The sequence below is a fragment of the Anas platyrhynchos genome, chromosome 2 (assembly GCF_047663525.1).
Source record: "Anas platyrhynchos isolate ZD024472 breed Pekin duck chromosome 2, IASCAAS_PekinDuck_T2T, whole genome shotgun sequence".
Classification (NCBI taxonomy): Eukaryota; Metazoa; Chordata; class Aves; order Anseriformes; family Anatidae; genus Anas; species Anas platyrhynchos.
In genome coordinates, this window is record NC_092588.1 from 3670077 (window position 1) to 3795221 (window position 125145).

Here is a 125145-nt window from a genome sequence, read left to right on the forward strand (position 1 = left end):
CTTTGCAATTCCTTACTCAATTAGTGGAAGAGGCAAAACAGGTGACAAGACTTGGGGCAAGACAGATGACAAGACTTCATTTTTCTTCTGGAAAAGGAGACTTTATGATGATCTGCAACCTCTTGCCCTGCCAGAAGTTTTATGCTGGAGGACATTTCTTAATCATATAAAGCTCTAAATACTAGTTTGAATCTGAAAGTCCACAGAGTTTGAACTGGAAATGAGATGTTTATTTTAACAGAGAACAATTAAATATTAGAGCTTATCATGACGGGATGAAGAAAAGTTTTCCATTGCTTGAGCCCCATAATCAAAGTTGGATATCCTTCCAAAAAGAGTGGCTATTAAGCAGCAACCTAAATGAGATTATAAAACCATGTGGAGTCTCTTCCTAAGACGTCTCCCTCCAGACCCTGAGCCTTTGTATCTGCTTGTTCATTCACTAAGGATAACGTTCAAAACCCTAATCTATGGCACCCAGTATAAGCTTTACAAATAAGCAAAGGTCTTGAAAAGCTTTTGCTCAGGAAAAAAAAAATCATTACATGGTATCAGTGCCTCAACCAATGCCTTTTAACAATCTGTTGACAGGCAGGTGTGTTCTTATTGTATGGAGAAAAGTAAAAAGAGTTTGACATGGCAATGTACAGCCCTTGTACTCTGGGCCACGGCAATGACCTGGAACATTGGAAAAGCCCTTGATCTCTCTTGTTTTCTTCCCTGGGATTTTGGCACTAATATATTAAATTGGGTAGATGTTGGGAAATATTTTGAATCTGGAAGGACCCAAAGCTGGAAATAAATGAACTTGCAGGGTCCTTCCAACTTGGACCATTCTATGATTCTAGGATTCTTGATTCCATGAATACTCTTACCCCATTTTTGCACCCATAATGAAACCTCAGTGTTTCTTCTCCAAAGGAGAGTGGAAACTTGGCTTTTTGGTTGCCACATTGCCCATCTATTGGTACAGGAATGGAGGACTCCAGAGGCTTCTAGATACTGACCAGGAGCTGTCTATCTGGAATGTCATTCAAGTAGAGTAAGCTCCTGAACAGTTTGCTGAATGAAAAATAATAATAGTAATAATAAAATAAAATATAAACACCCTTCCGCAAGATGTTGCAAATCAGATAGATCAGCAATTCCAGTAACAGGTATATATTCATTTGAGGCATGTCTACCTGGCTACTCAGTTTAGTACCTGTGTGGTTTTGTAGTTGATTTTATGCTTTATCAGCAGCAAAAATTGTCTTTTGATAGAGAAAGAACAAGGAGAAAGTTACTTCTGACTGCATGAAAAACGCAGCCTTTAGTTAACGCAGTTAAAATTTACAGATGGTGTTTTGAAGGAGTATCTTGGAATAGGGCCTATCTTTCCTCTGCACAACAAAGACCCATTACAGCCTATGAGCAGCGTAGGAGCAACACTTAATAAATGTGTTAATTAAACAATTTTCTTTAGGAAGATATTGCAGAGAATGGTTCCCATACAATTCTCCCAGACAACAGTTTCTGGGATATTAGGAATCAGAGGAAGCTGTCATTGGGTTAAAAGAATCAAAGGTGCACAGACATATACAGCTCCTGCAAACCACTGCCTAGATTTACCCTTCCTATTTCAAAACACTGCTCTAAAATACCTCTCTGGGGCAGATTCATTTGATGGGGACAGATTTATGGTAACACTTTCCCCCAGAACATACCCATTTCATTCCAAAGTAGCTCCAGTTCTGAGCAGTAATAAAAACGAAATTATATTTATTAAATCCCTTGATCCCACCTTTAAGGACTGCCAGTAACAGCATTTTCATAAAAGGAAATGTCTCTCTTAGCTCCAAATCTTTCCATTTCTGCTGGAAATTAAAGTGGGGAATAATTTCTTAAGAAAAGATTTCTGCCAATGACTGACATTCATGTTAGGCATGGTTAATATTTAATAAAATGTTGAACACACCATGCTATATATCAAGCACTTCAGACACCAAATACTAGATGAGTATCGTATGAGCAACATTTCAATTTACTGAATGTTCCTTCCTATTGCTCCAGAGACTGTGAACTTTCAAATGGCTTCATGTTTTGAGAGGATTTTTAGAAGAATTCCTACCAGAGGAGAGGTTATGATGGAGGAGATAAAAACCTTCTTGGAAGCAGGAGGGGTTTAGATATCAGTCCCACACAGCACAAACCCTGCCCACAGGCTTCACAGTACATCTTGGCCATTTGTCCACAGCCTTGGAAGGACTCGAGAACATCTGTACAGACCAAGATTAGATTTCCTGGTGTCCTACTCCAGGGTAAGGTGAGCACGGGGCAGCTGAAGAGGAGTATAAGGACAAGTCGTAGAGAAAATGGTTCTTATCCAGGATTTCCTCCCATCATCTGTTTTGTTGACTATAGTGATTTTAGTAATTTCCTTACTTGAAGATAAGGCTCAAGTCACTGTTGATGTGCCCCATATTTAATAACAGAAAGCCCAGGAAAGTCACATGCTTGCTGGATGAGTGCCTCAATCACGTCAATGCTAGAAGGAACAGTGGGTATCAGTGGAAGGACAAGGCACAGGAAAGGTGTTTTTCTCCTAAGTTTTCTCTGCTCTGTGCAGAGGTCACCAGTCCCTCATTTCATCAGCTCAATGACAACTAGATCTGCTTTAGGAATAGCCAGAAAATGAGCCCAATAAGCCCACAAATCACTGGTTTCTTGCCCAAGCAACCTGACATCATTGTGGACTCTCATCTTTTGCAAGTTAGAGCAGGACTCTCAGCGACCACCCCACTGCAGCTCCTCTTCTTGTTGAGGGAGGACTGTGAGATAATATTATCACAGTGACATGTTCACCACCCAACTAAGCAGCTTCCCATAGCAGAACATGATGCTAATTATAAGGTCCTAGCAGAATGTCTGGCCCTTTTGGACCCATTAGCATCCCACTTTCCCACAGAAAAAGTCTGATGAGACCATCAGACAGTGCTTTCTGCTCTTTCCTGGTCCCACAAATTCTTCTTTTATATTCTCATCATCATCTTTAAAGCCCTTAGAAAAATGGATTGGACTTTCTCAGCAAGCTCATTTTTCTACTGCAGAGCTGCAACAGCTGTAGTTAACAGAGATGTAAGGGCTGAAACTTTGCCAGGGTGATGGATGATTATTGACTGTAGAATTCCCTGAAAGTAGTTGTATGATGCAATTCATGTCCAGCAATGGCAGTACATTTACCATCAGTGATGGAAAGAGACTTACACTTCAAATTTATCCTGGAATAAAACGCTGTTGTCAAGGTTAAATTAATTCAGGATATCAAAATAAAGCAAAGGAATGGAAGCAGAACGTGAACAAGTCCTTCATCCTCTGCGTGTTGCCACAACACTGTGATGATGAACAAAAAGGTTATTAATGACAGATATAGAAGCAGAAAACCTGTCTATGCTTCTTAAATTTTTCTCTATCTTTAAAAGAAATCATTCACTAAAATACAATCACCTCCAAATAAAAAGAAGTGTTAGCTTTTTGGAAGCGTATATGAGAATATGAATATACAGACCTGAAGACAAGAAAGGAAGGACACTATCCAACTGTGGGATTTTTTTTGTTTATTTACTTGCTTGTTTGTTTTTAGACAGAGTCTTACTGGACTTTGACCAGAAAATATTGTTGACATGCCAACATTAACAAAAAGACTTCAAAATATCTTTCAGGGCTCTTCCAAAATAAAGTCTGACCTGTTAGGCAATGCATGTGCATGCACACAGGGGTATTGATTTAGTTGTGACTCCAGGAGAAGAGTGCTTCAGGGTCTGAAAGGTCCAAGTTTCTGTGGGTTTACTGAGGAAAAAAAAAAAAAAAAAAAAAAAAAAAAAAAACAAACAAACAAACAAAAAAAAAAACAAACAAACAAAAAAAAAACCACCCTTAGATCATTTACCTCTGAAGATGAACAACCTTGTATGCACTGTACACACGGGAATATCAGGAATATTATTGTATTATTATGGTCCTAACCCTTTTACTGTTTGTATAAGCAAGAAAAAGTGAAATAATAAAGCTTTCCGAAATTTAACAGTATTAGATGAAACCTTCATTTTAACATTTTCCCTCTTTTTATTTACCCACTTCAAGCTTCAGGTATAAAGAGCCTCTGCTTTAAAATAATTGGGGACTTTTTTATGGAAAGATGACAGAATCACAGGGTTGTTGAGGAGGCAGGGACCTCTGGAGATTGCCTGCTCTTGATCAAAGCAAGGTCGGCTAAAGATGGTTGCTCAGCTGAGTATTGAATATCTCCAAAGATGAAGACTCCAAAGCCTCCCTAGACAACCTGTTACAGTGTTTGATCACCATCACAATTAAAGTAAAATAAAAAAAAAAAATAGAAATTAAAAATTAAAATAAAAAGCAGCCTTTTTCTTATGTTTAAATGAAATGTATTATATTTCAGTTTGTACCCATCGCCTCTTGTTGATTCTTTGAGCACCAATGACAAAAGTTGGCTCCATCTTCTTTACATACACCCCCAATCCCATCCTGTCCCAGACAGACAGTTACAATACGATCCCCCTGAGCCTTCTCTTCTCCATGCTGAACAGTCCCAGCAGTCTCATCCTCTCCTTGTACGTCAGAAACTCCCTTCCCTTATTCTTCTTTGTGGCTCTTTGCCTGACTCACTCCTCTGTGATCACGATTAGATAACTGTGAGTTGCAGCTGCTGGGTCCTGATCCCACCTGCTTGAAGACAAGCCTTAGAGCCACTCAGGAAGAAAGAGAGGATAGAAAAGGAACAGAATGCAGCTCCAGCCTTTATGTCTTTCTCCCCTGCAGCTTCACTGTTGGGAAACTGCAAGCACGACACGTTTTTTCAAGATACTACGAAAGTACACGGCATGCCAGAAAAGGGAAGGGACCTTAGATGGGCAGCCCAGCTTGTAGAGGTGTAGTCAGTTTGGGAAAAATGAGACCGAAGAAGTAAGGCAGCACTTTGCAGAGCAACTTGAGGTAAAGACGGGCATAGCCGACAGGGCTCAGTAGAGGACCAGATGTTGAAATCTCTGATGAAGTACTGCTGGTGGTCAATATGACAGTAAGATAAATTACAAAGTGTGTCAAATAGCAGGGCTTACGCATTAAGGACTTCCTCCATGAGTAAGGGCAGCAGACAGGAGCTTGCTACTGCGTAATAGCTTTACAGCATAAAAGCTTGTTTCCCTGGGATGTCTGCTTTTGTTACAAAACCAGACATGCTTTTACCTTTTGACCTGGCTGTCTTTCCTTCAGCACTGAGAAAAAACAGTCTCCAGTCAATAAAGATCTGGCATCTCTTCTGGAAAGCATGGAGATAAATTAGTAGACAAGTGAGGTGGAAGCGTATGCTATTGAAATATATGCCCCGTCTCCTAGACTGTCAGATTAAATGCTTTCATAGCAATCAGTTGGCTGAATGTTTCCCTTTTTTCACCCTTTTTTTTTTAATAAATATCCATATTTCCTCCAGACTGCCAGATTATCTTCAGGTAGGTGCACATCATTGGGCTAAATGTTTTTTTCTCGTTAGCAGCTCAACACTCAGACTGATGTCTGGGGTCCATGCCAAGTTTCCTTCTCTTCTAGTTGAGAAAAAAAGTCTGTCGTTTAGATGTGGAGGATTCATTTTTCTTTTTGGCATCTCTATGGCTCTTTTCTTTTTTTTTTGCCCACAAACTTAACATTTCCAAAAGAATTTGAAATAGTCTGACGTAGTATATGGAATAAGGTAGGTAGGGTGTAATGTCTGTTGCTTTGACTCTGAGCTGAATTCATGGTTCCAGGGGGGTACTTGACCAACATCTATTCCTGTGAAAAAGTCCTGGTTTGGGTGACTGCAGTTGCTGTGGTTTCGGAAAAAGCTCTGTGTTTGATTTATCTGAAAATAGGCAATGTGAAGAAACTTGATTCTCCAGGCATCAGTGCCTGGGTCTTAACAGCAAGATGAGTTTTGTTACTTTTCTCTGAATGATAACTTTAAAGTTAATACTTCAGAAAAATACTTGAAGAAATCTATATCTTTATGTATATCTGTTCCTTCTTAAAGACAAGTTAAAAGAAAGTTAGAGGATGTCACTGGCCAGTGCACTGATTTTCATATACCATCTAGACACTCATACAGCCATCATCTGGCCTTTACTAATCACAAATAATTTTGAAGAGGCAACCTGATCAAAAAGCATTCTGCATCATTCCCATGGACTTAATTAACAGACAGGGCTAAGATACCCTGAGATCATTCACACCTGTTATTCAGCTCAATGAAAACATCAAGTAGCATAACAATATTTGTCTTCTTTTGGATCCCTGGTTCAAAATGATAGCTAAATGCATCAAAACACAATGTGAGGGTTCGAGATATCCCTTACTGCAATTACACGTGGCAGCCACACTAATTAGTCATCTCAGCATAGATGTTGGAGAGGTGAGATTATAAATTTAAGCTGCCTGGGTCACAACTGTAACAAAGCCAGAAGACAAAAAGACTTGTGGGAAAGAGATAATATTTTAACTACCTCTATTTTGGAAAAGTTCATCAATTGTGAAATGCCATAGGAGTTAAGAAAACATTTTATCTACTAAAACTGATTGAGTGCTGTTTCTCTGTAGAGAGGAAATTCTTGCCTGTTGCTATTTTTTGTTTCTTCAGAAAAATTTTGTCTCTAGAGACTATACCAGAATTCAAGCCCTCATGAACCATTGCTAGTAGCCATAAGCTTAAATATTTTTTTCTTTTTTTTTTTTGTTGTTGTTTTTAAGGAATAAACTTGCTATTTTGACCCAGTTAGTTAAATTAACTTTGCTTTCTGCACTGATCCCCCAAGCCCAGCAGAAAGCAAAATATCAACACTCATTTGCTGAAGAAAAAAACATCAGAACTGAAAATTGGATTTTGCTATGATTTTTTTTTCTCTTTCTCTTTTTAGCAAGAGAATTTCTTGCTTTTGCAAAAACAAAAGGAAGCCAATTCATTTACCTACTCCCTGCTTTTGGGCTGCTTTGCAGAACCATCAGTTTATAAATGCTTCAGGAATGTTTTGCCTTCGTCATGGGTCTGGGATGAACAACCCAACCTGCCATAGCTTGATTCCTCTTTGTGTAAGCATCCATCACCTCTTGACAACTCTAAAGCTTAGAGTTTTTTTTAATTATGGTTTTGGAAGATGGGAACAATGGGGTTGCATTATCTGGGCACAGACCAAAAACATGTTTTTTGAGAGCTTGTAATCAAAGGAAAGAGGATTGATGAGGTTTGTGGCAGCTTTGTCCTCCTCTGCCTCCCAAGCCCTTGCTTTCCTCCTCTACCTCCTTTCCTTGACCACAGACAAGGGTTTGTGTCCCTACTGCCCTGTGACATTGCCACAGCTCTGCTGCCTCTTTTGCTATAGAAAAAAAGGGTATTGACTACCATGGCAGTTCCCCAGAATAGATCCCAATCTCTCACTGCTTGGTGGGGCAGCAGGTCCAGTTCCCCAGAGCCTTTCACCACAAATCTCCAACCCACTGAACGATGCTCTTCTTGCTCTTCTTTCCCCACAGGAGAAGCAGCTCAGCTCTAGCCCTGTAGTTCTGCTAAGAAGAATTGAGTCACTTTCGATCCAGGAAGACCACAGAAATGACTCTAAGACACCGTCAAAATTAATAAATATGTCCATCTCTCAGAAGACTAGAGGGGATGTAATTATCGTTTCTGATTTAAAAAATAAATAAATAAATGTTCCAAATATGAATGTAAAACATAATCCTAAGTAACTGATGTTTTTCCAAGACATATATCCACCTCTCTCATCCTCTCAAGCAGAGGAAAAGCCAAAGAGAGAAATTTTTGCACAGCTCTAAACTCAATGAGTTTCTCCTGCTCTCCATCCCTAAACATTTAATCTATCTAATGGCTTTTTGGAGGACCCATGGACACAAATCTTGCTCCAGAGAGTCACCATGTAAATTCAGCCTGTTGGTGGAGCTGGATCACTGCATGAGTTGAACAATTGGGAATGTGACAGTGGGTTTGGAGTGGGTTTTCTGGGTGGATGAGTATTTTTTGTGTATTTTGCAACAAAGATTCACACAGAATCACAGAATCACAGAATCACAGAATCTCTAGGTTGGAAGAGACCTCAAGATCATCGAGTCCAACCTCTAACCTAACACTAACAGTACCCACTAAACCATATCCCTAAGTTCTACATCTAAACGTCTTTTGAAGACTTCCAGGGATGGTGACTCCACCACCTCCCTGGGCAGCCCGTTCCAGTGCCTAACAACCCTTTCAGTAAAGAAATTCTTCCTAACATCTAACCTAAAACTCCCCTGGCGTAACTTTAGCCCATTCCCCCTCGTCCTGTCACCAGGCACATGGGAGAACAGGCCAACCCCCACCTCTCTACAGCCTCCTTTAATGTACTTATACAGAGCAATAAGGTCACCCCTGAGCCTCCTCTTCTCTAGGCTGAACAAGCCCAGCTCCTTCAGCCGCTCCTCATAGGACTTGCTCTCCAGGCCCCTCACCAGCTTCGTCGCCCTTCTTTGGACCCGCTCAAGCACCTCGATGTCCTTCTTGTAGCGAGGGGCCCAAAACTGAACACAGTACTCGAGGTGCGGCCTCACCAGAGCCGAGTACAGGGGGACGATCACCTCCCTAGCCCTGCTGGTCACAGTGTTTCTGATACAAGCCAGGATGCCGTTGGCCTTCTTGGCCACCTGAGCACACTGCTGGCTCATATTCAGCCGACTGTCCACCATCACTCCCAGGTCCTTCTCTGCCTGGCAGCTCTCCAACCACTCATCTCCCAGCCTGTAGCTCTGCTTGGGGTTATTGCGCCCCAGGTGCAGGACCCGGCACTTGGCCTTCTTGAACTTCATGCAGTTGACCTCAGCCCATCGGTGCAGCCTATCCAGATCCTCCTGCAGAGCCTTCCTACCCTCGAGCAGATTGACACACGCACCTAGCTTGGTGTCATCTGCAAACACAAACACACAAAGATTCTGCCGATGTCCCAGGCTTGTCCTGCAATAACTTAGTTGATGGGACTAATCCTCAAAAGAAATTTCAAACAGTTTACATAGTTTGGGGCTCATATTGGCTATGCTTTTTGTCTAAGGGTGGAAAAAAAAAAAAAAAGGAAAAAAAAAAAGGAAGAAGACACTGAACACTAGCTATTCTTTGTTAGCTGTATTATCATTTTCTGTTTTGCTATTTCATAAAAGTAAGAAGAGGCATTGACTTATTTGATTCCATTCTGGAGATATACAAATATCCCAAGGGAATTGCACCCCAGAAAGCTCCTCCTGAGACAACCAACCCATCTGCAAGTTCTTGTGAACATGTCCCAGTGAACAGCTCGTTTTCTAGCTGCTTGTGGTAATAAGGTTTAATGGGGAGGGGAGAGGGGGGGTTAACATTATCCTAAAGTAACGGTCTTGTAATGCTTTATAAAACACCAAGTTTTCACCAGATAGCTAATCACCTTGGCCTAGAAGACCCTAAAGTGCATCGTCTCTTTCAGCCAATTTTATTCATAATCACACCTAATCTAAATTTTTTTCCCTTCTACATATTGGAAGTAATAAAATTTCCCCTTGCCCTCCCTTAGTTCATCTTTTTGGTCTAGATAAGGGTTACTTTACAAAACTCCCTGTGCCTGTGTATTTACGTAGAGCTTAGCATAATGAGCCACTAATCTTGTTTGAGGCCTCCAAGCAGTATAGAAATATAGATTGTTATTAATAATGATAGCACTTATGTATTACTGTTGCTGAAATGGCAGCCCTTCCCATCCTTGCAAATGTTGCAGAAGAGTGTGTTAGCTGAATATCAAACGCGTATGTCAGAAAAACAATGTTAACCACCCCAACTATTCCCAGCTATTCAGGATGAATTCTGGTCCTGCAGATTCCTACATTTAAAAATTAATAAATACATAAATAAAATGTTGGAAACTTCAGACCAGGCTTGCGGGCGATTGAGATGATGTGAGTCAAACAAGAAACAGCTCCACCAAGCCTGATAAATCAGAGAGTACTGCTGTTGTTTCATTGTCTTCGTTGCTAAGTGAGGGTAAGTCTGGTCATGAAGATCCTTGATCCCAGGAGCTGGGAATGCTGCCATGGCTCTGTTCCCAAACTTGTCCAACTCTGTTGGTCACAAGGATGCCACTTTTCAGGTGTGCCACCTTTAGACTGAGTTGGGAATAGTTGTCTCACGACAATTTTCCACCACTAAATGACATTTTGTTCAAATAGAGATGCTATGCTTAAACATGTTAAATTTCAGTGAAACTTCAGGTAGCAAAACTGAAGAAATAGAAGTGGTTTTGATTTTCTCATTTCCCTTTGATGCTGGAAAGTTTTGTTTCAGTAAAATAGAGGGGATCTGTTTTGACGTTCTTACCCTTTTATTTCACCTTAATTTTATACCATGATCCTTTAAATCCTGTATTTATATATTTGCCTACTACAGTAATAGTTCCTCAGACCATCTGAAAATTTGAAAGAAAATATAATTCACATTATCTGTGAATAATATTGATTAATTCACTTCAAAATGTTCGTACAACCATTTGTGTTTTATATGTGTGTTTGTTTTTATTTTCATTTCACATAATTTTCTTCTTGCCTCAGAAGCAATGTTCAGAATAGTATTTTTTCACACAGAAGGAAAAATTTACTTACCCTCAGAACTAACATGCTACACTAACAGTGTAACATCACTAATCGCTGCAGTGGGAAGAGGACTTGTGTTGAAGATTTGCCTTCAACAGCTGATTCCTGAAAGTCAGGAGAAGCAGCCCAAGCTTCCACCTGGATGTCTAACAACTGACATACAAAGCCTAAAGCCAGGGCTGTGTATAACCCTGTGTCCCATGCTATATCCCCTGCAAATTAAGCCCTGGGAATGCCTGCCTTCATTTCTACCCCTCTCTCAATGCAACAAAACTCAGCAATGCTATTTCAGGATGCTCTGGTATACATCTCGATCTTTCTTGTGCTTTCACATTTATAACCATTTCTCTCCACTTAACTCTTAATAGCCTTCATATACCTTGTACATGAAAGCTCTGCAGTTTTAATCAGGAGTAGCTGTCTCTGGCCATTCTCCTGCCAAATAAAACACCAGCACCATAATGATGCCGTGGCATAGCTTCAGCTTTAATGCTCTGGCAAGTTTTTTATTACTCCGGATTTTGACTAACATATTCTTATTTCTAGATGCTTTCCTTGTTCTCACTTTTATTTCCACCTCTGTGCTGCTGTTATCTATTATTACCAGGTTGCCACAGTAACTGCATTCCTCAACACTCCTTATTTGCTCCATCCCAATTGTTATAAGGGCTCTGTTTGTTCCCACTGTTGCCAAGATCTCTGTCTATTTTGTCAAAACTTTCAGCCTTATCTTTCCCCCTTTATCAGTGGTTTGTAAGCTTTTGGCTACATGTCACGGAGCAAGAAAAAGGTACCTCTTTATCTAAGGCCCATTATTCACATCTCTAATTGGCAATATTGTTATTTTTCTGAGGCAGCTGCTCTCAGGCATCAGTGTCTGCAGGGCATTGAGGTTTCTCCATCTCTGAAAACCCCTCAAGGAGGACAGAGACTCCCTCTTCAGCCTGCTGTAAATCATCTCTTTGCCTGGAACTGCTCAGAGCTTGATTTTTAGCAAACTGCCCACCCCAGCAGCTTTGGCCAGGCTGCAGGAACATCCCCATGCGCAGCACTGGACAGCTGCTGAATCCACTCCATGCCAGTGGACCCCTTCTGAAACTGCTAAACACACTCCTGCAAGCTCTGTAAGGGGATCTCCTTCCTCTCTCTCTCTCTCTCTATGTTTTGCTGCCCTCTCCTGCTCAGGAAGAAAACCTCTCAAACCTTTTAAATCACAGAAAGCCCTTCTACAGAGAGACACCCCCCCCCCCCCCAGAAATGATAGTTTCCCTCATGCATATGACAAGTCTTGTCAGAGCAGAGCCTCCCTGATGGGAACAAAGGGGCAGAGGCATCCACTGGGTACAAGGGATCAGTGGAGACCATGGTTATCACTTCCCAAATACCTGCTTTGGGGGAAATATATATATATATATATATATATATATATATATATATATATATAGAAAAACTTGGAAGAATGGTTCTGCAAAAGCCATAATGAAACTCTCCTACAGCTTCACTGCAGTGAAGGTGTTTCCCTCCCTTTTTTTCCCATGCTTTCCCTGAGTTTTCCAGAACTGAGGGTGCAGCAGTGGGGAGGATGGGGACAACGCTGGCACTGCAGCCACCAGTGCCAAGCACCTTGCCACCTATGTACCTTTCTCAGGTTTATCACCTATCCAAGTGGGTTTCAGTCTTCATTTCAGATGTAGCTAGAGGGATTTCATGGTGCTTTCACTGGAGTGTTGATGAACAGCTTTGCTGTGCTACAGACCAGAAACTTCTTCTGGGGTGATAAAAAAAAAAAAAAAAAAAAAAAAAAAAAAAAAAAAAAAAAAACAGAACCAAAGGCACAGGTTGCTAAAATTCCTCCAAACCATCAGAAATGGAGCAATTTCCTCCCATTAAAAACCATCATAGGAAAAAGAAGACGGTGGCTGATTTTATTCAATTTGTTCACTTTGGCCTTGAAAGGAAGGGAAACAGCTTCCTTTAACTTCCTCCTCGCAGTCGGTCACTGGGACGTCTCATGGCAATGCAGGCACCTGACTCATCTCATCCTCCCCTTGGAAGCCCTTGGCTGACACTGCTGTTGTAAAAGTTACTGACCCCAGGGCTTGTTTTAGACACCAAACTGTTTTCCCCACCTGAAGATAGACTGGCAAAAAATTATACATGACTCAAAAAATACAATTAGAAAAAGAGAATTTGCTGTCCTGCATGGAATATGCTTCCACATACACGGAAAGCATTGGCTGAAAGCTCTGTCTGAAGCACAAGTAGAGGAATACATCCAAGAGAGATAGTGGACAGGTTATCCACATAGTCAGGGGCATGCTGGAGCAGGCTATAATACCCTGGAAAGGATGTTATAGACCCTGCCAGGAAAAGCCTGACTTCACTGCGTATCCAAATTATTCCAAACCTTTCCCAAGAATGCAGTCCCTTACAATGTTGTCAATATCTGGAGTTTCTAGTGCTAAGTATCTCCCTGGAACAAACATGTAAGCTGGCATCAGACCACAGACAGAAAATATGTAAGTGGCTGGGAAAACTACTGACAGTTTTGTTTTAAATTCAGATGCTAACATTTACACTGAACTGTTGAGCAACAGGAGAATGGAATCAACTGAGCCTGTAAAAGCAAAATAGGCTACATTATTAGACAGCACTCTTAAAGCAAGTTTTGATGTTCACTTAATTATATCCCTTTGGTTGAGTCAGGAAAACAGAACCATGCCTTATTAATAAGATTTCACATTCTTATGAAGGTCTGCGATTGGGTTGAGTAGATGGTCTTAATGGAATCTGTCAAACAACAGGATAATCCTAATTTAAATGAAAAAGCTATCTCTCCCAAAGGTGCCTTTTTTTTTTTTTTTTTTGATAAATGTCTCTTTCATTAAGGCACAAGCCTCGCAAGGCATTGAGTCATGTGTTCAGAATATAATGACTTTCATGATTAACACAGAGTTAACATAGAAAGGTGTAAGGTACTTAAGAAAAATCTTTTTATTCCTGAGAAGAAAAAGAAGGCTGTGATGGCAGTATTAATACTTACTGTTGGCTGTGCAGCAGCTACCTCTACCCTCAGGATAAATTATTGCTTAAACTCTACTGCCCTTTAGTAAGGTGGGGGTCCAGGGAACTTAGGACAACAGATCATTTAGAGTTGCCTAAAAATGTAACTCTATTGGAAGAAAAATCCTTGATAAGCTTATCAAAATCATTACCAGAATGAGTAATTTCTACCAACACAGTGAGAACTCAAGAATAATATCCATCAAATCAGTGAAAGCAGAAAGGTGTATTTGTCAAAACAGTATTACCAGCAAGGAGGCATATTACAGCAAAAGTGCAGAAAACTGCACTTTCTCCTCTCAGAAAAGACATAATTTGGCAAAGAACTTCAGCATGTGCCTAAACTATAACATATATTATTCGTGATGGAAACAAAACAGTAGGGTTATTACTCCCCAGAATGGTGTGACTTAATTTCCCCCATCTGACAATTAACAGAGCATGGAAAAAAAATATTACCTTAGAAATCCAAATATAAATATACGCTGGGAAGTGGTAATACAAGTCTGATGTACAAGCCTGTTGGCTGTGATGTCCAAACCCCACAAAGCTTGTACAACTACAGCCATTACAGATTCACCTGCAATCGAGCATGCTACAGATCTGCGAATATACCAGTGTGCCTCAGGCATTTTGAAAACCCATTCTACATGAGAAACAAGAAAATCCAGGCTTCTGTTATTTATGATTTAAAGCGGAGTCTCTAGAGTTTTGTCAGTGCTGAGAAATGCTCGTGCTTCGAGGCATGTGGTAACCTCTGACTAATAGAGTTCAGGAGGAATTCTTCCTCGCTGGCAGATCGTCCCTTGGTGGTAGGACTACCTGTAGCATCTCAAGGCATGTGTGCTTAGTGACTGTCAAAAATAATTAGCTGATCCTGGCTGGTAATCCCTCTATCCTTGGCCATGAGGGACATCTCCATGAGGATCTCAAAGGATATTGGTGATGGAACATTAGGTCATGGTAGGATCCCTGGGTTGGCCCTTGGGATCCTACCATAGCTTGAGGGTCTTGAGGGTCTCTGTGCAATTAATGTTGGTTTTGGGTTAAACTTGAAAGGTCACAAGCAATGTAGCTGTACACTGAGGATTGCAACTTGAATAGTGGTGAGGGCACAATAGCAGAAACAATAATAAAGCTGTGCTTTCAGCTAAAAGTAGAGAAGCGAATAAAAACGTAATTCTACACAATTTGATTGCTCTTCATCCTTTCAAGTCAGCCTGGAACAGCCCTATGAATGTCAAGAGTGTTACACAGAGACCTTTGGACACAGGTCTCATTGGATATTCTCTACCTTCATATATCTCAGCTTCCCAGTCACCTCCACAGTCCTAGTTCCTGATGCATAAACATCAACTTGCTCGCAGGATATTTGGCAATAAAACAGCAAGTTCCCTGTACAGAGTAGTGGGCATAACTAATGAAGGAAAAGGAGAAAGCAAGGAAAGGATGGCTGCAAATGCTTAAGAAAACACAGGAGAGAGAATGATGAAATCCCCAGATTTGGAAAGTCCTGTACTTCAAATATATTACTCCCACTCAACAGAGTACCGCTGTAGAGCACCATTCCCAGCTGCAGCCCCTCTCCATGCGCTGCTGTCCCATCTCACCTGCACCAAGGATGGACCAACACAGCAAAGCTGAACTCTGCAGGGCCAAAATTTCTCCTGGGCTGATTACTATGCTATGCTCAGTCTGCCCTGGTAGAGCTGCGTGAAGCTTTGACAGAGGAAATCTGGGCCCAGTCCTCGAGAGTTCATGAACCTTTCAGAAAAACTGGCTCCTGTTCCAAAAAGTCCTGGGCTGACGTCCAAGAAAAACTCCGTCTCCGAGAACACCCTGCCTTGCCATAGCTCTTCTGCATCCATCCATGCCAGGGAACCCAGGATGCTCTTTTCGTCTTTAATTGCACACACACAAGTGGCAAGGGAGCTGGCTACTTGGAAAACAAAAGCAGAGAGGCCAGGTGTATGCTAAAACTGGCTAGAGGGAGCCTCTCTCCCCTTTGTTAGCTGATACAAGTGGGTAATAATTCGTGCTAAGTTGCAGATGTATTCCCACAGAATTTTAACACTGTACCCACACCTGGTCTTGCACTGAATGCTGAGGAAGAGGGAAGGAGGTGTTGTCATGCTTTTCCTCCCATTCTGCCAGCAGAACAGTTGGCTTCTCACATTTGTTAACCTACTCTGGGAAAGTGACTTTGAAACACATGGTCAGGACCCAGGGAGCCGCAAATAGAAAAAGGGATTTGCTGGTGTGTGCCCTTGCAGACAATAGCTGTTTGCAGGCATTGTTAGATCGGGCACGGGCAACCTGCAGCTCCCAGGCATCATCTGCTGCCCACATAGTCCAGAAATGGCTGTTATGTTATGTCCCTGATCCTGCAGCAGTGCCAACCACCAGGATTTCAGAGGAAGAGGAAGATAAGGATAAAAGACGAACAAAACCAACAGGAGGCAGCTGGGACCTGTCGAGTACCCCAGAGAATGCACCCCTGATGTCACTCTGTGCCATGTCCTGTCCATGGACTTCTTCTGGAGCTGCTCCAGCTCTCTAGACATACAAAATACCTACATTTTTCAACCCAGAGCCATATGGAGTGCCTGGTAGGCTGCTAGGAGGAGCAGGAAGATTTGTACCCTTGAATGATGGAGGGCACCTATGGGATGGAGTCTTCTTCCAGCTGGGACTCTTAGGAAAAGGTGGGATGTACTCAGGGGATGTAGACACCCATCATATAATAGCAAAGGCCAGAGTGCTCTGCACTGTGATTTGAACTTTTTTCAACCAGAGAGCCAAGGGTTTACAAAGAACTGGCAGATCAGAGAGGTATCTGTATGGATTTTTTCAGGTATAGTCAGAGAGGGTTAGACAGGGCTAGGCAAGCATGCTGGTCTCATTTGCACGGCATTCCTGGCTATTGTATGTTCAGTGAGCAGGAAACTCTGCCCTGATATATGTAACAAGTGGGTAGGACTTAGCCCAACATCACTACATAACCTATACCACTGACACTGATTTTCCTTTCATTCAAGAAGAAACAGGGGAAATCTCTGTGTCCCTTCCAGCTCCAGGAATTTCCATTTGTCCATGCAGAGAAGCACTTTGCAAATTGTCAAGGAAACAAAACTCCTTCTGAGGATTTAACACGCAATGCCAGCCCTCTGAGGAGCAAGTTCAGGTCTTTGTGCCACTGCTCATTTCCTCTACAGCTCCGAGGAATTTGCTTCATCTCTCCACGTCCTTCAGATCTGCCTCTGTAACACGAGGTTAACGCTGCTGACCCAGCAAGAAGAAAGGTCTTCGATTATCTCTGACATCACACAGAAAGATCCAAGGGAGAGTTTAACGAGAGGAGGGGATTATTTTCAGCTCTGCTTCTTAATTGCATAGGCTTGTATTTGCAAGTAATTGGGGGAAAAACACTCAAGTGTCTGTGAGTGGGGAGAGAGAGGAGAATTCCTCCAATTTACATCTCATTGTTGCTAACTGAGATAAATGTGCTTTTCTCTTTTGTATCAAATTGCTGTGAATGGTGGCCAAACTGCCACCCCAGTCTGTCCTGGGTATGGATAGATGGTGTAGCTGCTTAGCACTGGCAGGACAAATGATTAATGAGGCCTTCCTTAATGGTGATGCCTTTTGAGCTACAGTTATCACCTAATGCTTTAAACTAATGGGTAGCTAAAGCCTGGAAGTGTCACCGATTTGTTTTATGACAAAAGCTTTCTCACTCCAGCCTCCCACACAGTTCCATTTGCGAGCTCCAGTTCTGCTGCAGATTTACCCAGTAATGGAACTGGGAGATGTTTAAAGCCTTTTTACAGCCCTGATATTAAGGTCCAGAGGAGTTTATATAAAGTGCAAGATGCAGAGCAGGTCTGACCATGGACCTGATGTTGGCAAGCCTACTCTGGAGGTAGTCAGACTGCAGGTGGCCCAGTTTTAGAGCAGTCCCATCATGGTTACAGAAAGCCACGCTCAGATACCTTCTCATGAAGCACAGACAAAGCATGGTCCATCTGTTCATGCTGCACGAACAGGCTCTTGGACTTCTCATGATCTTCCACCCTCATCAGACCGTTTGTATCTCGGCCTTCTCATAAGCAATGGAAACTGTGGTTGAGGTCAGGCCCACAACCATGCTGAGCTGGCTGTGTGAGCAGAGACTTGATGTGAGCAGACCCCAAACCCATCTGCTTTTGGATCAGGTTGGAATTAAATATTAATTATAATGGTAATAATTTAAAAAGAGAGCCTTCCCAGTCATCTGACATCTCAACTCTCAGGTTTAGGTAGTTATTGGACCTAACTGTGTGCTAGTGTCCGAGCTACCTTTATGGTACACCATGGGCAGCAAGCAATTGCTTTTATGGAGGTCTTTAGTACCATTTTAGACACCCTACACAATCCTACTTGGCCATAATTATGGCTTCAGATGGGCACAGCTCTCCTGTATGGCCTCTGCTCTGTCTACCAGCCCCATGCCAATTTTTAGGGTGCCAGGGCTGTGACAAATGGCAGTAGGAGCCTATGACAACCACATACTACTGGGGGTGAATAGTGCCAGCTTCATCCAGAGGGTGAGGTACCCTGAAGCAGAAACCTTTGAGTTACAGATCCAGGAAACAGCAGGTTACTCAGAAGACTATTTCTGCCTGCCCCACAGAGATTTCTGGATGCTGTTGGGGATTTCAAATGGCTCTGGGGATTTGTGTTTGGCAAATGAATCCTTTGTGCTGTCACCAGCACTATCAAAAAATTAAGAGAAAAGAATCCCAAAAAGCAATCATATCCAATGTCAACGTGAGCGACCTCGTGAAGTATAATGCAGTGGGTAAACAAATCCATCCTTTTGGGTCAGTTATTGTTTCTTTTCTCTGAGCAAAACTCCTACCTGACATTTTAAGCTGGCAAGTCCGCCTTAAATAATAGCACCTCGCTTAACTCATTTTACATTTATATTGCCTCTCAGACGCGTTTGCTGCATGGGATGTTAACTGCACTCCTTGCCAATAAGCCATCCAGAGAAGCAGAACAACATTAATGATCAGAAAAAACAAAAGCAAGTCAATAATAACCTCAGTGGTAATTTCATGATGAGAAATTTACTCGCGCCCTTATTTGTGCCTGGGAGCTCTCATTGTTCTTATTAGGAATCCTCAGGCATGAAAAGTGGATGTGATTTCTAATTTAAATAGAATTTGTATCACCCTCTAAAAATGAATCTTTCTGAAATGATTAAGCAGGGTTCCAACCCTGCATTTTGAAGAGGGCTGCATGTTCTTAATGAAGTTGCGGGTGCATAATTGAATGATGGAAACAAGCACCACTGCCCTCCACAGGAGAGAAGTGGGACCTTTAACTACACCTCCTATATCTGCATGATAATGTGGAGTGGTTGGAGGATCTGTGCTTCTGGAAGAAAAGTAGAATGATGTGGTATCTCTCCTATTCACCAGATAATCAATAAGGTACCAATAGCCCGTTCAAAGGAACCCCCCACACTTAGATATGGCACGAGACATGAATTAGCTTGATAAGAGTAAAGCAAAAAGCATAATTTATTTGGAGATAGACTTGAACCAGTACAGTTACAGGAAGCTATGGTGTCAGATTGAGTTATGGTTTAGCTGAATAAAAAAACTTCCTTATCAGTAGAAATATCTCAGATAGCTTCTGTCCCTTCTCCTCCCCAAGCGGAGGTGGCACCTCCATCGATCAACTAAAGATGGATTCTCCACTATCTACAGAATTGTCTAAAACAGTTTGAGTGCCAACATTTCTAAAGTGACTTCTACACATCCTAGCCCCTTTCCGATGTTGAGAATGACGTAGCTGTGATATGAACTCTTCTAAAGCCACTTCAATTTAGCCTTGCCCAGCCTTGCCCACCTCCTCCTCATGGGCATTTCCATCCCGTTTCCTATCATCAGACCTGCACGTGCCTGGCCTCAGGCTCCTTGTCTCTACTACAGCTACCTGAAAACACATTTGTATAACTCCTGAATGTTGTAAGACCTATTAAAAATAATTTCCTTCTACATTTATAATTATCTTCTCACTGTGACAATAGCACCACACAGAACCCATCAGGAGCACAGCGATTAAACCCTGTCACACTCCACACCTGAGGCACAATGGCTGGGGACTCTTGCTATGGTGGTTGTTTTATTAATGGTCCTTCAAGTATAAAACAGTGGTGCAGAACTGCTGCTCATGCTCGTTTCTGCATATCAAGCACTCTGGGGCAGCTCTGTGATTTTTCTGCCAGAAGAGGTGTCTTTAGCATGAAGGCAGAGCAGCTTTCTCCCAGACTGGCTGTATTTCCACCTCCTGCCTCCAGCTCCATCCATTCCTTTAGTTTCAAGAAGGGGCCAAGGGCCTATTTTTGGTATTTTTGATTTTTTTTTTCCAAAATAACTGTTTGCTTCCACAGTGAAGGACAAAGACACAGGGATTGGGGACAACTCTATAACCAAGGAGTTGTGGGCTGAAAAGCACCAGCTCTGCAATGGATTTTGAGTTCAGAAATACCTCCCACAACCAAATAAATCCATAGGTGTGTGAGGAATTAAGCAGGGCTAAGAAGAGGTCTTAACCACTGTATACTGCAATCTCATGTACAGTTTTATGTCATATAAGCTGAAAAAAATAAAAACATTAATTAGACATCTCACTGTTCAAGAACTATGAAAAGGGATTCTAATGAAGGTTTTGAGGAACAGATCACAAAGAGGATGGGGCTGAGCTGATTCTTGTAGAGAAAAACATGGATATTAATGAGTTATATATCTCTCATATATAACATGGAAGAAAGAAATGGCAAAAAACTGGTATGTGAGTTGATTGCACATCTCCACATACCATTTTTTCCTGCACCCTTACCTCTAAAACTGTGGAAAAATTATTACCTGAAGTACCAGCATGTCTTCACTGACAAATTAAAGCAAAGCCTTTACTCCGTTTTCACCAGCAGCAAATAAATAAATAATTAAAAGCTTAAAACTGTACTCCTCTGATCCTTTGGCAGTACTGAGGACTCTGAACTGGCAGAAAAAAAATGCAGAGCAATATAGAGATGGATATCCATGGTGGCATCCCAGGACCCAGGGATGCAGAAAGGCAAGCTGGTATCCAGCACACAGCTGAAATAATCATTCCCAATTCCTTTGTTTCACAAAACAGCTCGGGATGCTGAGTGTGGCCTCATAATACAGCAGGGGAGAAGTCAGACTATAAAAATGATGTTCCTCTTCTATCTCAGAAAGTAAGAGCAGGTGTTTTGCACACTCAGCATCAAATGGCCATTGGTGACCCAAACACGAGGTCTTTCCAGTGCCACCTGGGTGTTATGTTGGAGGTTAAGGTGACCTTGAAGGAGTACGGGCTTATGGGCATGAAAAAACAAAACAAAATAAATAATAAAAATAAATAAATCTTGAAATCAAAAGACCTCATTCTGTTGAATTCTCCATACCAGGACAAGACAGTTCCTGGAGGCATGAAGCTTTGCTGCTGTGCTCAAATGTGAATTAACCCCTTCCTCTGGAAATCATGTTGTCATACAACATAGGCAAAATGAACAATTCCATCGCTGAGGTCATGTCAAAATCCACTTTAATAACAGCAAAATATGGTCAGAACAGGATCAGTATCTCCATCACACAGAGGGAAATTGAGGCAAGGAAAGAAACTGTTGAGAGCTCAGACAGAGCAGGAGGTAGAGCTGTAGGAGTTCAGAGCCAGCAGTTTGTCTAAGTGCCTGTGCAGCCTTTGGGGCCCAGAAGTGAATGGTGTATGTGAAATTTCCAAGCAAGAAGAACAAAAGCAGTTATGGCCTCATCCAAAACGTCTCAGAAGAGGCACAGAGCCCAGAGATCTGAATTTTCAAATTTGCAAAAAGCACTGCTTCAGCAAATTTAAATCCACTCCTCTTCCCTCCCACCTCTGATCCCCACCTCCCCTAGCTAATGATTTACTAGGACCCTATAAAGTCAAGCGAAAATGCTGCGTTTAAGCAGATTACCATGGGCCAGTGCCAGGGCTGTGGAGGTCACCTCTGAGGATTGCTCTTTTACAGATGACAATTTGTTGCTTCGGTGGTGGAACACTTTTGCCAGCATGCACTTTTGGCCATGAGCAAAGTGCTATTTAAATTCCACCTGCCACAAGACACGCTATAGGACTCCTGATATCCAGAGAGCTGTAGGCTCAAACTGGGATGTGAGGAGAAGCAGAAGTTGAGGACCAGAAACACTTCTGTCTGACCACATTCAGGGTGGTCTGATACTAAAGCCTTCCTCCCCATATCTCCAAGTCATCCTCTTTGTGCTGGGGGTCACACAAGTCACAGCCACAGACTCCATTATAGGAAACCCAGCGTGTCTTGCAGGGTAAACTTGTGATTAAATACACAAATTGACCATTGAGTTATTCCTGAACAGTAGCTGGGAAGAAGCAGCAAAGCCTCCAGGAGCAGGTCAGTGGATGCTTGTTGGATAGGCTCTTCCAGTTGGAGCATCTTAGCTTCGATTCCTGCATGGACATCAAACCCTGATTTCCTTGAGGCTATTATGGCCCCATGCCACATTAAGAAAGTATTTTTTTCCCCAGATTTGGGCTTGCTGGAGGAAGCTTTCTCCTGCTGCAGTTGCATGGTTGCTCGTTGTCCATGGCCACCAGGACTTGTCCATGAAGAAAAACTCCAATTCTCCTGCCCATCCCTTCAGGTTTCCTCTCTCCCCACTCAATGCTGGAGAGCCACAGCCACGGGATCTGCCACATTGTGCATCAATCAACCACAAAAAAGTCACTACGCAGGAGAGGAAGGGGAGACAGGGACACACCTCTGGTGTTCTTTCCTAAATACCTTTCCCTGGCCAGCGTGTCGGTTTGGGCATTATTTCCAGCACCCTCATCTCCATCACTGCTGGGAAATGCCTTATTTTGTTTGCTGTCATTTTAACCCCTTGCAGAACTTTTTGAAGGAGCAGCCTCTCTGCTAAGCCTGAGCACCATGTACCAGGGTCTCCCCTCTTACTCCTTACCCCTTCCCAGATGTGGCTGGACTGGACACATGACAGCACAAGGTCTCTGGGCAGTGCCATCCTGCATAAATTTGGTCCTCCCCTGCCCTTTTATAGCACAACTGTGCTTAATTTTCTTGCATACCATCATGCAGCTTCAGCCCCTCCAAAGGTAGCTTTATTATTCTGCATTTTTATATATTTTTTATTGGATCACAGATCTACTACTGGAGGTAAATCTGTATTAAAGACAGTTTATGTTTTCATTTAAAGGTTTAGCTGGTAAATAAAGTTAATTTGGCTAGTTAAAGGAAGAAAGGGAGAATATGCTCCTTTTTACTGTGCAACAAACTGGGGGTAGCGAGCTAATAAAGCACAAAATTAATTATCACAGTGGAAAGAGATGTCTCTTCTCAGCTTCCCACCTTTATCTCAGAGAAGGACAGGAGTCCGTATTGCTGGGCATCCAGAATCTACCCAGGGATGGTAGATGTCTGCACACATCTCCTCCCATGCCTCTCCTCTTGTACGCGTCCAAAGAGTTTGGCAACCACAGAGCACCCCCAGCAAGCATCCCTTTAGCTGCTCATTGAACCCAATGTGCAAGCATTGTGCCTTTCTCCATCCCATAAACACTCCAAACCATAACCAACTCCACACTTTAACAAGGCGAAGAAACCTGTGGCTTTGGGGCTAGAAGCAAAACTCTCTGGTTTAGAAAACAGGCTTTAGAAAATGAGTGGTAGCACGAAACAACACACCAGGCACCCATTTACACATGCAGCCCAGAGGTATCCATCAAAGGATGCACGCTAAGAACAGGTCACCCCGTTTTCAGTGGGGTAAGTGATGGTAAAACCCCTCAATCCACAGGTCTTGCTGCAGGAGCAGGGAGCCCACGAGGTAAATCCCAGGCACCTCATGGGCAAAGCTCCAGCTCCTTGAGTCCAGCCACAAGCAGTAGCGAGTACAAGGGCGGGCAGACCCGAGATGAAGTTTCACACGACCTTCCTCCCTGAACCAAATCTGCTGACGTCCGCCCTGCCTCGCAGCTGGGCACGAAGCCAGGGCTCGCTTGTGAAAGTTTGTCCCCGTTCCAAGCTGGAACCGCTGTATCCCCGAACCTGCTCTGCTGCTGATCTTGCTCCTCCTGCAGCCAGGCAAGGATAACCCCGGGCTGTGGTTCAGCTCCACGTAAACACAGCCTGGGTCTGCACAGCTCTCCAGCAACAAGCTGAAATCACTCCCTGCTGCACCTCCAAAATACAGAGGCAAAAAGCAGTTTGTAGACTCACTCCAGAAATAAGACTGGAAATTAAGCACTGGAATTCACAGTTGGTAGCCAAAGCCCTGACTTGCTACCCTATGTCCACCACCACTTCAGTATCTCAATCCTTCAATCTCCTTTGCAAGTGCAGAAAGGAGCAGATCTCAGCTGCATAGGTTATGAGAGAGACTGAAGAAATGAGTTGATGACTTTCCCTTTCCCTTTCCCTTTCCCTTTCCCTTTCCCTTTCCCTTTCCCTTTCCCTTTCCCTTTCCCTTTCCCTTTCCCTTTCCCTTTCCCTTTCCCTTTCCCTTTCCCTTTCCCTTTCCCTTCCCCTTCCCCTTCCCCTTTCCCTTTCCCTTCCCCTTCCCCTTCCCCTTCCCCTTCCCCTTCCCCTTCCCCTTCCCCTTCCCCTTCCCCTTCCCCTTCCCCTTCCCCTTTCCCTCCCCCTTCCCCTTCCCCTTTCCCTTCCCCTTTCCCTTCCCCTTCCCCTTTCCTTTACCTTTACCCTTACCTTTACTTGCTAGGGTCACCTTCCGTCTGAAATAACTAAGGAAATTATTCCTTTCAGAGGTATCCTTATCAATAACAAGATGCCTGGATTTCTATATCAAGGGCCTGGCTCTTATTTCTCAGAGTTAATAAAAAAAATGCCCCAGGGAATTCTGATCTACTTTCAGCTTCTGTTGAGAAACCTATTGATAAAATTAATAAATAGTGGAGGAAGAATTGGATAGAGTAAGGATTATCTCTAAACCCAAATAGGTATGACAAATAAATAAAAGCAATAAAGGCCATTCCACCTAAACAGACATACAGACAGGCTGCTTTTGCAGTAAGAAAAACAGTTATTTCAGGTTTTATTCTTCAAAAAGATGAACAAAGAAGAGCTCAAATCCATAAACTATCAAGTCATCTTGATTAAGTTATCTATAAACATGAAGCAGACAAAATGGGAATGCAATTAGGACAGTGAAGGAAGAATAAAAAAAAAAAAAAAAAAAAAAAAAAGGCACTGAATTGCAGAATAGCTTCACAAAACATTTCAAATAACAATTTAGCTTCTCTCCAGTTAGAGGCTGGAAGGAAATGAGCTTGAAGAAACCTGATAAGCAGATAACTGAGTTATCACAATTCGTTCCTCCCTCCAACACAGCTCCATTAATGGGATCTTTGAGTGCTGGAGAGGGTTGCAGAACTGGCTATAATCCCTCAGATAACAATTCAAATCCTCCTCGATGCAAAGTTTAATCCCAGATCTGGTCAAGAAAGGAGCTGGTGTATCTACCAAGCTGTGTTGTGCCAACCAACCTCTACCAAACCTGGTGGCCACCAGTTGGCACATGGTCAAAACCTGGCCTCCTTTGGTCCTTCCCAAGGGTAGATTCAGATGTTCAAAGTCATCTTCTGATCTAAAAGCACGATCTTTTTGCTGGAATTCATCTTGGAAATGGTTTGTCTTGTGAAGAGAGGCTCAGCTGGGGTATGAGATAAACTCTGTATGAAAGCATTTCCAAGGCTTTAGACAAAAATTCAGATTTAGTTGCAAACATTTAGGGGTGCTCAGATTTAGCATTTTCTGTTCACAAACTCCTGAACGAGTGCAGTTTCTGGTGGGCACCTTCAGCAGCAGATCATGCTAGAGCCAGCACCAGTCTCATTATAGAGCTAAGAAAAGCAGTAAATGGCAAGAAGCCCAAATCACCCAGAAAGAGGGTGCTCTTCTCCTCCTTTATGGAAATGTGAAGAGCTTTTGTGAGATTAACACAGTTTCTAGGGGAGATTTCCTAGGGGAGATTTTCTAGGGGAGAAATGCAGTTTCTTGGAGGTAAAGAGCATCACGGTGCAGAAGGCGGCCCAACAGAATTCCGGTGCATGCCCTCAAATGGTTAAAGTTCTTGCAGATGTAGTTGTCCACATAAATAATGACATTATTTATGGATACTTATAACCGTTATTCACCATAAAATAAATAAAGAAATAAATGACAGCAATGATTGAGGCAGAAAAGTAATATTTTCCCCATGTCCCACCTGGAGTTTAGCCCTGGGAGAAGGAAGGTGGTGGTGGTGGCTGATGGCTCAGGTCACAGCTGCTTCCCAGGCAAGCCCTGGCAAAAATAATCCCAAATCCAGCTGGAAACTCTACAGGGAAGGAAAAGGAGCAAAGGAGATGGGATGTTTTCAATACAGGGGAAGAACCATCTCTTGAGAAGCCAGAGATGTGTCTGCTTTCCATGGGGAGAGCTCTGCATCTTCACAGCCTTCCCCTGGGGTCTGATCCATGCTAACGGGGCTCTCCCAACACCCCACGGGGTCAAATCTTCAAAGATTCGGGATTTAGATCACAATCTGGGAATGCACCACAGAGGCCTTCAAATCTGAGGGATTTTTCAGAGCACACTGGAAGGAGATGGGTCACTTGGAAAGAAAAGTAAACAGTTGGCTCCCTGCTTGGCCTTGATTTTCCTGGTGGAGGCAGATGTTTGATTGAAGGGTTTGGGCTGAAAGCTATGCACCAGAGATACGGAGATCACAGCAAGGAGAGAGGCACATTTTCAGATATATCTGTGCTGAATCCTAAGCATATTTGCCTGAGGGGGGGTGTCACATGTATAATAATTTCAGCAAAATGCCGTAGCCTGCTAATTATATGACAAACTTATACAAAACAAACTTATAATAGAAAACCTGTTACTTTTTTTTTTTTTTTTGAAATAAGGCATACTCTTATTTAAGTGTTTTATAAGCAAACCAAGGTCAGTGGAAATTTTGCAGCTGATCATATGAACCCTCGGCTTCAGATAGTTTATTAAGGCTCAGCAATGTCCTATTTATCAGCCTACAGCTGAAGAAATGAAGAAATGAACTGATAGAAAGTAGTACCCACGCTGTACATCGCAGCAAGCTGTGCTGACGGCTCCCACCGGGGTGGCTGGCACTCAGAGGCACTTGCAGCCAATTCCAGACACTGAAAAATCCTGAGTCAGCCCTTAAAACTCAAATGCCTGGCTTCAAAACCCGCAAGAGACTTTGACATTTATGAATAATAATAACAACAGCAGCAGCAGCAACAACCTTGGCATCCTTCGGCTGTATTTCCAGCTTGTGTTTCCCAGCCAGCATTCACTTTTTGATCATGAAACCTGAGAATATCATATGTTAGAGGGTCCCAGGAGCTAGATATATCAGGGAAAACCTCAAATATTGCAAAACTAACAATAAAGTTACATGACTTGACACCAGCGTTGTGCCTGGCATCTTTATGAAGCAGGCTTATATATATTCCGTTCACCTACCTAGACAAACCTACCGAATATCTGTCCTCTCCAGCAACTAAGGGATTTCACAAGACAGTAAAACTCCAGTGAAAAATAAAATAAAATTAAATTAAATTTAAAAATAAATAGATAAAAAAGAATTAGTGTAATAAATGACTGGCTTGGAAAAAAAAAATATAATAATCATGCCATGTAAAATACTGGAGCTGCTTAAACACCATCAGGGAGGAGTTGAGAAGTTTCCTAACTAATTTCTGCACACAAAGGGATTTTAGCCCTCCTTTCTTTTTGGGCATGCATTTTGACATCTTAAGTTTTCTGCTTTTCTCAATTTTTTCAGTTTTGCCCTGAAAAGGCGGAATGAGAGAGAGAGAGCAGGAAGAAGCAGAAACAGGAAAGCCAAAAATATCCTTGATTTTCGTTCTCCAAAAATGGCCAGTTTGGAGGTAAAAAAAAAAAAAAAATGTTTTGCTTGGTGGGTTAAGGCAAATGCCCCTTTTTGAAAAAATAAATAAATAAAAATAAAATGCTGTTTCCTATCCAAACAAGCCTTCTGGCATTAGGAAATATGTGTTTTGATGCACTTAGGGCAAACAGAGTAGCAGGGGGCATGTTCAGGATTGCAGCCACAGTGCTGGCCTCTTTCCCCATCTCCGTGCCTTCCTCACGTCTCCTGCCTCAGTTTCCCTCCTTGTAAAACATGCTAAAAATAACCTCTCTCCTCCCAGAGGAAGCTCTGAGGAATAATTAACTAATGTTTGCAGAGTGTCATCAAGCGCTAATTGCTATCATTAGGCGGAAGAGGAACAGTTGGGGTTTGCTTTGGTCCTAATGGCTTGTGTTTTCCTGGGTTCGGTAAGCCACTGATGGGGCTGTAAGTGGCTCCCCAAGGCTCTGAAACAGTTTCTGCAAATATAAACAGCAGCAAATTAATTTGGCACTCCGGGAAAGCAGAGGGTCCAGCCCCCACACAGCATGACACGTTAGGGATGAGCCAAATACTCTATTATTCTCGTTATTTTGGGTTGATAAAAGGCCAAGGCTGAGCTGTCTGTCTCCATCCTTTGATTTGTCTGACCTTTTCCTTCAAATCTACCCTGCTAGATCACCCCAGTAGCAGCAGGGCCATGTGGAGCAGTGCCCCTGGAGCAGGCTCATCCCTCCCTTTCCTGGAGGATGTGCCAGAGACGGGCAGAGACAGCATCCCCCAAGACCCTGACACCCCCAGAGCCTGCAGACCTAAAGGCTTTCTTCACGTTGGAAAGAGAAATAGCCCCAGTCAGGTTAAGTGTATACTGGGAACTCACAGCTCTCATTTAATTGCTTTCTCCTAATAGACAAGTGGGGAGAAAAAGTCTTGCTGATTAGCTTCTATTTGTGAGGACCTAACGAAGCAGGGAGATGGGAATAGTCCTAAACATGGACCTCTCCCAAAGTGGTAGTGGAGGAGTCCTCCTTCCCAGCTCCTTCTTCTTTTGCAAGTTTTTTTTAAGAACTCCCATATGTATATGTGCATAGACACACACACATTCTCAGAAAGCAAAGCAAAATGTCAAATATTAGTATTTGAAAAGTGGGTCTGGTCTTGCCAAGCAAAATGTATTCAGTCCTGATTTTTCCCTTTCAGTGCTTTAAAAACGGTTTATTTCAAAATGCAAACTGACCGAACGTCTTAAGTGCAAAGTCTTTTATAGAGCCAAAACCTAAAATTTTTAAGCAAAACTTTGTAAGTCCCTTCCTATCCCCCCCAAAATGTTCTGGAGATGGGCGAGCCATTCAAACCCACTCTCCCTAAGAAACAAGCTTCCCCTGATGTAGAAACAATTTCCGTGTTTTCTGCCAGTGAAAAATTAGCATTGAGGGATTAGCGTTGATGAAAAATTAGCTAATTGCAGTTTTGGGGCTCAGGGTTTGTGAGACGGGGACATGGGGCAGGTGTGGAGGAAAGGGCAGCTTGATCCTCACTGCAGGTGTCCACCAAGGGTGGGAGAGGGTCTCCCCTTGCAATTTGTCCCCTGGGAGGGGAATTTGGGGCCGATCCCAGCAGGATGGCAGCGGCGCAGAGCAGCCTGGTGTCTCGACTCCACGGTGCGAAGCTGGACGTGAAATGTTGTGCATATTCTCCTTTCCCCTGGAAAAAAAGTGCCCTTTCAGAGCCAGATGGGCCCGATCCTTCCTCTCACACCACAGCCCCTGCAATTAGTAGGATTAAGCTTGGAACAAGCAGCCTGTGTTACCCCAATATGACATTAGATGTCACCCATGCACTGCATTTACTGCCTGTCCTCTTTCCCTGGTCCCCACGTTGGAAAGTCATGGAAAAACCCTTTCCCTCCCCAAAATCTGAGGTCTGACCTTTGTGTGATTCAGGTTGGGGTGTCCCTCGGGAGGTCTCATGGTCCAGGCACCTGGAGATGGTCGCGACAGCAGACGTGCTGATGGCCCAGGATCTGACACCTCGAGGGGGAAGAGGGGATGGGAGAAGGGTATCTTACTGCCTCAGGCCATGGCCCTAAACCTTGGGGTGCAGCAGGATGTACGCGGCTATAACCCAGTAGAAATGGGATTTCGGCTCACAAGACGGTCAACAGCCCAGATATTTACCTCTCCATGAAGTCTGTGTGCTGGCACTGCTCATGTCTGGCCCCCTTTGATGGGGACTGAAGGGTTTGGAGACAGGACCCCGCTGGGAGGCACCCCAAATTCAGCAAGAAGAGCAAGAAATTGTATGGGTATCAGCTGTGCCAGGGACAGGATCACAGCCAGTGAGGACATGAGGCTCACCCCCATGTTGTAAGGCAAGTGGGGTGCTCTCCAAAACCAGGACGGAGCCAGCTGAAACCCCCCCGGTGCTGTTTGGGTGCTGTCCCAACCCTACACTGGGTGGATTGGGACATCTTCCAGCATCATCTGGGGATGGTGGGAGGAATTCTGGCATCCTCCAGCCCTGCAGAGGACCGAGGGAGGCCGACCTCATGGAAATCCCCTTCCATGTTCCCGGCAGCGGTGTTTCCTCTCTTGCAAGGGCTTGTGGTGGTGGCAGGCGAGGGGGAGGCACTTTAGGGAGCGTGTTTACAGAGCTCCTGCCAAACCACAGGAAGTCCCAGCTCCTGGGGATGAAGAGCAGGAGGAGGAGGAGGAAGAGGAAGAGGCCAAGGCTCTGTCAGCTCCTCTCCACCGCCACCAGCAAACGAAAGCCAGAGCACTGCGCTGCTGCTTTGCAGAGCCATGTGAGAGGCAGGAGGGGCTGAATCCTTTTCTCCTCACTGTTTTATCTCAGAGTAGCTCGGAGGGTGAAGGCTGCCAGCAAAAGGAGAGAAAAGCACCTGGGAAATTCATTGTTCTTCCACCCACATCTGCTATTTGAGCACGGCCAGGGTAGCTTTGCTCAGAAACCGGAGCGCTGGCAGCTGAGGGCAGACCCTTGTAAATTAAACAAAACATCTCACAGCAAAGAAAACTGGTATTTATTTGTCTTAAAATCAGCCTGAACTGATTTGGATATGCCATTTATGTGTTGCGTTCCTGTTTACTCACCTGTGGGTTGTTGCCTGATGTGGTTCTGGTTCTCCCAGTGTTTGAAGGGCTGGCAGCAGAGCAGACCGAGCACCTGAGGGATCTGCTGCCACAGCCACCACTCCCAGCCCCGAGATGCCTCTTGCCCATTGAGGCTTCCAAGGTCTTGGGCAGAGGGCTTGAAGATGCTCCTGCTTGATCAGAGGGCACTGGACACCCTAATCAACGTATTTGGGACTGGCAAAGAGCTCTTGGGGCCAGGCACCGTGGGACCTCCTGCTGGCAGCTCTGGGTGGCTTTGGTTGCATCCTTGGTGAAGACCATGGCCTTGGCTGTATCCTTGGTGAAGACCATGGCCTTGGTTGCATCCTTGGTGAAGACCATGGCCTTGGTTGCATCCTTGGTGAAGACCATGGCCTTGGCTGTATCCTTGATGAAGACCACGGCCTTGGTTGCATCCTTGGTGAAGACCATGGCCTTGGTTGCACCCCTGAAGACCACGAAAACCATGCCCTCATCATATCTAAAAGGAAGCATGGCTCAACATTCACTGGAGGAGCACTCCCTGTCCTCACCATTTGACTTGCTGAGCGAGGACAGATACTCCACACCCTGATTTATCTGTTCACATCTGCAGGGGCACAGACAGGCAGAAAAACAACCCACCTCCTGAAATATTACCTCATGCTGCTCGAGCCATTAGGAACTGCAAATTAATCTGTAACAGACTGGATTTAAGAGCGAAAGAAAAATATAACTTCATTTGCTGGACATGCTATTTCAGAATGAATAATACCGCTCGGTTTTAATACCCATTAAACAGCCAGGCTCAATAAAAAGAAAAGAGCAAAGTTCCCAAGAGATTTCAGCTGACAATGAATATCATACTGAATATAGGCAGGAATAAGAGTTATACTGGCATCGTTGCTGCGCTGTAGTCTATATAATTAGTACTTCTCCGCACTCCTTTTTGGCAACAGCTTTATCAAATCCCAAATGTCCACAGTGAGTTAAGACTTGCTGGAGCACCTTGCAGTCAAAAACTTTGCTCAGGCTCTCACATCCTGCAGCGTTCGTAATCATTAATTATCTGTATGTGATGCTGGTTCCCAGAAGAATGGCCTCTCCTATTAACTGAGCCGTATTTAATCTCAGGAGAATTCAGGATGTATTTGTAAGAGAAATTCAGCAAGCTGTGCCAACATTTCTTTTTCTATTACGGTGAATTTTTACATCACGAAGCCCTCTGTGATAACCCAGGGGGGCTGGGCTTCTCCTCCTTAAGCTAAAAACCCCAGTTCTTCAAACCTTTCCTCCTACATTAGATTTCCCAAGACTTTCTATCATTCTTTTCCCGACTTAGAGCATGGTGACAGAAATGCACTGCCCCACTTCCAAGCACGTAACTTTGACTTTCAGGCTGGGCTATGTGCTTGTTTACACCTCTCAGCATGCTCTCTGCTCCCTCTAGAAGAGGGTGGATTTCCTGACTCACATTCGCCTGGTAACCCATTGCCCAAACCGGTTGTTCCCCATTCTGTATTTGTGCAGCAGCTGCTGCCTTATTCCACCCCGTGTCTCTCCTGACTGAAGCTCACTCTACTCTTTTTAGGCTTTTCCTCCCCTGAGCTAAAGCCACCCTACATCTCAACTTCATCCTCCAGTGCCATTACCAGTCTTCTTCATATCCACCAAAATAAGGCTCCTCTCTAAGCTCATCCACCCTGCAGAGCCACAATCACCTTCCCCTTCCCCTCTTGGAGGCCACATTAATAAGCATCCAAGCCATACATTTCAGATGGTTTAGGAGAAAATCAGGGATGAAAGCCCTGCTGGATCTAAGGCACGTGGCATCTGCTGCTTCTCTTCTTTCCAGAAGGAGTCTCACAAGGAGAATTTGATGGAAATCAAAGTTTCTTCTTGACCAGACCCATCTCTTTGGTACCTATAATTTATTTGTAAAGAGGTCATTTGATGGCCTGTCCCAATTTCTTGCTTCTTCTTTGTAGAGCTGTATGTTTCCTACTGTATTTCCCCTGCTGGCTCTGTGAAGCTCATTTTACTGTGCTTGTACACCTCGTATTAATGGCACTGTGCCTCACCATCCCTGATCCTCAGCATGAAACCTCCCCGTTACTAGGAAAAAACCTGCCCAAAACCCTGTTCAACTCTATGCTAAATATTAGCACTGAGAGTGTTGGGGTCTTGTTCCTAACTCCAGCCCATCAGACCCTAAGAAAACCCTTAACTTTAAGCACACAACACATCACCAGCTTCACCACTGGCTCACGTAGCTTTGGCTCCAACCCATAACATTGTCGGGTCTCAATGTCTTCATCCGCAGGTTCAAAAATAGCCAGTGATGCTTATCTAGCGATGCAGGGAAATGGAACAGAGAATTCATTTCACACCTGTACAATGGATTTACATTCGATGAAGGTTTTCCAGGTCCCAAAGGGAAAGCACGTGAGCCAAATCCTGCTCTCAGGCTCCGGAGTCTTGGTCAGACCACAGTGGCTGGGCAGAATTGGGACTCTCAGCTGTGATGGGTCATGATAGCAGCCAGCTATCCTTTTACCCTTCCACCTCCCGCAGATGCTCTTGGAAGCACCCTTCCCCAACAATTAAAAAAAATAAAGGAAAATAAGGGACAAGGCTAAGTGGGTGCCTATGGACACTGTCTACTCTCCCAAGACCACCCAGGTCCAGCTTGGAGGTGTGATGCAGAAGAAGCACTTATGGAGGTTAAGGAAATTTGGGTGAGGATTACCAGAAGTTCCCTATCGACCCTCCAGAGATTTCCACTGGTACTTGCAATGTCAGCCCCCAGGGAGGGAAAAAGCAGTGGGAATAGGTTACAGGGCTTTATCCACGCTGGGAATGACTCATGTCCTTCTTGCTGGAGAACCAGGAACCTGGGATTTCTTCTGTGCTTCCACGCCAAGCTCATACCCCTGTCCTCCTGGGAGGGAAACTGTTCCCACAAAGGCTGGGCAGAGGTGCAGGGGACGTATGAGTGCGGTGGAGGAGCTGCAGGTGCCACTGTCCCCCCATCTGCAGGGTGCATCAGCTGCCTGGTACCTGGTGGTGTGCCAGAGACTTGGGGCCTTTGGGGGATTTCAAACACACTCAGCTGAAGCACTGATGCTTAAAAGCTGGCTCCCTAGGGTCGCTATACACCAAAAAAAAAAAAAGAGGCAGAGCATCACTCCTGGAGCTTCTCTAAGGATCTGTAAGATAGCAAGCACGAACCCTGTCTCCTTGGGTGTTTTTTTTTTTTCTTTTTTTCTCTTCCTTTGTGGCAAGTTATTCTCAGTCACGACAGGGAGGAATCAGAGCTTGCATTCCACCCACCCTTCAGCCGAGACCTGCTTCAGGCTGCTCAGCTCTTCTGAAGGGAGACAAAATCCATCCCAAAGCCCTCGGTGCCAGAAGATGGAAGGCTTCCAATGCAAACGACGGGACAAATAAGCCGGCCAGCACCAGCCCTCTGTCATTCAGCCTCCTCTCTGAACCGAAAAGCAAAGCAACTCCCAGAGGTCTCTCCCACTCCGGGCATGGCTTTGCAATTATAAATTATCCCAAGATTATCTCTGGCCCCAGAGCTGCCGTATTCACCTCCCCTGTGCTTGCTGGGAGATTAATTGCTGCTGCATCGGCTGCGCTGCGGAACAAAAGCTGGGGATGCAGCAAGCTCCTAATTACTGGCATCGCTCGGCGGCAGCAAGGGCTGATAAATGTAAAAGTAAATAGGTGAGGAAACGCTTTTCGTTTTAACATGGTCTGTGGTTAACAGGCACAGCCCGCTGCTGGGAAGGACACCGGGATGAATGGGACCGGCCACTCGTTAGGGTTGTGTTAGGTGGGGGAGCGATGCCCAGAGTGGATCCCTCGTGGCATCAGCAGGCAGCAGCCAGGTACTGGGGGGTGTTTCTTGCTTCTACCACATCCTAGCGTGATTTTTGGTGATGCCTGGCTGCAGCATCCATCCTAACCCCTGATACCTCCCTCTCCCGTGCAGTCTGGTGGCCTCATCTGCATCGCAGAGCTGATGGGGCAACTGCAACTGATGGGGCATCACCGTGTCAGGAGAGGCTACAGTGGTGCCCAAATTTGACCTCCTTTCCCTGGTGGATCTCATGCCTCGTGTGAGGAAATGTGGATCCATTTGAGGATACTGGTGCTACTGGTGCCCATTCTGAGCTTGCTTTCCCACTCAAAATCCCTAGTTATCTCCTGAATACCCCACCTGAGCATGAAGTGCCCAAAAGGAGCTCCATCTCCCTTGGCCATCAACAGGAAAACCTCTGGTCTGCAGAAGCCACCCTCATCATCTTCATCCACGGTGGGAACAAGCAGCAAACCCACTGCTCCTCTCCGTCTCCAGGCTGGAGCAGAGAAAAGTAAAGCTCCACGGGGCTGCTGGAAGTTTCTAGACCCCGGTATCGCTGTCACTCTGGTGCTGTGGGATTTCCATGCTCCTGGAAGCACGGCAAGAGCTCAGGGCTCAGAGGAGACACCAGGAGAGCACCACGGCCCCGAGCGGGAGCGGGCTGGCAATCCACGAGGCTTTCTCATGGGATTTCCTCTCTCCCTCCTGGTTCGGTTTGAGCTGGAAACACCATGAGAATGACTTTCCTCCTCGCATTTCAGCAGTTTTGCTTCCGGGCCTGGGCTAAACAAGGAAGTGCAGAGGCGTGGGAACCGAGGGGAGACGCAAACACACGAGAGCGTGGTCTGAACCCATCCAGCCCTCCCCGTGCGCCTCTCTGCCTGACCCGCCGGGGCAATCCTCCTGCCAGATTAATTCCTCCACCCCAGCCTGACGCCTTCAGGTGGAGGTGGTTTTCTCAGCTGTCCCTGAAGGCCAAATCCTGCTGGCTCTCAGACACCAAAGCAGCTCCAGCAATAGCCACGTGGATTGCAGCGGTGCGGGACGAGGACATTTGGAGCAGGATTTTGATGCCCAAAGCCTGTGGACTCCAGAGCACTTGGACATGGGGACCAGACCTCCAGAGAACCTCAATCCTTTTGTTGTCTGCCATGAGATGGAGTAAAAAGGCTTGGCTTCTCAATGCTTTTGGTGTCTCAGCACCCCAAGAGCAGGGAGTATTTCAGGTGACTGAAGTGAAACCACAAAACAGTTCAGGCGAGGCTGACCCTAACCTCCAGAACCAAAATCCCTTCCCTGATGCTAACCAAACAAGGTGTGCCCATAGCAGGCACGTCATGTAGGGATGAATAATGCTCCTCTCACCCCTCGTGTATGTCAGAATAAAGTTCAGCCATCACCACGGGCTAAGGCACCACACAAGGGAGGCTTAGACCAAGCACGCAATACCTCGAAGCTACGAGGAATGAGGAAATGGAAAGGACTTGTTCCCACCCCAACCGACTCGAGGCACTGCTCCTTTCCCATAAGCCTCCACCAGATTGGCAGGAAAATCTCTTTAGGATTATGGGGATCTGTTCAGGAGCTCAGAGGTTAATTGGAGCAACACCCTCGGGTGCTTACACGCAGAAAGGAGGGGAGAGCTTCTGCCAGTAAGGTCATGGAGCTACTGAGCACATCCCTCTGGAGCATTCGGCATTATTTAATTATTGCTGTACGAATAGCTAATGTGATTTAAAGTATTCAAGGTCTCTCAGGCTTTGCAAGAGAAACAAGTCTCTTTTTTTTTTTAAGGACCTCTCCCAGGGGATGGGTGTAGCAGCGTTTTAGCCCAGCAAGCCCTGTCGCAGCACTGAGCACTCAAAGCCAGATGACTTTAGGGTTTCTGGGCATGATCTGGCCCAGACAGTGGGCAAAGCAGCTCGGGTGCATCTCAGGTGCTTAATGTTGGCATTAAGAGTGCCAGTACCAGCCAGGACAGGGCTTAGCGACCTGAGAGGTCACCTCCAATCCCACCTGAAATTCTGTGCACTGCTCAGCACCAAGGGGTCCCCGTCCTCCCAGAGGCCGCTTGCTGAGTGCATTACACCTGAATTTGAGCAGTGAATTCTGAGCAGGCAGGGTTAGTTCTGGTCTCACAGCTCTCTTCTCATCCTTGATGATGCTACCTAGCACTGCCATCACCCAGCCAGGCTCTGCTGCCCTCTCCTCTACAGCAAGCACCGTCGTGTGCCCGCTCTGCACACTGGTCTTAGCTGCACGTACATCCCCAGGGGCATGTGCATGGTTTCTCCATGTCCTCAGCTCAGAAGAAGCACAGCCCTGGCCAACAGCCCTCTTTCCCTGCCTGCTAAAAGAAACAAGGAAGGTAGAGACATGGCCACGAGCCGGCCTGTGACTCTGCTCCCTGCTGGCTCCCTCCCATCTGCCCTGCCCAAGGCGCTTTTCCCCGTCACGGTCTGGCACATCTATTTCAGCTCTCAAATTCAGACAACTGTCACATATCACGGGGAACAAGAAACAGATTCCCACTGGTGAAGGAGGGTCCTAGGGAAGCATGGCGTCAATGATGTGCCCTTGAGGTTCAGAGGAGGAGGACCCGACTGCTTATTAGTCCCATTTCCCAGCTGGAAATTTCTAGGGATAACCTAGCCAGAGAATTCTAGGGAAAGCTTTCAAAAAAACTTCTAGTAATGCACTGGGAGAAGAAACTCCCCAGCGTTAATGCTGCTCGTTGCACAATAAACCACGTGAACCACTGGACATGGATCCAAAGCATCAGGAAAAATGCAGGAGCGTCTCTACATCCTTCTAAAAAAATCATCTATCTTTCAATGACTGGGAATAGAATAGAAATAGAAATAGAAATAGAAATAGAAATAGAAATAGAAATAGAAATAGAAATAGAAATAGAATAGAATAGAATAGAATAGAATAGAATAGAATAGAATAGAATAGAATAGAATAGAATAGAATAGAATAGAATAGAATAGAATAGAATAGAATAGACCCTTTTCTGGGATAGATTACACAATCTCTCCAAGTCTACCTTTCAGCCCCGTTTCCCCTGATTCTAGGATTTCCTCATTACCTTGTGCTAGATGATTTCTGTCTTTGAAAGGACTCAAATTCACAGATTCATCCTTACTCCATTCCCCTCCTTGCTCCTCTCACAAGGCCTCTTCTCCAGCTTCCCCGGTCAGCGTGAGCTCCCAAGCATCACATCATGACCTCTCAGAATCACAGGGCTGAGCTATTTTGCCCCTTAGCACTTCCATTCATTCAAAGATGCTTTGTCTCAGAGGACAGGAAGGACAGCAAGTTGGAAGCACGAGGTAAGGCCACAATTGCTCCTCCAGAAGTCAAGCACATGCTCGGTGGCCAGCTAGATAATACCTCGCACAGTCCGGCCACAGAGAGCTAGGAAATGAGTCAATAGCACCGTGCTGCACCTTCACACTGGCAGGAAAAAGAGTCAGGGATGAAGGCGAGTCATGAAATCAGAGCAGCATTACTCAGCATGGTCAGCTTGTCACGGCATCGTGTGATCGACCACTTGAGTCACAGGAGAGGAATTCATCTCTGTTAAGTTTATGCACCTAAAGCGCAGTCTTTTATGCCTGGCCACACGACTTCGGTTTCTTTTATAGCCTGTGATTCATCTGACCTCTCTCGGATACTGCTGAGGATTGAATCACGCTCTGGTTCTTCCTATTCCTCTGCATCAGAAATAAAGGGAGCCGACGGTGACTAGTTCATCTCAAGTCAGACATCTCACTTTTAGGTGCCAAACGAAGAGCAAAGGAATCCCACTCTGGGTATTGTCATTTCTCCTTAATTGAAGGGCTTAAAGCTTTCAAAGCAGGAGGACAATGACAGTTGAATTTGTGGTTGGGCTTTTCATGCCAACATTCAGAGACCGTTCCTCCCCTGCCAGCTTGCTCAGCTTAATTCATGGGAATGTCTAGAAACGGGAACCCCTGGAGCCCAACAAAAAGGAGCCCAGCTCTGGCATTTGTGTGAGCAACCCGTCCTTTATTATTTGAGAAATGCCAGCATTGTGCAGCAGCTATAGGCACCAGGGAGCCTACAGAGGCTTCTTTGTCACAAAGACCCACGTGCAAAGCTCCACGTGGAAGGTGCTCTGCTGTTTCTGCAGTATTTCAGGTGTAAAGGCACAATGCACTGCTGGTTTTGGGGGTGTTTGAGGAGTTTATAATATATAAGGAATCTGCCCTAAAATGTCATTTGGGATGGGAGGAATTGGAGAGCCAGGAAAGACAGGGTAATGCTGGTTAATTAAAAGATGTATCACGAGTGTGGTGCAAATCCTCCTGTGCTGCAGAGAGGACAGGAGCTTGGTGGCAGCTGGAGTGATGGGGAGAGCCACGGGAGTGCGTTTTTCCCCCCAAAAGGACCCAAATCCCCTTAGAGAATCCTACAGCACCACAAGCCACGTGGATGGAGGTGAATTATTCCTCAGCCCCTGGAAATTGGATCCCTGGGGAGATGAGGTTTCCCTCTCCGTTAGGAGATAGATCATAGAGGACTAGAAACAAGGATCTCATCATTTCAGCTTCCCACCCCCAGAAGTGTTGCTTGTACAGGAATTTGAGGCACAGCAGAGTGAGGAGGGAAGGAAAAGGCTTGGGCTGTGCCCATGGGCTGCACTCAGACCCCAGGGGGCTGCAGCAGGGCCAGGAGGAGAGCACTGGGGAAGGAAGTCTTACGGCAAGGTCGGACAGCAGCTGTCTCCAGGAATGAATCCAGGAGCAGCATCCTCCTGGGATGGGCCAGGAGGATCTTGCATTGACTGCCTGCCCTTCCTGAGTTCGGGAGGAAATTAATCTCCCACCGTGGGCTTCGGTTTATTTTTACATTGCGAGTTAGCCCAAAGGGAAAAAAAAATCATTAAAAAAAAATAAAAATCTATTCCCTAAAAGGAATAGCAAATTTCACAGCGAACTAAGGAGATTAGTCAAATCCCTGTGACCGTCAGCAGTTTCACTTAGGTCAAAGCCTGGCATAACTCAATCTCTGTGAGCATGGAGAGGAGCAGCTCGGACTGCCTGGCTCTGCAGGCGGAGCAGCCTCTCTGAAAGGGTCCTTCTGCAATATCTGGAGGGAAATGTCCCTTCTGCAGCCCCAAAGAGGAGAGGCAAGCAGTCAGGCTGGCCCAGAGCTCAGACAGTGAAAGGGAGCGTTATCTCTTGCAGATACCACAGGGAGACCTTCCAAGCTGGGAAGCAGGAGGGGAACCGATTTCCCAGGCTAGGAGACATCAAAGACTGTGTGAAACCTTCCGAAAATGCTCACCCTGAATTTCTCATGCCTGGGTGGGCACATGGGATGACTCTCCATAGGGTCAGGGGAATGGAGACAGCGGGAGCTGTCGGGTTCTGATTCGCCTCTTGCTCTGGGGGAGAAAAAGGAGAGAATTTGGTTCCAAAGCTAAAAATAAAGACACCACCCGCAGGTTTGGTTTTGCACAAAAAAATTGGCCTGAGTGAGGTAACCTAGGGCCCTTTCTGGATGAAATCATTCCCATCCCCTGGCCAACATGCCTGTGCTGATGGGCTCAAAGAGCCATCAGCCTTCTAGGCTGTGCATCCAGCTTCATCTCGGGGACCAGCGGGAGCTGTCACGCCACCACCACACCGCACACAGCGAGCGGAGAGGTGTTGGAGAAGGAAACCGACCCTTTTTTTGGGATTGCTCCAGGGAGAAATGGGGCTTTCAGCTCCTACTCCAGGGATTTTAAATATATGTAACCCTCTTGGTGCGACAGTCTCCCTCCCGGTTATATGAGTAGAGATGGTATTGTTTTAAACTGTGTCCTGAAGCCAAATAAGATGGGAAAGCCCATGGTGTCTGCAAAGAGGCTGGAGGCTCTTTGCAATTGTTTCCCTTTCCCTGATAAAGCTGCTGGTGTGGTTTTTTGAAGAAAGTAGAATTTTTTTCGCAATTCTGAGTTCGCCTCACAGGGCAGCTCGTTCTCTCTTTGTGGCTTCTCTGCCATTTGAACCCTTTCAGTTGTACCAGCCCTGAGGTTTTCAAAGTCATGAGTCAGGCACTGGGAAATCCTTACACTGATTTAGAAACTACAAGATTCAAAACAAAACAGCCAAAGACAAACCAAATGCGAGGACTTTCGAGTTGCTTCTGGTCTTCGAGCCTTTAGTGTTGAGAGTGGAAGGGTCCCATCACAGTGCTGCTGGGCACCATCACACCTGCTTTTCCATCCGCTGTTTCTTTTCTCGTGCTATGAGCTCTCCAGGGCAGAAAGCATCTTCCTGTCCCGTGAACAGGCAGAATTTAGCACAAGGCAGTCTTCAAGCAGGAAGCAGCCTCCTGGGCAACAGGGGAATGAATGAAAATCATTACAGTCAGCTGCTTCACCTATGAAATACTCATCTGAGGGGAAAGCAAGACAGCAGACAGGATAAGGGAAGGCAGCCAGCACCCTTGGCCACCACAGCTGCCAGCATTTTCAGCTTTTGTATCAGCTCCTGACCCGGTGAGAGCTTTGCTGCAGGAAAAAAAATAATACATAAAGAAAAAAGAAAAAAAAAAAAAAAAGAGCAATAAAGATCATTCTAGTGCTGCCTGTGTCAAACCACAGTCTGCATACAGAAAAAGACATTCGGGTGCTGGTTTTAGTAGCAGACACTGTGGGAGCCCCTGAAAGCCCTCTCTGCCCAGGTTCCCAGTTTGATTAGTGCTGTTGGAGCAAGCAGGGCTCCCAGAATTTATATCTCTGAGGCATGGCACAAAAGGAAAAAACGTGGCCCTCACCTCCGCAGGTGGAAAAAGCAGATCCAGAAGGATGGGGTGACCGCATGGCTCTGACCTCCATTTCTGCTGCAGATGGTCTCTTCCACCACCAAATGTCCCTGATCCTACGATTAAAGCTTATTTTGACCTTTCTTTAAGGTCTGGGAGCTTGGAGGAATGAGTGAGGAAGCCCGCATGCTCTTGCCTGCTGCAACAACCTGACCTTGGAGGCAGAAATGCAAAAGTGAAAATGCAAGAAAGAAAAGCAAAACCTTCAAAATCTTTGATCCGCACGCAGAAGTGGGATCAAAATCGCAGTACTTGGCAGATCTACCTGTGTCGAGGCTGAATTTGGATCTGGACCTGTGGGAATAATAATAATAAAAAGGGAACATCCTCTGCTATTTCCATAACATGGAGCTGACCAAAATCATGAGTTGGGCTTTGCCCCCAGGGAGTCCAGGCTGGGCAGAGGTAAGGGCCCTTTGCTCCTGATGATCTCACCAGTCTGACATTTCTCCTCATGCATTTCCCCATCCTCCAGCCCCCCCCCCCCCCAAAAAAAAAAAACTAACTGGAAGCACACCTTTCAGAGTAACATTTTCCAGACTGCTTTGCAAAAGGTGAAGCTGGATGCGATTTTTCAGCAGGGCTTTGGCAGAAGCTCGCTGCTCTTACCTGGCCCCTCGGCGTCTGCACCCCGATAGATTCCTCCAGCACATCTCCAGCTCCTCTCGGCTTCGCCTTTTTGTGGTGTTTGTTTCTTTGCCCTTTTTAAATAAACCATTGGCAGTTACTATGGTAACACGCCTCATTCCCTCTCCCTCCTCCCTAAAAGTCTATTTCTATTTAACAGGCTTTTAAAAAGGCTCTATTTATACTTTCTTTTGTTATCCTGCCCCTGCTCCCTTGCAGCCAGCCAAGGGCAGACACGGAGAAGTGCAGGCACTAGCCTCTGTTACTAATAATGGCCATCCATAAACACGAGAGCGAGCCGTGGGGATCAAAGCTGTGACCTTCATCGGGAGATGCTCCGCTCCTTAGGCGAACAAAAAGGAAATCTGAGGCACGACACACGGCGTGCTCGGGCGGAAAGCGATGCTAGCAGGGGCCATCGCCACCTTCCACCCTCCAGCATCACACCGAGAGGCTGCAAGTCCTCCTAAAAAGGCCAGCAGGCGAAAAGCAGCCTTGTTGTCACTGCAGGCAGCTCCCACCTTTCCTCCTTTCTCACCTTCAGACATTTGTCTGCTCTGCTGGTAATTGGATAAAGGGAAAAAGAAGAGCTGTGCTGCTTTTTTTTTGCTTCCCAGGAGGCAAAAAGAAAGGCTCTCTCCTTATGCTTTTTCATTTTAACTCTCAGGGCTGCTAGCAAGCGTCAAGGTTTACTTCCTTAAGGCTCCTTATATCATTTAAACGTGCAGGTTGCAATTTCTCTTAACCCTTCACGGAAGCTGTAGGTGCCCGAAATTTTTACCACGGCAGCTTTTCTCCTATTGTCTTTCAGGCCTTTCTGCTAATAGAAAACAATGGGTGTGGAACAGTCCAAGTCCCATTTGGTTCCTTTCTCCATTGAGAGGTTTCACTTGCACGGTCAGGCCGGTGCCAGAAACCACACGTTTTTTGGTCATCTTTAGGGTGTTCCAGGAAACATATTGTTGACAGAGCTCGATTTTTCAGTAGGAAAAGCGAGCAGAAGAAAGACTTCCCAGCCCTCCCCTTCTTCCCTCCACGTAAAGACAGCTTTCGGGGCTTCTTTGCTGCCAAAGCGTGACCCCAAATATCACAAAACCATTTTCCTTCTCACTCCCCAGCCTGGCCAGCACAAGAAACTGTGACGTTCCTCCAGAAAGGGTTAAGATATCTAAAACTTCAGCCTCAATAAGCAGCCAGCAAAAGTGTCCTGTCCCCAGGGTAGGCTCAGTGTATGAGAATTTGCTCAGATCATGTAATGTTTGTAACTTGATTTCCTGCCGGAAAGCTTCAGTGGGTGGAGTTTCTGCTGAACCAGACAGAACTAGAATTATTTCCTTCTCCGGATTGCCTGTGCATGTCCAGTCAAGCTCAACTGAATTAATAGCAACCAGCTCGTTTCCCCCACACCCCCTTTCCCATTCACCTCTGGCAGCGGAGGCACGGGAAGTATGCGATAATCCTGTTGCCAGGCCGAGTGCCTGAGGAGGTGGGATGGTCCCACAACCTTCTTCAGGCCCAGCCTTATTTTTTTTTTTTTTTAAATATTCTGGAGAAAGGATGTCCTAATGACCAGCCTGCTGCCCTACTGATTTCCTACACGGCCTTGGGAAAGCCCCTTAACCTCTGCCTGCCCCCACTTTCTGTGAAATGGAAAGGAAACTTGTGGGAGGCCTGGTGTCCCTGCTGCCACTGCCGGTATCAAAGCAAGGCCCGCCAGGAGCAAAAGCAGAAACTTCTCCAGTTTAAGCTTAAAAACCAGTCACTCTTTTTTTTTTTTTTTTTTTCCTTTTTCCTGGAACAGTGCAGACCTGTGGTGGATTGCCACGGAGGCACTTCTGCAAGGGAAAAACAGCTCCCACACTCGCAACTGCAAACTGATTCATCCCTCCCCTGCCTCCGCCACCCCAAGCACCACGAGTTTCCTTTACATCCCTCACCGAGCACAGCCAAACCCCCTCAGGAAGGCCAGATCCTGCTCCAGGTGCTCAGTTTTTGTACCAAAATTCCAGATTTCACCTAATCTATTGCCAAAGAGGTCTGAGCTGAACCACAGCAAGGTACTTTCATCTAGACTAAGAGCATCCATAACGGGGTGAACATGTGCCTAGCCTTGTAAGATCCTACAGATCTTGTAGGAGAAGGAATTAGAGCCCAGGCCACGAATACAGCTCTGCTGGCTTTGAATGGTGCCAGATCAAGTTATTTGGGGTTCATCTGGTAATCCAGACCCTTCACCATCGATGTTAAGACAAAGGTGAGCCAGCTCCCTTCCCTTGGTCAACTTCCAGAAGTGTCTTTAGAAAATCCTCCCCATTCACCCCAACAAAAAAAAAAAATAATAATAATGAGGCACTGTTATTATTATTTTTATTTTTTTTTCTCACGGGATCAAGGAGGAAGCTCCTCCGAGGCACAGAGACATTTCTGAGCTCCATCTTTTTCTCTTTCTTCCAGTCACCGTCTCGGCACCAGCCACAGAGCTCGTCTCTGCCGGATGCCCGGGGCACACCCTCTCCCCTCCACACCGATAGTATCATGCCCTTAGGATGTGTCTGCACTCCCAGGTAGAGCTGGTTACGCAGAATAGTCCTTTCCTTAGGGCTGGCTAAGTCTGGATGTCTGGGTGTGAGACAGAAAGTAGGCCCTGCTGCTTATCGCACACGGAAAATTATGCAACTATGTCCTTTAATGAGGAGAACGAAGGCTCTGAATGCGTCCCTGAGGTTGGCTGCAGGTAATTTCTGGCAGCGAGCAGGGCTCTTGCAGCACGTACCAAGGTTTCCAAGTGCCAGATGAAGTAGGGTATGGATGGAGCAACCAGCTGCCCCCCACCAACCTCCTTAAATCAAAGGGCCACTACACCACCTGCAATAAAAAAGGAACAAAGCTTGAGGACCACAGCACGTAGCATCACCAGGACAGCCACTAACTCATAAAAGTCAAATGGTTTTCTGTTACTGCTACTCAGCGATGATCCCTATGCGGCCTCCCCCATCTCTCGTCCATGCAAATACAGCCTCATAGGGTCTGGGCCCAGCTCTTTCTGGTCTTTGTCAGCTATTAATACTCGGGGAAGCCGTGAAGTATGCAAGCAAGGTTTTGATGAGTGTGGGAACAAGAAAGGCGATACCACGTTTGAGTGAACTTCAGTTTCGCTCCCGTGCTGAATGCAACTCAATTAGTCAGTGCCTTCAAGTGAAGCCCAAGTGTTGGCCCAGCTATTAAGAGACTCTTCAGGAAGAGGTAAATGCTCTATTTTCAGCCTCTCCTGGAGGAAAAGCTAACTTAATTAAAAAAATAATAATGTGAATCAGAACTTTTGCTTTTTTTTTTTTCCCTAAACTTTCTCAGTTCTCCCAGAAAGAAGTATTTACTAGTCACTGCCCAGCAGCTTCCAGGAGCTCTGCAAGCTGGAAAAAGCCAGGCTGCAGGTGAACGTGACGTCTGTCAGGAATGCTAACCAGAAACCTCATCCAGCTGTCGAAATCCCAGAGGAACACGATGTGGTAACTGCTCCACCAAAGGAGCTGAAAACTACCTGCTCTACTCGGTGGAGGACTCATTCAGTTTAAATAATTAGTGGATGGGAAGAAGGAGTATCTGTGTTGAAACAATAACACCGACATACCAGGAATCCATGTTTCACTTCCTACCCCGGTGGAGTGGTTCCTCCTTTAGCCTTCCCAAACAGGAATTATGATTTTTCTGCTCCTTTCCTCCAGCAGCCACGAGAAATATTCTCTGCAGGTAGCAAAAAGGAGAGTAATTTTTTCCATCAGTTCGGTGTTACAGCGTCCTGGCTCAAAGAAAGCTGCATTTGGCTGAAATGGAAGTGACAGAAGGGGTAGGAAAGGACCATGGAAAAAAAATAAAAGAATATTACAGAAACTCAGACAAAGCAGGTGTATAGCTGCTGGCCCCTGGGATTAGTACCCACACAGAGGTTACAATCCTTCCACCTCGCTTTTCAGTGCCTTACCCTGAAAACCATGCTCAAGGATGCTACCACGCACAGGATATTGTCGATATTTGTGCTGCAAATCCATTCAAACTCAGGAAATTACAGCTAACATGAAGCCTATGTGATCCTCTTAAGGCAGTGACCTGATTGTGGAAACATTTCTCTCTGCCTGTTTTTTTCTAAAATATTATTGAGAACAAGGCAGGGTTTGGCTGAAGATGGACTCAGGCTCGCCAGGAGACCTGAAGGTGTTCCTCCGATCAATTTTTTGTATTCACACACAGTAAAGGATACAGAAAAACAAATACATTCCCACAGAGCCTAAAGCAGTTCCCCATCACACCTGGGAAACCCCAGGGAAGGAACAAGGGTTGTGCTGCTTCAGCCAGAAAGGATTTCACCAAAAACACCCAACCAAGTAAAGCAGCTGCAAAGTTGCTTTTCTTTTTGCTGTTTTTTGGGACGGTTGGGGTGTTTTTTTTTTTGTGGTTTTGTTCTTTTTTTTCTTCAGTTTTCAGTTCTTTGCTTTGAAAGAAAGCATTTGCAAGTGGGTTTCTCAGTCAGTCCTACATCAGCAGCCCCAGCAGCCTCTGGAGCTTTTGCTAAGCTCTGCCAGAATGATTTTAGCACCCCAAAAAGACATGCTCTAAGTATTTCATTTAAAAAAATGACGTGAATAGCAGATCATTTTCTTGCTTAGAAAGCACAGAGGGGAATCAAAGAGCAAAACCTAAATGTTGGCAGCAAAGGAAGTCACGGTTTTGTTTCTGTTTTCTGCAGGGCTCCACTGCAAGGTGTGAGTTTGCTGCTGTCTCATCGAGGTTAGGCTGATGCTGTAGATGCTTTTCCTCTCCCTGTAGAGGAAAAAGCAGGATTTTGGCATGCCGGTGGATGGCCCTTTTATCCAGCTGCCTGTTTTATTGCTTACGAGGACTGAACATCTCTAACATCCTCTGAAATTCACCAATAGAGTGATAGATTTAGCAAAAGCTCAATTTTCTCTACTTATCCAGATACAAAGACTCATTACATTAAGATTGGTAAAACTGACTTTTCTTTACTAATTCTCTGAGTGTGTGTTGTTTTAATAAATTCGGAATCCTTTTTTTCATCTCTTTTTTTTTTTTTCATATGGAAGCACTGAGCATCAAACATCTGCAGGTTTTGGGGGAGGAGGAGGAGTGGAGGCTGTGGCCTCCTGTCCCTTTGAACACGGTGGGTTCTCAGAAGTGCCAAGCCTTGTAAGATGGTTCTGGATGCAGATTTAGTGCCTTTGAGGGACTTTTTTCCCCTTGGGGAAAACACAGCCTTGAATTGGAAGCATATTGGAGGCTCTCCCAATATCCACCTCCAGCTCCTATTTGTGCACGATGCCTTTTGAACCCCCAAAAAGCCACACAACACCACTCCTTCAACGCTTGTGACGCCCTCAGCGTCTCCACAATGAGCCTTGCTGGGAGGAGCCCGCGAGAAATCATAAATAAATGGGTAAAAAAGATAAAAAAGGGGGAAAAAGGGGGAAAAAGGGGGAAAGGGGGGGGAAAAAAGGGCAAAAAGAGGCCAGCAGCCCTCCCTCCCTCACTGCCTCCCTCCCTCCCTCTCCTCAGCTGGCCCCGCCCACCCCCTCATAACCCCGCCCACCCCTTGACCACGCCCCTCCCTCTAAGCCACGCCCCCTCCCTCCTCGCCCCTTCCCATCCCCGTTGGCTCCCCGCCGCCGGCGCCACGTGACGAGGGAGGGGCGTGGCCCGAGCCGCGGGGCGGGGGGCGTGGCCAAGCGGGAGGGGGCGTGGCCAAAGCGGCGGCGGCGGCGCGCGCGCGGGACGGGAGCGGAGCGGCGGCGGCGGCGGCCTCGGGACCGGCAGCGGCACCGGGAGCGGGTCCGGGACCGGCGGGGGCCGCATGTGCGGGAGGGGGGCGGCGAGGACGGCTTGGGGCCGAGCCGGGAGGAGCTGCCGGAACCGCCGGAACCGGCGAGCAGGTCGGTAACGGGAGAACCGAGCGGCGGGGAGGGAGATTAAAGGGGTTTTGGGGGGGGAAATGGGGTTAAAAGGGGGGAAATGGGGTTAAAAAAGAGGGAAATGGGGTGAAAAAAGAGGGAAATGGGTGCGGGGGGAGACACGGGGTGGGTCCACGCGTGGGAGAGGCTGTGGGTGCGGTGAGAGCCGGGAGGGGGCGGTGGGAAGGGGGGGGCACGGTGAGGGGGTCCCGGAAATTTTTTGGGGGGGCAATTAGGGTTGCAGGGTGCAATTAGGGTTGCAGGGTGCAATAAGGTTTGTGCGGTGCTCAGAGCCTTGCACAGAAGGGCGAGCAACGTTGCATGGTGCATGCCTTGCACGCTGTGGCTATCTTTGCTATTTCTGGTCGGATTCTATAGTTTTTTTGGGGTCAGATCATCGATAATAGGGTGCTGTGAAATGCTGGTGGGTGTTTGTAAGGCTGAGGGCTTTGCACACCCGCCAGCATCCGGCACGGGTACCTGGATACACCCCGGAGCTGCTTCTTGTGTCGTCAGTAGGCTTCAGAGTTAACAGCCCGGGTGCTGGCTGTGCCAGCAGCCAAATCCCTGGCCCGGGGGGACGTCAGATCCCAGCAGGGACCGTCACACGTGGCATCGGGGTCAGGTGGAGGAAGCGACTTTTACCCTTTGGGGAATGCCCTGCGCTCCCCCCGGGGGAGCAATCCTCGTGCTCCCTCGCCCGAGACCCAAAATAGCCGTGTCACCGGAGCCCCGCGAGCTTTTCGTCCCCGATGGCAAAAGGCGAAACCTTTCGGGGAATAACACCATGCTTAAAGGTTGGGAGGGGACCTCTGGAGGTCGGCTTCCTCCACCCTCCTTTCTCGATCACCGATTTAATTTCATTTTTTGCGTGCGCCTCGATGACTGCGAATCACCAGAAGCATCCTCTGCAAAGTGCATTTCTTTGCTTCATGCCTGCAAAGACAGCCAAAAAAGCCGCGTTTAGGCCCGTTTCCAGCTTAATCATCCCTTGCGAAGGGTGGAAATCGGTGCCTTGAAACCCAGCGGCGCTCGGTATTAAAATAGCCGGCAGTAAACACGGGCTCCTATCGATAACCTTAATGACGGGTTGGGTTTCGTCTTAAATAGATGCGCGTTGCCACGCCGTAGGGAAGTGCAGGTTTAGCATCCAGACGGGGCGTAGCATGTTGTTGTAGTGTCAGTGGGGAAAAAAAAATATGGGGTGTTATCTCTGATGTGTTGTTGGGGAAGAAAATGGCAAATTTTGGGGTTGGGAGTATGGGACTTGTTTCTGGGCACCACGTGGGTGTTGGGTTGGCCCAGCTTTGGAGGTGCAGCATCCCCGTTTGCATCTTAGAAAGGGTTGGTTGGGGTGAGCAAGTCTTAATACTCTGCAAAAACCTACACAGATGTTTTTTTGGGGGTTCTTTTCCCTCTGATTTTATCCCAAAACCGATGGAGGCGAGCAGCGCCCGCCGCTCCGTTACGGGCTCGGTTTTACCCGTTTACGCCACTTGGCGAACACGAGAAGGGCCCGGATTCCTGTGGCAAGGAGCCCTTAAAATTTCAACAGCTCTACCTATAAATATAGGCAGCGTGAAAGGCAATCCGCCTTCAAAAACAAAAAAAAAAATAAAAAAGAAAAAGAAAATAAATAAATAAAGGCCCCACGCTCTTTTTTTAGTCCAACCGTATCTGCCCGACTTGAGCGCAATGCAGCGCGTCTCCGGCCGGGAGCCTTCAATGCCTCTTGCTGATTTCTGTACGGGTAAAAATGGGTGTAAAGGTGGTGTTTTAGGGTGAAACGCAGCGGGATGTGATGGCAGGAGGATTGCAGTGGGGTGTTTTTTGGGATGGTGGAGCTGCGGTGCCGTGGGGCGGCGCGCGTGGAGCCCGGAGCATCCCTTTGGGTGCGAGATGGTGCCTGGGGTGCGAATTGAAAAAAATCATAAAAAATAAAGAAGCATGGCTGGGGAAATCCCCTTCGGCGAGGCGTCCCCGGTGAGGAGCTGTGGGTCACCTTGCGGGGCCAAAGCTTGGGGTGGGGGAAACCGGGTGCTGGCGGCGCGGGGAAGCGCTGCGTGTGCACTTCGCCCCGGCGCGGAGCAGACAGGCTCCGCACGTGACCGTCTGCATTTCAGCTGATCTCTGGACCACTCTGCCAACAGGCTCTTCTCGCAGCTCGGCGGCCGTGATAGCGCTTCTTTTTTTCCCCCTTCTTCCCCTCCCCTTCCTTCTTTCTCCGTCCTCCGCCTGCTTTCCGAGCCCAAGGCTGCGACAGGGGGGGAGCCCGGCTGCAGCTGCGCGGGGTCCGCATCCAAATGGTTTCCTGGAAGGCGAGTTTTTGTGTGTTTTTTTTTATCTAAAAACGATCCTTTTCCCTTCGTCTCTGCTGGTTGCGTCTCGGTTTTCCTTCCTCGTGGCACGGGCGGATCAGAGGAAGGCTGTGGGGACCAGGGGTGGGGGAAGGAGGGATCGAAGGGGGGGGTTTTATGCCCTCGCGGATCTCCCCGCTGCGGTATCGTGCCCGATCGATGGCAGCTCCGTCCCCTGTCATCTCTGCGATAGTTCCCGGCGATTTCCTCTTGACGTCAGTGCAGTTAATCAGACAGGGAACATGGGAGCTGGCAGCGCCGCTGCCTCTGAGCGCCTCGCAAAGCCTTTGGGGGGGGGGACACCGGGCGCCCACACGGGATTGTGCTGGGGGGGATGGCATCGAGGCAGCCTTTCAACCCGGGGAGAGCTGGCTGCGGAGCCAAAGCAGTGTTCTTCACCCTTAACAATCCTCCCTGCATCTGTTTTTTTTTTTTTCTCTTTTAAAAAATATTATTATTATTTTTCCTGCTAATAATAAGGGAAGCAGCGCAATCCCCTACACCTGCTGCATTGCCGGAGGCAAGGACCCGAGAGCCCTCCGTGATTTTTAAGCAGCCTCCATCTCCCTACCCGGACCTTTTTCTCCTTATTTTTATTTATTTTTATACCCCTAAGCATTACGTGAAGACACCCGATGGCTTTTTTTTTTTTTTTATGGCTGGGCTCCCAACGCGGGTGGCGATACCCGCGGAGCCAGCGCCACCCCCAGCACCCTGCGGGAGCCCCTCACGTGGCGCTGCTTAATTACAGACTTAACGAAGCATCTCCCTATTTCCACCGAGACCTAAAAACGTTCCCTCCTGGCCAAGGGTTTTACAGGGGAGGCCGAGCTGGGCAAGAAAACGCTTCCCGGCGGCACCCTTGGGAGCCGCGCACCGAAATGGGAACGCCCGCGTCCCTCCAGCCCTGCCCTCCCTGCCGAGCCCTTTCCTTCCCTATCCGACCTGCCACTCAAAGCCTCTCCTCGCCGCTGTGTTTTTCCACAGTCGGCTGCCCGAGCGTGACAGGGGCGAGAAGAAAAGCAGAACGGGGCCGGGGACGCAGCCACACAGGTGGGCTGCGGTTGGGTCCCCCCCATCCTACACCCTCGAGGGTGTTTGGCGCCCCATCCCACCTGCCTGCGCCTCTCCCATAGGGCTCCTGCTCCTCCAGGTAGCCTAAGCAGAGCAGCCGAGATGCCCCGAGATAGGTGAGGAGAGGAGAACATCCCCATAACCCTACTGGGGCAATGGGGAGAGTGATGGGGCTACGGGGTTTTGCTTTAGGAACGGCCCCAACCCCTTGGTGGCATCTCCCAGGGCTTCCAGGCTCCAGGCAGGACCTGTCACCAGCTCAGGCTCAGGACCCCCCCTCAGGGCCTATTTTATTTTATTTTATTTTATTTTATTTTATTTTATTTTCATTCAGGATGTTTTCTAGCAAATCGCTGGAGAAGCACTCAGGAACTTTTGGGGTTCACGGCGCATGCGGAGCAGACCTGGCCCCAGCCTCTTGGCTTTGGGTTTTTGGGGTCACAGCCCCCAAGCCCCACTCCTGCTCCAGGCGAGCAACGTAGCTGGGTGCATTTTTCATCTCTCATTGACATATGGGCTTAAAAAACCCCATAGTGTCCGAGCTAAGCAGGGTAACACTTCATAGCTGGGCGCAGGAGTTAATTTTCCTTGCCTCTGCCGTGCCCTACAGCTTTTTTTTTCCCATGCAGCAGGACCGCAGGGAAATGGGGGCGCGAGTCCGGGCGATCCCAGTGTCCACCCAGGGGCCCCCTCCGTGTGAACGGGGTCAGCAGCTGGGAAATGGCAGAGCGGAGTGGTAATTCCCAGCTGCCACGAAAGCGGCTCTCAAATCAAATTCCCTCCGAGGAGCAATTCCAAGTATTTGAGGGTTTGAACTTTTCCGGGGAGGACTTTGGGAGCTGCCGGCTGCCGCGCTGCACCCTTGGCACCGCGAAGAAGAGACCCGGGGGAATGGGTTTCATTATCCCAGCCTCTAAAAGATTTGTTTGGTTGGTTTTTTTTAATGTATAAATCATTATTTTTATTCGTTAGCTGCGTGCCCGCTGCGACGACCCAGGAACGGAGCCCTGCTGGAAGCAAAGCTTGCCCTAAACCCCAGAAGGGTTGCAGGAGATGCCCGTGGGGCTCGGTGGCCCTCGTGGTGCCACCCTACCTGTCCCCACACGTCCCCAAGAGCTGGGTGCCCCTTGCCATGCATTCCTCGGCCGGCACTGCTTGGTAACTGTGGGCACAACAGAAAAACAAACCTCGCAGCGAGCTTCGCTCTCCCAGAGCCCCTGAAGCTCGCTTTAAAAAAAAAAAAAAAAGACTTTGGAGCGATGTGGTCTTTTTTTTTTTTTTTTCTCATGCTCATGAAAATTCTCATACCAAAGCTGTAACCTCCGCTGCCCCCGCTTTCGTTGGGTTTTTAAGGTGGCTTTTTGGGGGCGTCGGAGGGGAGGTTTATCCAGCCCCGCTCCCCAGCCTCTTTTTGCTCACGAAGAAGGCAAAAAAAAGAAGGGTTTTGGTCAAAAAATGACCAACAAAGTGCAGCTGGGGACAGGCTGGGTACCCCAAAACAGGGATAATGTGCAAATGCAGCTGGGTTGGAAGTAGCCCCCATAGTATAGGGATCCCCAAAGGGATGCTGGTAGCAGGGCCGTATCCAGACTCACACCTCTGCTTCCCCACCACCCCTCTTTGAGCTGGGGATGAACCAAGCCAATTTGGGGCAAAAACCCCGCTAAAAAACCCATTTGCAGCAGGGTTTTCCTCCCCATACCCCCTTCATCTCAAGATTTTCTCGGCTCCTTTTAGGTTCCTTTCCCATCCTTCCGCCAAGCCGTCTGTCAGCCTGGCCCTGTTGGAATAATCCTCAACTCCTCTTTTTCATTTCTTATTCTTAGTTCTCCACGGGGAGGTGGGAGAAACTCATCTCCTAAGGCAGGGAAGTGGCAGAGACCTGCGAGTCCCAGGGGGAGCTTTGGCACGGATGGGAGCAACCCCTGTGCTCTCAACCGGCTCCGGACTCCCAGCCCCAAGTGGCATCCCTCAGACCACACACTTTGCTCTCTTTTTTTTTTTTTCTCTCCCTCCCGACCTAATCCCTCCAACCCCTTAGGCTTTTTTTTTTTTGTTGTTGTTGCTGCTGCTCCTCTCCGAATTCCTTCTCATTCGCAGGCTCGCTGCCAGCCTACCACACGCTATAAAAAGGGGACTTGTTCTCCAGGCTCCCCTCCGGTACAGAACATTTACACAAATAGCCCCACGACGAGGTCCCGTTCCCCCTGCTAGCGCTGGGAGGGTGCCTGGGGAGCGGGGCTGCCCTCTTAAGAGAAGCCAAGAAGTCGAATTTCCCGGAGCCTGAAGCCCAGGCAGCGTTTAAGCTCCCCTCCTCCTCCCGTCAGCTGGAAAAACAGAGCTGTGCCTTTATTTTATTTCATTTGATTTTGTCCCTCTCGATCCCGGTGGAGGTGCGCTTTGCATCCCCTCGGGCAGGTGCGGCCACGGGGCAGGATTTGGGCACGACCACAACGTTTTGAGCCCCGGCAAATCCTCCGGGAAAGGAGCTGCAGAGCCCTAGGTCTAAAAAAAACACCCCAATGCTTGTGTTTCCAATATGGTTGGGACGGGCTGGAGGGTTCATCCCTGCAGTGGGGATGGACTGGGTGACTTGTGTTTGCTCCCCCAGCTTCATCCCCCCTTTTTTTTCCACCCCATTTTGCCACCCATTTTCTGTTTTCTGGATGCTCTGTGTTCATTTGTAGGGATGCTGAGATGCTTGCCATGCTTTGGACCACGCAGAGCTCTCACCGAGCTTCTCCTTCCTCCAAATTTCCCCGTTACACCACCCAGACCTGCAGGAGGATGCCCCACGCCAGCTGCCAGCTCCCATTCGAAGCCCTCAGCTGCTTTCCTCAGCACTCTCCTCTTTTGCAATGCAAAAACCCTTTTTGGCAAAGGAGAGGGTTTTTTTTTTTTTTTCCTAAGGCAGCCTTTGGTAACGTCCTTCGTTCTCCCTGCAGCTCGCAGACATGGGTAGCGACATGACGGCTCGCTCCCGGCCGTGCTAATCTCGTGCTAATTTCTCCCCTGCTCCTGCGGGGCTGAGCCAGGTGCTTTCCTCCAAGCCGAATTGATTTATGGCATTTAACTTCATCGGAGCAAAACGCACACAGCTCCCTAGCACGGGTCCCCTCTGGGTGCTTAGGGCCGTCCACGACTCGTTACGGTGTGATTAAAACCTTACCAAGCAGGCTTGAGGCTCCGTGCATGAGACCCTACAAAACTCAGCACGATTTGAGCCTGCTCCAATGTAGGATTTGCCCTCAGGGCTCTGCTTTCCCCCTGGGGGTGGTAAATCCCCCCCTGGGGATGGTAAATCCCCGTTTTGTCATCTTATTTCCCCAGCTTTTTCTTTTTGCTGCCACGTTCACCGGCTCTGCTGTGGGTTTTCTTGGCCGGTGGGTGCGTTTTTGCACTTTTTTTTGGAGGCCGTGCGCTCATTCCTGGGGAGGCTGAACTTCTCCTTCTGGTTTGGACCCTCTCCTTGGCTGGTGGGGCTCGGTTCCTCCCCTTCCTGCCTGGAAATCTTCTCCAGGTGCCCAACCTCTCCATCCTCCTGACCACCAGCCAGCTCCCTTATTTTCCCCAAGCTTTCCTTTACTTAAAAGTGTTGATTTCTACGTGTTTTTTTTGGTGTGTTTTTTTTTTTTTTTCATCCTGCTAAACCTAAACTGCATCAGCCTTTGTCTGTTTGAGGCAGGGTTTTATGGTCATTGCAGCATCCGTCTGTAGGGCCGTGCCCTTGTTAAACCGCGCGTAAATTGGCATCGCCGCGGAGGAGCTGGGCTCTGCGGTTCTTAGCAGGATTATTCTTGGCTCTCCATTTCACCAGCGAAGCTGCTCTGCTGGTGTAACAGTTCCCAGCCTCGCTCCTCTCCGATTTCAGGTGCCAACCTGGCACTGAGCAAATTCCTGGGAGCAAACCAGAACCCCACAGCAAGTAGGTTTCCACCTGGAGCACCTCTTCTCTATTCTGCAGTGGTTTTAGCGCATCACATCAAGCATTAAACTCTCCAAATCCTCCCCGAGCAGCCCGCAGGCTCCTTTACAACCACAACTCCAGCCCGGATCTCCTGTTGTGCATCGCCTCCTGCGCTTTTTGCCATCGCTGGTCTTGGTGGTGCTGGTGGCGTCGTGTTTTCTCACTGCCTCCCTCGCCATCCAGCACTTCTTTTAGGTGCAGCTGGCCATTTGCTCCCTGTGGTTGCTCTTCCTCTTTCCTCTCTCCCCGTTTCCTTGATTTCTCGCTGCGTTTGAAGCCAGGGGTGGTCGGGGCGTGTTTTGCAACCCTTCCGCTCCCGTTATTCGTTTCTGAGAAGCCAAGGGGAAGGAACTGCAAGCAACAAAGAGCCCGAGCTTGGAGAGCCGGCTGTTTATTTGTCAAAGCGAGAAAAGTCGAAGAAGACGAGAGGAAATCCTCAGCAAAAATGTACCTCAATGAACTTCAGGCTTGGGCACATCAAACCTCAGAGGAGCAGAGCAGGAGCAGCAGGAATGGGGGGGACCTCCTCGTGATGTGACTTTAGGCAGAGGTGTTCCCACTGTAATTACTGCAAATAACACCTAGGTTTGTATTTTGCACCCCTGTCTGGCTTTTTTTTGCATCGTGCATCCCATCTTGGTGGCACCTCCTGCAGTGGGTTTGCCATAAGCCAGCCCCCAGGGGTGCAAATGGGGTTGAGGAGACTCGAGCCAGCCTTTAGATGCTTGGAGGAGGAGATAGGGGCTGCAGGATGGCTCAGATACCAAGGCAGAAGATGCTCCGAGGTCCAAAAAGGACGAAAATAAGATCCTTCAAGAGCCTTGAGGACCGCTTAAGATCTTCTCCCTTGGAAGCAGCAATTACCAGATGAAAGAAAATGTCTTCAAGCCGGCGACCAGACGTTTGGGAGCATCTGGTTTGCGTTTTGCCCGTGCGCTCGGGGCGGCGGGGAAGGCTGCTGGCTGTGTTTATAGCCGGGCAAGGCAGAGCGGCGTCCTTCGGGGAATACGGCCGGCGCTTATGAAACGCCCCAGACAGGAGCGATTTCCACATCCCATCCCAGAACCGTTTAGGTTTTCTCTTGCCTTTTCGTCCCTCCTCGCTCCCGAGGAGGCATCGGCGGCGTGTAATCGCCGCCGGCTGTAATGCAGCCAGACCGACCTCTTCCTGGCAGAGGCAAGCGCAACAGGAGCCAAGGGCTATTGCGTGCCCCAAATAAAATGATTCCAGCCCCAGGGCCTCACCCAAATGCAAGGCATCCAGGACCAGCTCGGTGCAGTTTGCTCAAACCCACAAGAGTTGCTTTGCTGGCAGCTGCCCCTAAATTCGTTGGTTTTTTTTTTCTTGGTTTTCCCCGCAAAGCCACCTGCCCGCTGGCCGCATCTCAAGGTGCACCTGCGGCTGCCAGGAGCAGCACATCTGGCTGCCGTTAGCGGGCTCTGTTTAGGGTTTTTTTTTTTTGCTAAAAAAAATTATTCATGGCTTTAATTGAAAGCAGAGGCACGCGGCTGCGCCCCGCTGGCCGGCGCGTGGCTTTGCTGGGCTTTGATGGAAGGATGGAGACTCCAGGTCCCCCAAGGAGCCGTCGTGGTGCATCCCACCGTGCTTCTCTTCCTGCTCCCAGCTGGGATTTGCACCGAAACCCAAAGGATTTAACTTCCTAGCCCTGAGCAAAGACAGCCCGAGGTGATGCAAATGCATGACCTGGCCCAAATCTCAGGAGGAGGTAAATATTGCGCCATGCAGAGCGGGCCGTATCCTTTGCCCCAGCTTGAGGGGCTTTGCTTTCTCTTCATCCTCCCAAGTGGTTTTGACGGGGAAAAATGCACCAGCAGCTGGGTTCAGCTCCGTGGACCACCCATTTGAAATTTTGGTGGTTCTCACCCAGCTGGGGAGCCTCTGCTGCTCTTATTCTGGTTCAAATCACCTCCGCTTTGTGCAGATCTCAAACCTGGGGACTCAAACTCAGCCCCCTTCGAAGCAGGAGGTTTGGGGAGGACATGCACAATGGGAAAGGCTTTCTCCTTGCCACCCAGTTTAATTACAAGTGTTGTGCTGTGGATCCCCATCCCGTCCTCGTGTGAGGCTGCCGGCGGGGAAGGAATTGGGTTTCACAACCCATCTTTCCAGGCTGCCACGAGATTACTGGAAGGAGAGGAATGTGCCGGAGAAAACGTCCCAGTTGCTGTTAAAAGGCACAGCTTTCTCTCCTCCTTTCCTCCCCGCGTCACCCTGGGGTGCCTTTGCCCTCCTGGCCTCCCCTTCCTGTGCAAATAATTGCAGGCGCGATAAGCGGGAGCCGTTTGGCTCTTGTGTCAAGGAGCTCGTTGCTTTTGCTTGCGGTGCTCCCGGGACAGAGCTCAGCCCCTTTATATCTGAACAATAAATCTCGGGGCTCTCCAGGACACACCCTTCGTGCGAGGCACTACTGCCTCTTAAATAATGGGCCTGCCAGATGCTTGCTCTGTCTGGGTGAAGAGCCAGCCAGTTGGAGCATCTGCAAATCATTTTCCAGGAGAGCCCAGACAGCGCGGGAGGCTCGCCCGAGTTCCTTTCATCCAGCCCTTTTGGATCCCCGCAAACATTTCTGGGCTGCTTGGAGCAGAAGCGTCTGCGCCAAGAGGAGCTGCTGGAGCCTTCTCCCCCGTGGGCTCGAGGTGAGGGACGTATCCTGCACATCCTGGGTGATGGCTTGAGAAATGCTTTGGAAAGTCTGAAATCCGTGCCAGGCAGAGGTTAATTCAGGCTGTTTTCTCGGATCCCTTCCTTACGTCCACCGATGCTTGGAAATACCGGGAGCACCAGATGCAGAGCTGAGGTCCTGCGTGTTGGTTGAGCTGGTCTGGCACTGGATCTGCTCCTCCTGGATGATGTGACGCTGAAAGGGCTGAAGGTGGGGAGAGCTTTCTCTGTTGTGCCCCATCGCTCTCATTTTGGGGCGCAGGGACCCCAGTAACATTTTTACCTCCAGCAAGAAGAAATCCTGCGAGTTCTCTGCAGGTCTCATTGCATCTGACACGGCGGGGGTGAGAGCTCCGTAGTGCACTTGCCCTGGTTTCTCTCCCAGGCTAATTACAAGCCTCTTGGACTCTCTCAGGCAGCTTTGGCAGGTGCTCTGCTTTTCTAGCTCCAGCGCCGGGGAGCCCCGGCCACAGCCGTAAAGTCTTTCCCCGGCTATTAGAAAGCGCCTTCCGCTGCTGGAAGCTGTGAAGTGAAAAGGACCTACACAAATAAACTTCCCGAGGGCAGGGAGTCAAAATATCCCTGGGCATGTTTGGTGGAAAAAAGGTTAGCCAGCCCCAAGCCTTGGACTCGCTGCTGGCCTGACCTTGTTGACAAAACGCGGGGTTATTAATTGGGGTTTTAGGCAAACGGCCCGAGGATATTCAGCAGGAGCCTGTCCATCACGGCGGCTGAGATCTCCCAGGGCAGCGCCGTGAGAGCAAATCTGGCCGTGCTCTTCACAGACCTCCACGGAGAGCTGAATGAAATCCCTCCAGGATGCCTTGGCTCGCCAAGCTCCCCCGAAAGCCAGGCGGCTGGTGCGTAACGCGCTCTGGACCTCGGGTGGAGAGGATGCTGCAGCACACCGTGCTGTCTCCTGCTCCCTCGCTGGTCCTGTTCCAGCCTCAGCTTTTGTCTCTGAAGGACATAATGTGTTTGGAGACACGCTTAGGGTCTGGCCCCGGCTCTGGGTTGGGGTTTTATTGCTGAGGATAAGGCGTGCAGGGGTCTCAGATTCGCGCAGTGGCCATGAGAGCATGGGGGTTCCCCAGTAGTGGAGCTGGGGCAGGAGCACAGGAGGAGCCAGCCAAGAAACCAGGCACTTTAGGGTTTCCTAAAAGGACTCTGTAGACCATAATCAAGCTAAATTCAGATTTCTTCTCTCAAGCTGAATCTTAGTCGTAGCATCATAACCCTGAGCAAGAGTGTGACCTTTGCTGCCCCAGCGTGGTCCTAAACCTCTGCAGCCACTCGCTGCTGCTCCAGCCTTTGAGCTGCTCGCCATCCCGTGCCAATCCCCAAGCTTGGTGTTTTTTTTGGGGCTACGACAGGGTGTTTGTGGCTACTTTGGGTGCACCCGCAGCATTTCAGCCAGAGAAGAGCCGCCGGAGCGGCTCAGCCGAGCGAGAGCAGGAGCCGGCTGTTCCTATCGCGGCTGGCGAGTTCATTCACAGGATCTCACGGCAGCGAACAGCCCATCTGCTCGCTTCCCTCGGCTCGGAAAGCAAGCAGAAACCAGCGCTGGCGCCGGCCCAGAACAGAAGCTATGGGATTCCTCCTCGACAGCGTGACAGCAAACGCTCGTCTCGCACGGGGCCAGTGCTGGGCGGCTCTCGCCCGCCGAGCCCGCGGCGAAGCCCGTCCCGTTTCAGGAAGGGCTTGCCTTTGGGCTGCCAGCTTTCCTGCACCTGAGTGACTAAGCGAGCTGGAAAGCACCTTTGGTGCATGCCAGGGTGGTGGAAATAGGGCTGCCAGCAAGGAAACATGCCAGCGCACATCCCACCGTGCTGCGAGGAGGTGGGCAGCACCTGGCAAAGGGACTGCGCCCTCTTCACAGCTCCCTTGAGAGGCTGACAAACGTCTCTAACATTAGAGACCACTTCATTCAGGATGTGGTGTGGGTAAAATGTGCTCCTCAGGGTTTTGCCAGGTCCCTGAAGCCCCGCAGCTGAAGCCCCCTTGCCTGGGATGCTCGGCTTTTCTCAGCTTCCTTACTTCAAGTTGCTCTTTGCAACCAAGCAAGAGGGATCGAGGTGCCCCTGTTCGTCTTGCACAGCCTCCTGGCGTGGTCTTGCCCACGGTGAAACCAGCGCAGGGGTGGAGCAGTCCTTCGGGCAGGAATTCAGAGCAGCCCGGCAGCTCTCCGCAGAGCCGCGATGGCAGGCGGCCCGCATTTCACAAGTGGGGTTTTCCCATCAGACTCTCCTGCTGCTATAAATAACAGGAAACGTTCTGCTGGCTCTGCTCTGGAGAAGGTCAGGAGCTGGATTCTGTGGTCCCCGGAGTTTTAGTGAGATTGGAGGTTCAAGCAGCATACCCAGAAGTCCTCTGGGACGGCCTGCCTGAGGCCCTTTGGTTCCTTGGATGGTGAAGTCTCGAGCACCGGCCTTTGGCAGAGTCACCTTAGCCACCCTTTTGAGATGTCAGGTCCTGCTAAACCCTTCATGTGCTGTTCCATCTCCAAGACCAGATGTTAACTCTTGGATTGCTCATGAGTGGTTTGAACCATCCCCTGCTGGGAGCTCATCTTGCGATCTCCCTCATCAGCATTTGGTATTCTCCTTGTGGTGGGCAAATTCTTAAAATTTACCCTTTGCCTTCTCCATCGAGGAGGCTGATCCTTCCTGAATCTGCCTTGGGGCTGAGGGACCAGCCCTTTGACTCCTGGGTTGTTGGTCCCACCACAGAGATGGGAAGGTGGGGTGGGAAACCTGTGTCCTCTGATGGCCAACCATTGTGGTTGTCAGTGCAACAGGGGAAAAAAGAGCCCCTAGTGAATGAAAGAAAACTTCAAGTAGCACTCAGTGAGCCAAAATTTCTAGCTTTTATTCAAATCACAGTATTTGTCTTGCAGTATTCCCCCAAACCAATACTTGGTCAAGAGTGAGGTGAAACTAGCCATGCAGTGCTCTCCTATCTCTGTTACTCGGGTCTGCTCCTAATGCCTGACTCCCTTCAACTATGTTTTGTCTTGGCAACATCTCTCTGTCTCTAAATACCAAAGTACCAAAGCAAGGTTCCTACCAAAACACTGGTTTCTTAAGGAACCAGAGGAACTCTGTCCTCGTGGATAGGACTTGGGTTAACATCTGGTGCCAAGTGGTGGCTGGAAAGGTCCTAAGGTAGAAAGATGTTCTGAACAGGCATAGACCAAAATAACTTACATCTTGCACAATCGATGTGTGCAAATAAATCTCTTAAAACAGGGATGTGGGTGTCCCAAGCTGCTGCTGTAGTTAGTATGAGGGATGGGGAGATACCTCCAGAAGTTGGCTTGCTCCTCAGACCTCTGTCTCTATTAATTAGAGGAGTGAAAGCAAAGGCTAAATGGTGTTTGTCCAGGTCTAGCTGGCATGGAAAAAACTCAACACACATCTTCTCTGGCTGGTGGCAGTGGTGGGTCTCCATTGGGCTTGCAATTCCCGTTGGACATCCCCAGCTTTTCTCCTCCTGGTTCTCCTCCCCCTTGGACTTGCAGCAGGATGGAAATGCGACAAATCCACCGGGAAGATCTGGCTCCGGGAGTTTGCTCAGACATCTCAGCAGCTTTCCCTGGTCATGGAGGGCCGTGTTGCCCCAGCAGCCACATGGGGAGGAGGCAGAGCCGCCGGCTGCTGCCTCTCCCTTTTCCCCAGCAGCTGCAGGAATGCTTTGATGTCTGCTCCTCCGGCCCCAAGCACCCAGCACCAAGATTAACCACCCGTCAGACCCCTTCGCTGCCTCCAAATTAATCTCCTAAACCCAGGCAAGCCCCGCTCAGAGGGCTCCTGGCATTCCCTCCTTGAAAAAAGAAGGATTAAAAATAGTTTCTCCCCTTGCACCTGCTCCTCCAAAGCCAAAAGTGAGTTTTATTTTTACAGCCCAGATTTCCTCCTGGTGGCTGCCTCCTCTGGTGGGGTGTAGGGGAACGGGGCAAATAGACAAATCATCAATCTTAATAGTGCAAAGAAAATAGGCAGCGTAGGAAGTGCTTATGCTACACATGGGTTGGGGGGAGCCCTTTCCCGTCTCATCATAACCCGGTGCTTCAAAACTCAGGCAGAAATGCAGCTCCAGTGTTGGTCCTCAGGAAAAACACCTGATTTTGCTCGTCTTTTGTGTTTTTCCAGCCCAACCCTCCGAGGGACGGGAGGGCTGAACAATTGCAAATGGAGCTGTGTGTTTGTGGGCGAGTTATTTGTGGGGTTTCCTGGGTCTAAGTTAGCATCCCCTGTGCAGAGCTCTGAAGCGGAGAAGGAAGCCTGGCTCGGCCCCGATTAAATGGTTTCAATGAGGGCGAATTATTAATTTTTTTAAGGCCTGCATGTTTACATTTCATAAGCTTATTTTAAAACACGTGTACACAAGAGCAGGCTTATTTATAAGGCAGAATAGCCCACTGTGTCCTTACCTGACTTGAGTGTCAAGGAAGCAGCTTTTTTTAAAAAAAACTTTTTACAAGCGTGGTTTAAAATAAAATCCTGGTTTGTTGCACCCCAGTGAATCTGCCCGGGAGGAGGTCAGTGCAAGGTCTTGTTTTCCGACTGTAAAAAACTCTTGTGCTTGTTTACAGAGCTTCTTCTTGCCAGCTGTCATTTTAGGATAATCTGTTAATGACAGCTATAGGTAAAAAACTCATTTCCATCCCCCAGAGTCCTGGCAAGGCTGCGCTGCCAAAATCCCAAACTAGCCCAGCTTCCCAGCGAAAAGCCTTTGGGAACTTTCCATCTGTAGAGCAGGATCTGCTGGGTGACCCATTCAGTCAAGGTCTTGGCAAGGTTTCTGGCTCCAAATCCCCAAGGTAAATACATAAGAAAGCCTTTTAGGGGCGATGGGCGTTCTCTGCCTCTTAGTCCCGCTGGCAAAAACTGCGGGAGAGGCCCCGCTGGCTGCCCCCGAGGAGTTTCTCCAAGGAGGATGGGGTGATCCTGAGTGAGGAGGAGGTGGAGGAATGAGGGGGTGCCAACAGCCAGGGGAGGATTTTATTTTTCATTCTCTGTTTTAACTATATGAACTGGCGAGGAGCATCTTATGGTGGTGCAGAAGAGCTTCAGGGGAATGTTAAGCGTGGTGACATGTTAAGCATGGGCCTCAATGGCGGACCCAAGGAGTAAAGTCTCACAAAAAAGAAGCAAAGCAAGTAAAATTTATCTGGCACAAGGGAGGAAAGATGTTTTTACACCTATGCTGAGAGAGATTTTTCTGCTTGTAGCAAACTTTCACAAAGCCCATGGTCCTGGTGGGAATGCTGAAGGCCTAGGAGGCCGCGAGGTGAGCAGCTACCTTGTGTACCCAAGGAAATAGCTGAAGCAGACACAGGGCAAGGGCCGGGTTTCCATCCAGCAGAGCTGTAAAACCAAAGCCCTGACCACTGGTGGTTATTTAAAGACTTCCTGCGATGGGAAGGTGCTTGGCCAACGTTCAGGCTGGGCGCCTGCTCTCTGCAAAGCCAAATAAACAGAATCCACTTGAACTTTCCACCTTGCGGGCTCGGCCAGATGCCTCATCCCTCGCTACGAGCGCGCCTCGGATGGGCTCTGCCTCCAAGCCTCCATGGAGGATTTGGGGTGACCACCACGCTGTGGGGTGCTTTTCCCTTCACCCAAAGGCGGAGTTGGGTGCTGTCGTCCCACTGCTTGGAGCTGGAAGGCAGCTGCTGGGCGGGAAGGCCTGTGTCTCCAGGATGGGCTGGGATGTCCTACGTGTGGTCTGTGTCCTCAGATGACCGTGGGCAGGGCAAAGAGAGAGGAAATTATATCCTTTAACTCTAGATGTGTAGTTTCAATGCTAATTTCCCAAGAGGAGGACAGCTGAGATATTTCCGTGTAGCCGGGTGCAGGAATTTTGTCCATCCATCACGGACCTCCTGGACGGAGTCCAACAACGGGACACAACGATGGTGGGACAGGAGCAGCTCTCCTGTGAGGCTGAGAGCTGGGACTGCTCAGCCTGGAGAGGAGGAGGCTCAGGGGGGATCTCATCAATTTGTACAAACACCTGAAGGGAGGCTGCAGAGGGGACAGAGCCAGGTTCTTGTCGCTGGTGCCCAGTGCCAGGACAAGAGGCAGTGAGCACAAAATGGAGCAAAGGAGGCTCCCTCTGAACATCAGGCAGCACTTCTGTGCTGTGCGGGTGGCTGAGCACTGGCACAGGTTGCCCAGAGAGGTTGTGGGGTCTCCTCCTTGGAGATCTTCAAAAGCCACCAGGATAAGATTTGATAAGATTTATTTAACGTGGTGCTCGTCTATCCTTGCTTCTGCCCCTTCCCTGGTGACCCAGGACATTTTGGCAACCCTGCGAACTCTGCAGTGGATGCACCTCCATGGATGGCTCCCTACTGCCAGCAGCAGCCCCATGGCCTGGGAACTTTTGCAAGACTTGGCAGCGGGGCCACTGCAGGCGTATTTCACACAGGACCCAAAAATATTGCTGTCAGTGCAGCGTTGGTCGGTTTGAACGCAGGGTCAGGTCCCTAAGAAATCAAGCCTGTTGATGGACAAACCTAAGCAGATTCGAATGTTTCGTCTGATTTTCTTGGATTGCAAAGTTTCCACGGGAGCCAAAAAGCTCGCTTCTCTTCTTGTTTACTTTGCAGACCAGAAATACAGCTGGGTTCAGTGAAATTAGGAAGCTTAAGTTCTTGTAGCAATGTAGTAGAGGGGGCAACTGGAAAAGCTCGAATCTCTCCATCAGAGCCCATAAAATAAGTCCAAGATGTTCTTCCCCAGCTCTGCTGCCCTGTTTCTGCTCTCTGCCCGTGTTTGGCATTGATAATGATGATTCAGGCACAGGGCAGCCCCAATATCAAAACCCTGGCTTGAAATTCCTCTGAATTTGTAGTAAGGCAGCAGATCTTGGGGCTTTTCTCTCGATAAAGGTCAATGAGTTGGGACCACGCAGATGATTCCAAGCACATGAGTGCCAGTGCTGAGTCTGGATGATAGCATGGGAGACGGCGGGTGCAACCAGAGCATCGTTTTAAACTGCAAATGAACCCTGAAATGACAGCAAACTTGAGGCAAGCCCACGTTTCAGGCCAGGCTGGCCGTGAATCAGCTTTGGAAAATGAAAGACGAAACTTTCTGACTTCAGCTCAAGTTATGAACTTCTAAACTCCCAATTATCTGATTTGCTGGAGGCAAGCCAGAGACAAACATTTTTCGAGGCGAGCACATGGGATGGCTTCCTGAAAGTGAACTCATTCAAAAAGGCGTGATTTGGAAGCAAGAAGTTAGACTCAAAAGCTGATGTTTTGAACTGGGTTAATCCCACGTGAACGTGGCTTGCTATGGATTCCTGAGATCCTTTTGAGCATCCTGTCCCATTGCTCTGGGATAAAATGTAGGGGCACAATACAGCACTTTCAAAAGTTGAAAAAAAAATGCCTCTTAAGCCCATCCAGATGATGTCAAATGAGCAGAAAACTTCTTGGCTTGGTCTTTTCCCTCCAGATGCCAAGCCAGTGGCTGGCCATGAACTACGTACAAGAGAAGGCCAACAAGGCAGCCCACAGCCCAACTTTTTTTTTCATGGCACACCTTTGGGGTACCCGTTTCCCCTGTAAAAAATTAATTTCTTTTCTCTTTTACTTTAAAAATTGTTCTGTATTCCCCAAAACTATTTGCAGGTATATATTCTGATTTTCTTAATAGTTCTTCCATTTGGGTCAGCCCTATATTTTAAAATAATTTAAGCTATAAAGTACGTATAAGTATATATATCTCTAAAATCTAACACAAAACTGAAAGAGAAACTTGGGAAATCTGTTCAATGGGCAGAGGGGGAGTGGCATTTGTAGGTCAGAAAGTGAAGCGTCCTTAACACGAATGGGATCAGTGGGATGGATTTGGAAACGGGACAAGGAAAAGATGCTCGGTGGTCTTCCATGCTTCTCCAGCTGTCGTAGCTCTCCTGCAGATAAAATGTTGAAGATTATCCCGCAGGTGAAACGCAGGAGAGGCATCGTGCAGGCAGCTGGGCAGCAGTTCCCCCCTCCACGAACTGCTGGAAGTGCCATCTGCTGAAATCAGTGGAGGTTTTGTTGAGCTCTGTTTGTTTTAGTCAAGCGGTCGGGTCAAGGACCGGGGTTTATCATCAAAGGGATGCACCCACGGCACCGGCTGCTGGGAATTGTCCTCGTCCTTGGGGCTGTGGCCTCAACCTGGAGGGATTGCCGGGGTGTGCTGTAGGTGAGGAGTTTGTGACGCTGTGTCACTGCCGGTGGCCCTGGTGCCTGTCCCCTCTCTGCACCTTTGTACCAGCAACAGTGCTCACGTCTGCAGTTGTGGCAGCAAAATGGGTGAGTTCAAAGCTCTCTGCATCCACCAAAATCTCTTGTTCCTACCCCAGTACAAGGCTCGTATGCTGGGAGCAGATTTGGGGTAGCACCCCTCTGCCTTGGAGCAAGGGGAAGGTTGCGTGGTGCTCCCACATGCAGCTCACTGCGGTCCTGTGAGCTGGCAGGGGCTGTGGGTCCAGCTTAGCAGGAGAAACCTGCATCGCCAAAACCCCTGAGCCAGCCCTGTGACCACATCCCATTAATCCAGCACCCGCCTTTCTGCAGGGAAGCCTCGTGGCAAGGTCCCCGAAATCTTTTAGGTATCACTGCCAGGCAGAGCGGACGCAGCCCGTGGGTAAAGCTCGGGGGAACTCCTGCTGCTGTGTTTCTAGTAAATGCCTGCCCAGGGCAGGGTAATGACTGCAGAGAGGATGTGCTCCATCCAGCTGATGGATGCCGTTTACGGTAGATCTGGAAATGGGGTGGGGGGGGCGTGGAATGAGGGTTGTTCTCTTCCAGAGGCTGATAAAATGCTGGGGAAATTCCTGCCTGGGAACACGCAGCACTTTCATGCTGTGCTGGTGCCTTCAATTACAGCGCTCGTTTAGCAACCCTTGGCCGCCCATCCCAACCCCGTGCTGCCCACGATGCCGTGCCAGGACAGCTGCAGATGGGCTGGGAACGGAGCCAGCTGAAAATCCACCTTTTTTTTTTTTTAATTCCACCCCCCAAGGCGGGATCCGCTCCTAGTGCAATCACCCGGGAGGGAGCTGCCAGCGAGAGCCCCTAAGAAAATGCTGGGGTCTGCGGGGATGGAGGAAAACCCCAGTGCTGGAGGAAAAATATTCAGACTCTTGCATGAAATCTGGCATAGATGAGGCAAGCGTTCACGTGTTTAAAAGCTGGCTGTTGTGGTTTCACCAATCCTTGTCTTTTCCCCCTGTCCTTGTTGGCATCCAGCGCGCTCTCATCACGATTTACCAGCAGGGAAGAGGAAATACCCCACGGGAAGGATGTTGCAGCATATTCACCCCTTGCTCTGGTGCAGGGTTAGGGATGCTAAACGGGACCCGGGAACCCAGGAGCCACTTTCTCATCTCCACAGCCGTGTGGGTCAGGAAAAGGGAGGTCGAGCTTTGTTAGAAGGAGGTGAAATTACTGGGATGAGCTGCCCCACCCATGCAGGATGCTTGCTTGGCTGTTTTCAATTAAGTATGCTCCTTTTGCTTTTCCACACAGAAAAAAAAAAGGCCATTTCAACCTAAAAAAAAGACACAATTTGAGGATCCGGCCTCGTTCGGTGCTTGGTTTCTCCAGGAACCTCTCAATGCTCGGGGCTGCCCATCCCCTGGCTGGTTTTGCTCTTGTGTGTGCGGCCAAAACTGTGGGAGACATTTGCAAAGAAGCAAGGCGTCCTTTGTGCTGGCTGCTGCAAGCACTCAGTGCACGGCTCCTGTAGGGTGCTGTAATGCGGATTTTCTGCTGAGACAGTTAAAATTCTATGGGTTTCAGCCAGGTGTATTAATAGGTATGCCCTCCTTTAGCTGCCTCTCCGTACCGCTGATTTTGTAGGGGAAGAACTGATCCAGCACTTAGCACTGGGTATTTCTGTGTATGGTCCCCGCAGATTTATGTTTTATTTTCTCTTTGCTGCAGCCAGGCTTTTTAGCAGCAGAAAAAGAGATGGAGAGAAATCCCTCATCCCAAATATTTAACCCGCTCCTAAAGACCTCTGTTCCCCTAAGCAGAAAAGGGTGATGGAGATACCCAGCTCAGCCTGCAGCAGGTTTTCTGCCCAAATGCATGGAGGTGGGCCTGAAAATAAATATTTATTATCTTCGGTAGCTGGCTGCTGGCTTCATCATCACAACTGATGAATTTGAGCTCGCAGCTTTATTTATCCAAGCCAGGGAAGCTCGTTTGCTTTTTGGCCTGCTTAGAGCCTGCTGCAGCGCAGCAAGGGTGGCCAGGAAATGCCACCCACGCCAGGGTGTCGAGATGTCCCTGAAACCACGGGGAGCGGAGCAGCTTGCGTGTCTCCAGGCCATCAAAACCTCCCCCTGGGGCCGGGGAGGACGTGCAGAGAGCAGATGAAACGCCGCGTCCTGTCTGTCCCGTGTCCCTGCCGGATCCGGCCCTAGGAGCTGGGGAAGATTTCCTGCTGAGCAGGGCGGGGAGGCTTTTCGCATCTCAGCCTTGATTTAATTTTCAGGTGATAAAAAAGTGTTGCGTGGCCCTGCCCGGCGCGGCTCAGCAGCCAGCGCGTTCAAACGCTTCCCGTTCTGCAGGGAAATTTGCATTTCCCTAAGGGCAGCACCGGTTTTATGCAAATAGCCCCGACGAAAGAAAGTCGAGGCCAAAGCGTGCTCGTGAGCAAGCAATTCTTGGGGATTTTTGTCGAGAAATCAGGCGCTCTCCTGCAAATCTCTCAGCATTTTGGGGAGCAGCAGCATGCACCGCCATCAGGGGGGCTCCTCCAAGCCTGAAAAGCTCCGGATGAGGAGGGCTCCACCTCCACGTTGTCCCACAAGCCTGGAAAAAGGTGCTTTGGGGCAGCAACGTCTTGCTGCTGGGTTTGCTCCTTGCTGCACCATTCCCACGGGACGTGGCATCCCGAGTTGGTGAGGTGTTCACATGCAACAGCATCTGCTCTGTCACTGTAGGCAAAGGGTTTCCTGACTGAAAACCTTTAAATCTCCTCTTTCTTTCCCTTCCTGCCATCCCTGAAAGATGTCAGCCTTCTGCAGTGCTCTCCAAAATCACCTGGGCACGGTGCACTGCAGCCAGCACTGCTGCACGACATCCCCCTTGCTTTCTCTATCAAGATGGTAAGATGAGTGAGCAGCAGCATCCCAAAGCATTTCTGGCCTCTCCCATTCAGAGCAGGTTTTTTGCTCATGCAGACGGTTGTGATTTCTCTTTCGGAGATGCCAGGGTGGTGGCTGGCTTTCCTAAAGCCACCGATGAAGTCGGATGCTGCTCCTGGAGGCTTTCAGTGCCGGGTGACCCCAATGCACGTGGCCGGTTGCTGATCTGAATTCTGTGATTCTGGGATCTGGGAGATTGGTTGCTACAGAAATCAGTGCTTAAAGTCTCCCGGTGGCTATGCAAAACATCTCCTTTCCAGAGCACCATCTACTTGCTGGCGTGGGCTATTTCTTCCAAAGCAATGCCTGATCCTGCCTCCTCCTCCTCCTCCTCCCAGTTTAGCCCCCCATCTACCTGACTGACGGGATGTCAAGGCTGTGACTTCCAGCATTTTGTTCCCTTTGATCTTATTATTTAAGGGCAAACCACCTTTATTTGCTCAGCCAGCTCTGGTGGCTGGGGGACGCCGGCACGGCGTCTCTCTTGGCGCTGGGCTTTTGCGCAAGAGCAGCAGCGGGTCAGCCCAAAGCCCTGCCAGGTTTTGTCCCCGTGCATCACAAACCGGTGGCTCGGAAGCATTTGCAAACCCACTTCTGCCAACCCACGTGCCCTGGCTGGTGGAGGAAACCTAAAAAAGGGAGCAAGGAGCCGTGAAATCCCTCTCAGCCTGCTGCCTGTTAACTCGGAGGAGGAGCCGCCTTTCTTCGGGGCCCGGCTTCTCTGATCGATGCTGGCTCGATGCCACCCGAGGAGATCTTTCCATAGGGCTTATCACAAAGCAGCCCCAACATGTTTCCTCCTACCCCACGTTTTGCCATCCCCGGCACGTTGCGGGACAGCGTGTGCTTGCAACACCCCCTGCAGGGCGAAATCCGCCCCGTTGGGGAGGTTGAGTCCCCTGGAGCCCCCCTTCTTCGTCAACAAGCGGCCGGCGGTGGGGTTGTGCAAGACGCCGGTGACGCAGGGAGGGCTGCCTCTGCCCTTTGGTCAGGGCTTGCAGAGGTGGCAGGAGCAGGAGGTGTGGGTGCCGACGGGGTGGACGGGGGGAAAAATGCAGAAAAAAAGGCTATTTTTGGCTCAAGTTTGAGCTGGGCTTTAATGGGAAGGTCTCAGCAGCCTTTCCCGTCCTTCCCAACCCATGAGCTGTTGCTGGCGCTCCCAGTGCTTCCCATTTGCCCTTCAGACACCTGCCACGAATATTAGATTTGCTCAAAAGCACAGGAGCAGAGGAGCAGACGTTCAGCCACGACGGATATTTGGGGTGGCAGAGGCACGTGGTGGCCAAGCGACAGTGCCAGCCCCAGGGTCAGTTGTGCCTCGGGGCGAGGACAATGCTTTGGGTTTTATCTTTCCGTAGATGCTCTCGAGGAAGCCTGGAAATGTCCCAATAGAGGAAGAAATCCTTTTTCTCTGATTCCTCACACCAAAAGAAATCCCTGAGGGATGTGAGCGGCCCCAGCACCCAGTGTTTGGAGCTCCCTGTGCATCGGGTGCCGGATCATAGGGACTGGCAATCCCCAATCAGCCAAACCCTCCCCCAAAAAAAACCTCTCTGCATATCTGGGAGGCAGCCAGCTTCCAGCGTGCAATTACCATTCCCTGCAGAGTTGGCCTCGCCCCCCCCTACTTCTTTTTTTTTTCTTTTGGGGATTTTTTTTTCCTCCTTTCCCTTCACATCCAAGCCAGGAAAAGCCTCTGACGTCGGCACCACGGCCGCGAGCCGGTGGGGGAAGGCGGTGGAGGGGATATCCCGCATCATAAAACCAGGATCACATCACCCGTGAGTTACCCACAGGGAGGGGGACAGATCATTTTCCCCCAAATGCTGAATTTTTGGTGCTTTTTTTTGCATTTTTGATGAGCGTCTCCCACTGGCTGTGCCTCTTAGGGTGCAAGCAGGAGTTGGGCTAAAAAAAAAAAGCTGTAGCTGCACACCCCGTATTTAGGCTGCTCGGGGAGGGTTGTAGGGTGGGGTGAAACCCCAAACAGCAGCTAAAGGGGATGTCTGCAGCACCTCGTGTTACCTGCGGGGCTGTAGGTGCCTCTTCAAAGAATGAAAGTGCAAATAAAAGATAAAAAGGGGTCGATTGATCGTGTTACCCCGGCCTCGGGTGCATTCCCTGCTTGCACAACAGCTGGGAGGACCGTGCTGTTATCTGTCTGTCTGTCTGTCTGCCGAGCTATCTGATCTTCCCCAGTCCTCCCTCTCCTCCCTGCCTCCCAAGTGCCTCCTGCTTGCGAATCTCTGCTCTGACATCGTGCCAGCATCCTGGCCTCCTTCCTAAATACCACCAAAAACTCCTTCAGGCCAACCGGGGATATAAAATAAGGGGCCACACGATTCTTTTTTGCAAATTTAGGTGGGAGCTGGTGTTTTAACCACGTGCTGAAAGGGGGTGGAGGGAGATTCAGGAACTCCTCACCCACTTTTTGCAGCTCAACACCTGGAGCAGGACGTGCCGGTGGCCGTCGGGCTCCTGCGGGGTTTCTTGTTTTTGTCTCTCTCCTCCCGGACCTTTCCTGTCGAGTTCCCGTTTCCTTCCGCGCGGATGCGGCTGGAGGAAGTCTCAGCGCGGTCGCTTTCCTCTGGCCGGCCCCTGCGATGGCCCCACATCTTCTCCAGGTCCTTGGGCACAGTGGCCGTGGGTTTCCTGTAGGCACCGCCGTGGATTTGTGCAAAACCACTACGTGGGAATGCCTGGGACCCCTCAGAACCTTGCCTTCTGTTTTGGGGGTGTCAGGATGGAGATGCTCTCAGTGGAGCCGTGGCTAGGAGCAGAAGGACTCGGTCGTAAGTGGAAGAAGAGGTTGGTGGAGTCCTGCTACGTGAGCCGAAACCCGCCGAGCAGATGTAACACAGCTGGGTGTTTTGCTAGTTTTTTTTTACTGAAGGTGAAGGTTGAGCATGAGATGAGCGCGCTCGGGAGATGGCTGTATTTATGTCCGGGTAAGATGTGCATTGTCTGGGTGTGTAAGGCCCTTTGTTCCAAGTGAAAAAACCCACGTGGAGCAACGATTTGGCTCTGCAGAGCTTCCTTTTCCTTCGCTTGGGGAGTTGCTGTGTTTAGGAAAACCTGACTCTAGCAGCTGCATCCCGCTAACCCCAGCCACACCGAACACCGGCTGTTCCTGCAGCCTGCCTTCTGCTCGTCAACCAAGCCCTTTCATTAGCTGCAGCGAGGAAGATCTGCCCTTTATTTTGTGTCAAGGTACGGGGAGGACGAGCAGCCCCATCCCTGCCATTGTAGGGTCCATCCCCAGATAGCTGGGATGAGGCCATGGTGTGCACCACGGAGCCACCAGGCTGCAAATAAATAATTAGGAAGGGAGCTTGGTGCTCTTCTCCACTCCAAGGTGTATTCTTGGGGTGGTGGCTTGGTGGTCTCCATGTCCTGGAGCAGCATCCCCATCCACTTGGGTCATAACAACCCCAGGCAGCTTGGGGAAGAGTGCCCAGGGAAGTGGTGGAGTCCCCATCCCTGGAGATGTTCAAGAAATGTGTGGACGTGGCATGGTTTGGTGGTGGGACTCGGTGGGTTGGTGGTTGGACTTGATGGTCTTGAAGGTCGTTTCCAACCTAGATTGGTTTGGGATTGCTTCCTCACTGTGCCAGGGTGTGTTTAACCTGGATTTGTGTGGGACTCTTGTCTACAAAACCTCTTGCATGCTTGAATCTCTAGAAAGGGCATCCTCATGGTAAATAGGAGCTGGAGATCTCCAGCTCATGGCTTTGCTGGGTGACTTACGCCAGGTTTGTGCCATCCCCAAATCGGGGCTCTCTTTTCGGTCTGAGTTCTGCAGGTCACCCTTTCCTGGGTTTCTCAGACACAAAAGACAGAACCATCCTCTTCCAGCTCCAAAAAGCATGTAGGGAATTTTTGGGATGGGACTTTGTCCATCCAAGCAAGCTGAAGTCCATGTATGCATGCAGAGATGAAGTTTTCAGCACAAATTGAAAAAAAAAATGAGCACAAAATGAATCTCTTCTGTCTTGTCAGCCAGGCTGAGCTGCAAGGTGAGGACATTTGGGACCACGTGGCGAGTCCCCAATTCTTTCCCCTTCCTTCATTGGGCTTCATCCCGAGGAGCTTGAGCCTGGAAGACCAGCACCGTGCCACCGCGCATCCTCCTCCAGGGCTGATTTACTGCTTGTGCTTCCTCCTGCTCCCCTGGAGCTCTTGAGGCTGAAGGGTATTTATTCACTTGGCAGGTTATTAATATGAGCTGAAATCCCCTTGTCCACATTGTTCTGCCGCACTTAATATGGTAATCAGCCTGTATGGCCGGGGATGATTTGCGATTGAAAATCCATTAGGAATTTATGGGCTTTGGGCTGAATTGCTGGGACGTGCAGTTGCCAAAATACTTGAAATGCTTCCCCTGGAAATGAGACCTTGTGGGAAATGAGTGCTCGCTTTTCTCAAACACGATCAATTCCCAGTGAATCTCCATTGCCGGCAGCGAGTACACCCGAGGCAATAAAAAAAAGCCCTATAATACGAAGTTCACCTATGGAGCACGAAGTGTGGGATGGAGACCAGACTACGGCTCCCGACGTGCAGTGCAGAGCTGCACTCAAGCCCTTCCAACCCCAACCAGTCTGTGAAGATGGATATCAAAATAAAATGCTGAGAGGCTGCTCGAATCAGACCCCAAATGCAGCTCTCACCTCACTCCCATCCTTCAGCCGACCTTGCAGCCTCTTAGCAGCCACCAAAATGGGATTTTCTCAGTGAGAACTGCAAAATCCCCCCTGGGACATCCCACTCACCCTACAGCCCCAAAATCAAGCCCATTTTTAACGAAGCTTTGCAGGAAACAGCAGCTGCCCTGCACCCATCACTGCAGCTGGTACCACCCCATAATCCAGTCTGGGTTTGAGTTTTGCAGAGCATCCTCGCAGGACAGGTGAACGTTTTTCTTCAGCAAAAAAAAACAATGGTGTGGTGTGGGTGCCACCGCTCCCATCCTCACGTCCTTCCTGCTTCATCCCTTGCTAGAAAAACCTGGTTTGGTGGGACCAGGGTCTGTGGAGGGATCTGTGCCAAAATCCCCTTCAATTTTGGTGCCTGGCTCCATTCAATCTCCTTTCCATAAACCCATCCTCGCAGGGCCAGGCGCCGTGCTGCGCGTCGGGGCAGTGCCAGGGTTGGCACGTGCTGCAAATAATTAACAATTAGTGCACCAGCAGTGGGAAAATCCGTGATTTGCACAGCCAACCTGGGCACGTTTCAGTCGGAAAGCTTCCCCTTGCCACACCACCTGCTTCGTGGCTTTATTTTTTTTTTCCCTGTTGATTTTTTTTTCATTCCAACCACTCGGAAAACAAGCGGGTGGGCTGCCTGGAAACGATGCCTGGGTGCCGAGGAGCCCGGCGGCGATGCTGGTGCTCAGCCACCTCCCGGCCCCGCTTTGTCTCTTTGCCTCGGAGCCTTTTTGGGGTAAAATGATGCAGGGGAAACTTTCCGGGAGATGAGAGGAGAGGCAAGGGGGCGCGTGCTCGCCCAGCTCCGGTTACTTATGTGCTTATGTTCTATTTTGAGGCTCCGGCCACGCGGCGTTAAGCAGCCGCTGACCCAGGGATGGGACAGGCTTCAAAACAAGAGTCCGGTGGGTGATGATCTTGGAAAACACTGGGTTTCTCTAAGCCCAGCACGGGGCTTGTGGTGTCCTCATCTTCCTCCAGATCCATCCTCTCGTGGCTGTTCGCCTGGTGGTCATCATATTGGGTTTTGCTCCCTCTGGTTTAACCTCAGGGAGAGGAGGCTGGGTGGCCAGGGAGATATTTAAGGCTGAATTTTGCTGATCGTGCCCACCTTTGGGTGCTCTCACACCCCGAGGAAGGGTGCTGTGGCTGGTAAGGACCTGGCTTCTAGGCAAACTTTGTGGCTTTCTCCTTCCCATCACCAACACGAAGGCAAAGAGGTGTCCCCGTGCTGCCGGGGTACCCCGTGGGCAGCAGTGTGCCGCCAGCGGGGCGAGCGAAGGAGCATCCAACCCCAGCAGCAGCAAAACCACCCGCCTCCCACCTCCTCCTCCGCCAACCCCCCTCAATAAAAAGCTCATTTGCAGGCGGCTTAGTCGGCCTAAGAGCATTAGGGATGCATTTGGTTGACATTAGCCGCTCGAGTCGCGCCAGGAGCGTGTGGCTGCTTAGGGGCAGGCTGGGCGCGTTGTGCGCGGTGCCGAGGTTGCCGGGACGCTCAGGTAAGGTCCGGAGGGATGGGATGGGTGAGAAATCGGGGTGCTGCCCCAACACGCCACCCCCACGGGGGTGCTGTCGGGGCGGTTACGAAAACGCCGCCGAGTTGCGTAAAAAGGCGGGTGGCTATGGAGGGATTGGGGCGAGCACGTGCCGGCCGGCACAGCCCGCACCCAAGGGGCAGGAACGCCAGGACCCCTCGCCCTTCACCACCTCGGAGCCTCCTCATCCTCCTCCTTGCACCTCTGACTGTCACCCGAACGTCAGAGCAGGCTAGGGATGCTCATCGGGGATGCAGGTTCTGGCACAAGCCATTAGGCCCATCCACTTGATGCAAATAGGGTTTTATCTCCGTGTCCCCATCCCATCCACCGTGAACCTTTTGGAGACACGGAGAGCAGTGCCAGGGGTTCCTTTGGTTTGATTCATGGGGCTGCCCTGACCTCTGCCTTTTACTTTCCCTCCCCTTACAGCCTCGCTCTCCGCTGGGATTTATGGAGGTGCTGAGAAGCAGCTTTGAGCACTGCAGCCCCCGGCCGCCTCGCCTCGCCCGGCGTCCCGACCTTCGGATTTAACCATTCAAGGCTCCCGTGCATGGATTGCCCGAGCCAGGCACCGCTGCCGGCCACCGCCGCCGCCGCCCCGTAGGCTCCCGGCCGCCCTTGCCGCCCCCAAGTACTCCACATACCCCGATGGGGTAACGTGACGGGGCCACCCCCGTGCCACCACCATCCCCATACGCAGAGGCCTTTCTAGAGCGCGGCACCGGAGGCGACAGCCGCTCGCCATTGCACACGCCGAGGACGCCGACACTACAGCAAAGGGATTTTTATTTTGTTTTTTTGTTGTTCTTTTTTTTTTTGTAATTATTATTATTATTATTATCATTAATATTATTACTACCGTTTGGCTTTCACCCCGGGGGGGCTTGCGGTGTGTCGAGGAAGCCGGCGCACTCCCAGGAGCTGGGATTATTTGCACAACGTTTGTACATTGAGTTCTCGATCCTGTTTTTGGTGTTTTTTGTTTTTGTTTTTGTTTTTTTTTTAAAGCGCAGAGGGGTGTTGGGTTCTCTTTTCCCCTCCACGCCACGCTTTTCTTGGGTTTTTTCCCGCCCCCCCACCATCAGCATCACCTCTGCGTCACCGTCCTCCCATCCCACCATGGCCCGGATGAACCGCCCTGCGCCGGTGGAGGTCTGCTACAAAAACATGAGGTTCCTCATCACTCACAACCCCACCAACGCCACACTCAGCACCTTCTTGGAGGTAAGAAGGGTCGTGGTCCCGTTGCACTTTTGGGGGATTAAAGCTGCAGTCGGCTCACTGGGATGCAATGGGGATGGATCGCGGGGTAGCTCACCCATAGGACACCAGCGCAATCCTATTGCTACCCCCCAGCCTCAATGGCATCCTGGACGAGGTCCTTATCATCACCAGCTTTTTAGGGCAGGATATTTTGGAGGACCCTGAGTGTGGGGTTTTTCAGAGCTTCACCAACCCCATTGCTGCCAGCTCCAGCAAAACGTCACCTTTTGCAGTGAGATGTGCAAACGCACGCAACCCCCCCGGCATCTTGACAAAGTATTTCCCACCCCAAATATCCCAGCACCTCCAAGAGAGCGGGAAAACCCCCCGTACCCAAAAAACCACACGTGAGCACTGGGGACATGTGTGAACACGAGGGAGAAATCCAAAACAGCCACCCCACACTGGTGGCATAATTCCCCTTCTTTCCAGCCGCTGTGATTTCTGGCTGAGCACACGGGGATTCGCCGCGGTTTGGCAGCCGCGCCCTGGGCAGGGATCAGCGGGATCATCCGAGCCCCCGGCCCGCCACGAGCAGGCACCGGGATGATCTCAGGCGGCGCCCTGCCGGGGCTGATACGCCGGCACGTAATCCAGGGGCAAGCCGTGCCACGGGTGCTAAGCCCGGCTGGAAGGAGCCCAAGTCCCGGCGTGCACGCAGCGCGTTCGAGTAATTAACTGGTGGGGTACGGCAGCAAAACGCCTTCGTCAGGCCCAAAGAAGCCCCGGGCAAGATGTTGAGTGGGTTCAGAGGGGTGTGCCAAGCCCTCATCCATCTCCACGCGCTTCTGCAGGGGGAGTTTAAACCTTGCTGAGCACCACTAACACCTGTTTTGGAGGATTTGTCCCTTTTTCGGGGATTTTTCTTTGGGGCACGCACTGCAGCTCTGCATCGTCCCGTGCTGCAGGTTTTGCTCTTGCTGCTGGGATCCCAGGTGCTATTTTAGTCCTGGTCTTTTAATCCTCCCATTTTGTGGTCCTGGTCTTTGTCTTGGGTGCTTGCATGGGAAATTTGATGTGTTTCCAAATCCCTTCGTGGCTTTAAAATTAAATGGCTCCATTGGCGCTCCAGATTAAAAATCCATCCCCGTGCCCATGCAAGGGGTTTGGTGCCCTGGGGTTTAAAGTTTCCTTGGGATTTGTTTTAATGTTTCCTTCCCAGGCCAAGCAGACCATGAGAATTTCTGCTCTAGCATCCAGAGAGATGGGCATGATGCAGTTTTAGGGGATTTGTGGGTCCATGTGGTCGTCACAGGGCTTGGCTACATTGGGGACAACCAGGGTGCATCCCAGTGGGATTTTTCCAGCTCTGCCCGTCCTGAGACCCCTTGTTTCTTTTCCTCCCCAGGATCTGAAGAAGTACGGTGCCACCACAGTTGTGCGAGTGTGCGAAGTGACCTACGACAAGACCCCCCTGGAGAAGGACGGCATCACCGTCATGGTAGGTGGACACCAGAGGGACACCCCCATCCGTGTCCCCCACATCCCACGGCTCCAAAAAGCAATGAGGCTCCACGGGGGGACACGCAGGAGCTCGGGGTCCCCCCGGTCCCATAGGGTAGCACCAGACAATGATGCTCTATCCTCAGCATCTCCGCTTCATGTCCATGCACGAAGGGGGGCTTAAAAATGAGCAAGATCCTTGCTGGGAAAGCTGGAAGTATCTGGGTTGTGTTCGGGATGGATATAGGGGGTGGCGAGGGAGAGATTTGTGGGTTTGGGGCAATTATTGCCTTTCCAAGGTAGCGCAGGAGCCTTTGGAGGTTTGGTTGTGTTGTCTGAGCTGCAGGCTCCCGGCCATGCAGCTGAGGCTTCCCACTGAGCAGGATTTCTGCAGCAAAGCTCCCCCCGCAGCCGGCGCAGGGAGTGTTTGAACAAGCGGGGGGAAATTCTTTTCAAAACAAATGAAAAATCACAGGCTTTCCTCAGTCGGCGGAGGGAAAAAGCTCCAAACAGGAGAAACTCAGCTTGCTTTGAATCCAGCCCGCAGCGATCCAGGCGTTTGCTTACCAGGAGGAGAGAGATGAGGATGATTTCCAAAGCCGAGCCCCAAACCCCATCCCCGGGGTCTGCTCAGCATCCCTCCTTCGGCACAGATCGTGTGCATGCCCCGGAGCTTGAAGGCAGGGTTTGAAGCCCAACTTTGGCCTCGGGCAGAGGCGGGCGAGCTCCCCGCTTGCCGGCGTCGGGCTGAAATTGGGCTGGTGCTTTAAAAAAAGCAAGCAGTGCCCACGCAGCCGAAACTGTGACTCATGCAGCTGAGCCCGCAGCTGCCTGCGCTGCCCGGCGCTGGGGCTTGGGAGCAGCCACGAGAGCCACCGAGCCCACGTGGAAGGTGCACATCGTTCCCGTTACCCTCGGCGATCCCATTACCCCTTATCTAAGGGGGATTAGGAATCGGGAGGCTTTTTTGCTCTTTTTTTTTTTCTGGGGAATCAAGGGGAGCGAGCAGGGAGAAGAAAGGCAAGGATGCTGAGCTGGCAGATCCCAAGCTGTATCTCGCTGATAAATAATTGGAGGTGATGTCAGGCAGGATTGCCGTGCCGAGGATTTGGCACCAGGTGAGCTGGGAGCCGCTTCCCAGCCTCGGGGGGCAGTGAGGAATGGGAGGAAAACAGCAGAGGAGCTTTTGGGGGGGATATGGGGCACCCCTGTCCTGCCCTTCGCAGAGCAGGCAGGTGGTTTTTGGTGGGCTCCAGCCTTTCCCCAGCTGAAACACGAGGGTGTTCTCCCTGTTGGGAAGGGTCTGGGAAGCCCAACTTGATGGTGTGGGGAGATGGAGAGTTCTCACTATAAAAGATATATCCTAGATTTAAGGGATATCCTAGATATCAATAGAGATATACCCTAAATATAAGGGATATCCTAAATATCAATATAGATATACCCTAGATATAAAGGATATCCTAGATGTCAGTTATAGATATACCCTAGATATAAGGGATATCCTAGATATCAATAGAGATATACCCTAGATATAAAGGATGTCCTAAATATCAACATAGACATATCCTAGATACAAGGGATATCCCAAATACCAGTATAGATATACCCTAGATATAAGGGATATCCTGGATATCAATACAGATATACCTTAGATATAAGGGATATCCTAGATATCAATATAGATATATCCTAGATATAAGACATCCTATATATATAGATACATATCCTGTATGTAAGATACATGTATAGATAGATACAAATGCATCTTTTATATAAGATACATTCTAGATGTAGGGAGATACATATCCTATATGTATACCTATATATCCTATATATAGGATATACCTATATCCTAGATATATACCTATATCTTATAGAGAGAGATACCTATTTCCCAGGTACAGAACCTCAGCCTGGAGGACTTCAGCCACAAATGAGGTAAAAAACAGAATTTGGTCTGTAAGACAGGAGAGACTGTGCCCTACGTATGCATCCTATATGTGGGATATCGCTGTTGCTCTCTGTAAGACATGTCCTATATAGAAAGGTATCTACATCCTAGATCTATGATATCCTATAGGACATGATCGATATATCTTACGTAGAGAGATAGCTATAGGTAGAGGTGATATCTGTGGATACCATCAAACCATGATGATTCTGTCCCCGTGCTTCCCATCGCTCAGATTTCTCTTCATCCCATCCAAGTGATGCTCTCCTGCCCATCCCTGCTTCACAACCCACTTTCCTCCTGCCAAAAAAAAAACCATTTGGGGATAGAAACGTCCCCATTTTGGGAGCGATGTGCAACCCCAGCTGGTGGTCAGTGCCCATAGGGAGAGACCAGAACACTGCAGCATTCAAAAGCAAGGAGGAGGATGCTTTTTCCCCCCAAGGAGCAGAGCCTGGTTGGGAAAATGTAGCAGCACTTCACCTGCTACATCACCAAAGCCTGATGTTGAGTCTGTGCAGCTCGAGGAACTTTTCTGATGGCCAGGAAGACGATGTGGCAGCGAGAGCAAAGCCTGCCATTTGGCTCTTGCCCCCAGCAGCCTTTTGGAAAATCAATTTTCTTTCATTTTTGTTCCTTAGTATCCTTCCGTAAGGATGCTGTTTAAATGAGCCCATTTGAAGGGTCTCCCTCTGGAAGGACAGAGCCCTTCGGCTTCTGCTAGAGTTACAGAGGGAGTCCCCAAAATTGCAACCTCCCAGATGGCCCAGGCATCCTTTCCAGGCTGTGAATTTGCTTCCTCCTCACCTTTCTACAGCAGGCTGGATTTTGGAAGTGGGAGATGTTGGCTGTGTCCTGATCACCTTTGTTAAATTTCCTGCAAAGTGGCTTCATGCTCCTGGCACTGGGTGTGCCGGTGAGGGAAAGGATGGGGCTCGCAGCTGCCCAAAGCTCAGCGCGGCTGCCAAATGCAAATGTGTTTGAGTGAAACCCCAAATGAGCTTGGAGGAGGCACACAACGGGCTGTGGAGGCAGGAGGACGTGGGGACAGGACCCCACTGGAGGCCATATAGGTTCTTCTGAAGGATGAGCCTCTTCCTAAATGGAAGACCCTGAGCCTAACACCATCCACCCACAAAACCCTGAGCCAAAGCAGCGCTGCAAAACCCCAAACCCACTCCTATCCCCAGCTGGCTGCACCCTGAGCTCAGTTCCCAGCACACAGCATCCCCCTGGGATAAAAGCAATCCCCTCTGGCTTTCCCCGCGGGGATCTGACGGTGCTTTTCTCTTTTCCCATCCTTCCCCCGTTCCCCCAGGACTGGCCGTTCGATGACGGAGCTCCTCCTCCCAGCAAGATCGTGGAAGACTGGCTCAACTTGCTCAAGACCAAGTTCTGCGAAGACCCCGGCTGCTGCGTGGCCGTGCACTGCGTGGCCGGCTTGGGGCGGTAAGTCAGAGCCCAGCAGGAAAAACCTCCCTGCTTCCCCAATCCTGTCCCATTTTTAGCAGGGATTTTGCAGCAGCGGAGATGTTGGGAATAGGCAGTGACGTGCTGCTGCCTGAGCTCCTCCTTGCTCTTCTTGCCTCCTAATTTTGGGTACCACGGGGTACCGGGGATGCTCGGTGCTGTGCTGCGATTGCCCAGCAGTGGTTTTGCTTCTGTAATCTTCTTGCAATGCTTCCACTGAGAGCAGGAGCCCCTGCTGCAGGTCAGGGCTGTGCTTTGCATGTATATTTGGATGTGCTTGTACAAAGATTTGCTTCCAAAATCCTTCCTCTCATGAAAAGAGCAGCAAAAAGCTGCCAGCTCCCTCCTGTGGGTTTGACCTCCAGGATCAGCCAGTCTTTGGGGCAGCGCTTGCAGCTGTAAATTTTAATTTACAAATTAAAATCCGGAGCTGGCGACTGCCCACAAAACCGCTGTCACAGCCCCGTGGTCCCCACGGTGTCACCACCCCAGGATGGAGCATGAGCTCCTGGATTTGGGCTGCGTGGCAGGGGGGTGACCGTCCTGCCGTTGCCTTTCAGCGCTCCTGTCCTCGTGGCACTGGCCTTGATCGAGAGCGGGATGAAGTACGAGGACGCCATCCAGTTCATCCGACAGTAAGTGCCCCAGCGAGCGGTGTTTCAGCACACAAACCTGGTTGGGGTGGGAAGGGACCTCTGGGGCCATGTGCTCCAGCCCCTGCTCAAGCAGGGCCACCTCCAGCAGGGTGCCCAGGACCACGTCCTGGTGGCTTCTGGAGGTCTCCAAGGAGGGAGAAAGCAGCCCTGCTCCAAGAGAATGGAAAGATCTGGTGCAGCTCAGCTTTTGGGAGGTTCCTGTTGCAGGAGGCTGTGCCTTCGTGTCATCCTGCAGCGTAGGATTTTAGGGTGACTCCAGACAAATCCACCTCCATGCCCTTGCTCAGGGCACCTGCAAGGAGCTTGCACTGGGACCCGGTGCCACTGCTGGGGTTTGTCCCCATCGCTATCCCCACAGGATGCACGCAGCTTCAGTCTCCAAAATCCCAAATTGTGGCTCCGGACAGGGGATTTTGGCCCCACAACGGGTGGGTTCGGAAGGGTCTCGCCCCGCACCAACCTCCCTCTTTTCTCATTCCCTGCAGGAAGCGCAGAGGAGCCATCAACAGCAAGCAGCTGACGTACTTGGAAAAATACCGACCAAAGCAGAGACTCCGATTTAAGGACCCTCATAACCACAAGAACAAATGCTGCATCATGTAACCTCAACGACCTCTTGCCAAAACCCGTGCACACAGACACCCCGGGCACTCGCACGCGTCCCCCTCCCTCCTCCCAGCCCCGCGCACCCCACGCACTGCCCTGCTCGCGGACCCCGCTAATAGGGGTCGGGGTTTTGGGGGGACATGGAGCACCCCTGATGTGTGCCGGCACCCGGAACACGCTCACCTTGCGGAATCTCCCCCCAAAAAAAGGATGCTCAGTCCAGTCAAAGCCCCGAGGAGCGAAGGCGGTGCTGCCCTTTGACTCCCGGTGCTAGCAGGCAATGAGTTCCCGTGGTGCCGGTTCTCTGTCGCCTTCCTCCTCCTCTTCCTCCTCCCCTTCCCCTCTTGTTGCACTGAGAGCAAGTCCCGGCATGAGGAGGGATGGATGGGCACAGGGGCACTTGGTTTTGGGGGATGCGGGCCAGGCTGTGCCAGCCAAGGAGGGATGGGGAGCAGGAGGGCCGGGGTACCCCAAATAAAAACCTTTTCCCACCTCTTCCCTAAAAATAAGGGCTGCAGCAGCAGGGATAGGGGTGGTGATGGGAAGGAGGGAAGAAGGGGGTTCGTAGCATGGTGCTGGCCCTGTGACCTCAGGAAGGGCTGAGCTAAGCCCCCCCGGCACCATTCCCTTTCTCCTGCCCCCCTCTCCATCACCATCTCCCTGTGGGGATCACGGGGGGCTCGCAGCCCCTCCGGGTCCCGCAGGGCTGCAGCAAAGGCAGAGGCACCAGGAAATTTGGGGATAGTGGCAGGGCTTTGAGGCACCCAGCTTTTGGGGACGCAGAGTCAGCGCTGGGTCCCTCCAAATGCAGGGTGCTCTTATTTATAGCTTCCAAACTCAAAGTAGAGGGTGGTGGTTTCTCTCTCCCCGCATCCCCCCAGCTGAGCTCGCAGCGATGCTGCAGCACCGAGCGTGTGCTCAGCATCTTTCCCATTGCATCCCCAAGCCACGGGGCAAACCCAAATTCTGGCTGTGATGCCCTGGGAACACAAAAGTGCATCTCGGGGCACATCCACATCCTCCAGCATGGCGTTTGCTGGCCAAAGGGCTGGGCTGTGGCTTTCCTGGGGGATTTGGAGTGCTCCTGGCAAGAGCGTGTCACCAAATTTCGCACCTGCCTTTCCCCTCTCCTCCCCCGTGGCATCTGCACTGCGTGCGCTTGGCACCCCAAAAAGCCTTGGTGCGTGCCATGGGGTGGGTGCAGAGCTGCCCCCAAGCCGGGACGTGAAACATCTCTCAACTTTCTGCCTTTGAACGCTTGCAGCAGCGGGAGTGGTGGGCACATAGGGGGCACAGGGGTGTTTTTTTTTTTTCTTTTGATGAGGGTAAGAAGAAATTTGCTAATTAAAGGAAAAAAAAAAAAGTTTGTCTTCCGCACGTCCTCTGGCCTTTCTTTCTCCCATCACTGCCCTGCAGAGCTCGGGAGGTAACCCACAGCCACCCAGCCTCATCCTCAGCACCATCGGGGTGGGACAGCCCATGGGGTGGGACAGCCCACACTCCCTTGGGTTTCTCTGCCCCTTTCCAGGCTGTCGGTGCCCACATCTCACGGGGAAGGTGGTGGTGGCCGAAGGGTGGTAAGGTGAGCTGATAAAAGCTGTATCTTGTATTAAAACAATCCCTCTGAGTCAGCATCCCTTTCCTGCTGATTTTCCCAATCACGTCCTGCTGCTAAAATAAGTGCTGTGACAAGGGCAACCCCAATCCCTCTTGGACCTGTGGAAGGTTTAGGATAAGACTGGGAACCACCACTGAGGGTACGGAGGTGTTTCTGCCCTGGGAAAGGGAGGAGAAATGTTCTCACCCATGCTCACAGGAGCACTGCACATCAGATCACCCGGAGAAAGATTTTGGGGGTAACGCAGGGAGGGAGGCAGGCTTGGCAGCGCTTCTTCGCTTCATGTAGCATCCACCCAACACCTTAAAAATAGGGAGCTTGTAGCATTAAGAGCAGTCCTTGACCTGGAAAAATCCACGTGGCCAAATCCTGAGCACCCCTGGCCGGCAGAGCAGCGCCTTGATGTCCTCCGGTTTTGTGAGTCACTGCGAAAGAAACCATGCTGCTTTAATTGCCCTACTTTTTTTCTTCCTTTTTTCTCCTTTTTTTTTCTTTTTTCTTTTTGAATGGATGTGTTCCCCCTGTCCTGGAACTTGCTGTCACCTCCCGCATGCTGCTCCATGGACGGGACAACCAGGAGCTGCCATCCTTGCATGGAGGGTTTGAGACCTCTCCATGTTGAACTGCCAAATATTTGGGATTTTTTTTTGTTTGCCTTTTTTTTTTTTTTTGGACTTGGGCTCCTACCTCTGAGGTACCAGCTCCTCAATGTTTCAGCACAAAGCCAGTTACAGAAACAACCGGCTATGGAAATGGAGTGGTCTTCCAATTGGGTTTTGGGTAAGAAATCTCAGATAACCCAATTCTTTCAATGTCTGGGGACAGTAAGGGGGAAAGTTGGAGCTCGGTAGACATGCAGTGCCTGAGCGAGTCCCGAGTGACCAAGAGCTCATGGTTTGGGTTGATTTTAGGGTCCCTTTTTACGGTAATCTAATCCTTGTCTCACCTCAGATGCCGAGACATGTTGAAAAGGGAGAGGTAAAAAATCCGACACATTTACCAGTTCTGTTACTGCTCCAGTTGTCTCCATTGGATCTTCCAGAAGACCTAGGGAATGAATCCCCCATGGCTTTGGCTGCAAGCAAACCATGTGAGCCCGCCCTGATCTGCAGAGGCAAAGGCACAAATGGGGTTTTAGCCTTCTGCACCCCTATCCCCCCTCCATGGAAACCCTCCATCTGTCCAGCATCCGAAGGGACTCATCTCCAAACCACCTACAAGGTCTCCAGAGACCCAAGCGATGGCAAAACCATCAAGCCAAGAGCTCGTAGGCTTTGCCCAGGAGTAAATCATGGCTGAATATCACATGGGGGATAAACCCAAGCAGGAATTCATGGTTGGAAGGAGGACAACGTGGCCATGAAAAATGGGCAGCTCTTTGCTTAGGGAAGTTCTGGTGGCAGACTTTGCATTTGTAAATTCATATTCTTAATCTTGAAGCTTGGGCTGAGAGCATCGGATGAGGTTTGTGAGTAACAGATTCTCCAAGGATGCAAAGGGTCTTGCTCTGGCTACAACAGAATGAGTCAATTTATTTTATTTTATTTTTCTTGGGTTTGTTTGTTGTTATGTTTTTGTTTTTTTTTTTTAATTAGTCCCAGTGGGGAAACACCCGGGGAGATTCGTGACTTCCATGCAGTTTCCAGGGGCTTCTATCTTATTTCCTTCCAGCGGGCAGGGTAGGTGCAGTTCGGCGGGTGGCTTTGGATGGGATGCTGGCTGGTGGGAGAAAAATGGGTCCAGTTTCTTTGCACGGCAGGGGTCACAGGCCCGTTGTGATCCCACTCACAGGCTCCAGCAGACATTCCCGGGGAGGGGGGCGTTTCGCTGCGCTCAGCTTCCCTTTAGACGACGATCTCCAAATGAACCCTCGACTTCCCCGCTGTTTCTTTCTGTGCAACAAAGGACTGAATATTTTCCTTTTTAACTCCGTGGGCAATCGTAGTAGTATGTAGATTAAGCCCAGATGATTTTTTTTTTTTTTTTTCGGTCTGAGCCATAGCTAAGTTATTGTACCCAATGCTTTTTGTATCAGGCGGCATCACTTTGAATATGCAGATGAGGTATAGGATCTTGACACTTTATAACTTTTTTTAAAAAAGAAACTTGTCTGTTTACTTATGTCTTGTGTAAAAAGGAAAAAAAAATGTATGCCTTTTAGTTATCACTTTTTTTTTTTTTTTTGAGTTCTATGAAATTACAGTGGTTTCACTCCAGCAGCAGCGAAATAAAAAGCGTTTCACTGTTTTGTACATCCCTGTGTGCTGCTGTGCTGCTAGGGTCGGTGGAGGGGTGCACAAGGAGGGTGTATTGGGGTCCTCAGCTGGCATCTTCAGCCCTCTCTTGTTCCCCCCAGATGCATCTCAGCTACATTCCCTGGGATATTTTTACTTGTCTCATCCCCCTGCCCTTTTCTCAGGGCTCCCAGGACAGATAGCAGAGGTGGCTGGGAAAGGGTAGGACCTACTGTGACCTACTGAGACCCCGGAGCACATGCTCGATTAATCACATGCTCAATTGCCAAAGCATGTCATGGTTTGTAGGTATCTGCCTCGTCATCAAATAATTGGCATAAGGAAAGCCCACGCACATGCCCTGATCCAGTGCCTAGCGTGTCTCAGCTGATGGAGTTGGACAAATGCTGTTGCTACTGATGCTGTAAGGTCCAGAGATGCCTTATCCCATATAGAAGGAGCTGGCTCCGTGGCAAGGCTGTAGGGTAGCTAAGCTGACCACCCGATGGTCCTGGTTGAGACCCCAGAGGACCGTGGCTACTAAACTATGCTGTGCAAAACCCTTGAGGTGACCTGTGCAGCAAGTAGCCCTAGTACCAGAAACACCGAATACTTGGATCTACAATGACCAGCCTCTCTGGGCCCTATAATGAAGCAGCAATGGGAGAAACCAGCTCCCAAATAGCCATCACCTACCAGCATGACCTGGGATGGGTTGGGAGCCTGGGCAGGGACTGCAGTTGGAGAGGTGGTGGCTGCTTCTCCCTCTCCTGCTTCTTCTCCCATTATAGACCAGTCAAACAGCTAAATCTACTGGGTGGAGAACAGCCACTGTGACTGAAGGCTTGGGGCAGCATCCTCCAGTTGAGCAACACCAGACGCGTTGACCTCAGTCCACCCAGGAAGGCAGACTGGGTGGACTGGTCAGCACACCATCAAGGAGGAGACAGGCTGGATGTCTGGGCAGGCTGTCTGCTGGCAAGAAGAGGACTTTTGCAGGGAGGCCGTGGTGTCCAAGCCCTTGGAGGAGTTTAAGAACAGGGCTTATGTTTTGCCCCATCCAAGTTCGGGACAGGAGGATGACCTCTGCTATGTGGTTTTTATCCCAAGCCACGCTAATGCTCTGGGGTCAGCTGTGGTCAGCCCAGCCCCTCTCCAGGCTCAGGACACACTGAACAAATTAAAACTGCTGAGATAACTGAGCTAGGCATGACATGGGCACTCAGAGACATGACGGATATCTCAGCATTGCTGCAGGAATTGGAATGTGTTTTCTATGGGAAAATATCTTCCCTCGACTGGGAGAGGGGGAAGGTTGAAATGGTCAGGACTCATAACGTTTTCTGCAGGACAGGAGCTTTGGAAGAGATTAATTGGTTTTTACGTACCCACGCTCACCATCTGGGCCAAATTATAGACCCCTCAGCTATGCCTATGGGGACTCCTTGAGAAACCCAGTCACTATGATGAACCAGCTGAGCAGCAGAAGTGGTGGGCTTTAGAATCATAGTCTCATTAAGGTTGGAAAAGACCTCCAAGATCATCTGGTCCAAGCATCCCCTACCATGGATGTCACCCACTAAACCATGTCCCTAAGCACCAGGCCCAACCTTTCCTCGAGCACCCCCAGGGACAGTGACTCCACCACCTCCCTGGGCAACCCGTCCCAGTGCCTGACTGCTCTTGCTGAGCAGAAATGTCTCCTCATTTCCAACCTGAACCTCCCCTGGCACAACTTGAGGCCATTCCCTCTGGTCCTATCACTGGTTACCTGTGAGAGAGGCAAACCCCCAGCTCCCCACACCTTCCTTTCAGGGAGATGCAGAGAGCAATGAGGTCTCCCCTGAGCCTCCTCTTCTCCAGACCAAACACCCCCAGCTCCCTCAGCCTCTCCTGGGCAGGGAGCACAGGCCCAGGGCTCACTGCATAGGAAGCTGCTGCAAGGTAGGTGCTGACATTGCTACTTTAAGGAGTGTCGTAGGTTTTCCTTACACTTCCACTGCCAGATTGATGGCTCAGCATTAGTCTTGATGATTGAACTGTTTGAAACAGGGCTTGTAAGGACCATTTGTCCACCTTTCTGCCCCAAGAATTTGAATCCAGGGACTGATTGCACCCCACAGGGCACAAGAGCTCCCAACATCACCATGTTCCTACAGGGCCAGTGACAGCAGCAGGTAAAGGAAAGACCTTAGGAAGAAATTCTTCACTCAGAGGGTTGTGAGACATGGGATTAGGCTGCCCAGAGAAGCTGTGGATGCCCCATCCCTGGAGGTGCTCAAGGCCAGGTTGGATGGGGCTTTGGGCAACCTGGTCTGGTGGGAGGCGTCCCTGCCCATGGCATGGTGTTGGAACTGGATGATCTTTAAGGTCACTTCCAACCCCAACCATCCTCTGATTCTAAGTAATATGTCCAATAGACTGTAGCTCGAGCTTTTTTGGACACACGGGAGTCCACCTAGAAGAGACACTGCTCACACCTCACCCACATGAGACCTGCTCAGTGCTTCACCATGGGCAGAGACCAGCCATGGGGAACAAAACCAGGCTTTGCTCATGAAACCAGCTGGGTTTTTCACTCTGCCCGCCATGGCCAAGGCAGGAAGGCAAAGACTGGAGGCTCCATGGAGGCCAAGGAGCAGGAGTTTGCAAGAACAGACTGGTAAGGAAGGAAGGCTGACGCTAATTGTGTGAGCTCCTGAGTAATTACAGGGGTTTGGGTGGGGTAAGCAGGGAAGGGGGAAGGAAAGTCCCCTTGCGCTGCTGTAGGCTCGGGGAGACTTTTCAGTGAGATGCTGGCTCGCAAGAAGGGAGAATTGCAGGTCAGATCACACCGGGGCACCATAGCCAAAGATGTCCTTGGTTCGCCCCAACGCTCCTCAAGCGCTCTGCAAGGCAGATCCTTATCTCCCCACCCGCTTTGAACCAGGCAGCTGCAAGGGGCACTGCCTCCAGGTTTGTGCAATAAGCAACTGGGCCTTCAATCAGCCTAATTGCTGCCTCGCCTCCCCACCAGAAGGGCCAGGGGGACTTCTTGAACGCAAGCATGTGTGCTGGAGGAACACCCGCCCGCACTCCTGCCCGTACATGCTGTCTCCTACCTGCCTGCATTCCTCCTCGCCCTCCATCGCCAAAAATTGTGCACCCCTTTGCAGGCCAGCCCCTGACTCTGTTCCGGGCCAGGCTGGTGCCTCTCCATGTGCCCATCATCAAGAGTAGCATGACAGAAGTCCAGTAAATTGGGGTGTGTGGAAGGGTCTGGGTTGGTCACTCATGGGTCTTGGGATCCCTTCACAACTCACACCATGGTCGGTGGAGGACTGGGTACCTGTGAGCCCTACCAAAACCACGTATCTCAGAGCCTTCAGTCATGACAGAACCAAATTTAGTGAGATCCAGCCAGCTCAAGGTGAGCATCCATCGCGTGGTCTCATCCCCACCTCTCCAGTCAGCAGATATCAAGTCAGGAGTTGATACCAGAGACTCAGGAGGGACTAAACTCCTACAGATATCCAGCTCACATGGAGACAGCCACTCTGGAGACCCACAAAGCCTTGGGAGATGACCCATCACTCTAAACTCACTCCATCAACATTATTAAACCACGTCAGAAAGCCAGCTCTCAGCAGAGCCATGGAGTCAAAAATCAGCAGGGACTTCAGTGAAGCCATGGTCCAGGTTCATGAAACTGGATGAAAAATGCTTCATGAGGGCCACTTTGGCCCCTGTTTGCAGCATGCTGAGCTGTGACAAAACTTTCCCTTGCTTTTTTTTTTTAACATCAAGGCCAACACCACCTTGTCTTGGGCATAACACCTCTCTCACTGTTCCCGTCCAACTGCTCGGGGTTTGCAACATCTCCACCTGAGGACATGGAGCTGTCTGAAAGGAGACTTCCATCAGCACCACCAGCATCAGGGAGAGGCTGTGAGGTGATGGCAGGCTGCAGGGGTGAATGTCCCTCATCCCTCCAGGGTCTGGGGAGCTTTGTGGGGCCGGGGCACGTATCAGGCACAGGAGGATAGGAGGTGCTGCCCCACTTGTGCTGTGGTATCTGGAAACTCCCGTGTTCCTGAGGACGAAAATGTAGGGCAGATCTTGGGTTGGGAAGAAAATTAAAATGTTCTCAAGAAATGCAGCTAAAAAGTCAAGTGAGAAATTAAATGCTGCTTGGCAAAGGTACAGGGACTCGGATCGCCGGAGGTGGGTTTTGCCCTGGGAGCTTTCCCTGCAAACAGAGCAAGGAGGGGAAAGAGAAATGCTTTGCCCAGACACATGCCACCAGCCCCATGGTTCAGAAGGGATTTTTGCAAATCACTGCTCCTTGATGTGACCATGCCAGGGAGTCATGCTGCCCTGCTCACCAGGCAGGACCTGAGGGCAGAGAACTCATTTCAACCATCAGGGAGAAAAAATATTTGAGTGGCAGGAGGGGAAGAGGCTTGCACAGAGCCTGGAAAGGGCTGAGTCATTTGCTGACGGTGTCAGCAGCCAAAGAGAAAGCGCTGCTGCCAAACAGCCACCTGGATCTGTGTCAGAGCATCCTTTAAAAAAATTATAATAAAAATTTAAACTGACAGCCTCTCCCGCATCCCGGCGGAGAGCTACGTGTGCAGCCGGGGAGTTCCCTGCAGAAAGCAGCAGCGGTGGAAAATGCCCATCCCTGGCTGCAGGTGCTGGTTTCTGTTGCAACACCTCCCTTGGGGCTCGCGGAGCAGGGGAGGCTGCACAGCTCTCCCACAGGAACCGGGCAGCCTCCAGGGACGTGTCACGGCCAAAACGGGGCTCGGGCCAAGGACCGGGGGTGGGAGATAATTAGAGAGCTGCCAGCTGGGTGCTGGGAGGAGCGCGATGCGAGGGCTGCCTCCGCCTCGCAGGATAACCGCAGCGCTGGATGTGCTGCTGACTTCATCCCAGGACCGACTCTTGGTGGGTGATAGAGGGCAGAAGTTTGGGGTGCCTGGCTCAAGACACTGAGAGGGGTCTTGATTTTGGTGTGTGGATGCTCAGCACCCCAAAGCAGGGCTGTAAGCAAGAGGGATCATGACAATTCACTGGGTGCTGCCAAATACCGGGGGCAAAGGTCTTGGGGCACCTTCTGGGTTTCAAACCTTCCACATATGTTTATTTGGGGGGAGAAAAAACAATTCAGTAGTGCATAAAACATCCAAAACCAGCACAAAACCAGCCTGCTGTGACATCTGTATCTACCCCACCTGTAACCAAGTGACCCAGACATGAAGTGAGGCTGAGTCCTTGTGGTTGCTGCAAGAGATTCCAGTTTCCTCTTGGGACTTGCACCTTCTCCTGAAGCTGTGACTGTCTCCTCCAAGATCCAGGCTGTAGTAGGGTCAAGGCATCCCCAGCTGTAGAGGGATCTACGTCCAAGCTGCACGCTTCCCACAAACACAATTCACCAATAATTATGAAGGTTCATCTAATCTGACTTTCTGCAGAGCATGGTCCATGAAACAACTTTACCAAGCCCATAAAGCTGTATTTGGTTGCAGAGAGCTTTTTTTTTCTGTGAGCCTACCATGGTCCAAGGGATGGGTGGTTATTTGTTAAGCTGCAGCAGCCTGGTGGGATGTCCAAGTCCTAATGCTCTTGCTGTTACCATCATCATCCTCATGGAGAGCGAGCACCAGACCCAAATGTTGCACCCAATCCCAGACACCATCCAAAACAGATAAATCACTTTTCTACACACACCCCATACTCAACCTCTCATCTTTTTTCAGTTGAGGGGGTTTTTCTCCTAAGATGCATATTTACCAAACACAAAGCTCAGCAAAAAGACATCTGGCTCCATCAGCCGTTGCCACATGCTCCATCGTGCCATCAACGAGGCTGAGCTGCACACCTCAACCCCTCCAGCCTTTGCTGGGGTCCTTTTCCCCAGGGATAAAACTTTTCCACCTGGCTGGGCTGAACTCTGCATCTGAATAACCACTCCCTGTGGCTGTCTGTCCGTACCACTCCACTATTTTTAATCCCCTCCCGGCTTCACCAGGAGCAATTCAGGGTTCATTTCCAACATGCTGGTGGGAAATACTGCGTGACTTTGGATTTTCCTCAGAAGAAACAGATCCAGCCATTAACGACTCCCCCTTGATCCTTTTTGAGATCTGTCAGTTGGCCAATGCTTAGCTCATTTCACATATGCGCTATTGATGTTGCGTGGGGCTTTTCTCCCTCCCCTGCAATGCCACGTTGTACAAATCAAACATTTTACAAGCATGTTGCACATGCAGTAACGTTTATGAACCAATCTTACGATCTAAAAGAACAAAATCGAGTCAGTACAACGAGACCTTTTCGCCATAAAACCGCGTTGACTGGCATTTTTTATATTACTGTTCTCTACGTTTTTATGAATCAGATCCTAGATCAGACTGTTATTATTAACCATCAGCCTGTTATTATTAGCCTGACATCACTCCTAGACGTGTCTGGCCCGTAAAGGCAGCTGAGCTGTTCAGCAGGCTCCCGAGGCTTAGCACCACATTAGTATGGGTCCTGGAGATTGAGAGGAGATGCTGGCCTGCTCATTAAAGCCTTTGCATCTCCCAGGGAGCTGAACTTCAGTCTTGCTCGGGTTGAGCTTCAAGCAGCTGCTCTTTGTCCAAGAACAAGTTTCCTTATTGTGCACTGAAGTTTTTTGGGAAGCCCAGGTAGGAGGTAGGCGCAATTTGTCTGGGCTCGCGCGGGCTCACAGCATCCCCCTGTGGCTTTGTAGAGCTGCCAAGGAGAGGAGGTGGTGGTGGTGGTGAGATGCTCCAGGTGCAGCTGGGTGGTGTTGCAAAGCCCTTTCTGGGTGTTAGCAGCATGCAGTGGGGTCTGACCCACTGGCTGCAGGATGGCAAGGATCGGATTGGACTCAAGAGTCCAAAATGATGCTGGAGGAGGACATCCCTGCCCTGAGAATCTCAGGAAGACATAGTCCATAAAAAAGGATGTCTCAGGTTCTGGACCCAAGACTGAGCCAGATCCTAGTGCCCAAATCCCACCACTGTCTTGGTGTCCACACCCACCCTAGTTTTTCTCTTCTCCTCCAGTAAACTCATCTACAACATTAAAAAGCAGCCGGCACAAAGAGCCAGCTGCCCACCCATGCTCTCAGCCTGCCACCAGGGTAGAGAATCAGCGTCCTTAAGGACACAGCCTTGAACAAAAGCCAGGGAATAAACCCAAAACAAGTTCCTCTGCAGCCTGACCTTTTATTGTCCGCACGGGGCTGCCAAACCAAACTGCGCCGCGGGGCCCTCCTGCTCCTTACAAGCTCAGCCCAGATTCCTCCCACCAAGGCTCGCGGGGACTCCCCGGGTGTGAGGAAGACAATGGGGGGGGAGGAAGACAATGGGGGGATCCTCGGGGTGGGCAGACAACAGCCAGGGCGTGTCACTTCCTCTGCCTCCGTCCAGGGAGGGGACCCAAGGGGGCTGGGACCCGCAGCTCCTAACAAATGGGAAGGTGAAAGCAGATGTTGTCTTTGAGGTTGACCGTGCCAGGAGGATGCAGCGGGTTTAATTTTCACCCCTCTGGGGTCTGTTGGGGCCGCACCAAAATAAATAAATAAATAAATGTAATTGTCCCACTATGAATGTCTGGTGCTGGAAGAAAAGCTTAGCTCTGGGCTGTGCTCGCCCTAGAAAATCAATTCCTTGTTTTGCTTTTGCTGCCCTGCATTTTTCTCCATTGCTGTCCCGCTCAGCTTGCGAGCTCCTGAGGACACGGGCAGAGCTTTAGTGGCCGAGGAGCCCTTTGCTTGGGGGAGACAAGCCCTGCTCCCCCCGCCTGTGAGCACGCAGCCAGGGCTTGTCCACATCAGTCGGAGCCGTCTGCCTCCAATTAGCAGCGGGTGATAAATCCAGAAGGGGGAGATGACAAGCCGGAGAGATGAATCCAAGCATCCTGCCTTTTCGTTTCCCTTCTGCCCATCACCAGACGTGGCCGGGTTTACCCATTCCTGATGGACTAACCGAACGGGGAACCTGGTTTGTGTCCTCCCACCAGGCAGCAGAGGCACTCCCAGACACATTTGTCCTGCTGTTAGTGGAAGGAGATGCCAGAGGTGTCCCCTGTTAATCCATGGATAGGCTCAGCCCCATTGTCCAGCATGGACACATAGTGCCAAACATGAGACCCTACCCTGAACCCACTTTGGCTTGGTGGACAGTTTGGGTGAGAAACCACCTGGTCCCACGGTCTCCTTCAGCATCAGGCTGGTGCAATCACAGGCTTGATTTTCAGAGGACATGGGCAGCGAAGAGGGGTGATTCCCAACTTTATTCCCTTGTCCAGCCCAGCACAGGAGAGCTGGGAGCCCTGAAAGCCAGCATGATGTGTGTGATGCTGCATAGAGACCCCACCACGAGGAGCTGTCAGTGCAAGCCCTGACACCACCGTGACACAAGGGAGCCTGGGTTAGGGCACCCCAAAACATCACCGCCGTGCATTTCCAGCAGGAGAGCTGCTGGCATGGGATCAAGGGGAGAGGAAGAGCTTTGGCCAAGCAGACAGGGCGGGGTGGCCCAGCACTGCCCTTCCAGCCCTCCCCGGCCTCTCCCAGCCCAAGGAGCTCCACCCCAGCTCATGTGGAGGCCTGGCTCGGGGCTCAGACTGTTTTTTGTTGTTTTTTTTTTGCCCCGTGGTTTTAGGGAGGCTTCGCCCTGATCCTGCCAAGCAGAGGAAGGTTCCCTTCAATGCCATGCTCCCCAAGGGCAGTGGCTGCTTTTCCCCTGAAAATCTGGAGGGAACATAATCTCCTCGAGGGCTTTTCAGCCTCGGCGTCATTTGGGTTGAAACTGCCCAGGATGATTCACATAAATCTTGCTTCTTTAGGAAAACAAGGGAAAAAAAAGCCAGGGTGTGGTGTAAAAGCAGCTCGCTGTGCCAGCAGCATCCCTGCTGGGTTTGCTAAGCCTTCTCTGGTGGTTTGCAACCCAACTCTGCGACTTGCTCATTTGGGAGGCTATAAACCATCCTTGGGACTGGCACAGCTTTTGGGATTGCCAGCCCCAGAAGTGATGGAGAGCAGCGTCTGCGCTGCAGACCTCCACAGATGGCTCCGACAGAGCCCAGCCCTGCTCTGAATTCATCCCCCCCAACAAGGAAAAAGGGGATTCACGACCATTTCTAAGCTCTGCCCCCCCCCCGCCTAAGCAAAGTGTGCACCTCAGCAGGGAGTTTCATCCCACAGCCTTGTGTTGTCATACTTTGGTTTATGGTGCATTTCCCGTTGCACCAGCCTTTATTGCAGGGAAAAGAAAAAATGGGAGGGGATGTAGGAAATGTAGCCCTAGGGTTTGGGTCAAGGCCAGGGTGGGATGAGTGGTGGAGTGGGGAGGAGAGGAGGACCTCATGGGACGTGGTTTCACAGTGATGCCCGGCTCCATTCGGAGACACCTCCTTCAGGACTGGAGTCTTGTGGAGACATTTCAGATCCTGTCAGCAACCTGGAGAGGCAAAAATCATCATTAGTTGGAGCAGGAGGCAGGGGGTGGGGGTATGGATACAGAGCTGGTAAAGCCTGGAGGTGCCGGGTGCTGCCTTGAGCAGCTGCTGATCTTCCAGCAGATCACTTCTCCTCCTTTGGAGCAGCCCAGCTCCTGTTTTGGGGCAGAAGCTGCTATTTGGCTGTGTTGGGGCAGTGCCTGGCACGGTGGGGACAGCAAAAGAGCTGTGACACGGAGCACGGGTGGGAAAAAACTGCTCGTCCAGCCATCGTTCCCCCAGCCCCACGTGGGGCTGGCCGTGCATGGTGCATCAATGCCCTCTTCTGGAGCCATCCCGGCAACATCACACCTCACAAGGATGGGGATGAGAACAGCAGGGCTTCCTCCCCATCCCACACGGCCAGGGCATGGCCCTAAGGCAGAGTTCCCCGGGCTGGAAGAGGGAGAATCGAGAGAGGGAGGCAGAAAGGATGCAATTCCTGATGTGCCAAACTCATTTCCACTTCTTCCCTTCCTCACCAGAAAAGGCTTGGGAAAATAAAATAAAAACTAAAAAGAAAAGAAAAAACATAAAATAAATAAATTTTAAAAAGACCAAAACGACCTGGGAGCAGGTTTTTGCAGCTCCATTTGGTGCGGATTGTCCTTGGATATGTTTTTGTAGGGTCTATCCAAGGCCAACCCCGTCATCTCCAAAGTGGGCCAGGTGAGCAAGCACATTAGCAAGTTGGCAGCTCTCCTTCATGAGTTTCTTTAAAAAGGAAATTGATAGGATTAATTGTATGCTAATTAAGCACGCCAAACAACCACTGGTGAGACCTGCCACCGTCTTGTGCTGTCATGAAACGCGAGAGCCGTAAAACAGGTCCATGGCTCCGAGTGGGAGTAACAACAACACGGGGTTTGCCCTGCTCCGGCACCGCAGACCCAGCCCAACCCTTCTGCAGGAACAAAACACGCATTGCAAAATTTTTTTGAGCTGAAATATTTCTGCAGTTTGCTCTCCTGCAAGCGTATCTCATGCCAGGTGCAGCTAGTGTGGTGTCCTCGTGGCTTAGAGATGTCCCACAAGACTGGGGTGGCTTTAGGCAGAAGCAGATCTAGCTTGAGGACTGCTATTGAATGGCACGGGGCTGTCTCAGCACAGTTTCCACCACATCTCCTGCCTTTCCTGGCTCATGTGGGTGCCACCGGTGTTACCAAACCTTCCCAAACCACGGTTCTGGGATGTAGAGGTGAGGCGGGTTGATTTGGTTTGGAGTCTATATCTTAATCCCATAATCTGGATGCTCCTTGGGAGGCTTTCTCTGCTTTATCCATTGCAAGTTGAATGGGTAAAGATGCCTTGTGTTTATAGGTAGCAATCTGAGGTGCTTGCTTATTGGACTCAAGATTAATGGGAACAGATTAATGAAGAGAAGGTGTTGGAACAGTTGTTTCAAGTCTGTTTTCTTTGGGTAAACAACAGAGAATGTCGAATGTCTTTGTCATTGGATCCACCAGGTTTGGGTTCCCCGTTTTCTTGAACTAAGCTAACAAAAATTTTCAGGCTGGGGCTCAGATTCAGCACAGCACTCAGCCATGTGCTTAAATCTCCTTGGCCTCCGTGGCACTTCACTGCAACCTTGTGCAGTTCACTAAATTTGAGGACCTTGAGTTTTTTGGATAACAAAGATAACATGTCCTCGTCATTGCCACGCTAAGGGTCACTAAGTCATATTGCTGGCTAGCACCAAGCTCTTCATCACTTTGTTCTCTCTGTAAGTGGTGAAATAATTTACAAGGGGATTTTTACCTGTTTTTATGTGTAAAAAAAAGTTATGTGTCCCTTCCATGAGGCTGGTGGAGCAGCAACAAACAAGCCATGCTGATCTCTTTTATTAAGCAAGACTCAGGCCTGCCTCAGCCTGTTGGCTAGCTGGCTGAGAAATGATGAGAGGTGGCTCCCTGCAGAGAAGAGTTCAAGATCTGAGGCATGACTTTGGTGGGCTATGTCCCATTTTGGTGTTCACAGGGCACAAGAGAAGAGCTCCAGCCCCCTGCCCTCCTGGAATTGTCGAGGCCTGAATACCACGACATCTTCAATAGAGGACCAAGTGCCCAGGGAACGTGTGGCACTATTGCTGCTGAAGGCCAAATAATCTTTCCAACATGATGTGTGCCCACATAAATCAAGCATTTCTGGAACTGTTCTCCATCTTTGGTATTTACTGATGTAACACAGCTTGTGTCCGTACCATTAATGTCTCTTTGTTTCCTGGACAGTGGTTGCGTCCAGCCTGCCCATTGGGAATGCTGTCTGGCCCACATACATTTGGAAATAAGTGGGAAGAATGCCGGGGTTGCTGAGTCAAGAGCATGCTAGGGACTCTTTTAACAGCTTAACATCCCACTCACCTCCCAGGAAGCTTCTAGCACTCTTTCACTTATTAGTAAGGATGTAACCAAGGATGATGGGCAGCCCACTGATAATTGTTCTTTCTCCAATATTCTTCCAGCCAGGCACTTCACACTGGAAATGAGCGATGGTTTTGAAGGCTGGAGGACATAGTCTGGAACTGCTGTTTGGTCTGTGTACTGTTTTTCAGACCCAACATGAAGCAGCATCTCCAGGACTTTCTCCAGGACAGGGGATTAACCCAGGTGATTTTCAGCCCACCAAAGCCTTCTGGATGCCACTGCCAGCAGGCAGAATCCATCCTTCTCTTGCTGTCCTAAGACTCTGTCCTTCCTTCTCCACCTCAGCTGCACCCAGTGTGCTCTGAAGGAGCAATCACTGTCCCTCTGCCTTGGCTTTTGTCCCCTGCAGATTGGCATCCACCCCGGAGACGAAACCCCTTGTAGCGTGTGCTCGTTTCTTTTTCCTTGCTCTTGCACTCCCTCTGCTGTCCCAAATGATCTCCTGACACAGAGAAATGCTTGTTTCAGAGCTAAACGCAGGGTGTTTTCTGTGTAACAGAAAATGAACCTGTCAATCCGAATTGGAGCTCACCTGTTGTTCAGGAAAAACGGTGTGAGAAATGGAAATGTGACAAGTACAGCCCCAAAATGAGGGGGGCTCATCTTGAGCAAGAACTTCTTCAAAACCCCAAATTCTCCCCTGTGCAATCCCCCATCTCTGGATAAGCTAAAAAGCAATGGCAGCTTTTTCAGTGGACTTCGGACAGTTTTTAGTCCAACCTGCTGTCAAAGCAGAGTCAGCTACAGGGCTCAGCCCAGGTTGCTCAGGGTTTTCTTTAGTCTGTTCCTGAAAGCCCCCAGGGATGAGGACCACACAACTTGTCCTGGTGTCCATCTGTCATCACAATCCAACTCGATCTAGCAGATTTCTAAGGCTCTGTGGTTTGGGGCTGGCACAGACAAAACTCTATCAGCTGTGGACACTCCTGCACATCTGCCTTTGTCAACACTAAAACTAAGTCCTCCTGGGTGCAGAAGAGAAGCTCAGATGAACCTCTGGAAACAAGCAAGTGCCAGGGTCTAGAAAGCAAAGCTGCCTGGTACATTAGCAGGCCGGGCCACTAGGACTTGAGGAGCTTCACCATCTGAGGACCCTTTGCATGGCATCATCCCCCAAACTCCTCTGCCAAAGAGACCCCAGACTGAGGTGGGGTGGTTCCCAGACAAGTGAGAGATGATGGCCAGGCTTGGAGGGCCAGGAGGCAGCTCTACACCACTCCATCTCTCTCTTAGCAGCCCAAAGCTGCTCCTTTTTCTTCTCCCAGTGATGGCTCAGGCCATGGTAGCTCAAGGTCAAGAGGACAGGTGAGATTCCCTTTCCAAACCATGGCAAAAGCAGTGACATGTGTCTGTCTTTTATCCACGCTCCTCTCTCTTGGTCTTTTGGAATGGACTTCTTGGCTCTACCACCACATTGGGCACCCATCCCTTCAAAAACAGGCCCAAAATAAGAAGCCTCATAGTTCAGCTCTGGAGGCAAGCTCTGGAGGCCAGAAGAAACATAACCCTCAGAGGCCCAGTTAACCTTTCCCCAAACCGCTTTGCCTTTCAAAGCCAAAAAGATGAGAACTAATGGGGCTGCTGGGAAACGAGGGAGAGCATGGAATTGCTCTGCGTGTCCTTTTGAAGGTCCCAAAAGGAAAAGGTCTCTGACAAGGGGTTTATTTTCATTAAAAATGACAGGCCCAGCTCAACCACTCAAATAAACAAAGCAAGTCTGTAGAACAGCAAGTGCAAAAGGTCCTGGGTTATTTATAAAGGGCTTTTAAGTATATTAGGCCTAACACCAAGATAAATCAACCCTGCTAGGATTCCAGAGGCATATCACATGTGGCTCTAGCTGTTGTCAGCTTTGTGCCGGAATATATTTAGCGGGCTGCTATCTTCCAGATCTTCCCTGCTTTTTCCCTAGGGACTCTGCTTTGAAAACTAATACATTGAGACCAAACACAAGTTCCTGTGCTCACTCACATATTGACCAGCTCAAATCCTTCAGAAGCATTCAGTTGCCATTGCGTTCAACAGGTATTTTGCTGCCCAGCATGTTGCAGAACAGCAAAGGAGCTTGTTCAAGACCAGGTTTGCTCAGTGTGGCCAGCAGGTTGGTTTTTATTTTCTGTGATAGGCTATTTAGTGTAGAGGGTCTTCAACTTCTAACACTGTGTGCCCACGTTCAAATAAATCTGAGGGATTACTTCACGGATGGCCATAATGAAGATGAGGACGCTTGGGGTCTTGTGGGAGCTGTTCAAATGACCAGTTTTGTAGGGTGGGTTGACATGGCATCATGTCCTTGACCGTGAATAGCAGAAGAGGGTTTCAGATGGAGATTGACCATTCACATGTCTACATGTAGGTGCCTACTGCCTTATACGGGTGCAATTCAGTGCCCAGAACACAGCTGTTTCATACTGCATGGGATATTCCCACTGACCTCCAACTGGCACAATGGCAGCATGTGGGTGTCCTATGGCTCCCATGCTGTATCTGGCCTTTTCTACATATCTCTCGGGTATCCTAAGGCACCTCAAACTGTACCAGATGTCTATGCAACTGGATTGTTCTCTGCACGTCCCAGAAACTTGGGTGAAACTTGTCCCACATAGTGCCTTGCATGGTATGGCTAGGGATAGGCCCATTTCTAAATATTGACTTAAATTCCTCCCACTCTTTTTTTTTTTGAAAGGATGCCACCTCAGGGGAGAGGACTTTGGGGGAAGAAGAAGAATGTCTTAGAGCTATGTTCAGATGAGTGCCCAACTTTGGGACACCAGTTTCCCTGCCAAACTACAGCTGCTTGTGCACCTCTGTTGGAGCAGTCTGGACAGTTGGATTCACTCTTCCAGAAGATGCAGGACAGGTTTTTTTTATCTTTGTTTTATCATGAGGCCAAAGTGTGTGTGACTGCCTGGGAAAGTGTTGACATTCTTTCAACATCGCAACACCAGCATCATCGATAAGGTTTAAGAAAACGAGCGGAGAGAGGGAAGTACTTGGTTTGGGGAACACTAGTGGAATCCTCTGGATTTGCTTTTTGATCCCACATACCTCATCTGTTTTCAATTTATTGAAATTAACTGCAGTTTAGAAACACCCAGTAACTGCCTAATTGGTTTGAACTAACTGACTGCACACAACCCAGAAGATACCAGCTGGTGACCCCCTGCCTTTCCGAAATGGCTGTGGGAATTGTCTGCAGGAACAATTGCTCAGCAGGAAAGGCAAGCTTTGCAAAATCAGGCTTCACTGTGAGAAAAAGTTGTGGTTTTGTTCAAGTTAATTCCAAATTTTTGTTGTTAGTTTGATTTTTTTTTTCTTCCCGGAAAACTCAATTCAAGAATCCTGCTTTGGGTTAGTTTAGTGCCAGACATCTGCTTTTAACTTTGTGCCACGACACACAGCATGGCAGCAAACTTCTTGCTTCAGTTGATCTGTGCTGGGGTTGCCCAAGAACATAGTTCTCCCCTTTAGCTAGACAAGAAGCAGATGAAAGCGCTGAGGAGACCGGGGAAAATTAAAATTTGGCTGTCTCATATAGGGACTTCTGTAGCTTTTTGCCACCATAGATGGGAAATAATACTGTCTTTCCAGAGTTGCACTCAGCACTCCTAGCAGCCATCTTAAAGATGACTGTCAGCCAAATTTTACCAACCCCACAGACTCAAATTTTCCCTACAAAAGACAGGGGCTGGCCTCCATTGCCCATCACTTTTCTTTCTTTCTTCTCTCCCTGCACTTAGCACTTGTAATTTGATGCTCCCGGTATTTCTGAGAGTGAATTCAGCCTGGAAAATGTTGAGGACCAAGGCGATGTCCCCTTGAGCCATTCAGCCCAGCACTGCTAGGCTGGAAGCATCAATACCAGCACTGCTCTGACCAGCTATAAAATCCCACACAACTGTTTTCACTCTGAGACTGCTCAAAGTCGGTTAATTCCTGGAAACTTGCACCAGATGGCGGTGCCAGCCCATCTCCGGCTTCATCTCTTAAATAACTACAAAGGCAAGCTCTGTGTGTTCCTGAATTGCTGGGGTTTGTGCTGGTTGCTGATGCCTGATGGAGCACCCACGCCACGCAGATGTCCCAGTGCACCTTAGGGTAGACCTTCTTTGACATCACTGTCTGCTCTCTCTTCCCAATATCCTGGGAGAAATTAGACAGATAGATAGATAGATAGATAGATAGATATTAGAAAAATAGAAATAAGAAAATTAGAGACAGGGAGAAGATGAGGAAACCAGTCTGGCCTCACTGGGACATGGTTTTGCCGTCTCCCACAGCAGTAATGAGCACCTGCTCTGTGTCGTGGTGGTTTAAAAGCTCTGGTTGCAGCCAGCAGAAATTTCAATCCCTCATTTGCCCCTGCAAGCACAACATGATCCTGGGGGAATTCTACATCGGAATGAAAATATGTCTTAACATTAATGTGTGCAAAGTTTTAGACCAGGCTGTCAAACAACCCCTGATCACTCATTGTTTAGCAGTTATGGATCCAAGCTACATAAATCAGTAACAGAGCACACTGTCAATTTCTCCACCTTTTTCTTCTGGAAACCCTCAAGGAATTCAGGCATGATGTGACTGAGGGCTCTGCTCATCTTTCCAGCCTGTCTCCAGGTGGTGCCAACCCTCAGCAGTATGGGATGAGAACCATCTGAGCAGGGAAAGAGTTCAAGGAAGGACCACAGAGGGCAGGATGCAGGCAGCTTGGAGGTAGGTACCTGCACAGGGCCATGCCTCCTGCTCTATTTAATGGGTCAGGTAATAAAATGGTTTCCTTGTTCTCAGAACTTCCGAAGAAATTCTGACTGAAAAGGAAAATAAATAAATAAATAAATAAATAACAAACAAATAAATAAATATAAGAACTTGTTGAGATTTTCAAATAAAATTAGAGTGAATGATGCAGATTCAACTTCTTTCCCTTGGCCAGCCTGTAGGCAGGTCACTTACATGCCCTATGATAGTCACATCTCTGTTTCATTCTCACCCAACTCAACTACCCAACTTCGAACCACAATATTTACCCCCACAATTGCAGAATCACAGGCTGGAAGCCTACCAACCCTGTTCAAGGGCTCAAAGCAGGTTGCTCAGAGCCCTAACTGGTTAAACTTTGAACATCTCTAAGGCTGGAGATGCTACAGGCTCTCTGGGCACCTATCCCAATGCTTAACCATTCTCAGGGGAAAGTGTTTTTCAATATTTCTCATTAGAAATTCCTTTGCTGACACTTGGGCTTGTTGCCTCTTGCACCTTTGAGACAAGATTGGCTCCAGCTTTTTTCTAAGTCCCCTGTAGGCATCAGAAGCCTCTTAAGTGCAAAATAAAAGAGAACAATCAATTTCCCTGACCTGCTGGCTATGTCCTTGCTGAAACAGCCCAGTATGTGGTTCTTCTTCATTACCACAAGGGTGCATGGCTGTGTTGCGTTGCTCCATTTTGTAAGAGCCAGTGTTCACTGAAGCAGGGATTTGAAGTTCCCTCTGCTAGAGGATTTCTTATCTATCAGGCTGAAATAAAACTGCCTACAGTCCCTTCTTCTCTGGCTTTGACCACAGATTCACTGTGGGACCTGAGAAAATTTTCTAAACTAAGGTTTCATTGAAAATGTTATGTTCCATGGTAAGGTTCAGTTTCAAATAAACCAGCATTTTTTGATGGAAAAAGATAATCAGAAATCATTTCAATCATTTCTAGGCAATTTTACTAACATCTACCCCAAAAAAGACACTCATGGAAGAGCTTTTCTTCATTACCATGATTTTTGGGAAAGGCTCTGGACTTTCAGGTTGTACCCAGAGACCATCTTTCTGATGTAGAAATATGGCATGAAAGGTTTGGGCTTGATGACTTTATTGTGTCTGTCTTTATTTCACTAAGAGATTTAGCATTGCCCTTCCTTAGTTTTGCTGGAGAAAAAACAAAACAAAACAAAAAAAAAAAAAAAAAAAAAACAAACAAAAAAAAACACCTCCTGGATTCAAAAGAATACTTACTGCAAACTCTAAATTCTCCATAGCAGAGAAAAGAATTTGAACCCTTAATAAGGACTTCCTTCCTCCCAGTATCATTCATTCATTAGATAAAGATAGGTTAAAACAAACATAAAGGACCAGTAAAGATGGAAATTTCAGTGATTAAAATATGATTCTCCCATCTGTGTGCCACATAATTTCCTTGATTCTTAGGATAGTGCTTCTCATCCTCTCCAGATCAGCCTGAATGACCTCAGATGACAGACAAAGCCAGCCTTTGTCATGAATAAACATTGAAGGACTTCGGAAACAAGATATTCTGACAGGCATAGATGGTTCCTCTGATGCCCCCAACTTGTAGATCAGCTTGTAGATCAGTTCGTCAGAGTCCTGGTCGGATAAGGTTCCTTCTGCCTGAGCTCCTGATATATTGCAGTGGTTGGGTCTGTTGTCCAGCCCTGTTTCTGTGTCAAACACGTGTCCATGTGCTCTGCATTTCTGCCTGAAAGCTTGTCACTCCCTGCTTCCCTCAACAGCAGAAGAAACATCCCTCTTTGGAAAAGGCTTGATGATTAGGAGCAGACCAAAACTGACAGCCCATGTTGCCTTCAGGGTTGTTCCTAGTCCCTTCCTAAGGAGGACATTGCATAGAGCTCATTCTTTAAACAGACACAAAGCCCTTTTGGGCATGGGTTTATGGCAAAATATCCATTAACGCTTGTTGTATGGCAGAGGCATATGTTCAGCCCAGAGTGGTCAGAAAGCTAAAAGGGAAGAGTTCAATTTGAGGCCACTTGAGCAATTACTGGCAAAAACACCTCTTATTTTTGTTGAAGCTTCTTATGTGTTTAGTCCTCGGAAAAGCAGCTTTCCGGGGAGAAACACAAACAACATGTGAGCATCATTTGACTTTTGAAAGAGAATAAATGAGAAAACAACGTGCATATCATCTGGCACATGTCTTCATCCAGCTTCCAATTCATTGTGTGCTTTGTGCTGCAGAACCCAACCTCTACCCAAAGAGAAACTAAGGCAAAGGGGTTGATGCCAACAGAAGGAAAGGTCTTTTTTTCTATGTGATGCATATTATAAACTTATGGGACTTGTCACAGGATGTCATGGGGGCCAACATTATGATTGAGTTCACAAAGGATTTCTTCAAACTTATGGAGAATTTCAGCAGGACAACTTAGCACAGTGATCTGGCTTCAACTTCTGCCTTAGGAAGCCCCTAAAATACCAACTACCAAAGGCAGAGCCTATCAAGTATGTTACTCTAGGCACCTGTGTTTCTCTCGGCCCAAACATCTGCTCTGCTGTCAGAAGCAGCACACTGAGATGCACCAACAGAGATTGTCATTTGTTGCCCAGCATGGCAAGGAAAGACTGTGGGTTAATGAGATAATCCTTTACTTCACAGGCTGTGGAGGACAGATTTTCAGCTGCTGTTAATCAGCCTTGCTTCCTACTTACCCGTGAGGCTCTGGAGATTTGCCCCTGCCAAGAATCTGGCCCTGTTTGCCTTTTTCAGACATGAAGAGTGTCCAGCATGCCCTCAAGAGCTCCTCTTGCACTGCAGAGAGTCCTAGTGAAGCCCTTGAGGCTTGCTGGAGGTGCCCAGAGGAGTTTCTCCATGTCCCTTCAGAACTGCCCTCAGCAGGGAGAGAAGGACTTCTTAGAATTGCCTCAAGAACAGCTAGTTTGGGAGGTTTTCAGTGCAGCATGGACTTTTCTTAGCAATGAACAATGTCCATCTCTTGGGATCCATCAGGCATTTAAACCTTGGGTGGCTGGGCGGAGGTATACATCAGATCTGTTAAACTAAACATGGCAATGCAAGCCAATCCTTCTCCAAAACAAATGCAGAAACATTATTTTTCCAGCAGGAAAAAATAAATAAAAATAAAAAATCACGCATAGACAGCACAATAGGGGCAGCTATTTGGCAGCCCCCACCCGTTCTCATGGGACCAGCCTATCTGGTCCTAAAGGAATTGCCACCATCTCGTAACATTATGAAGTTTCTTTCCCTGTAAGTTGCTAAATAAACTTTTCTAATAACTATAATGTGAACTGATCCCAGCTGCTCAGAAGATGGATGGCCATATCGCAGATCAGTATCAGATCCTGACGTAACACTCAAGAGCTTCGCCTCCCCTGGTTCCCACCCCTTACGGTATCCTATTTCACAAGAGTAATTGCTCGCAATCCCCAGCCAACGGCTCAGAGGCTGGAAATGATATGTGGAGACGAGCTCTGCTCCTGCTCTGAAGGATTTACACCAGCTGGCTGAGTTACTGTAGGCAACCAGAGAGAAGTGTTGCCTCCCGATGATATTAATGGGGCTGGGAAGTTTTGTGGTTCCTGCTGGTTGACACACAGTCAGCCTGGGGTGGGGGCAGCCCATAAAGAACAGGTGATTTCAGCCCCATTTCTGCATTTCTGCAGAGCTCACATCAGTTACCAAACACTTTGGGATGGTAGGCTTGGGATTTATTGTCCTCCAAGACCAAAATACCACGTTGCTGCTAAAGGCTGTGCTTTCCACAAAGCATTGGCAGGGCAGTCCGAAGAGGATGCTGTGAAGGAGGCATTCTGTGCAGCTGTACACATCAGGGCTTTATTTTTGCCTCTGATAACACAATTTGCCTGTGTGCCAAGGTAAAACCAACCACCTGGTCCTTGTTGTGTAAAATGGGCCTTACTGGAAGTGTTATGCTCCCGGCAAGCTTCATGTGGGACTTTCTCCTTCATCTCATCAGCTGCAGCCTATCAGTCAGCCTCACAGGGATCTTCCAGGGGTCTGTCCCACAGAGGACAGCCAAAGGTCTGGCTCCATCCGTCTTCCATCTCCAACCAGAGCCAGCAGTCACCTAGGAAAGTGAGTACAAACAGGGATGAACAGCAGTAAAACTCCCCCAAAATATTCCCACTTCAGTCAGAAAAGACATATTTCTCCCTAATGATCCTAACTGTATTCTCCCTGTATGGATTCGTCCAGGCATAGGAAACCTTTTCTGCTTTACAAAACCCTGTGGCATGGAGATCCATGTTTAGCTGCACTTAGTGAGGAAGGAGCTGAAACCAGGACCGCTTTAAATATGAGACAGTTCTTACTGTTTCCTGAAGCACAAGCCTCCCAGCCCTTGGTTTGGAAATGGTGTTAGTTTTTTTTGTATTTTCTGTGCCAAAGAAATCCTTAGGATCTAGGATATTTTAGGAAGGTCTTCTGGGTGTCTCATCTGCCCAGAAGTGATGCTGGGGTACATGGCGAAGGCTGAGCCACAGCAGACCCATTGGCACTACAGGGAAATACCTGCTAGAGGATGCTCTGAAGCACCTCATCTGCATGAGACATAGCTATAAACGTTTACATCAAGAGATGTATGTCCATGCTATCTGGCATTTCAGCTTCCCTTCACTCCAGACTAGTGAATCCCACCCCACCTGGCCACATGCACCAGCCAAAATGCAGCTATCAGTGGCACAGACACTAAAACCTCCTCCTGCCCACCCATATGTGCTTGTGGCCAAGCAGCTGGACGAGTCTATTCCATGAGCTCAAGTAACAGAGATGTATCTGGGAGCTAAACATCCTGCAGTGCAGAAGGGGCTGCCAAAAAAAAAAAAAAAAAAAAAAAAAAAAAGGTTTCCTTCCTTGCTTCAAATCCTACAGGCTTTTTGCAGCTGGAGACATCCCAGGGTCTTGCTGTTGTCTGGTAGCCTGCTCTCCTTGCCCTCAGCAGATGGATACCCTGAAAACCCAGTGCTTGAGACCAAGAGACACACCAATGCCAGCTCTGAATCAATTTGCTTTGTGATCACAGTATTTTTCATTCCCATTTTGGTACCTCTGGCAGCACCTTCTTTCCTAGGCATGCTTTGGGGTTCTCACCCACAGAAGTCCTCTTCCATAGAAGAGGAGGGCCCTGGGTCAAGCCTACAGGGAGAATTCAGGTGCCCTGGCACCCGGCCTGGTTTTTAGCATCAGTTTTATTCACTGCACCAAAATAAAGCTCACCATGACGTTGTCCACAGCTCTCCAATATCATCCATTTTTTTATTTAATGTATATACAAAAGCACTTTAACTCCGTGTGGGCTTTATCAGCCTCGTGCCCTGCAAGTGCTCAGAGTAGCCCCCAGAAAGCTGGAAGCCATTTAATAAGAAAAGTTTAATGTATTAACTTTCTCTTCCCAACCATTTAACAAGACTCATTTAATGCGTGAACCTTCTCTTCTTGACCTGCTTGTGCCAACCCTGTGGTGGTTTCCTACCCAGTCCCAGCAGCTGATGGGTCTTGGCGCAGCCCAGCCCCTCTTCCCAAATGCAAAACCTTGCAGATACCCCTCTTCTTCAACATCAGAGAGGAAAAACCCCTTCCTTGTGGATGTAGCCAGGATTTTTGGTGACTCTGAGAGGCTCCAGGCACAACCCCTCACCCTACTGCCCCTCGGCAGCCCACTGGATCCAGCCGCTGTCCCACCAGCATGGGCGTGAGCTCCCCCGAGGGGAAGGAGACCGAGGTGCCAAGGGATATTGCTGCACTGACAGCTGGATTTACACTTTCTCCATCTGGGCCAGACGTCACTTTTCACAGCTCATTGCTCTGCTTTGTGTCCAGCGCTGCTTCTCCCTCCCTCCCCTCCCTTTATGTATAGATATTTTATTGCAAACACTCCGGTTTTTACGACCGGATTTTTCACGCTCTGGCCCACTTCCCCCATCAATTCTTTTGTCACTTTTACTGTCAGCTGCTCCTGGATAAAAATAACAAGGAGGGCCAGGTTTCGTGAGCCGGTCTGCGTGCTCATGAGAACCTAGAGAGAACAAGGGGAAAATTATTCTGAATAACCAGGCTATCTGTCAGGAGAAGCAGTCACTGACAATAATAGGCTGGTGCATTGTAACTTACTATTTAATTGAAATGCTGCTCTATTCTTCTTTGAGGTCCTCTTGCTGGGTGTCCATTTGTTCACCCTAGCCTGAACTGGGAGCCAAGAACTGCAGCTGTAATTCCCAGTGAGACCCTGCTGCCATCAGAGCTGTGCTCTGCCCTGCTCCCACCCAACCATGAGACCAACCCGCACCTCTCCCAGGCCATCTCTAGCAACCGATATGAAATACATCAGCATATAAAGTCAAATCCAGAGGAAAATTCATCCTTTCCCTGGTTGACAGACACAGACCAGAAGGGTTTCGTTAGCAAAGGGAAAACCTCCCGAGCAGCAGAGGGCAGCTGGTTCTCCTTGGCTTAGTCTGTACTCGCTGTGATTGTGAGATTTGCAGCAAAGAATTCCAAATAATCCCTAAATACGCCGTCGGAGCAGCTAATGCTGCTTTTCATCCTCTACAGGATAACCACACCACACTTCTCCCACCAGGCAACTTGCATGCAGCCATCTCGCCTTGGATGTAAGGAGAGTTTAGCAGTCCAGATGTGCCTAGATCATTCCCATTGACCTCAAGGGAATAGAAAATTCCCTGACACTGGTGACTTTACTGTTGTAGACATAGGTGGCCAGTTGGCATTGCAGCTTCTGTCCTTCTGGCCTGAGCATTACTCAAACCATGCCTTGTAGGACTGCTCCTTATGGGACCAGAAGTGTTACAACCAACGACTTTGCTCCTGTTCTTGTTCACTTCCAAAAAAGACACCATAACTTGTTCTTCACGGCAGTTCCCAGCTGCACATCTGATCTCCTGTGTCCAAGAAATCTCCCTGCTTGTCCTCCTTGCCCAAAGCTGTTCTCCTGGCTTTCTACTTGCACCCCAGCCCCAGCATTAGGAGCTCCAAGACTTCTCCCAGCCTGCACCTTTCAGTGCTTCCACTTTCTCCTCTTCTCACTGCTTATATTCCTCTCAAAAAGCTTTCTTTTAGCCTATTCACAATGGAAGGTATGTTTTGCCAGCCCGCCACCAGGTGTGGGACACCAGTCCCAAAACCAGCCTGGCCTCCCCAGAGTGACAAAGAGGACAGCATCATCCCAGAAACTATGCTGAAATCTCAGTGAGATCCCAATTCATGGAGACATCTTTCTACACAAGGTTTCTCTTTCAGCAGATCGCCATTTTCTGATAGAAAGGAAGCCAACTCTTGTGAAAAACAACCTGGACACCGCTGCTCCAAGAACAGCATGAGCAAAATTCATTTCACCTCACTGCAAGCACCAAACAGCTAGGCATTAAATCTGACTCCATCATTTAAGATCCTTCTCTTGTTAGTATCTGAACAGACCATCCCACGCATATTGCAGCTGAGTCTTTTAAGATGTTAAATAATCCTGATAAAAACATTTTCCTATAAAGATGGGAGACCTCCCTTTAAATCTATGACTATCTGCCAGGTAACATAAGTAAGTGAAAACTAAATTTCTCATTAAATTCAGCTCCTTGCAGGGAAAGAAAGACTTGATTTTGAGGATTTTTTTTTATTGAAAAAGATGTTTAGGAATAATTTCTCAGTACTTTTTCACAAACATAGAAGGTGCTGTAGCAGCTCTTAAATACCTGGATAATGCAGTAGTTCATCTCCGGGGATATGACTTTCATTTATATCACATACTAAACAAAGATACTAAAGCAGCACACTTTTTTCATTCATATTAATTAGACTAAGAACATCACAGGGAGAATGACACAGTTGCAATTCTAATTGACAGGAAAGCACAGTTTCCAAGTTAACAGGAAAATAAAATTCCTGTCCAAATTGGATTCAAATCAGTATATGTATACTTTTTAGTTTCCTGGAAACTGGAAGCTTTCCAAACTTGGAGCACACCCATTGGAACTGGCATTTTATCAGCTCCACAGCCAGTAGCAGCAAAATAGAAATTGATACCAGTTGCACTGTGTTGCTGCAGGCAGCACCCACGTTCCCCTGTTCCTGGGGTTAATCGCTGGGTGAACGCAACCAGGGCTCAAAAAACAGCAGGTTCAAGAGTTCCTGGCCCATAATCCTGGCCAGGTTCCACTGAAGTCCAACCTTGGACTCAGTTAAATCTCTTTAAACCCAAGCTTTTTTTTTTCAAAGCGAGAATTTCATGTTTTCTGAATTAGCATTTTCCCATGACCCTTTTACTTCAGGAAAAAAAAAGAAATAAGCAACACACAATAATCTGAATAAGCCCAACTGCAATGGTAGGTCTTTCTTATGTCTATCCTTGATTTTACATGGACATCTGTGCAACCTCTCCTACACAAGCAAGGGCCAAGCATGCAGAATATAATCACATAGCTAGTAAAAGTAGTGCATGTCAGAGATAGCCTGGAAACAGGAGATAAAACCACAGATTAAAAATAACTTCAACCCAGATGCAGTCAAGGTTGAAAGCAGTTTTCAGGTAAATATATTGCAGGATATATACACCAAAACAAAGTATTAAAAACATTGGGAATTCACTATAAATTTAAATTTAAAGAAATCCAAGCATTTTAATATAAAGAAACATGAAGATAGGATAACCAAAAATATTAACCCCATAGCAAGTCTACTCAAAATCCATTTCATTATGTTAAGCACTCTAGTTCTGTTTTTCAGTCATCAGATGGATTGAGTTGCCCAAGGTCACGTTAGATATTTTCACTTTCCTCCTTAATGGTGCTTTTCAAACAAAGTTAACAAACAAACGTCAAGAGCTTTAAAAAAGTGGTTTAGCAAAAGTACATGTAGGCAGTGGAATTTTCTTGCAAAAACAGTCTTATGGCTAGAGTTGTTTAAATGTAGATGAGGCACTTGAGAATGAAACAAAGAGAGAATCCCGTTCTGCTCCTGCCGGGGCATGTGGACAGGATGACCTAACAAGTCTTTCCCATCTGCCATCCCTGTGGTTCTCTGAGAAATCAAATCCCAGGAGACCCCAGGGCCTGATCCTGAGAGGTGAACCCAGCGGACTAGACTTCACCCTACTTAGATTTACTATAAATAAGCTTGTGTCGGGGCCAATTCCTGGCATTTGCCTCTTTCTCAGTCCTTTCAGTCAGCCCCTCTTGGCATTTAATGATGTGATTTTTCCAGCAAAGTATGGGTTGCTTTCACTTCCATGTTTTTCCCAGCTGTCTGACTCAGAAATATGGGCTGTCTTGGTTAAATCTGGGGTGCCAACACTAGAGCAATGGGCAAAGATGTCAAAATAAATAAATAAAACAGGCCTAATTTTGCAAATATTTGTGCAAAGGAAAAAATGAATCTGGATCTGACATGTCTACCCTCTTGTTGAGTGTATAGTAAGTATGCCAACGGATGAGTTTTCTGGCAAGAAACTTTGTGTAAAGAGTATACACTAAGTGAATTCTCAAAAATATTTCAGGAGGGTTAATTTTCATTGCGCAACACTTATTCTAAATGCCATTAATCTCATCAAAGATCAAAAACATTACTGTGTAATCTGTGTAGCCTACAAAAAATTAACCAGACATGCAACTGTCACTAACTGAAAAATATTTACTATAAGCAGATGAAAAATAATATCCAATAATCTGTACAATCAAGAAAACCTTCATTCCCTAGGGGACAAATTGAAAACAGAAGAGGAGACCAGATTCCTGGAATGTGTTATTTGACTGAATTACGTTCTCAGCCTTCATTTCATTTTTTTTATATGTGCCGTCCAATCTGGGAAAAGCATTTGACAATATTTTAAAGCTGGTAACAGTTGTTGGTGGGAAACTACTCATTTAATTGAAATCAGCCATTTTCTGTCAAACCAGGAGTTCACACAAGAACTTTCCATTTTCCATGTAATAATTTTAGCCAGAAAAAGTGCCCTGGGACAGACATTTCAGTCAAACTCATGGAAGTTAGCAATTAAATCCAGAGCAAATTGCTGAGAATTTGGAAATTATTTGCATTTAGCTTTCAAATACTGATAAAAACTGAACTTAAAATGTAATAAACATTGTATGATGCTTACAAAAAAATTACTTTTTTTCAAGTGCACATCTGGGGGCAAAGGTGTCCTTTCTAGTCCAGAAAAACACCTTCACTATGTGCTGGCACTGCTAACAACATCAGCCTCAATGTTGACACCAACATGCTGTGTCCTCTGACTAGTAGCTACAGGAATCCACCACCCCCAAGGTTACACCTCAATGGCCTGGATTCCTTCTCCTTCATATTCCACTGGGTCAGATATCATCAAGGTATCAACGGTGGAAAAATGCAGCTGAACAAAAAGATGGCATCTGACAAAGAAAAGAGCTTCCAAGTGTAATAAAGTTCATATGCACATATAGATACTATATTTTTTAAATAAAATAAATAAAAAAGTTGCAGAGGGCCTTTTTCCCAACTGTACGTAGGTCTGAAACCTGACCAGGACTCCTCTCTTCCATATGAACTGGTTCTGGTGAGGAATGTCACATTTTATAGTCCTCTGTCCCCATGAGTCAATAACAAACACCTTGATCAGCCCAATTTCAGTCCAAGAATTCAGCCCAGCTTCTTGTCACCTTAGCACAAGATGTAAAGGAGCCTTATTGTAAAGATGGGTGGTTTTCTCCTTCTGATCTATTCACAGGTTTCCATTTGCCAAGTTCTGTCTACTTTCCACAGGGCTGCTATCTATGGAGAAGGCGATGGATACATGGGCACAGCATACTTGGAAGGGGCAGTGAACATCACATGGATCACAAATTATGGCAAAAAATGTAGACCTGGTGCCTTGACAGATGCTAAAGACCCAGGGACATTCCTGGCTCTCCGTACCCTTCCTGTTATGGGTAGATTTGTGTCCATCTTGCACAGCACCACATCAGGCATCCAAAAAGAAGACAAGAAAAAGACTGTCCTTCATGTCCTGGTGTGCCAGTATTCAGGATCTCTAACCCTCCACCCAGACCTGTAAATGGAAGGCTGTGTTCTTTCTGTTGGCAAAGCAAGGTATTTTCTTCCCAGGTCCACAGTCAAATTTCTTGGTACTTCATGGCTGGACTATGCCCTCAACTTCCATCCAGCCTGTGTGGGCTTTGGGATTTGTGACTGCATGTAAGGAGGGGACAACTGCACGGTCCTCATCTTCCTCCCATTGACTTGGAGGGCAGACACAGAAGCATAGACATCTAAACACAGTCCTAGGCAAGCCAACACAGGGAATATATGGTGCTACCCAGCACTCCCAAGCCAAGATATTGTAGACCTGGTGTCCACTAAGGCAACGAGGTGAGTCATGTCTTCAGTCCAGTCCATGCAATGTCTTGTCTTTCTCAAAGGGACAACTTCCAAGAGGGAGAAACTGATATCCACTTATCTGAGCCTAGAGAAAAGCAGAAGAATATGAATAGGTAGCGAGGGTAGAAGGAATTAGGGCTACTCTGTGCTTGCTAGCTTCATTCCTCTGCACCCATTTTTCTAGCCCATAATGGAGACTACACCTCTTCAAAGGAAGATCGTGCTCCTATCTCAGCCAGTGGCAAAATGCCCAGCAATTTCAATGAGAGCAAAACAAAGCCTTGTGGAAAAATAAAAAAAAAAAAAAAGAGAGAAAAAAAAAAGGAGCAAATTCACACTTGCCATAAATGTGTTTGTGTGCCGGCTTTCTATCTGCAAAGGCTTTGTGTGAGCTCACTTCATCCCCATCACCACCAACCGTCAGCTTGCGCGTGGGTGGTCAGGGCAGCGCTCACCACAGGGCGAGCGTATATCAAGGAGCGATGATATCAACAAGCCGCCCAGCACTAGAGCTCTGCCCTGCTTGGGAGGGGAGATCTCCCATGTGCTGAGATCTCCCATGTTGGGCAGTGCTCAGGAGGTCCATGCAGGTGGGTGCCAGCCCATCGTGCCAGAACCAGGAGGAGAGAGATGAAGGAATTCAGGCTGGGAGCTTCCCAGCATTGCCATGAAACATCGTCTTCCAATGTTTGCTCATTCTCTGTCGATTTCAAAGCCCGTGCACGTTGCTACCCTAAGTCAGCATTAAGCTGTGCTGCTGACACTGTGCAGAGAAAATAAATAGTGCTGGGGATTTGGATGTTATTTCAACATACATCTTTGCTCTAATTCCTTATTGCCCAGGTGAGGAAACAGAGCCCAGGCTTCAAGGCAGCCTGCCAGGCAAGGATCCTGGAGTCTCCAGCTCTGAGCAGTTCACCTGATGAAACACCTTGAATGTCCACCAAGATGCTGATCTTCTCAGAAGCCCCCACAATAATCGTCAGAGTAACAAGGCTGACATCCACTGGAGCCTACCGTGTTAGGCGCTAGGACACGTCAGCCCCACGGGATACTCCCAGGTATGGGAGGGTGTGGACTATAATCCCACTTGACACATAAGGGTAATTATTCTTCATTTTCTTTGCTCATCACCTAGGTAGTTAACCCAGCAGGGCTGAAATGGCTTCTCACCTTGTCTAGTGGAAAAACCTCTCTTGGAAACCACACAGAGTAAATCAGAACACAATAGTTTCCAACAGACTTGAGATACAACAATTTTCTTGGCAACATTTGAAACTTTTTCCTTTTTTTTTTTTTTTTTCCCAAGGTCTTGACAGGCTCTAGGGGGAAAGAGGAAGAAATATTTTTTAAGATGAAAGAGGAACACAGGTGCAACATGAGCCCTTATCCTACGGAGCTGTTGCTGTCAGAAGTGTTAGGGCATTGGATTCTCAGGCATCCATCTCCAACTCTCTTGTATAAACAAAAGTCTAAACAGCCGAGCAAAGGCTTTATGTCCTAGGGAATTTAGCATTTTTCTACAGTGCTCTTCACAGGGAAAGAATGCAGCTCCAGAGATGGACAATCTGCTTTAAGCCATCCTCACGGTTGACGTCACCATGATTAAACTAAGCAATTCTGGGGCCAATAATGACAAAAAGGGCAAATTCTTCTTTGAACAGTTACTCCAAGAGCTATCCCACCTGCTCTGAGGGCAAACCAAGCTCCTGCCCAGCTGACCAGAGGCCTCTTTGGAAACCAGAAAAGACCCTGAGATGGCCACAGCGACATGGCTGATCACCCACATTTTCACAAGAGTCCCACCATTCTCTTCAACAGGGCAAAAGAACCCCAACATGATTGTACTTGAGGCCATTTCTCCCATGTAATTTTGCAAAGTGTAGGGTACAAAAGAAATCTGCGTGGTGTGGCTGTGGGACCACAAGTAGATGCCAAGGATAAGGGCATTATTCTGAATAACGAACATATGTTGTGTTCTCTTATCCTAGATTAGTCCAAGAGGAAAGAAAAGGATTTAAATAGTTTGTATTCTCCTCACCATCCTCCTGATTCACCTCCTAGGAGGCAGTACAGGCTGAGATTCCCTCCAGATTGTGACACATAAACATAGCTGCTCCCATGTAAGTTTAGTGCCTGAGTTTCCACCTAAGTCACTGCAGTCAATGGTACCTAGAGTTCAACCCATCCCATTCTACATAAGATATCCAGCTTGGTATGTATTCATTTTCCTGAAATGAGATATCTAGAAATGGCTGAGATACCCAAGGGCATTTAAGATGTCCACACAAAGCTGGTAGATAAGACACAGGGTCCTTTTCAAATGAGGAGGTATTTAGATAATTGAATTCCTTCCACAGCTTTCCCATAGTAGTTGATGATATGTCCTCAGGCTACCTGGATGTTCTCCTCAGCGTCTGGTCTTTGGGAATGATCTAAATTTCTTGCTGATGCCGAACAAAGTGTTGCCAATGAAAATGTCACCTTCTCTAGGCAAATGTCACTGTCTGTTCAGACTCTGCATACTGCCTCCCATGATAATAATGCCTTCTGCTCTAATCTCTGTGCTTTCAAGCCTGCAAGCTACCTGCCTAGTGGAAAGGTATTAATTCAGATATCCAGAACATATAAAACCATAGTGGAAAGGCCTCCACAAAGCTCATTTAACATTAAAGATTAGATAAAAAAATAATCATTTAAGCAGGAAATTGTCCCTATATGTTCCAATGAAGCAGCCTGGATATTCTTTCACCTCTCTGAAGATACCCCAGAAGAATCATCATTCTCCACCTGAATGACACTCTATATTTACACAACTTCTCCATCTCCAGAGTTCAGAAATGTTCTTTGTATATCGGTCTTCTTGGCATTTAAGAACCATTTCCCACCTAATTCTCTCACTGGTTTTACTTGCATTGATGGGACCTCCACTCAATCCATGATCATCGTGCTTGCTACAGGATTCTTGGTCCTACAAAACTACATTTGAACGTCCATGCCTGTTCTATCTCAAAAGGAATGACATCAAGAAAGGAGTGATGAGGCTGCCCAGTTGGCCGAACCCAAGCTCAGTATAACCTCAGCGCTATTGCAGCATCTCCATTTGGTGTCGTTGTCTCTACACTGCCAATTCCTTCAGTATGAAAGGTGAGATGATATCAAAAGCTATCCATATCCACTTTTTCCACTAAAATAAGGATTTCCTTGACTGCATCCAAAATGTTTTTGTTCCTCAGCTCCAGTGCACCAAGCACTGCCTCTGGACACATCAGCCATCCCCTGGGACTAACAGGAGAACAAGCTGGGTGAGTCAGCATCCTGCCTCCAAGAGTGGACGCCCAAGAAGGCACATAGGCTTAGGACAAATATATTACAATATTTCCTTAAAACACTTCCCAGCATTCAACAGTCTGGGGCGTTGGGAATTTCCCAGGTAAGAAGGATTTCTGCATATAGTCTTCAATGAATTTCTCTTCCGGACTTCTCCAGTGTCTTTATGAGCCTACACAAGCTTTTCCCACCCATAGCCTCCTTAGCAAGGACTGTCACAATTTTATGATGTTATGTGAACCAGCACCTCTTTTTGCTTGTCTTGAACTTGTCCCTTGGTAGCTTCTTTTGGTGTCCTCCAGTTCTTGCATTACAGAGATCATGAAGAGACACCCCCCAGCCTCCTCCTCTGTGCTACTCAAGAGAAACATTGCCCTATGCCCCCTTATTCTTCACTTTTTCAGCCTGAGAAGTCCTAAAATTTGGCAGCACTGCCACTTCTCTCCAGAGCAGGTCAGCAGAGGGAGCTGCTGGTCTGAGCCCTTCCAGCAGCTCAGGTCTCTGTGCGTGTTTTCAGCTTCTAGCACTCAATCTAAATATAAAACAATACCCATTGTTTCTCCCAGCTGCGTCTGCAAGTTTCAGGGGAATGCAATCAAATAGCCAATTAAGGCAATGCACTCAAAAGGAAGAATAGTGGTACTTAAGATAATGCTTTATTCTGAACAAAGGCAGATCTCAGGGCTTGTCGTAAGGCACCAGCCAAGGGAACGAGACGAGCAAGAACAAAACTCCCCAGTCAGAATGACCCCTGGATCTTTCCATGTTTTAGGGAAGTTGCTTTCACCTGAAACATCAGAGCTTGAAAGATCCTGCCTTGAATATCAGGTAATGTGGGGATCTGTAGGAACACAGCTTGTGTTTTGCTGGAAACTGGTTTTATGCCTTGGAGAGGTCACTTGAGCTCTCCGTGCCTCCGTTTCTCCAAACACCTGGGCTTTGACCACCTTTACTCTAGGTGCCCAGGACAGGGAGCATTTCTTGCCATGGTGGTTAGAGGAGGCCTCAGCTGATGGGACCCATGTTAACCTTGCCACATGTTGAGCTGGGAGGAAAAAAATAATCAGAAAATGTCTGGAAAAGCTCGGTTTCCAGTGTATTCCCCTAGATACTACCACATCTTTCTCCCATTTATTTATTTATTTATTTATTTATTTTCAGAATGAGAGAACTTTGGTGGAGGAAACCAGCATCTGGTGGAGATTGCCTCAGGACAGGTGACCTTTGTGGGGTCCACCACGAGACCCAGACCATAGACAGCACCGACTGCAAGTGCTGAGCTCCCCACATGCCCTGCAGCTGAGCCTGGAGCTGCTGGCTGAAATGTGCTGAAATGGGAGCCGAGTGCAGGAGGAGACCCAGGGGCCTGACAGCTTCCAGTCCTCCGGAAACTTCAGGGGGAAAAAAAAAAGGAAAAATAAAAAAAGTCTGGTTTTGGTCTGATTTGGAGCCAAACCAGCTCGTAAAGAAAAAGAAAGAAATAAAAATAAAAATAAAATAAAATAGAAAGAAAAAAAAAAAAAGCCTTGATGACATTTCCCGCTAACCGGAAAGTCTGCTTTCTTTTCCAGCAAGCTCTCACTCCCCCATCACCTCTGGTTCTGGCACCCTCCAAAGTGCACGTGCTTTGGCTGGATTTTATTTGATCCGCAGTGCAAAGAGGAGCCTCGCGTCTCGTTTCTGGCAGCTGGATCCCACCGCTGGGTAATTCTGTGGCTAAACTGTTTAAATAATGTTAATGGCTTTACAAATTCACTTTCAAAACAGCCCGAAGTGTAAAGCCAATGCAGCTGAAGCAGCATGCTGGGGCTTAGGCGTGTTTAGATAAGAGTGGGTGCAGTGTAAGCTTTCAGAGTGCTCCACACGAGCTATTCAAAAGCTGGGAACTGGGGACTTCTGCCTCTTCACTGCATCTCCTGGGCTCTGGAGGGGTAGTTTCCTACTACAGCAGGGCAAGGTTTGAAAGCCAGTGCAGCAAGAGGCTTTGGGGGATTAGTATTTTTATTTTTCTTGGCAGCAGGATCCTGCTTTGTGGCAGGTGCTGTTGGAGAAAACAACAGCAGCTCCATGTGTTTTTTTTATTTTTTTTCCAGGTTCTTCAAAACAGCAATAAATAAAAAGAAAAAGAAAGAAATCAAAGGCTTAGCAGAGGGCACTGAATTTATGGTAGAAGCTCAGGCCTTAGCATGGGGCTCACACCCACTTCTTTGAGGCCCAAATTGCAGTTGTCTGGAGACAGGTCACACTCTCAGCTTTTAACCAGGACCTGCCCTGACTCCCCAGATGCTGAGAAGGAGGTTGTGAAATGCAATGTGGCTGCTGGAGGTGGTAGGACTGAACGTGGGCAGAGAGCAAACCTCAGAGCTGCAAGTCCAGAAGGCAGAGGCATGGGGATGCAGACAGCACGTTTCCAAACCCAGACCTTTCCTGGGTGCAGCACAGAAAGCCATCAGAAAACGCCAAAGCTCTCCATGCTTAATGGTATTTGCACACCTACAACTCTCAGGGCTTGCACAGGCTTTGAGACCCCCACATGGGTCCTGCTGGTGCTGTGTAGTCCTAGCAGCATCACTCAGGATTATCCATGCCTCGTAGCAACCCACATTTCACAACGGTCACAAGCTGCTTCCACATAACTGCAGCTGTGCTCAATAATCTCCCCTGGACAAATAAAAATAGGTTGGGGATGTGCGTGTGCTGTGATTTACATCGGGATAAATCAGCGGTTCTGCCCCAGCGGTCGGCTGTATACCAGCAAAGTGAGATAAGGTCGGTACAGACCTTTGCAGCGTGCTGCAGGAGAGATTTAAAGTGTGTCAGCACGGCCAGACTCCATGCTATGTGTTTAGGAAACCAAACAAATTCAAAGGAAAAAATTAAGTGTGTGTTTTAACGATGGGGATGATAAACCACTAAAACTACAGTACGGGAAGGGGTGGATTCACTTCTCAGTGCCTTCAAAACAAATAGCTCCTCCCAAAATTGCTTTTTGGGCGATTTACTGAGCAATGATGTAAAACGCAGAGGCTGCAGAAGTCAGAAGAAGGTCTGCCAGCGGCTTTGAAGGTTTACAGTCTGGTTTTAGCCTTGATAAATGAGAGGGATCGAACAGGAAAGAGGGTTTGGGAGGAGAGACAATTTCGGGTCAGCGTGGAAGGAAAAAAACAGTCATATGATACCGTGGTGTTTGTGGGGACCACACTGCAGACCTTGGCCGTTGCAGGATCTGATGCCATGAGGTCAGGGCTGGCTGAGCTGGGGTCACGAGGATGAGGATCCCCCAGGCACTAAGCACAGGGCTCCACATCCCACAGCATCATTATATGGGATAATTCTGGCTGGAGAGGACCTCAGAAGGTCCAACCTCAAAGCAGGGACAGCTCTGGCCATCAGTACAGGTCGCTGTCCCCCAGGATAGGGACTGGGCAAGCTGTCTCCTTCCAGCAGCGTTAGGATCATCCTGCCCAAAGCACAGGCAGAGGAGGCAGCCCAGAAAGGATGCACGAAGGACAGAGGCCATGCTTGCTGAAGCCAGACACAAGGGCTTTGACCTTCCCACACCTTCATTACCATTACCACCTTCATCTCCTTCTGGACTCCTCCAGGCCACAGGAGCCCCAAGGCACATCTTGCTGCCCCAGGGTGGCAGCTCTTGGTTCACCCTCTCTGGCAATGGTGCCAATGTGGTCGTCCTCCAGCTCTTCTCCCACTCTTCCAGAATCAGGATCACAAATCCCAGGCTGGTTGGGGTGGGAAGGGACATCTGTGTCCATCTGGTCCAGCCCCTGCTCAAGCAGGGCCACCTCCTGCAGTGTGCCCAGGAGCACATCCTGGTGGCTTTTGAAGGTCTCCAAGGAGGAGACCCCACAACCTCTCTGGACAACCTGTGCCAGTGCTCAGCCGCCCGCACTGACAGAAGTGCTGCCTGATGCCCAGAGGGAGCCTCCTGTGCTCCAGTTTGTGCCCATTGCCTCTGGTCCTGGCACTGGGCACCACTGACGAAAGCCTGGCTCTGTTTGCAATGCACCTTCCCCTTACGTATGGAAGGGAGCACTGAGCGCTGAGAAATGTGGCCGTAGATTTTCTCCAGCCTCTCGTTGTGCTTCGTTCCAGGTGGCTGAAAGACTGCAGAGTCAGAGCGGGGAGGAACACAGATGGACAGACGCCCATTTCCTTATGAAACCAGGCTAAAAATAGGGCGAGATTGGCCCTTGGAAGCCACCCGGTCCATCCTTTTGTGCTGAGGTGGGACCATTTCTACGAAAGCAATTGCGACAGAAACTATTTTAAGCCCCCTCCAGCTCCTCCCCGAGCAAGCTGGTTGCGTTTGTCCCCATCACTCTGCTCCCTTGTGTCACTGGGTGTCCCACAGGGCTGCCCGTGTTGTCCCATCACTCTCCTCCTCTCTCTGTTCCTGTTTCCAGATGTGTGCCAGACACACAGACTCTAAAACCCAAGGATTCGAGCTCTTATACCTCATCGACATCAGCCACTGAAGAAATGAATCCCTCCTTAAGATTTTTTCAAATGAACTGGATTTAAATTTCTATTTCCTCCACCTGTTTTATTATGGGTGATGTCTGCCTCTTGACTTCATGGTTGATTTCTTCATTTCCGTAGATTTCCCTCGGAGATGTTTTCCTACAGTGAACGCCATCTGCTCGAGCCTTCCCTGCCTCCTCTGCACCAGATATACCCCAATTTCCCCAGCCTCCTCCTTCTGCTAAGCATGAAGTTGGTTCATCAGCCATATCCAGGACAAGGAGGATGAAAGCTGATGACCCAGCGAGAGGAGGTTCTCCAACCCACACTCTCATGGGGGGCACATCCTTTGGAAATGCCATTCTTGCTTGTTTCAAAATCCTTTTCCCAACCAGCACCTGCTTTAGCAGTGGTGTCCACCCTGTTTGAGGTCGGAAAAGTTGCCTTTCCCCTTTTCCTCCCTTTCTCCCATTCTTCTCCTCTGAACCAGCCATTCCCCATGGCTATATAATCCAGATTAAAATGTTCGTTATATTTTAATTGCAGCAAAATCAGAATTTATTTTTTGTTTTTATGCTGGGAAATGAGGCCTTCTCTTTTTGTAAATAAATAAATAAATAAAAATAAAACAATTATTTAGAGAGCAAAAATGTAAAGAAATAGAAATAAAATTAAATATAAATAAACAAATAAATAAATACACCCAGAAAAGAGTGCAGTAGCTAAATCTCAGAGCTGTTAGACCGCGTGCTTTTTGCTCTCTGCATCCTTGATGGGAAGATTTTGATCTGTGATGACAATTCTCTGTCTCAATAGCCTTTTCCTGCCCAGCAATTTCCTGACGTGAGGATGTCAGTCCTGACTGCAGCAGGCAGCTTGAGAACAATCCTTCTGCAGCCAGGGGAACTGAGAGACAGCAGATGTGGCAAAGAGGGAATGGCAGTACTAGGCAGGCAATTCCCAGAAACATCTCTCTAGCTGGTGAGAAGAGCACAGAAAGGAAAACTCTCCAGGGACAGAAAAGCCCATGGAGGGGATACAAGATGACACAGAGCTTCAGACACTCCAGTTCTCCCCAGACAACTGATTTTCCTGAAAATAAAGGCTAAAATAAGGGAACACAAAGAGATAAACAACTGTGGGGTAGGACTGAGCTGGGCAGAAATTCAGAAAGAAGAAAAACGAACAGATTGGAGATGAAAAGAGCATCCAGCAGGCATGCACACAAACCCAGCAGGACGGTGGCTTGCTGAACAGTTGCCCTTTAGTTCCATGTTTGCACTTTACAGGGGTGAGAGGACAGAGAAGGGGACACCCAGCTCTTTCCCCCAGTGTCCATCATGCTCCAAGCCATCATTTTGGGCAAGGCTTGTCCATTCTTGACTCGTGCTTTTTCTCACTTTGCTAGAACAAATGCCTTATTCTGTCTGTTTTGCATCTACAGGATGACTCCACCATGCTCCCACTGCTCCATGTGCAATGCTGAGCATCCCCTGCCCTTCCCGCAGAGCCACAGGGCCACAGAATGGCTGAGGTCAGAAGGGACCTCTGGAGGCCATCTGGTCCAACCCCTGCTCACCTACAGCAAGTTGCCCAAGACAAAATCCAGAAGGCTTTTGAAGATCTCCAAGGCATTGTGTCATGGGGCTGCCCCACCAAGTCGGGGAACCACTGGAAACATTGCAAGAGGAAGAAGAGGCTGAGAAAAAGGAAAAACGAACTGTAACTTCTTGATCCAAAGGGTAAAATGAACTTAGTTGTGTGTTTTTGTTTTGTTTTTTCACATTTCTTTCTTCATCCCTTTCTGTTTTGCTGCCCCCAACATTTCCTGCTGCCGTGTCTCTGTATAGCTTTGAGCTGTGCTACCTTCCCCATAGGATAAACCTTCCTCCCTCTTTGTGCAAAGCCAGCTCAACCAGATCCTCAGAGGACTGAGGAGGGCTGAAAGACACTGCAGAAATCCCCAGGGCCCTAGCTGCAGAGTCATGTTCCTGGAAGGAACGGGGAGGTTTAGCAGGGGTGATTCCTGCTTGCAGATCTCACACACACAGCTGGACTTTGCAATTTCTGAGACTTGGCTGCAGAACCCTGGGTGTGATTTCAGATCCGGCAGCCCGCGCTGCCTCCCCATGTTGCTGCTCCTTTTCCATGTCCCTGGCAGGTGAACAAGGAGAAGGTGACACACGCTGTCATAGGGTGATTATTGCTTTTGCTGCTCACATTTAACAGCCACATGTTCCCATTGACTTTTATTTCAGAAGACTTCCGTTTCTTCACAGGATGATCACGTCTCTCTGTGCAGAAAAATCAGCTGCCCTAAGTAACGAGCTTGTTCCATATGGGAAGGATCGGAAACAGCTTGAGTGGGG

At 48.6% G+C, this 125145-nt stretch overlaps 1 protein-coding gene and 1 long non-coding RNA gene across 4 annotated transcripts; one reads left to right on the plus strand and one right to left on the minus strand.

The window, feature by feature from the left end:
* Positions 1-37733: 37733 nt before the first annotated feature.
* LOC101793942 (uncharacterized) lies at positions 37734-44502 on the minus strand. 2 transcript variants are annotated; one of them, XR_217023.6, is made up of 4 exons: positions 42186-44502; positions 41529-41730; positions 40870-41084; positions 37734-40149 (listed from the first exon to the last, which is right to left on the minus strand). It is a non-coding gene; the product is annotated as an uncharacterized lncRNA (long non-coding RNA). The 2 variants fall into 2 exon arrangements; XR_003495865.3 differs by having other exon boundaries at positions 37734-41084.
* A 3439-nt stretch (positions 44503-47941) lies between these two features.
* PTP4A3 (protein tyrosine phosphatase 4A3) lies at positions 47942-84426 on the plus strand. 2 transcript variants are annotated; one of them, XM_005016693.6, is made up of 6 exons: positions 47942-48145; positions 76086-76880; positions 78268-78360; positions 81635-81765; positions 82347-82421; positions 82928-84426. In XM_005016693.6, the coding sequence occupies exons 2-6, from the start codon at positions 76776-76778 to the stop codon at positions 83043-83045; spliced, it is 522 nt and encodes a 173-aa protein (XP_005016750.1). In that variant the 5' UTR covers positions 47942-48145; positions 76086-76775; the 3' UTR covers positions 83046-84426. The 2 variants fall into 2 exon arrangements, with proteins under 2 accessions (XP_005016750.1, XP_071890363.1); XM_072034262.1 differs by lacking the exon at positions 47942-48145 and adding an exon at positions 50325-50481.
* The last annotated feature ends 40719 nt before the right edge of the window (positions 84427-125145 follow it).

Coding starts and splice junctions, on each gene's coding strand:
- PTP4A3 (XM_005016693.6), top strand. CDS start 76,776: ATGGCCCGGATGAACCGCCCTGCGCCGGTGGAGGTCTGCTACAAAAAC. Junction 76,881..78,267: donor CACTCAGCACCTTCTTGGAG/GTAAGAAGGGTC, acceptor TTTCCTCCCCAG/GATCTGAAGAAGTACGGTGC. Junction 78,361..81,634: donor AGGACGGCATCACCGTCATG/GTAGGTGGACAC, acceptor CCGTTCCCCCAG/GACTGGCCGTTCGATGACGG.